Consider the following 120,054-nt stretch of genomic DNA (forward strand, 5'->3'; position numbering starts at 1 on the left):
GAGCTTCGGGTGTATTGTACTCATCAAGCATTGTTCTTGCAAGTATGATAAGTGTCCGGTTCTTTCTCTCAACTACACCATTTTATTGAGGAGTATATGTTGCGGAGACCTCATGCTTGATTCCAATTTCATCACAATGAGCTTCAATGTTTGTGTTGTCAAACTCTTTTCTATTATCACTTCTTATCTTCTTGAGCTTCACTTCAAACTCATTTTGTGCTCTCTTGGCAAACTTCTTGAAACATGATGCAACTTCGGTCTTGTCATGAAGGAAGAACACCCAAGTATATCTAGAGTAGTCATCAACAATCACAAGACAATAGAGATTTCCTCCCAAACTCTTATAGGTTGTTGGTCTAAATAAGTCCATGTGAAGGAGCTCTAGCACTCTTGTTGTTGACATGTAAGCTTTTGTAGGATGAGTGTTTGCAACTTGCTTGCCGGCTTGACATGCACTACAAAGCTTGTCCTTCTCAAATTTCACATCCTTCAACCCTCTCACCAATTCATTCTTCATAAGCTTCTTGAGTGAGCTCATCCCAACATGAGCAAGTCTTCTATGCCATAGCCACCCAAGTGAAGTTTTGATGAATAGACATATCTTTAAGTTAGCATCTTCGGAGGTGAAATCCACTAGATATAGGTTGTTTTACCTAAAACCCTTGAATATCACTTCATCATCATCTTTCTTAGATACAACCACTTCCTTCTTGGTAAACAAGCATTGAACGTCAAGATCACACAATTGACCAACAGATTCGCCTGCCCCTACTGGTTCTTGAGGCGTAGCGGCGGGGCCACTCCCCTCTACTGGCACCTCAGGTGCGGCAATAGATCCACCCACCCCTGATGGTTCTGAGGATGGGACGATGGTTCGGCCTACCTCCTCTAGCCTCACAGACACACCTTCCCTCGCGTGGAACAAGAAGGGTCCCTACATGGACGAGTGGATACCTGTCAGCGTATTCTCGCTCTCTAGGTCATCCCACTTGGCGTTGGCAACTACCTCGTTGTCTTCCTCCTCGTCGTCGTCACCACTGTCCGTGTCCTCCCCTTGCTCCCGTGCCCGTAGCTTCTGCTGCTTCTTCCTCCTCATGTCCTCCTTCACCTTCCGTTGCTGCTCGGCCTTGGCACGGTTGGCCGCCGTCACGGATGGGTCCTTCGACAGTGGAGCTGGGTGATCCATAAGGATGAGTTTTTTTTTGCTAGTCCCCCTATCTTAATATCAACATCAAGAGGTTGGGAGTTCAATCGAAAAGGAGGCACGAGGAAAGAAAACTTACGAAGATGATGTACCCCAGTTCCGATCGCATCAGGGGGTGCCCCGGCACTGGATACACAAAATCAAGGACAACGCCGACGTCATCCCATGGAGGCTCCATCGCCTCCTTGATGCGCTGGGCCACTTTGGAGGGGGAGAACGCTCCCTCGGTGAGCGTCGTCCCATCGAGTGACACCCTAGGCGCCATCATGTGCAGGGGAAGCACGTGCCTCATCAGTGGCACCACCCTCTGTATGTGGTAGGCGCCAATGATCCCCAACCCCTTCACGCCCTCTCCTTCAGGATTTGGATGGCGGTGAGATGGTCCTGGATTCTCTTCTTATCTTTCTCAGGGACCCCCCACTTCCTCCACGATTTTAGGAACTCTTCGATGAGGCGCTCGGTGAACTCTGGCAAGGGGGCGACTGCGTCAGTCTTGATGTAGAACCAATGTGAATGCCACCCCTTGTTGGAGATCAACTGACATATCAGTGAGTACTCGCTGACCTGGTTGTTGCGAAGCTGAATGACAGCGCATCCTATCGGCACGTTTAGCTCCTGCTTCTTCTCCCGCTTCTTCAGGAGGGTGACGACGAAGAAATACCGCCACAGGTCGAAGTAGGGACTAATCCCTAGGAACCCCTCACATAGGGTGATGAATGCCATAATGTGTTGGATTCCATTGGGATTAAGGTGCTACAGCTCTACCTTGGAGTAGTGCAGCAATCCCTAAAGAAACTTGTGGGCGGGGGTGGCAAATCACCGCTCGTGGAAGTGAGCGAAGGACACGACATACCCATCGGGCGGCGACGGCGCGTCCTCATCGCCGGGCAGCCACCACTCCTCGGTGGTAGTCCACACGCAAAGAAGACTATGGCGAACGAGGCCCTCCAGACGCTGGAGGGTGATGTTAGAGCGGCACCACGGCTCCATTGGGGATTGGGGTCGGTGGATGCGAATTTGATGATGGTTGAGACACGGATGCGGGAGGCTTAGGCGATTGGCGGTGGAGGTTGTAGATGTAGAGGCAAGGAGACAAAGTACGAAACCCTGGGGCCGAACCCTTTGGTTTTACAGGGGCGACAAATGCGAGGAAGGCAACCGTCTACCTAGATCTTCATGCCTGCTATGATCCACCACCACATCACATCACAGGATATGCACCCGCAATCTCTATCCTTTCCCTCTGAAGACGTGCCGGGCATTTTGCCTTCCTGGGCGGACCAGTACTCTTTACCAGCAAAAGAGATACAGATCAAAAAGCATTCCATCGACCCACCTGGGCCTAGGGGTTCAAGGGCTAGCCCACCAATGGTTTCAATGGCCGTCCCAAGACCCCCTTACGACAAAAGATGGGCCCGCAAGCGGCCAAAACCCTGGCGCACAAGCTTCACGAGAGTCTCGACCCACGATTGAGTCTCGACCGGGCGGACCCTGGCCGGATCCCTGCAAACGGGATACCAGGATCCCAATTGAGCTATCCGGCTAAACAAACCACCCAATTTCATAGCCATACCCGTGAAGGGTCCGAATCACCCCTAGGCAGGGATGAAAATGGATCGGATACGGACGGATATCACCGATATTACATTTGTTTTCATATTTCTGTCCGGATTCGGATTCGAATATGAATAGTGTCAACTATGTCGGATAGGATACGATTGGATATCGACATCATAAATATGCGATTTGAGTATTCGGATATGAATATGGTATCGGATGTTGGATATCCGGACTCGAATACAGACAAATCTCAATCTCTCTAAACGGATTCGGTTTCGAATATGGTCGGAAAATATCCGTACCATTTTCATCCCTACTCCTAGGCGATTCTATCCGAATCACCTGGGGGCTACACCCGATGGGTGTGCTCACGCGCATCCTCTAGCAAGTCGAATCACCCAGGAGCTCAGGGGCTACACCCATAGGGTGCACATGTGCGCACCCTCTGGAAAGTCAAATCACCCCTCGGGCGATTCTATCCGAATCACCCGGGGGCTCAGGGGCTACACCCATTGGGTGCGCTCGTGCGCACCCTCTGGCAAGTCAAATCACCTCCCGGGTGATTCTATCCAAATCACCTGATGGCTCGGGGGCTACTGTCGAGGACCAAATACTGGGGTACCCAAAGAGGAGGAGCTAATAACCATCAAACATTGATGCTTCTGAACAAACAAGAACACGACTACACCTCTTGCCCAATGACCGAGGGTTAACTCCATCTCGTCCGACCCCCAAGGGTTGGCTTCGCCTCGCCCGACCCCTGAGGGCTGGCTCCGCCTCGCTTGAACCCCAAGGGTTGGCTCCGTCTCGCCCGACGTCTGAGGGAAGACTCCACCTCGCCCAATGTACGAGGGTTGGCTCCGCCTCGCTCGACATTTGAGGGTAGACTCCGCCTCGCTCACCCCCTAGGGGCTGGCTCTGCCTCGCCTGACATATGAGGGTTGGCTCCACCTTGCCCGTTGTTTGAGGGCAGACTCCACCTCGCCCGACCCTCGGGGGCTGGCTTCACCTCACCTGATAATAGAGGGCTGGCTCCGCCTCGCCCGATGTCTGAGGGCAGACTCTGCCTCACCCGATGACTGCACGCTGCTCCTTCATAACTACGCACGTAGATACGGCGGGACACTAAAGTCAACCGCAATACCGAGGACCTTACCCTACACGCTTATAGGAAAGTACCATCAGGATATGTCAAGATGGGCGCTTTAAGCCCTTCTAAGCATGTCAGAGCCCGAACAGTGTTGTGGGCGTCGACATTTATCCTACAGTGTTATGGGCGCCGACATTTGCCCTCGGCCACGGATCCTGACAGAAGCATATGACAACCACTACGGTCTAGGAGGAAACTCACATCATCTACAGTAACAGACATGGGGCCACTGCGCCGTCTGCTCCACATAGGGTCATGGTTCAGCACCCTAGTCCATCGCGCCGCCCGTCGGGGCGGGATGGGACGTGACCACTTGCTGACAAAGCCAGAGCATGGCCCTATCAGGATCAGCGGACATGCACCCAGCATGGAGCTATCCCTGGCACCATCTGCCGTGTTAGGGGGGCTCGCACAAAGGAAAAGGAAGACCAGACATCTTTAAAGGACCTCCTTTGCCTCTGGTTTTTCTTCTTTCTCCCATCTGTAATCCCTATTTTCCCTTGGTCTATAAAAGGGAAGGCAGGGAACCCCACTAAGGGGACCAATCAATTTAACACACCACGCATCACATCACACATAGCTGAGTAGCAACAAGCTCTCAGTATCCATTTGACCTTTCCATCAGAGACTTGGGACCTGTCCCTCTCTCGTCTGTTTGTAACCCCTACTATAAACTTTTTAGTGCTAATAACACGAGCAACAGCCATGAACTGGACGTAGGGATATTCTGCCTGAACCAGTATAAACCTTATGTCTTTTAGCACACCATCCGGGTCAGACGCGCAATAATACAAATTTACTTGTTGGTGTTTACTCCAAACACCGACAACGATGTAGCCTGAATGTTGGGTCCTGCCCTTTCTGTTAATCACGGAATTACCATGGATCGGTTAGGTATAATATGGTATATAGGTCCCCTAAATGGGATAATGAGGCATCAGTATATACCTTTGTTGGTCATGACTGATTGAGGCAAGGGTGTGTTAGCACCCACTCGGTCTTCAGCCATGAAGTCACCATCTTTATTTGATGCCCTTGTGTTCAAACCAATGCGACACTCAAACATCGTGTTACGATGCGTTGACAACGCATGTCTTTGTCTAGATGGAACATGTGATCTTTGTGTCATATGGCCAAACAGCAACTCATCGCATCCTTCATCATCGACCTCCTCATGAGGTGGAGGAATATAAAGAGGTGTTGCACTGGACTCTGGAATAACCCAATCACTGGATTTCACCATGGATCCATGAGCTCCAGATGCGCTTACAGTGGGCCACACAAGCTCAGGAACAAATAACAGGTTCTCCATGGCGATAGAATCCTAGTGTAGGGTGTCCTTTTGCACCTCCCTTCGTCTTTTATTACCCGCTACTTTAACCTCCTTTTGCCCAGGCGCCCTATAATTTTTTTTTTGTTGTTCACATCTAGCCTCCCTCTGTTCTGGCCTCATATTTACATATCGTTCCCTAAAGTACTATTGATGGGATTTATCAAAAGTAGCAGGGGTACCACAATCATGACTCAAATTGGTGTCCACACAATCTTTTGTACATGGTGTTTTATTCAAGTCAATGATGCTACTGTTATGTACACTAAACATTGAGCATTCACCTACATAAGAAATTTTGTTCATTATTATGAGGTGACACCATTATCCTAGACGACACCATATATATATATATATATATATTGCAATATTCTGTTTTCCTTACCAATTCACACAGGTTGGTACGACTAGTTAATATGGAGCCAATCATTATTCTCGCTGTTAACTGTGTTTTCAATGTCGGTTGCAACGTCAGCATCTACAAACAAGTTGCATGCTATTTTAGATTATTAATATTAATCACGCGGGCATTACAGGTAGTGTGACATAATAAAGCTAACAATATCACCTATAGATGGTTTATCATTTTCAGAATTGGTTTTTTCTTGTGATATGCTTCACGTCGCTTTCTATTAATTTCGCTCCGTTGTTCTTCAGTCATTGCCGCACGACGCTCCGCAAGCCTTGCTCTGTCCCTTTGCCTTTTAAGTTCCCAAGGATCGGAGACTTGTGTAAGTGGATTAGATCCACTTTCAACGCCTGCTTTATTTAGAAGACAGACTTAACATCATTAATTATCAGATGTAAAAATTTTCACATACATATACACATCGACATCAGTATTTACCTTCATTTATCTGGTTTGACAAGTCTCTCAATGGCATGCGACAACTGCAATTTTCATTAGGCTCCATGCAGGAAAGAGGTCTAAAAATACATGAAGATAGTTTTTTAAAAGAAAATAGTCTTTTAGATATAGAAATAACGATCTTCTAAAAATGTGATCGTTCTTACCGTTGTAAACAATAAACTGTGAAATCAAAGCGGCTATAAATTATTTCATGCTAGCAAGTTAAACAAAATGATGACATATTTTCTCAAACGATAAACAAAATGATGATATACCCTATTTTGCTAAATTAGAAATAATATTTTATGCATGTACCTATGCACTCATATGTACATGTAATTAGTCTGAGAATTGTCTAATACTCATAGGTTTAATATTGTACCTCTACACATTTGAAACACATAATTTCTTATTCCGGTTAGATTGAAAGAAAGTGGGTAAAACTATAAATATGTGTGGTTATTACATTAAAATGGTCAAAAGATGAATGGATCATATATCGAGAACCTTCTTTTATCTTCAGTATAAACTCCCTCTATTTATTAGGTTTATGAGGGTTAGGGACAGAGAATTGAACTTCCTTGTCTTCGAAATAAAGTAACTTTAGTACCTGAAAAAGTTGACAAAAAATTAAGGATCTAAACAACACCATAGATTTCAAACCTACACATCCCCATCCATAGAAAAGCATGGCTGAATCTTTTGTTTTTAGAGGTGGTTGCACCAGCCGGGGCAGTTGAGTTATATTAACAACTACCAATTTGCCAGTGATCACAAGTTTGGATTAAAATCAATTTCAGCAGAGAAGGCTTATTGCAGTCATCAGAGCCTTTCCCTAAAGGGAGGCCTCAACAACGAGTTTTCTATCGTGCTTCGATCATTAGGTGCTGTTTGTGGCCACTGTCCCAACGGACCTATTAAGATGACATGAGCGATCCGTATTTGCATATCATCAAGGCAACTCTATGAACTTGCAAGTAAATAGCAACAGGTGTTCAACAAAAAAAGTTTTGTTCCACTTAGTTTTTTCATGCCCACTACCTATGTACGAGCAAATTTTGTGGGCAAAAGAAATAAAATGTGGTTTGCATGGCAGGATGAGGATTGAATTGGCAATCATCAGGCAGTGCAAAAAGCTCAAAATTCCAACCAAAATGGATGGACTAAAACCAAACAAACTCACTACAAATTACCCAAACAGCACGACATATGTTCTTGTTCAAACAAATGAGCTCACTAGCTTCCAGTTGAGTAGTTGACCATGGTGTAATGAAAAATGTAATTATAAACATTATGGTCTCGATAACCGATCATGCAAAGGGAGACTGTTCTAGTTTCATAAACATCCTCAGAAAATTATCAATTAATAGGATGTTTATTAGAATGTCCACACAAAAAACAAAATACTGACATGTCCATGAACCATGGATCAGCGGCGTGGTGTGTGAGCGGTCCACCATGGACCGAGTCCATGCTGAAGGGTATGGGACCTTGTATTTCCAATGTATTTCCTCTTTTATTCTTCTAAAGGAAAACGGCAAGAAAGTGTGGACATGTCATCCTGATGTCATCAAGCTAACAAGCTAGGAACACTCGTGCAAAGCAGAGCATGGAACAGAGCACGATCGGTGCTCGGCGACCATTACCCAGCAACGTGAGCTTGTGGTTGCGCAATGTGCCTTGCGCCCGCGCGTGCGTGGAGAAGGAGCGCAGGGGTGCGGGGGAGCTCACCTGCGGCTTACCAAGGGCGGAGAAGCAAGGCCGAGACTGGCTGTTCCCCGGAGCGAGCTCACGCCTAGCAATGGCGGTGCGGCATAGGAGTTTGCGGGCGTGATGCTTGTGCTGCCCAGCTAGTAGTGGTGGGCTGGTGGCTCACGCTAAGGAGCTCGACCGCTCGCCATGATCACCGATCTATTGCAGGCTCCATGGACTGCAGGTGGCGAGATCAGCGATCTATTGCAACGGACATCGGAGCGGCATCCTGATTTTGTGTGCCTGGTGTGTGTCAGAGGCGGTGGAGACCTGAGCCCACAGTGGCGCAAAGCAGCAGCATCAGTGGGGAGGGCGCGGCGCCACGGAGACTTGAGCGGGGCGATTCAGCGACGGCTTCGCTGGTTGTCGTCGTCCATGTGCTTCTGCTAGGATTAGCCGTGGTCGTCTTCGCCCACGTGCTGTTGTTAGGATTTGGGTTTGGGTGTTCCATTTTGCATAGCTGGAAGGGAAGACAGATGGGGATATAGGGTCATGGTGACGTACCTGGTGGGTGCCCGTCGCTAGCTCGGCGTCGTGATAGGGTACGCCAACGTCAGCGGGCAGGGCGGCGAGGCGACGGGCACTTCAGCGGCGTTGAGGCGACGGGGACAAGACGGGGCGTTAGACGGGGCCGGTACGGGGCAGGACGTGGACAGGGCATGATTGAACAATGGCGTTGATCGGCGGACGGCGTGTGCGATGGCGAAGGTGGCGCGAGGGCCAGGCACGAGGAGGTGAGGACGCGGTGCCGTGCGACTGTAGAGCGCCAGGGAGGTCGCGGTGTAGGCTGGTTGTCGTCGTCCGTGTGCTTCTGCTAGGATTAGCCATGGTCGTCTTCGCCCACATGCTGCTGTTAGGATTTGGGTTTGGGTGTTCCGTTTCGCATAGCTGGAAGGGAAGACAGATGGGGATATAGGGTCTTGGTGACGTACCTGGTGGGTGCTCGTCGCTAGCTCGGCGTCGTGACAGGGTACGCCAGCATCAGCGGGCAAGGCGGCGAGGCGACGGGCGCTCCAGCGGTGTCGAGGCGACGGGGACAAGACGGGGTGTCAGACGGAGCCGGTACAGGGCAGGATGTGGACAGGGCGTGATTGAACGATGGCGTTGATCAGCGGACCACGTGTGCGATGGCGAAGGTGGTGCGAGGGCCAGGCACGAGGAGGTGAGGACGCGGTGCCATGCGACTGCAGAGTGCCAGGGAGGTCGTGGTGCAAGTGACGGCGCGGTCTCGCGTGATTGGCGGCGTGGGGTGATCGCAGAATTGATCACGATTGTTACGGGAATTGATTTTTGCCTTCCTGATTTGCTGCGGCTATTATGGGGATTGAGTTGATCGCATGGAGCTAGTGCGCGTTGCCTTCATAATCTAATCGCATGAAGAGGCTTTGGTGTCGTACCCGTGGACGGAATAGTTATGAATGTTTTAGTTGTAGAGAAAGATATATTCGTAGTGAGATGAAATTCCTGTGTGGGCAACAAATTTCCCTTTTGGCTAGTTGAGTGGTCATATTCATATATTCATGATCGATCATTGTGGCGGGTGACGGGACCCGCCCTTGTGGCATCGCACTGGTCTGTGGACTGTGAGTGTGAGTGGGTGGCATACGCCTTTCCTTCACGAAAATGTCGTGCGTTTTTTACATGCAGCCCACGACCACCACCAATGGCTGTGTCCTGTGTGGTGTGTCCCATGTTGATGTTAGCCCAAGATAATGTTTGACACGCGAAGCGATGTCGGGGCACCGGCGCACCGCTGGTCGTGAGGCACTGAGAAATTCACCTTTTTTCTCCTTGAAATAATATATATAGTGGCATTATTTATGGTCCCTTTTATATTGGTAAAGATTCAGTGGCTTTCCAGAGATTTCACCTGGAAGCACACGAGTCATCACTTTAAATATATACTATCTACAAAAGCAGGCAAAAATAGTTGGGGTCTTTTTCACCAGCTCCTCGTGGTCAGTCAGGCCGTCCCCCAACCGGGGCATGATGGATATGGATGAAAACGGGACCGGAAATTCCCGTACCGACCGACACTGTAAAACGCATTAACCAATCACATACCATTTTTGCATCAAAAACAGTAAACGGGAAACCGACACCGTATTTTAGGCAGGAACAGGAACGGAATCCGTCAAGGAATTTTCCCGACCGTATTCACGGCTCCCGTATTCGGGCAGGAAAATTCTCGACGGCATTCCCGTATTTTGTACCCCTAAACCTCATATTCAGCCCACTGATTGATGCAGCCCACGAAACCTCCCGTTCCCCCGCGCCACAGGCCCCGCCCACTCACGTCCGCTACTCCCTCCGGTCCATCCCAAAAACGGCGACCAAACCCTATCCGCTATCTCCGAGTCCCTGACTCGGCGACTCCCGTCCCGTGCGGCGCCGCCTCCGCCTCTCTGCGAGAGCGAGACTGCCCGGCTGCCCCTGGCGACTGCGAGCGGTCGAGCGCTGCGTGCCTGCGACGCTGCCCCCAGCCGGCCGGACTCCCGCAGACCTGCCTCCGCCTCGGCCTGGCACGCGCCAGCTAGCCTCCTCCCGTCCTCCGGCCCCTAGCCGCATCAGCTGTTAGCGGTCTGCATCAACGAGTAAAGGTCAGTTGCTATTCTGGCTGGAAAGTGGTTCGCCCATGATGAGACACCGGAGGGGGGGGGGGCTTCAATAGTTGGATTGACCTACCGCCGGTTGCTGATCAGCGTGTGCCGGTGTAGCGCTACCTACCTGTTACCATCTCCTGCGTGTGAAGCTGCACTGATTTTTTTGTCATGATGCAAGTCGCAGCCGACGACAGATTCAGAACTGAAAACTAATGGGTGGCGTCTCCCTCCACATAGCTATATTGCTGCATTAGCCGCATCTGGACTAGAACAAGGATGTCAGAAATGGTGAGCCGGGTGTGTGCAATAAACTGGTAGATTCTGAAGAAGTAGATGTCAATGATTTTTGTTTCAAAACATGGAGGTGAAGTCAATGTCAGTGTGGGTTCACCGGATGAGGCAAGGCGATATCAATATACAGTAGTTGCTAAGTTTTGGTTTCAGTCATCAATTCTGTATCCTTCATGGTTCAACAATATAACAACGCTCTAGACGTTACGAACTTGTCCACTTGTTTGCATATGGTTGCTATTGTTGCATCGAGCTCATTGTTTTAAGTGGTTATATATATTGATGTTCCTGTTTTGTGTTATCGCTTCTCGATCGTAATCGACACGTTCCCATTCGAAATATTCCGTTCCCGATATCCCGTAATACCGGTTTCATTTTTCCGTCCGGCCTTCCCGTTCCCGTTTTTGTTCCCGGCAAAAAAAATACAGGAGCGGGAATGATTAAGACATTCTCCCGTCCCGACCGTTTGCATCCCTAACGATGGACATGGACATGGACATGCACTCATGCATCTCATCCCATCGTGTTCCGAGCCGTGGTACTCTCTGATGCACCGCCGGCTTTGCCGCTGCCAAACACCAATCGACGAACGCGTTCGTGTGGCGGTGTGAGTCTGTGAGATCTCGGCGTGCTGCAGCCAGCGCCGCCACAACACGGCGATTCCCTCTGGCACTGGCTTCACGGAAAGGCGAGTAGTGGCCATGTCCATCTCGCCGGCGCCCCCCAAGATTCGCCCGGAAAAGCCCGGCGCTTTTTCCGTCCACCACAAGCGACAGTACTGCTGAATTGAACACGCGGAACACGATGGTGGCGCTGGTTTTTTTTTTTGGGGGGGCATGGATGATTCGGAAACAAGATCCAAAATTTGTGGCCGTCTCACGTGGTCCGAGCATTACTTATTTTAAATATCATATCAGACTATAAGAGCAACTCCCTATTTGTATTTTTAGTAAAAATAAATAAAAAATCTCCTCCAACAATTTACTAAAACAACTTCTTATGCAAACATAAAAAGTTGCTAAAATTCTTACCTAACTAACTTTCCTCGTTCAATAGCAAGTTGTTTCCTCTCTCTGTGTTTTTCTTTTTTTTTACCATGTGTGTATTTTCTCGGTCCTAACCCTTTACGTCAGTTTAGGCCACGCATGAAAATCAGCCTGCCGCCTGGCTAGATGCGGCCGCACCAATTAGGGTGAGGGTTGGAATTGCGCCTGGCCAACCACTAGCTTCCCTAGGCTGCCCCCAGTCAGCCACAGGCCATCCCCAACTGGCTGCGACTGGATCTAGCCTCTGGAACCATCTAATTAACCGGACCAAGTTAAGCTATCACCATTGGTTCACACTCAACTTAATCCAGTTAATCTGGATTGTCCCCTGGTAGCACCAAGGTACTGACTATTTAGCAAGCCTTCACCCAGGATCATGCCACATAGGCACATACATAATTCACACAAGTTCACTACTTCTCATAGAAACACAAGTTTAAACCTTACAACATAAATTTTGAAACACATTAGTCAACATACCATATGTTCGCATCATCCGACATCAAGTTACAACGGAAGTTTACCAAACATAGTTCATAAATTGTCCATGCGCCATGCCACGCTCGGGGGCCTATGATCATTACACCAGACAACTACTACTCCCAGGCTGCCCAAGGAGCGAGGGCATGGAAGTATCCATAGATAGGGGCGCCCTCACCTTCAAAACAATTCAAAATATCATTTTGAATTTAAGGAGGTAAATAATAGGTCTTACCAAAAAATCAGCACAACGATAGAAAGATATAAAAGCCAAGTTATGCATAAAGGCATCGGTACAATAAGTAAAGGCTTTTTATCGTCTAATTTCTAAGCATAGCATGGATAGATGAGCGGGACACTTTTGGTTATGTCCCTGGTTGTCCCTAAACCAAACACTAGGACAAAGTGGAATATCCACTTCGTTCCTATCCCGTCCTCAAACCAAAGGCTATCTTTTGTCTCACTTGTTTGGCCACTAGTTAGGGGTACAAGCAAGGACATGAAACCATTGTCATTGTTAGGGGCTGCTTCCACTTGTTGGTCAATCCGACTCGGTGGAAATGGAAATGAAATCTATCACTACTACAGAATTGGACATCACGTCGGCCTCATCACTGCCAGATTTTAAAAAACCGGCAGTGATAGCCCATCACTATCGGTTTTTGGCTAAAACCGGCAGTGATAGGACCAACCGACACTGATATTCGGGTATTCACTGTCGGTTCATATCACTGTCGGTTTTAGCCAAGAACCGACAGTGATATTGGGTCATCACTGTCGGTTTTAGCCAAGAACCGACACAGATACTATCACTGTCGGTTCGTGGCTTGAACCAACAATGATATTGTCGGTGCAAAAAGTGACCAAGAAGTAAATATTTATCGTTTTGCCGTACGTTGTGATCGGATGTGGTCTAGCACTCAATGACACAGGGTTTATACTGGTTAAGGCAGCGTGCCCTACGTCCAGTTTGAGTCGGTCGGTAACTTTATTCCTAAGCCCAGGTGCTCGAAGTTTGTCGTGGGGTTACAAATGAGTGGGAAAAAGATGGGGGATGTTAGAGGTCTGGTCGGACTCTAGACTGAAGGGCCAAGAGTGATGGGGGCTCCTACATGCACTAAGTATTGGAACGTATGCTCTGTATAGCTTTAAAGTTCTAGAGCCTTGAAGCTGTTCGAGTGCTCAGAATGTCTAAAGCTAGCAGAGAGAGAGTCGAAATTGATCCGTTCGTCCGTCTGTTCGTGATCGATCCTCCTTTTAGGAGAGAGTGCATCCCCTTTTATAAATAAAGGGGATGGCCTTACAAGTTAGGAGAGAGAGAGCGTGTGTGTTTCCTAGTCTTGTTGCCCATGCCGTCGGGTACAAAATGGTTTATCGACGCCCACAATATTGTTGACGCCTAGATGTATGTGGTAGGCTCCATCGTGTTCTTCTGGTACGGCAAATGTCGGCACATATCATACTGTAGGACAAATATCGGCGCCCACAACACTGTTTGTGTTCTGACATGTCTGAAAGGTTGCAAAGCTCCCCTCTAGCACAACCTGATAGTACTGTCCTGCAGATGTGCAGGGTATGGTCCTCGGTATTGCGGTTGACTAAAGCGCCCTGTCTTACTTGCTCCGCCTGTTTCTTGGGTCCTTACCGAGCGGGCGTCTCCGGTTGGTCGTTCTCAGTTGGCTCCGACTGCGCCGGTCAGAGAAGAGCTGTAAGCAGAGGTTCAGTGTATTCCTGATTGGAGAAGCGGGTCAGAGTCGGAAGCAAACGTCGTCCCCTCCTTAGCCAGGTCTTCCGATCGGAGAAGCGGGTCGGAGTCGAAAGCGAGCGTCGCCCCTCCTTGGCTAGGCCTTCCGGTCGAAGACACGGGTCGGAGTCGGAAGCGAACGTTGTCCCTTCTTGCCAGGCCTTCTGGTCAGAGACTGGATCGCTCTTTCGGCCTGTCATTTAGGTATCTCGGTCGGACCAGGATTTGTGCGTTGTTCGCAACGTCGTCTGCTGGGCTGAGCTTTTGCTGGGAAGCAGGTCCATTAAGGACCCCGGGTTTATGAACCCGACAGATATGCTGCAAGAAAAATTCATAAGTTTCCCATATGATGTCCGATAAAGACGAACTTTATATCAAAGTTGTAGTACTCGACGAGATCACAACTTTGCAGTTCAAACTTTTTTAATTTGAGATTGTTTGGATGTCCAAATATTTTCATTTAAAATAATCTATCTAACGAAAATTACGTTTGATTTCTAAAATTTAAAATTTGAATTTTTCAAATAGTCTCGGATGGAGAAACACCAAAAATAAAAGTAGTAGATCTCGAAAAGTTATACAACTTTGTAGTTGAAAACTTTTTTATTTGAGATCATTTACTACTTGAAAATACTGTTTAAAATTAAAATTTAAAATTATTGAAGAACTCTAATATCTCTTTTTAATCTCTGTCTAAAACTTGTAACTAGTCTTTCTCCCTCATACTAACTTCAAATTTGATGTTTTTTCTTAACAATTTCTAAAATCATGCTCTATCAATTTATTATATTCTTACCACTATTATTTTATCCATCTTTTCATGTGACTGTGTTTTATCTATTTGAATTTTGAATTTCAAAAAATGGCAACTTCAAACGTCATTTTGGAACACTAAATGATTTCAGCTAAAAAAGTCATGAACATAGAAGCTGTAGAACTTATCAAGATCTACAACTTTTATTTTTGTCATTTCTTCACCCGATAAAGTGGTAGTAACAATGTTCACAAAATTTGCATCTCTCTTATAATTTCAGAAACAATAAGAGGGATATGTAACATTTGTGAATAATGTTACTACCATTATGTTGGATGAAGTAATGATCAAATGAACAAAATAAAAGTTGTAGATCTCGAAAAGTTACGAAACTCTATAGTTGACAACTTTTTTATTTGAAATCATCTTGTCAAGAAAAAATATTTTTGAATTTCTAAAATTTAAAATTTAAAATTTATAAACGACCTCGGGTGGAGAAACTACCAAAATAAAAGTTGTAGATCCTAGAAAGTTATGAAACTTTGTAGTTGACAACTTTTTGATTTGAAATCATCTTCTTAAGGAAAACTATGTTTGAATTTCAAAATTTTGAAAGTTGAATTTTTTAAACGACCTCGGATGGACAAACAGCAAAAATGAAAGGTGTAGACCCCGAGCCTGCGTTCGACTGGAGAGTCGGTTGGAGGCTAAGTATCTTGGTACTCTTTCCTAGGGCCACAGACTCCTGTGTTTCTGCCGTTCAGGGTGTTCGCCCGTGTTTGTCCCGCCCGTGGCTTGCGCGGTCGGTTGATTTCCCAAGTCGGCGTCGGGCGACCTGAGCCCCGTTGGGTTCAGTAGGGGTTGGTCTAGTTTCATGCATTACACCATCTGCGGTTTCCACAACCGAAGGGGATGAGCTAATATCGCTTGCCTCGATGGCTCGAGTGACGCGCTTGGTGAGCTCGCTAACGGGCACGTTCGAGCGGAATCCGGGTCCATCGTTCGTAACGGGGCCGGCATAGCCCTCATATGGCATTCCACTGCTCCTTAACCCACCTCTCGGTAGATGCCTAGGTCATTCTAGAGACCGACTCAGGTGGCCCGCTGGCCTCCCCTCGATGGGGATTCTGTGGGCATGGCTCGAGATTAGGATCTAACGAGAAGGTTGTGATGACCATGCCTGCTTCTGAGCATACCGGGCGAGGGCCACTAGGGCTCATCTATCTTTTCTCCCCCTGGCTTTGTTTGATGCGAGGCGGCCTCAAGCCCTTCGTAGGTTGGCCTTTGAACCCTAGTCGGTCGTTGCTCATGTTGAATGAGGCAACTACCGCCTTGTGACGTAACACGAAGCGTTGTGATGCATTAATTTGCATATGCAATGCTTTGGATGTATGGTATGAATGCGTGTATGAGAAAGGATGAATGAATGATTGTATGAATGAATGTGTGAATGCGTGTATCAGAAAATAAAGAGAGATGGTTTGGTAAGGTTACCTTGATGACTCGAGTGACGGGTTTTAAGGAGCTCTTATCAGATATGTCCGAATGGGATCTGGGCCCGTCGTTCATGATGGAGTCAGCGTAGCCCTCATGAGGCATCCCATGGCCCCTTACCTATCTCTCAGTAGTTGTCTGAGCCATCTGATCGATTCAGGTAGCTCGTTGGTCTCTCCTCGATGGAGATCCTATCGATGGGCCCTTCAAACCCTGCCTGAGAAGGTAGAGGGCCATTTTGCGTGCGGTTGCACCTTATTTCCTACGCCCAGTGTGTGGTAGTGGTGGGCCATGCCTAGGCCACATCCCATCGAGCTAGACATCATTTTGTTGGGCAGGGCGCGTCCCATTAGTCAGGACACGTCCCACCATATGCCTATCCGCATTAAATAGGGGAAGAGAGAGGGTTTTTTTGCCCCAATCCTTTGCCTTTCTCCAACTGCTGTGTCTCCTCCTTAAATTGGGGAAGGGAGAGGGTTTTCGTCCCATCCCTTCGCCTATTCTCCAACTGCTACCTCTCCTTCTTCCTTCTTGCCATGCCCATTCGCACCGTGGTGGTTCCTATGAGAAAGAGGGTAAAGCGAGGGAGAGGAGAACTCATAGACCCGTTCATGAATCTAGAGCACAATGTTGAACTGGAGGCCATCCAACATAGATAAGGTGGCACTATTCACCTTTGCCGAGAAGGGGCTACTTCCGCCAAAGGAGGTGGCATCCTGGAGGGCTCCTGCGCTGGGGGAGACTGTTTCGTGACCTTGGGCCGACGAGGTTGTCTCCTTCCTCGCCTTCCACGAGCGTGGGTTAGGATATCCCATACACTAGTTCTTGTGTGGGCTCCTTAATGAGTAGGGCCTAGAGCTATAGCACCTCAATACAACTGGGGTGCTGCATATTGCCGGTTTCATGATCATCTATGAGGCCTTCCTTAGGATGGAGCCGCACGTGGACTTCTTCCGATGGATCTTCACTAGGCGAGCCTTGTTGGAGGGGAAGCCACCTAGGACTACATCGGTTGGGGGCTTCGTGTTGTAGAAGAAGCCAAGGCCGTCGGGCTCCTACCCCACGTACTCCCCCTATGACTCCAATCGGGGGTGGCATGGGGAGTGGTTCTATATCAGGAACCCAGTAGAGGCGTCATTCCCGCCGTTCACCGAAAGGTGGCTGGAGAGGCGTGAGAGCTAGTCGTGGGTGCCCTCTAGTCAGAAGAACAAGCTAGAGGTCATCGAGGTGGAGCTCCAGAAGCTGGTGCAGCACGACCTTGATGGGCTACGGGTGTTCCACACCTTCTTCCGCCATCGAGTCGCCCCACTGGTGGAGAGGAGGCGGCCGATGTGGAACTACTTGGGCCCAACAGATCCCAACCGCACATCGCTGGAGGAGTTGGTGAAGGACAAGGTTTGGAGTCGGCTCGACCGGGTGCTGCAGCTGAGGGGCCAAGAGTCCCTCGAAGGAAAGCTCGAACCCCTTCACGCCGCAAAGCTATCCACTCTGGTACACTCACCTCTCCTTATTCTGTGTATTTTTCCCTTTTGCTCTCTAGTATTTTGACTTCGAGTTGTCCATTTCGTAGGGACTTACCGGTTACAAATCCCGGCCATATCTTCTGAGGGGGCCAGAGGGCATAGCTCAGCAAGCTACCCTGAAGGAGGCGGTGGATGCCAAGAAGAAGAAGAGAGCTGAGAAGGCTCGGAGGAGGCACGAGAAAGGAGAAGGAAATCGCCCAGTGGGTGCGGTCCGGCGAAAACCAGAGCGACGTGGAGGCGGAGCTCGAGTTGAAGGAGCCCATGGAGATGGGTGGCGACACGAGCACCTCCAAGGACGACGGAGACTAGGGCATCATTGCGACCTTGGTGCAGCGTCGTGCGCCTATGGCTGCGTCCGCCAGTGGTGGGCGGGATGTGGAGAGGCGCGGCGATGTTCTCGCGTCAAGGCAACGCACCATGAGCTCGAACACTGCCGCCGAGCGAGAGGCGAAGCGGGCACGGTCACCGCGCCCTTCGAAGGCTTCATTGGCTTCACCCCCTGCTCCAAGCATGGTGGGGCACACCAGCCGGTCGGAGGAGCATGCCCATACCCCTACATCTTTGGGGTCAACACGCGTGAGCCGCAACAGGGAGATGCCTCATCAGTTGCTCCAGCGGGCGAGCCGTGAGCCAGCGAGCGCGGCCATTTGTGGGTCGATTGGGAATCGGCCGGGTCGACTCCTGCCTTTGTCGATATAAGGGGACGTGGGTTGTGACCTGTGCACGGTCCTCATCCAGCGGGCTCATGGCCAGCGGGTCGGGGCTTCTGGGCCCTACCCCTTTTGTCTAGGTATGCACCTATGTTTACTTTTGATCTCATAGTTGAGTTTTTTAGCGTGACTGACCTGTACCTTTTTAATAGCGGCCAGGGATTGATAGGATTGAGCATCGTCCCACCTCCCGTGTGGGAGGAGTGGAGACCTAGCCTACAACGAGTTGTGACAAGCGACGGGGAAAGCATGCTGGTGGCAGTGTGTCCTTCCCATCTAGGGGTTGCGCCCTCTCGGGCGGTCATGAGCATGGTGGCAGCAACAGCGGCGGTGATGGCGGTGATCCCCGTGGTGATGGCAAAGGCTGGGTCAGAGGTGACCCTCGTGATCCCTCCCGCACCAGTTGTGGCGGAAGAGAGGAGGGAGACCGGGCTCCCTACGTCGCCCGGCGGAGGGACGCACGGCTCGCCCTCCTGGTCAGGGCTAGAGGTGTTGGGAGGTGACACAGCCAGGCCGGAGGTAGAACATCCACCGGCGTGTGAAAGGTCCTTGTTGGTTTTGGTAATTGAGTGACAACCTAGGTGGACTAATTGTGTTTATGTGAGATACACAGGTGATTAGTCCACAGGTACATGTGTGTGAGCAACATATGCCATGAAGGTGAAAATGGCTTGGAGATGTTGCAAAGCTCACACATGTGATGATGAAGGAGCTTATTGCACATGAGACATGACATTGAGTCATGTGATCAAGGTGGAGAAGATCAAGACATGACTTGGCTTGATGGACCGGTTGCAAGCGTGAAGGGCAAGTCGAAGGCTTTGGAATGATGGACCGCGTGGCGGTGAAGCTTGAGCAAGACTTGGCGCCGATGGACGATGGCAACGGTGAAGAGCAAGTAGAGTCAAGATCGATGAACCAATATGATCATGTGATGATATGAAGTGGATCATATCATTGTTGATCGTGTTGGTGCATGTGTTGCATCGACATTGGAGGAGATGGAATGGAATGCGCAAGGCAAAGGTATAACCTAGGGCATTTCATTTCACCGGTCATAGGTGTGTAGAGAAGTTTATGACCGGGTTTAGGATAGATGGCCGTACTATCAAGAGGGGCAAACTTGTTTGCATATCGGTCATTTAGTGCCACTCGAGTGATCTAACTTTGCATTGTCGCTAGGATCGAGTGGCGTGGCAAGTTGAGTGGCTAACATCCTTTGGGAAATGATTGTGAAAATGCTAACACACATACACATGGTGGTGTACACTTGATGGTGTTGGCACATTTACAAAGGAGGTGGTGTTTGCAGGGGTGAGATGGGTTTTGGGTCCCTCTCTCCCTCCCGCCTCGCAAGCTCGGCGGGATTCGGCGCTTTCGAGAAAATGGAATGCCTATTTTCTATTATGCCGGATGCAAACTCTTGGTGGTTAGCACATTGGACCAAGGGTGAAGAAGATAGAGGAGAAAGGAATTCGGTCTCACTGTTTAACAGTGACCGGACGCTGAGTCCGAAACGACCGAACGCTGAGGTGGTGCGTCCGGTCAGGCTGTCGGTCGGCACAGTGCTTAGGGTTAAGCACCGGACGCTGGGCTGTGTCCGGTCGTGTTGACCGGACGCGTCCGGTCATGCTCGGGAGCTTACTGGAAACGACCGGACGCTGAGGGTCCAGCGTCCGGTCAGTTGAAGTGCTGCGTCCGGTCGGCAGATGACCGTTGGGATTGGAAGATGACCATTGAACGCAGGGGACACGTGGTGTGTATCGCGTGACCGGACGCTGAGGTCCAGCGTCCGGTCGATCGGACCGGAGCGTCCGGTCGGCCCGAGTTTTGCCCAGTGAAGGGGTAACAGCTCTATTTGCCCATGGGGTTATAAATAGAGGCCATGGCCGGCCTTGGGCCGGTACCTGAGCACACTAGAGCCTTGGTGGCTTGTGTAGTAGTGCTTGGGAGCCCTCCATCTCACACATACATGATAGTGTTCATCCGATAGTGTGAGAGAGCGATTCTAGTGCGATTGCATCGTGAGGTTGCATCGAGTGGCACTAGGTGATCGTGTTGCAAACCGGTGGTGCTTGTTACTCTTGGAGGTTGCCACCTCCTAGACGGCTTGGTGGTGGTCTCCGTCGAAGCCCGCAAGAAGATTGTGCGGAGCTCCGGAGAAGAGCTTGTGAGGGGTACTTGTGCTCGCCCCGCGGGAGCCGCGAAGAGCAACTCTAGTAAAGCGTGTCATTGAGCTACCCTCACTAAGGGGTGGGTTCTTGCGGCGCCCGGCGTGCGGGCTTAGCGGGTGATGCTAATTAGCCGCCGAACCACCAAGTGAGCGGTCGACACAACGGGGACTAGCGTGTTGGCAAACACGTGAACCTCGGGAGAAAAATCATCGTGTCTACCTTGTTCTTCCCGTTGGTTTGCATCCCCATTACACAAGCTTGCAATTACTTTTATATATATTAAGTTTGTGTAGTTGCTCTTGTAATTAGATAGCTTGTGTAGCTTGCTAATTACCTTCTAGCTTGTGTAGCATAGAAGTAGCTCCCTTGCGTGGCTAATTTGGTTTTAGTAACCTTGTTAGTCACATTGCTTAGTTTGTGTAGCTAAGTATTTGCGCTCTCTAATTAGGCATTAGTTGCCTTGTTATTGAGCATTGCTAGTGAGCTTAGTTAGCTTTGTGCTTTTGCTTACTAGCATGTGTAGGAGCTCCCTCATTGCATAAAGTACTAGTGGCATAGGTTTGTGTGACCTTGCACCTAGAATTGATTAGGAGAGCTCTAGCTAGCCCAGCACCTTTGTTGCATAATTATTATCTTTGCAAGGTGCTAGTAAACATACATTGAGGGGTATAGTCTTGGCTAGACTGATAGTTTTAATTCCGCAATTATATCGGTTAGCCGACGCGATTAATTTTAGAAAAGACTATTCACCCTCCCTCTAGTCCGCCATCTCGACCCTTCAGCGTGCCACGGGGTCAAGGTAGCAGAGATCCCCTATTCCAGCGAGGCATGCGCTAGGGTGGAGCCGCCAACCATCTCGCCATCGCAGGAGCTGGCGGTGGTTCGGTCGTCGCATGATGCTACGGTGGTTGGATCTTCTAGTGGCTTAGGGGTGACCCACGAGCTGGTATGGCCCTGCCCTAGTGACTTGAGGAAGTCTCGGTTCATCCTTTGCGATGGGGAGGAGGTGGCACTCTGGCACTTCCTAGAGGAGAGAGGACTGTCGATGGAGTCCGACCTCACCCAAACCAAGTCGAAGCTCAAGGAGGCCTTGGAGCGGGTTGAGCTCATCCATCAGGCGATCTTAGTTGACCTATCGTGCATCACTGAGGTAAGCCTTCTATGTTTTAGTGTTTGTCCTTAACTCCTTGGTCTTCCACTGGTTGTCTCAGCATGCTTGCTTCTTGCTTCACAGGAGTTAGAGGTGACGTCGATCCCAAGTCCCATTTCCTTTGGGAGGAGCATGGTCAGATGGAGTGGGAAGCTGTGATGTTGTGGTAGGGTCGATGAGCTCGAGCGCCAGCTAGAGTCCGCTCGCCATGAGTCCCAAGACCGGGCGATCGAGGCGACGGGAGCAAAGGCGGCAGAGCTGCTTGCGGCGGAATGAGCGATCGCTACCGAGCGGGGACTCATGGCGGTGAAGGTCCACCTAACGGATACCGAGGCGGCGCTCCAAAAGTCCTTAGAGACCTTGGATATGGAGTGGAAGGCCTGGTCGGAGGTCGATCGGGAAGTGCTCGTGCTCCGGGGGCAAGTGCTTGGGCCGGAGGAGTCAAACGCTCGGCTACTCGAGAAGGTGACCTAGCAGGAGGAAGGACTCTCCATCCCCGAGAACACTCGCCTTGGTATGTACCTATTACGCCTTTGGTTGATGTTTTGGTTTTTCCTTTCCCTTGCTTCTGAACTTGTCGTGCTTTTTCCAGAACTGGGCGGAAGAATCGGTTCTCTGGAGCGGGAGCTGGAGACAGCCAAGGCGGTGATTGGTCGGAGCGCGGAGGCACTGGCCAAGTCCCTTGAAGAGCGACGTGCTCTCGAGGGGGAGCTTCACCAGATCCGCAACGTCACCCAGGTGGTTGTCTCCGAGGTGTTCGGGTCAGCGCCGAGCACCCGCACGCCTGCCATCCAGCTGGCGGAAGTCCCAAATAAGGTTCGGGCGCTCATCTCCAATGGGATGTTCTATGGGACATCAGGGGTGCTGACCTCAGTGGCAATGCACCACCCGGACCTAGACTTCGTCGCCATCTACAGAGGGTACGCTGACAGTTAGAGCGCGGATGCGATCCACGCGTTCGGGGAAAGCTTGGTGCCACATGCACAGATGGTGGCCGAGCAAGTCTCCATGCAGTGGGTGATGGAGGCTCACCGTTCAAGCATGGCTGAAGGCATGCACCAGGAAGACGTTATCTAGCCTGCAGATGGGGTGGGGACCAAGTCGGAGCGAGCGTCGTCCCGCCTCTGACCGAGCCAAATGTCATCGTGTCGGAAGGAGAGCAGCCCTTATCCTCATCGACCGTGCCGTTAGACGATGCCACCGGTCGGTCACACTAGAATTTAGAGTAGAAGTAGTTAGTATATGTAAAAGTTAAGTTCATGGGGAAGCCCCCGTGTAAAAAGTTTGTGTATTCATGAATACTTCAGCTTCGTTTTGTGATAGAATCACTTTGTAAGGGGAAGCTTGTCCCATTTGTTCTTTATTTTTACCTTAGCATAGTTTGATTTTTATCCTTTCTTTTTCGCACCAGCCCGTTTGACCCATAGTACTATCCTACAGGTGTGCAGGGTACGATCCTCGGTATTGCGGTTGACTTGAGCGCCCTGCCTTACTTGCTCCGCCTGTTTCTTGGGTTCTTACCGAGCGGGCGTCTCCGGTTGATTGTTCCTAGTTGGCTCCGACTGCGCCGGTCGGAGAAGAGCAGTAAGCAGAGGTTCGGTGTATTCCTGATCGGAGAAGCGGGTCGGAGTCGGAAGCGAGCGTCGCCCCTCCTTGGCCAGGCCTTCCGGTCGAAGACGCGGGTCAGAGTCGGAAGCGAGCGTTGTCCCCTCCTTGTTAGGCCTTCCGGTCGGAGACTAGATCACTCTTCCGGCCTATCGTTTAGGTATCTCGGTCGGCCCAAGAGTTGTGCGTTGTTCGCAACGTCGTTTACTGGGCCGAGCTTTTGCTGGAAAGCGGACCCATTAAAGACCCCGGGTTTATGAACCGACAGATATGCTGCAAGAAAACTTCATAAGTTTCCCATATGATGTTCGATGGAGACGAACTTTATATCAAAGTTGTAGTACTTGACAAGATCTACAATTTTTCAGTTCAAACTTTTTTAATTTGAGATCATTTGAATGTCCAAATACTTTCATTTTAAATAATCTATCTAACGAAAATTACGTTTGGTTTCTAAAGTTTAAAATTTGAATTTTTCAAACAGCCTCGGGTGGAGAAACGCCCAAGACAAAAGTTGTAGATCTCGAAAAGTTATGCAACTTTGTAGTTGAAAATGTTTTTATTTGAGATCATTCACTACTTAAAAATACTGTTTGAAACTAAAATTTAAAATTATTGAAGAACTCTGATATCTCTTTTTAATCTCTGTCTAAAACTTGTAACTAGTCTTTCTCCCTTATACTAACTTAAAATTTGATGTTTTTTTCCTAAAAAATTCTAAGATCATGCTCTATCAATTTATTGTGTTCTTACCTCTATTACTTTATTCATCTTTTCATGTGACTGTGTTTTATCTATTTGAATTTTGAATTTTAAAAATGACAACTTCAAACGTCCTTTTGGAACACTAAATGATTTCAGTTGAAAAAGTCATGAACATAGAAGTTGTAGAACTTATCAAGATGTACAACTTTTATTTTGGTCATTTCTTCATCCAATAAAGTGGTAGTAACATTGTTCACAAAATTTACATATCTCTCTTATAGTTTCATAAACAATAAGAGGGATATGTAATATTTGTGAATAATGTTACTACCACTATGTCGGATGATTAAATGATCAAATGACCAAAATAAAAGTTGTAGATCTCGGAAAGTTACGAAACTCTGTAGTCGATAACTTTTTAATTTGAAATCATCTTGTCAAGAAAAATTACTTTTGAATTTCTAAAATTTAAAATTTATAAATGACCTAGGGTGGAGAAATTACCAAAATAAAAGTTGTAGATCCCAAAAAGTTATGAAACTTTGTAGTTGGCAACTTTTTGATTTGAAATCATCTTCTCAAGGAAAACTATGTTTGAATTTCAAAAAAATTGAAAATTGAAATTTTTAAACGACCTCGGATGGATAAACAGCAAAAACAAAAGTTGTAGATCTCAAAAAGTTATGAAACTTTGTTGTTGATAACTTTTTGATTTGAAATCATCTTGTCATGAAAAAATACGTTTGAATTTCTCAAATTTGAAATTCAAATTCTGTAAACGACCTCAGATGGAGAAACTACCAAAATAAAAGTTGTAGATCTCGAAAAGTTATAAAACTTTATAATTGATAACTTTTTCATTTGAATTCGTTTAGGGTCCTAAATACTCATTTCAAACTCAGATGAATATAAAATGGCTAGAAAGAAAATCTCATTTGGACACAACCAGCTTGCAGGTGGAGTGGTTAGAGGGCCGAAGACGTGAAACAGGAGATTAGGGGTTTGAGCGCCGGTGGCTGCTAAGCCTGCGAAAAATCGTGTGACTCGCGATGCGCAACCGTGTGGCTGTCTGGGGCCTCTCCCGATATTAAAAAAAAATCCCTTTTTTTAATGAATTTTTTGGGTTTTCTATAAACCACATCATTGTCGGCTCACATCAGTGTCGGTTTATAAGAACCGACAGTGATGTCAAATCCCCCATCACTACCAGTATGCCACTATCGATTTAAAATCCGGTAGTGAACGAGGTTTTTGAACAGACAATGATGTCAAGATCTGGTATAGCGTATTTCTTCTCCTATGCAAGTTATCTACAGAATTATTCATTGGTGCCATACTTGGGTTGTGCTCTAGAAGCAAGATATATGTAAGATTTGGTTGTGGCGGCATCATAATGTTTAGCACAAGCAATCGTGGTTATTTAGCATAGATTTTTCTTTTATCCTCCATCATCTCTTTTAGATATCAGAAGATCTATGCTTTGTGAGTGATTGAACACGGAAAACTTACACATGCTTTAGTACTAGCACATGTCAGCGCTGTATATATACCAGAAAACATGAAGGTCGTATCAGCGATGTCGTTTCTTTTTATGCCTAAACTGTATTGCGCACTTGTATAAAGACATCTGCAAGTACGGTGTCGATCACTCGATCTCTGATGCAAAAAAGCCATTTCAATTAGTGGCGAAGTCAGTGGGGAGAAGCAACTAAACATCCTGGTCCCATATGAAGATGACGTTCATTAGCCCCCGGTGGGCCGTGTGGTGGTTAGCGTTACGTGGCCAACTCACCCGCGCTTTCATTTCTCGGCGGCGATCGCTGCCAACTGATCCATCCGATCTCTTTCCATCACGTTCCTCATCACCTCAATATAGGGCCTGTTCGGCTTACTGAATCTTGGCTGAAACTGTCTGAAAAACACTGTTCTGGCTGAATTGTTGTGAGAGAAAAACACTGTTCTGGCTGAAAAAACAAGCCGAACAAGCCGAATATGGAGTAAGCTGAACGGGCCCATAATCTGCATTGTTCACGCCCTGGATTTTAGGTACGTACGATCCCCTTATTTTATCGTCCCCCTTGTTGGCTTGTTGCTCGTCTCCGTCCATGGCATTCGCTCACCAGGGTCACCCACGATTAGACTAATCCACCATACTGCTAGTTGATTGGCCACTGGCGCCATTTCATCACGTCTCTCTAATTAATGGCGTCCGTCCAGTGCTTGTCGCCTGTGGATAAAAATAATCACTTGCTTGGTCCATTGACATTTCGGAAGAATTCGGAGTGCGTCAACTTGCCCACGCGCAGCTAGCAAGGGCTTCTGCTGCCTGCTGCTGCTTCTCCTCGTCTCCATCTCCCGTCAAATGAGACGAAGGTAACTCTCAGCTCGTGCATGTTTGCAGATCCACTTCAGGAATAAAAAGGATATTGATGAACTACTGCCTAACTTGAAAAGGAGTTGCTCCCACGAGCACCATGTTTGTTTTTCTATATAAAAAAAGTACTTTACGAAAGAGAGAGGGAGATAGACACAAAAGAAACGGGAAATAATTGAAAAGCAGCTCCTGCTGAAAACGTCTTTCACTACAGCGCTGCGACGGATAAAAAGCTGGGCGCGCTCGATGATGGAACGCAAAGCACGAAACTGACTGGATTCGACCGCCAAGTAGGACCACAGCACATGCATGCATGACCATACACGTACACGAGGCGATTAATTAGCGAACCCAGCTCTTGAATCTGACCCTCCTAATTCCAGTTCAAAATTCAAATGCGGTTGCGTTTCAAAGCTTATTCTGGCCAACGACCCCACCAGTCCGTCCGTCCGCGTTCGTACGTCCATACGGAAACTAAACTTGGCAACTCCTTCCTCGTATGATTTCTTGTGAAACCTTTGACATTCGTCTAAACCTCGGTAGCTAGCTAGCGACGTGGCTCTCGCCGACTTCTTATGAACGGGATTTGTTTATTATGCGAACGATCGGTACGGATGCTTAAGTATTGGAGGCCGAACATGTCTGCAGATGGGAGGGCTATACTAGTAGATCGGATGGAGGCAAGAGTTGAACGCCGGCTAATGGTGGCTGGGACAGCGCGGACAAACACGGTGGTTTGACCTGACAAACTGTAATTGGAGAGTCAACTAACACTGCTTGCATCATATCGGGGACGGGGAGCCTTGCGTCACCGACTCACCGGACCCGGATGTGTGAATCCACCAGGCCCACGCGCGGTCGCCACCCCCGCTGCTCTAAACATTTACCGAGACCGAGACCGGCCGGACCGGACCAGCTGAGATACCGTACGCGACTTGGGCGCGCACCGCCATGTGGACACGCGCTCCTCGACGAATACTAAAACGAGGACAGTCCGCGCGCGCGCCGCCGCCCCTGCGAAGTCCCCCATACCACATGGCGCCAATTCTTCTACCCTGATGCGACCATGCTCGCGCTCGCGCATGGAACTGACGACGGACCGAAAGGAACTCGCCGTCGCCGAGTCAAAGTCCAAGGCACCCGCCCGCGCACCGCGTAACTACTACACGCAGCTTGCCGCGGCCCGCGGCTAGCCACGCCAACGCTGTCAGTGTCAGGGGCGTGGACTAGTCGGCACGCAGTTGGCAGGCAGAGCCAGGCGCTCGGTTCGTTGGGCTCGGCGGCAGTTGCAGGGCCGATCCGTCGTCCCGCGCCCTGAGTCCCTGACCAGCAGAGCAGGGCGCGTATGCCCGCCCCGCGACCTTGTCGCGGGCCTCCCTCGGGGCCATGGAATCGCGACGTCCCAGTCGCAAGTGGCAACCACTCCATTAGCCAACAACCGATTGTTTTAGCTGACGACTGAATTTTTTTTTTTATACATTTACACTGTCTTCTACCTATATTTACACGCTTTATTACTATATTTACACGTGCGACGACGACGATGTCGCGGTCGACCGACGACCCAGAGGCCAGGCCATCGGTGGTTGCAAGCGGCGCGTACAAGAAAAAGCCGGTTGATAGGAATGCCTAAATCAACCTGTTAATGTATAGCGTTTCTGATTAATAATAGTCATCCTCCGCCCTGCACGCTTCCTCCCCGGTTATAAAACCCCGTCGCCCGCCGTGTCATCTCACATTTCGGAAGGTAGCTAGCTCGGGGTCCTTCCGAGTAATAAGTCTACAGGGCAACATCGCACATCGACTAGGATCGCAGTCGCAGCTGCAACCGACGACGGCGGAGGAGCAACAGGGAACCCGATGACAATTGCAGCCGCGGTGACCGCGCCCACGTCCGCGCCAGTGCACGTCGCGCCGCGCCACGCCACCCCCGCGGTCTTCCAGCCGCGCGCCGCGCCGCGCCGGGACCCGTCGCCGCTGAACCCCAACACGCCGGTGCAGGCGCTCCGCTCGGCCAGCCCCGGCGGCGGGTCTCCTGCTGCTGCGGCCACGGACGGCGGCGCCAGGGCTCACATCGCCAACCTTGACAAGGTGCTCGGGAAGCCGCCGCAGGTGCCGAGGCCCGCCGCGACCGCGAGCAACAAGCAGGGGCAGGGGCAGGACGGCGAGCAGGAGCCGCTCAACGTCAGGCACGGCCTGCTGAACGCGCTGAACCTGTCCTTCTTCGTGCCCATGCCCGGGATGCGGGCGCGGACGGCCGCCGACGAGCACATGTCGCCGCGGAGCCTCATGCACATGCAGCAGCTCCTCTCGGCCGACTCCCCGCGGTCCTCGCCGAGGTGCACCATCGCGCCGCGGTGGCGCAGGCTCCACGGTGAGGGCGGCTGGGAGGGCCTCCTCGACCCGCTGGACTCCGACCTCCGCCGGGAGCTGCTCCGGTATGGCGACTTCGTGCAGGCCGCGTACCAGGCGTTCCACTCCCTGCCCACCGCGTCGGCGAGGCACCGCGGGCTGATGCTCCCCGACCGCTCCTACCGCCCCACGCGCAGCCTCTTCGCCACCTCCGCGCTGTCCATGCCGCCGTGGGCCAAGCGCCCCAACACGCCCGAGTGGCTCACGCAGCAGTCCAACTGGGTCGGCTACGTCGCCGTCTGCGAGTCGGAGCGGGAGGTCGCCCGCATGGGACGCCGCGACATCGCCATCGTGCTGCGCGGCACCGCCACCTGCCTCGAGTGGGCGGAGAACCTCCGCGCCTCGCTGGTGCCCCTCGACGGCGACAGCAGCGACGGCGCCGACATGCCGGGAGCGGAGGAGCCCAAGGTGGCGCGGGGCTTCCTGAGCCTGTACAAGACGGCCGGGGAGAAGGTCAAGAGCCTGTCGGAGGAGGTGATGGACGAGGTGCGGCGCCTCATGGACAAGTACAAGGGCGAGGAACTCAGCATCACGATCGTCGGACACAGCCTCGGCGCCGCCCTGGCGCTCCTCGTGGCCGACGAGGTCGCCACATCCATCCCCGACGCGCCCCCCGTCGCCGTGGTCTCCTTCGGGGGCCCCAAGGTGGGCAACACCGCGTTCGTCGATAGGCTCACCAGCAGCGGCAAGGTCAACGTCCTGCGCATCGTCAACGCCGGCGACGTCGTCACCAAGGTGCCCGGGGTGGCGCCGCGGCTGCCGCACAAGAAGGAGCAGTACCAGCACGTGGGCGCGGAGCTCCGGATCGACAGCAAGAACTCGCCGTGCCTCCGACCGGACGCGGGGCCCGCGTGCCGCCACGACCTGGAGGCGTACCTGCACCTCATCGACGGGTTCACGGGGACGGGGCGCCCGTTTCGGCACGACGCGCGCCGCAGCGTGATCCGCCTCCTGCAGTTGCAGAGGGGCAACGTCAAGAAGGAGTACGTGAACCGTGCGCGCGAGCTCGGCGTCGACCCCGCCGCGCCGGCGGACGTCGGCCGTAGCATGGCGTACGGCAACTGCGCCGTCGCGAGCCCCTCGTGAGGGATCAAATTATTATTACGTCTCCTTCGGTGGACCGTCTTGTAAATTTTGTAGGAGAAAGAAGAATTCTTTCGTTAGTTGCGGGTGCGAGCCGGGAAAGATGAAGTTCTCCCATTTTCCGTTTCGTTTCGTTTCGACATCGACGCATGTGTACAGGGAAAAAAATCAAGCAAGCGCAAGTGCGCGCGCAGCACAATCAATAAGTGAAAGCGTGACCTTGAATCCTTGATGTGTTCTTTGCCAGTTGCCACTTGCCATTGTGAAATGTTCAATGCACAATGCTTCAGTGTTTCTTTCCGAGAGAGACTGCCTACTCCATAGTAACTTGGAAATTTTCAACTCTTTGGATTGGATGTTATGTTAAAAATTGACTGCATGGTGGGGTGGGGGGTGGGGGTGGGTTAACCAGGATTATTGGGCCTTCTGTAGTTGGACTGATTCTTGCATGTCATCATGTTATAAACGGGACGTAATGACATTTACTATCAACGTCAAAGCATCAGTAGGACCGAAAATCCCCTGATGCCTATCCTGGAAGCTTGCACAAGTTCTCAGAAGATTTTTACTACTAAAATCACATTCGTAGATGTAAGTTTGTGAGACTTGCGCGCTTTCCTAACCTTTTCCTCTGTTCAATCCTATTGACTCTGTTTAGATTAATTAGAACGAATTGTTAGCTATGCCTAAAAATTAGCCAAGTAGTTGTTAGCACATGTTTAATTAATTGGATTCATAGCTAATATCTTCATGCGTGACTACAAGTAGACTAGTGTGCTTCTTTAATTAACTTTCTCTTTCCTCTCACTGTCCAAACCAGACACCTCTTCTACTCTCTCTCTCTCTCTCTCTTCGCCGGCGATGAGAAAACCAAACTCGCAAGCGAAGATCGGGCCGTGACGGAGGCAGACCATGACGTGGCCGTGGAGGCGCAAAGGCGGGCCGCATCAGAGACGGCCCACAGTCCGAATTTTTTACTATTTAGCCTTTTTTTCGAAAGTTTCTCTCAAATAGACCCCTGGCGGAAAGAATTCCAGAAATGGACCCTTGGCTCGACGCCACGGTCACTGGCGCCGAGGTCCTGGGCACGGGAAAATGGCCTGTCAGGGGCTCGGCGCCAGAGTGGCTGACGCCGAGCTCGGCGCCATAGTGAATGGCGCCGAGACATCTGCATTTAACCCAGCCTGCACTTCTTCTCCGAGCGCTCTTCCTCTTATTTCTCCTCCGTCTTGGGTTTTTTCTCGCCACTTCACCCTACCTCACAATCACCGGCAACTTAGAATTTTGGCCAAGTCCCTAAATTTACCGTGAGATGGATATATAAAATTTTGGCTAAGTCCTTAAATTTACCAAACGTATGGTTAGCAAGCAGAACAGAATGGTCGATTGGGTCGATTGATGTGCGAGCAGAACAGAAGGGTTGACCTTGCCCTTTGGAGGCCTACGTTTGGTGAGGCCGATGGTTAGCAAGCACATCAAACACCCTAATTTTACCGTAAGATGGATATATAAAATTTTGGCTAAGTCTTTAAATTTACCATGAGATGGACATGCTGAAATTTGCTAAGCCTGGATTTTTACCATGACTTGTACATTGTCAAATTTGATTTTTACCGTGGGACAGACATATGCAAAAATGGCTAAGTCTGAATTTTTGCTATGACTTAGAGACTAGAATTACCATGGATATGTAATTTGAATTTTTACCATGGCAATGCCATATTGAATTTTATTGTGACTTGGATATGTTACAATCTGTCTAAATCTGTGATTTTACCATGAGATGGACATATGTATATTTACCACGAGATGGTCTTATTTTTTACCGTGGCTAAGTCCAAACTTGACGAGACTTGTTTTGTTGTCATATCCTCAGAGAGTACTCAAACTCGTAGTAAGGTATTAAATTGAGTTGCTATACAAATTTGGAAGATAAAATATCGCAAACTGATTTAGGTTTAGGTCCAAAATCAAAGTTTGTTGTACTCAACTCAAACTACAACTTCTATTAAAGGTCAAACTTTATATCTAGAAAAGAAACTATAGTTTTACTGTGGTCAAAACTGCATCATGAAAAAGGGTGTTAACTATTGATCCAACACTTAGAAACATTTTTAGGCTCGTTCATCAACATGAACCCTAGATCATTTTTTATCCTAAGTATTTCTATGTTGTTTTAAGTGCTCAAATATCAAGTCAGTGTAAAACTCTAGAGTTAGTCACATTTCTCAATATCCAAATCATGGTAAAATTTTAAATTTGTCGATGTCCAAGTCATGGTAAAATTCTAGTCTTCAAGTCATAGCAAAAATTCAGACTTAGCCATTTTTGCATATGTCTGTCCCACAAATTTCAGCATGTCCATCTCATGGTAAATTTAAAGACTTAGCCAAATTCTAAGTTGCCCATCTTATGGTAAATTTAGGGACTTAGCCAAAATTCTAAGTTGCCGGTGATTGTGAGGTAGGGTGAAGTGGCGAGAAAAAAACCCGAGAAAAATGAAGAAATAAGAGGAAGAACGCTCGGGTAAGAAGTGCGGTTAAATGCAGGTATCTCGGCGCCATTCACTCTGGCGCCGAGCCCCTGGCAGGCCATTTTCCCATGCCCAGGACCTCGGCGCCAGTGACCGTGGCGCCGAGCTCGGCGCCAGTCACTCTGGCGCCGAGCCAAGGGTCCATTTCTGGAATTCTTTCCGCCAGGGGTCTATTTGAGAGAAACTTTCAAAAAAAAAGGGCTAAATAGTAAAAAATTCGGACCCACAGTGGGGTTGTAGTCAGAGACAGAGGCGATCCAGTGCTACGGCGTCATCCAGGTAGTGGCTGCAACCAAATGGAGCGTAGGAGGCCGCCGGGGAAAGGTCGTGGCGATGGTTGGACAGAGTGGGTCAGATAGGATGTGGCGTGGGAGGCCTGGGCGGAGGGGCACAACATCTGTCGGGTTACACACAAGAGAATGGCGACAGGGGGTAAGGCATATGCGGATAGAGATAAGAAGGCAGGGCATTCTTCTCAGAAATTTGGCCACGAACTAGCTTACCTATTAGCCATCAATTTTTATGGACTAAGGCTAATTTTAGCTAATACTTTCTCCGTTTTTTATATGTCATATTAGGACACATTTGGATCTTTTGCTGATTACTGTATTACCTAGCTGGGTAAGGTATTAATACAAGCAACTTGTTTAGATGTGCAACAAGATCACATCAGTGCTTGTGTTTCAAGATTTTTCTCACCAACTTTAGCCAACCAGATTAGCTCTCCAGCCTCAAGGTAACCTCGCCCAGCAAGGTGAGGGTAGCAACAAAACTAAACACATCTTTAGTTTTGTCCTAAATTAATTTATATTTTTTATATAGCTTCTGCTTTACAATTAAATATACATTATATTTAATACATACCACAAAGTGTTTAGAAAAGACTTAGCTGTTCGGCTGGTGGTTTTTGCGGCTGGTAAGTCGACTAAAGCTGATTTATTGTGAGAGAAAAATATTATTCTATTTCTAATAAGACTGGTTGATAAGTTCGAGCGATACAGTAGATTCAGTATTCCACGTGTCTCGTTGGACCTATGCAGCCACCAGCCAGGGCCCACAGACGTCCGAGTACTTTGCCCACGGCAGAGTGCTAGCAGTGGCACCAAGCTCGTTCCCCCGACTGTCCCCAATGCGCAGTCCGCGAGGCCTCCTCGCCGCCTCCGGCTACCTTGCGGGCCGCCACGCTCCGTCGACCTCCGTATCCACCACTGCCCACCACTCCCTATTCGCCCGCACCTTCCAAATCCTAGCCCAGCCGGAGCCCGTCCGTCTCCAGAAGCTCCCGGCACCCAACTCCGGTCTGTGAACCCGCCACCTAGAAGCCACTGTCGCCTCTTAATTTATTATTTTTTTGGTAGCCGTTTTAAAATTCCTCCTTTTGATTATTCTTTGTCCTGGGTCCCGGTTCAGGGATCTTAGAGCTGAGGCTGGAGCGGCCGGAGGTCAAGAACGCCATTAATTGGGATGTGATGAGGAGGCTGCGGAGCGCCATAGAGAAGATTCAGGCCGATACGACGGCGAAGGTCGTCCTTGTTGCGAGCTCCGTGCCGGGGGCTTTCTGTGCAGGCGCCGATCTCAAGGTCTGGACTATTCAGCTTGGTTAGATGGGTTTAGCCGCTTGGATGTTGGGACACAGTTAAATGAACATGAGTTTCGATTTGAGTAGAAGACAGGCAAAACTGGTTTAGGTGCATGTGCGTATTCCAGATTAGTTATTGATGATTAAAGAGCAGCTGCGAAATGCTATCAGCAGAATTGATTGGTGAACTTTGCGCAATGCTGATATTGATGTTCAGAAATATTGTTTGTCTTAGATTTAATTGTTAATAAGAAAAGGAATGGTTGGAGTGGTGTGAAGTGGAGTGGGGAAAAGAAAGACTCAAGGCTAAGCCAACACATAGAAGAGTCGGTATCTTGAGGTGCGTCTAAGTATATGAGACAAAGGTTGGGGCATGTTTTGATGCAATTTCTTTTGCAAAGAATGTTTGAAGGACAACTCTAGAAACTCTAGGGTCTATGATTAGTAAAGACTAGAGTGTGTGGCTTAAAGAGGAACAACCATGACCCCTCATATATATGGTGAACTACTATTATTCCACATGTGACTGTGATTGCTCTAGATATGATTGTATATAGTTTTGGTATGCACTAAATAAAGTAATTTATATCGGGAACCAATGGAAGTTAATCTAGAAATCTTTAATATTTTGTTTCTTTGATGGCTGTTCTATTTCTGAAACTCTTAACTTTTAACAGTGACTAATTGTTTCTACGATTTCTGATCATTTCCTAATTTTTGAAACATTATGTATAGCATCCTTAAAATGTTCCTTACAATTTAATCATGGATATGTCCCACAGGCCCACCAAGTGACCAAACTCAGGTCGGATGCTTTTTTATCTTTGAGAATTAATAATTTGTAGCATATCTTTTCTATTAGCAGCTATAGAATGATTGCCGTAAGCCTTAATTATGTAGTGACATCAGAGTACTGCTAAAAGGATAATTTTTGCACACTGCGCTATGACATTGATTTCTCAACCAATTTGTTTGACATATCATAATTAATACAGTAATACTTGCCTCCTTGCCTCTGTCCCTTGTTTTGACCTTTAGATCATTTCAAGAGTGAAGAACATCATATTCACTGTATAATGACTAATGAAACGACAAGGGTCGCATCTCAGAGCAATACTATTGTTAGCAGGAAAGGAGGCTAATGAAATCTTCTGACGTTGGGGAGTATGCTAGATCCTTGAGATCCACATTTTCATCTTTTGAGGTTTGCACCTGGAACTCAAGTTTAATGTGCCCTTTTGCATTTGTAACATTAAATCAACAAAATGGGTAATGGGTAAACATACAACTACGCACATCTTTATACAAGTTGCTCCATGACTCATTTGTCTTATCATTGGCCATAGTTATTTGATGTACATATCAGCATATGTTGTTCTCACAGTACTTACAAATCACAGTTTGTTTCAATAGGCACTCCCTATTCCAACAATTGCTGTCATTGAAGGAGCTGCCCTTGGTGGTGGGCTAGAACTGGCTTTGGCATGCGATCTCCGTATATGTGGTGGTGCCTTTGTTCTGGAGTATTACAAAATTCTGTCCATCCTACGGGATAACTATTTCCTGTTGTTTTGGTTATTTAAATGCATACCTACACTCTGTGCAGGGGAAAATGCTGAACTTGGACTGCCAGAAACAGGCCTTGCTATTATACCTGGGTATGGAAATATATAACCTACACAACCTACACTGTGTTTTACTTTTATAGTTTTATATACGATTTTTTCAAGGAAATGTCAAGATGCTCTGAAACAAAATAGCCTGAAATACATAGGGTGTCCCCAGCCTGGTGCATTTTTTAGTCTTGAATTGTGACGTGATAAATCTAGCCGTAATTGGATGTGATTTCATAGAAAATAAACTGCTGGCTTCGATAGGGGGCAACTGACCATATCCTGAAATATGACGTTACTGCTCAGGAAGACTTAGCCAACATTATGCCTGAAGACTGACCTTGTAGTTAGCGTAGATTTATTCACTTCTTTGACGTGGCTGGCAAAAGTTTGACACAAAGATTCAAGCATAAGGAACTTGTAGAAGTAAGCATCTACATCAACTTTAAGTACCTTGCAAATAGTCGATTTGCTATGTCGATGCTGAAAAGGCGAAACCGACAAGCAGGACTTTACATGATGTGTTTACTTTTCTAGAATCAAAATTTGATAGTGGTTTTCTTTGTCATGATAGAACTTTCCCACTGCATGTTTTGACTATAGTAATTGTGCATGCATTTCTTGATGTACTCAACATCGAAAAGTGCACAGAACCTAACCAAAACTACCAGAGTAATCTGCTTCGGTGAAATAACTTCCGTTTGCTGTACTATACAGAGCTGGAGGTACGCAACGCCTTCCTAGGATCGTCGGGAGGTCCAGAGCAAAGGAACTGATATTCACTGGCCGCAGATGTGGTGCAGCTGAAGCTGTAACGATGGGTAATGCTAGCCTTGTTAGTTGTTACCTATTTTACCTACTGATTACTTACTGCAACGGCTCTTCAATGTCTGTTTGCGTTTCAGGACTAGCAAACTATTATGTTCCAGCAGGGGAGGCTTACCAGAAGGCTCTTGACATTGCCTGTGAGATAACTCAGAAGGTAAGGGTCATTCTTAATCTGATCTTTCAAAGACAGGAATTTCTTCATGAGCTCACGCTTCCCATCTAAAATTTACATGCCACAGTATATATTTGCAACAAAAAAAAATAAACACAAATGCAGATAATAACAAGTTTCTGCCAGGATCAGTGAACTTGCGTGAACGATTTCATCGAAAACAATAATAAGTGAAATAATAGAACTTGCAGGGTTCATTTCAATGAGATCACTTGTCTGGTGGCCTGGCCCTTAATCCACTCTGAACTTGGTTCTCGTTCTTCCAGGGTCCCTTGGGGATAAGGATGGCAAAGAAAGCTATCAATGATGGGACAGAGGTCGCTGACATGTCCCCGGCGCTGGCTATCGAAGGGGAGTGCTACGAGCAGCTGCTGCACACGCAGGATCGCCTTGAGGCCCTGGCTGCATTTGCCGAGAAGAGGAAGCCTGTGTACACAGGAAAGTAGTATTAGAAGATTCTCAAAAAAAAAGTTATTAGAAACGATGATAATCGTCCTGAGAGTCTGCTACAACTACAAGGATTGACTTGAGCGAGCCGGCGTGTTTAAGGAAGGGATGGATGTGCACTGGGCCTTGGAATTGGTACGGAAGAGTGAAGAGGCCCAACAGCCAATGTTTAACCTGGTTGTTCAGCTTAGACAGGCTGTGGTGCATGGGCTACAAGGTTCGCGTCACGCTGTAGCCCGCGGCTGCGCCTGCGCGGTGGTTGGACTGGGTTGTTGTCACTTGTCAGCGTAGCGGTTCCTGCTAGTACGGAGTACGGCGCTGCTGCTCCGGTTTTCCGCAACGAGGGCAGCTGCAGCTTCGCCTCCGCCCGCCGGCGGCCGGCGTGCACGTGCTCCAGCTCATACTCACGGCCGGCCGTGGATCCTCCGGTCCCAACGACGTCTCATAGATTTGGGTCCAGGCGTTCAGCGCGGGCGCGGGGTGGGAGAGCTCAGGAGCTGCTCGGCGAGGACAATGCCCTGTTCGTTTCGCTGAACGCTGATTCTTGGTGTGCTGAAATTTGGCTTCCGTTCATTTGTGGTGAGACATCTTTGAAAAGTAGTAGTGCGGAAGAACGGAACGAATATTCTGAAAACTCGTGAATCGTGCCTGATCCAAAGATGCCCGTTGCGTCTTTCTCCCTCCCACTCTGCCCATCTCTACCTCTACCTGACGCCTGACGCGGCGACACATCGTCACTGCCCAATCAGTGTCCCAGTATTACCTACTACAGTCCAGCTCTCCCAACATGCTCGGCCTCCGGCGCCTCCTCGCTGTCTCCGGCCGCCACGCGCCGGAGGTCACCTCCGCCTCTGCGGCCTCCTCCCACAGCGCCGTCTTCTTTCGCGCCCTCCAAATCCTCGCCCAGCCGGGGCCCGTCCGCCTCCAGAAGCTCTCGGCTCCGGACACCGGTCTGTCTGTACTGACCCCCCCATCTCAACGAAATTTCGCATTTGCTTGTAGGGATTGTGTTTCCCAGCTGTGATTCGTTGGCTACAGGGATCGTGGAGCTGAGACTGGAGCGGCCGGAGGCCAAGAACGCCATAGGGAAGGAGATGCTCCAGGGGCTGCGGAGCGCGATCCAGGAGGTGGAGGCCGCCACGGCTGCAAACGTCGTCTTGGTGGCGAGCTCGGTGCCCAAGGTTTTCTGCGCGGGCGCCGATCTCAAGGTACCAGCTTCATTAGCTCTATTCTGGAAGTTTGATTTTGCTCATCACTACCCATTAGGATTCCTAGTTCGTGAGTTGTGTTGACACAGGGTATCTTTCAGTGGCAACAATTGCTTATTGCCAGTTTAGTTGCTATAGGTCTATAACACATACGCCTAGCTTCTTGTTTTCGTTAGACATATTATTGCAATTTGGATGTCTATAACACATATGCTGCCACGGACAGTGTTGAAGCTTCACGTAAATGTTAGAGGGGGCCATTAGTGCTAAAAGAGCTAGGTTAGCAATGCTTAAGCATGATTAAGTATAAAACTGCAAAGCAGTATGGGATTTTTTTTTGGGGGTGGGGGTGGGGGGGGGGGGGGGGGGGGGGGGGGAGGGGCTGACCCTTTTGGCCTCAGTGAAGCTCCGCCAGTGGACACGGATATTTTTGTGAGACTAATCTTGATTGCATTATTCCCCACACTTCCAAGTCATTGCTGATGGACTAGTTGCTCATATTATGTGCTGGGAGAATTCATTATCCTGGGAAGACAATTTGTGAAATATATGATCATTTTGATTTCAAAGAAAGAAAGAAATGATTGTAGGTGAAAAACTTTGGCTTGCTGAGTTTCTAGAGCACATAGAGGACTTTGGTATTCAAACGGTGAAACGGATATCAGAAAAAAAAAGTATAAAAAAAATTAGGAACATTTTTGCATATTTTTTATTGATAAATTGAGAAAAAAACAGAGTCAACAGGTCAGACTTATGCTCTATCAATAGGATGATTGGTGATGAACTCCAAAGTTAGCATAAATGTATTACATTTGGAGTAATTTAAGTGGCTATGGCTCTTTGTGCACTGTTTACAGTCTTTCTTTATGAAGTATTTTGTTTGATTTGCTATTCAAGTGCTGGCCATTTGTTTATATTTGACCTTTGTATATCAGTTATAAAACTAAACCATGTATCCGTTTTACAGAAAATGACGGATGCAATGATGTACTGCATGTCCTTTATGTTGACAGGAAAGGAGATTGATGGGCCCTACTGAAGTTCGGGACTTCGTTAATTCCTTAAGGTCTACATTTTCATCCTTTGAGGTTTGTTGCGAAGTAACAATATATTCTTCTATATCTATACAGTTGCTCTCAGATTTTTAGAAAATTAGGAAATCCATGGTGTTGAAAAGTGAAACTTTAGATAAAGCTACCCAGACCAATGTTCATGTCATATGCGTTCTCAATTGCATTTTAACTGACAGGTGTTGCATAAATCCTCCAATAGATGTAAATTTTTGTATCATGTTTAAGCAGGCACTGTCTATTCCTACAATTGCTGTTGTCGAAGGGGTTGCTTTCGGTGGTGGGTTAGAATTGGCTCTGTCATGTGATCTTCGCATATGTGGTAGTGATTTTAATCTGCATCAATCTTATGCTTATGGGAATAGATTTTTCTCATTTCTTTCACCAAATGAATCTTTTTTTTTTCTTGTCAAAATGATGCAAGGCGAGGATGCAAAATTCAGTTTGCCAGAGACTGGCCTTGCTATTATTCCAGGGTATGTCACCAAGTCTGTTCTTTACTTTGTAAGCTCTTTTTTTTTTACATGCTGTTGATGTTTTCTCTCAAATGAAGTTGGAACTGCAGTAGCCATGTGAATTTAATTATAGCTACAAGTCAAACCTGTTCCTGCTATACAATTTTTTGCCTTAATGCATGCATTCCACCCTTCATAACATTGTTAAAAATTTCAGCCTTGATTCTGATTTTCTTGAAACATAAAGGCTGTTGTATTGATCATTATACTTGAGTGGCATATCACAGTGAAATTACCTTGAGAATTATTTGGAGGTCCACTTTCAAATGATATTTTCAGCTCTTGACATCCATTTGATACAATATACAGTGCTGGAGGAACACAGCGCCTTCCTAGGATTGTTGGAAGGTCAAGAGCAAAGGAACTAATATTCACTGGTCGCAGATTTGATGCAGTGGAGGCTGTAACTATGGGTCAGTTTAACATCTTGAGATTTGCTTCCTGCTGTTATGACTTCTTATTCCTCAAGGACACCTTTTATCACTTCTTAGAAGGGTTATGTATGCTCACATGGCAGGAGTAGTAAACTACTGTGTTCCTGCCGGCGAGGCTTATCAAAAGGCTCTTGAACTTGCGCGGGAGATAAACCAGAAAGTAAGAAACCGCTGAACAGACTACATGCTTTATTTGGCAGAAGAATCAGCAAAGTTATTGCCATCTGAGAATTCCCAGCAGATACTTTCTTTGTCTGTGTTAGTTAATTTGCTTCAATTGATTCATGCTTGTCGCAAGATCACTGCCCCATCATTGTAAATATTATGAACTTGGTTCTATATTTCAGGGCCCGGTAGCGGTAAAAATGGCTAAGAAGGCCATCAATCAAGGGGCAGAGGTAGACATGCCCTCAGCATTGGCTGTTGAAGAAGAATGCTACGAGCAAATCTTGCACACTCAGGATCGTCTTGAAGGTCTAGCAGCATTTGCCGAGAAAAGAAAGCCTGTATATAAAGGGAAGTAGGGGATGGTCTCAGATTCATAATAGAAGGTCACATTAACATGCCACCCCAATAATATTGGCATGATTGCATGATATGTGCAAATTCATGTATTTCTCTGTAACTTTCAGAAAATAAAATGCATCTGGTCTGCTACCTACGTATTTTGAAGTGAATTGGACTTAAGATAGACAGATTAGACCAGATTCTCCTGGGCTGAATGCAGTCCATTTCCCCTACAAATGTGGATCACAATCTCATACTCTCTGATCACTACTGATCAAAACAAGCCATCCCGCTGTGAGATTGTCCAAATTAGCATCGAGCTAATGCTTAATAGTTTGTAGCATGAACATGGAGTTACCCAATAGGAATTGGAATTGCTGGCACCCGGAGGTCCGATGGGATAGGATTCCGTCGGACGGTACCGAACATGCAGCAGAACGGCCCATCTAAAACGCATCACACTCCCACTGTATCCCTACAGTCCTTCTCCGTCTGTCTCGTCCCACCCCGCACGCGTACCCCATCCCCGTCTGCCTTGCCCCGCCCCGCGCCCACCGCTCCTTCCCCCTGAACCTCTCCTCTCTCTCCGCACAGGCGGGACTCGGGAGTCGGGATGAGGACGAACACGTCCCGTCCGCAGAACCCCAGGCGCGCCGCATGCCCCATCCGCCGGCCCCTGGCTCGCCGCGCCCCTTCCCACGTGCCCCGGCTATGCCCAACTAACTCTCTAAACATACCTCTAAACACATGAAACACTTACAACATAAAACATTTGAATGCAATATACGTATGAAGCAGATGAAACATTTGAAACATACCCTTGCAACATGTGTGTGAAACATATGCAAACATCCATATAAAATCACTTGCAACTTGCAACATGAAAACACTAATTGCAACATAAGACTGAAACAGCTGAAACATTTTGAACATACTCTTACAACCTATGTGTGAAACATATGCAACATCTAAATAAAAACGCTTTCAACGTACGTCTAAAACAGATGAAACATTTTAAACAAACACTTGCAACATGCCTCTGAAAAACTTGCAACATGCCTCTGGAACACTTTGCAACATATACAACATCCCGATCTACTTTTACAACGTACCTTTAGAACCTGTAAAACACTTGAAACATACGCTTGCAACATGTCGGACGCGGGAGGTGGCAGAGCGAAGAGTACCACGGGATTGGTTGCCGCGAGCTTCTTCCATTGGGGGCACCAGGGCATGCGGAGCCTCGTGCGAGCGTGAAGTACGGCACAACCACGACACCCTCGCGGTCCCCAGCCACAGTAGGAGGTGACGAGGAGGACACCGACGCCGGCGTCGGCGCCGGCTCCGGCGATGAGGGCAGGGGTGGGCGGTAGGCGCGACTCCAGCGGCGCAACCTGGCGTTACTGAGGAGAGCAAGGGCCCCAGGGCAGAGGAAGCGGAGGTGGTCGCCGTTGGAGAAGCCGAGCGGCGGGTGAGTGGTAGGAAATGCCGCGACAGCTGTGCTTGTTCGAAATGCCGCAGACTTTTTTTTTTGAGAAACGGTGAAAGAATGAAGGTAAAGAGAATCAGCTTTATCGGACTAGTAGTGCACAGGCCCAGCTGCGTCCGGCCAGTCGGGCGCCTAGCATTTCCATACCCAATAAGCACAGCAGTCAATTTTGCACTTCTGAACGATGAACGAGCAAAAGAAATCGTTCTACTAACTTGTAAGTTTGTTGGACTTGTAAATATGTCCGTGCAGTGTAACGAAAGAAAAAAAGTATTAAACATTAATGAAAAACGAAGATGGGTTCTATAAAATTTTAATGTTATATGTATTTTATGATAACCATGGCATCATCGCATGTGTTAATATTGGTAATAATGTGACAACGTCCTATTAATCTTGTATCAAAATAAAATATAACTGATAATTTTTATCTCCCGTTATAAGGCATAGAAATATTTTCTCATGAATGTAACGTAACTCTGATTTTCATACTATCCATGCATGTGTCGATGTAAATAAATATCGAGTCTCGTGGCTTTCTTTGAGGGTCTATCAAAATATGTAATTTTAAGGGTTAGTTGAATTCATGCCATTATAATTTTTGATGTTTGAAGAAACGTCATTACTGTTCGTCTATTTTGAAGTATGCCATTACAATTCTTCGTTTCCCACAAATATGCCACAGAATACGTATGGACACGGCCTGGGCCCAGCTGCAGGTATATACGAAGACGTATACTTCATCGCGGCCTCTCTCCCCTGTCACTGACACACGGGTCCCATATGTCATCTTCTTCCTCCCCCTCTCCTCATCTTCCCTTGCTGAGCGCGTCGATGGCGATGGCGAGCAGCAGCAACAGCACACGGCCGAGCAGCAGCAGCAGCACGCGCCCGAGCGAAGCTCGCGGCCTGGGCGGCTCGCGCCTAGCTGCCGGCGCCGCGCGCTCCTGCTCACGAGCCTGACCGCTCGTTGTAGCCGCTCGCGAGCCTGGCCTCCCGCGATGCCATAGCGGGAGGGAGCTCTGGCTAGGCCTCTCCTCGACGCCGGCAACCATGGCCCGCGGCCACTCACGCCTCTCCACCAGTGCCGCTCCCGCTCGCAAGCTCTGACACCCGCTGCAGTAGCTCTCCTTCGCGCTCACGAGCCCGCCCTCCCGCACCGACGCCATGGCCCGCGGGAGCTCCGGCCAGGCCTCTCCCAGACACCGGCAGACATGGCCCGCACCCGCTCGCGCCTCGCCCCCGGCGCCCCCGCTCCCGCTCACGCGCTCGAACGCCCGCTGCAGCAGCTCGCCCTCACGCTCGCGAGCCCGGGCGCGTGCTCCGTGCGCCGCCCAGTTCGCCCGCTCCGCGCCGGCCGTGAGCTCCGTGCTCCGCGTCCTCCGCACGCCGCCCAGGCCACGAGCTCCGCTCACCCGCGTGCTGTTGCTGCTCGGCCGCGTGCTGCTGCTGCTTCTCGCCATCGCCATCGACATGCTCAGCAAGGAAAGATGAGGAAGAAGAAGATGACATGTGGGGCCTACGTGTCAGTGACATGGGAGAGAGGCTGCGATGAAGTATACGTCTTCGTATACGCCTGCAGCTGGGCCCAGGTCGTGTCCATACGTATTATGCGGCATATTTGTAGGAAACGAAAAATTATAATGGCATGCTTCTAAATAGACGAATAGTAATGACGTTTCTCCAAACATTGAAAATTATAATAGCATGAATCCAGATAACCCTAATTTTAATTCCTATTTAAAGCTGTCAAAGAGTTAGTTTCCATCGTGTCAAGTATGGTCTGTTGATGATTTTCATATGGCAGCTCTAGTTGAGAATTGCAAGGATATATGCGTACAATTTAGAGATACATGTATTTAGATTAGATTGGTTAATAAACTGGTTAAGGTTTCAGTTAATAAAAAAAAGATTATTCCTAATTAAAACTACGTCACCAACTTAGTAATACAAATATTTATTTATTACGAAAAGGCCGAGGGGGCAAAAATACATATAATATTATATTTACCCAAGGGGACGACGTGCTGCGAGCCGTTTATTCTCGTAGTTGTTCATGGAGCTGACGGACGAGATCGTACGTACCGGTGGCAATGGTGAACCAGATGAGCATGTTCCACGGGACGACGGCGCGCAGGTGGAAGCCCCCCCCGGGTACGTGGTCACGTTCCTCAACAAGTGGCGGCAAGCACATATACCTGGCCATGCAGCCCGGCCCGAAGCCCGGCCTTTTGGCCCGACACGAGCACGGCCCGACACGGAGGCTGGCGGGCCCGGGCTGGCCCGGCCCGGAGGGGCAGGCCGTGCCTGGGCCTTACCCCAGGCACGTGGGCCGGCACGGCACAGCCCGCTACAGAGCGCGCGGCCCGGTGATGGCCGGCAAGCCGGCCTGCTAAGAGCCCCGGGCGTAGTGTCGGCCTGCTCCCGTCTCGTAGCCGGCCCGCCCCCACCCCCCTAACCCTAACACGGTAATACCCTTCCCATCCCCCGCGCATCCCCCTCCCGGCGTCCCCACGCGGCCACGCCGCAGCTCCTCCTCTCTTTGCGATTCGCGACGCGCCCAGCTCCCCCTCCCTCCCCGCTCCCCACTCGCGGCATCGCTCTTCTCCCTTGCTCCCTCTCTTCATTCGCCGGCCAAGTGTGGGCGCGTGGCAGCGGGCACCGCGTGCTCCACCCCCGGCCACGCCGCCGCCTCCCCCATCCCCATGCCGCCGCCTCCAAAGCTCCACCTCCACCACGCGACGACGTCGAGTGCGGCGGTGGCCGCCGCCTCCACGGCCCCCGAGCGTCTGGCTCTGGCCACCTCCTCCGCGTCCCCCTGTAGCGGCTTGAAGTGGAGCGGCCTCGATCCGGCCTTCTACGCCTTCGATCCGGTCGCTACTTCGCCGGACTCGCCTCCTCCGCCAGCTACTTCGCCGGATCCGGCATCAAGTGACCCGGGGGAAGCTCGCCGGCGGCCGCCGCCACCTCCACTCCTCGCCTCCCCCTCCTCTCTATCGCATTTGGTGGGCCTCGGGTCGGCCCGACCTGCTAAAAAAGCCGGGCTCATCGGGTCGGCCTGGCACGGAAATTGGCCCGACAGGCCGTGCCTGGGCTGTCGGCCAAGCACGATGGACTGGTGCGGCACGGCCCGGTGGCCCGATGGGCCCTTTCCGTGCCGTGCCCTATCGGGCCGTGCCTAGCACGGCCCCGTGCCGGACCGGCCCGTTGGCCATCTATACAAGCACATAATTTAATCCTACGTATTCCTCACGCTGGGCGGCACCTTGAAGACGTTCTTCCACCCGCGCTCCTGCCGCGGCACGAATACGAATTGATTCTGGACGCGTACATACATTGGGAATATATGTACGTTAATTGGGCACCTATACACGTGTGGCACATATATGTCTTAAAAAAACTCATATTTGAGATTGAATATGAGTCTTACATCTTACATGTAAGATTATGGATGACGGATAACTCATATAGCACGACGTGTAGATCAAACGGCTGTTATAGAGGAAGAGTAAAATCACGCGACGAAGGGCTCATATAGTACAACGTATAGATTATTACAGTGGAAGAGCCTTTTTATAGTGTGAGCGATGACGATGACCATGATACGATAACTCTAAGTCTAAACGAAGCTATGCAGCAATGAACAACAGCCCACGGGCTGTTGTCCGACCCAGGTAGGCTTCCAGCCCGTGCGCCGCTTAGCCGCATGGGCGTGCGCGTGTCCGCGTGTGGCGTACGCCACATTGCGTCGGGCATTTTACATTTTTACCATTATTAAGATCGCCCCTCCCTCGATTGTCATCTTTACGATGCCGCTTATATATTTACCATCTTTAAAAATCGTGCGTCTTCCTTTTGCCACATTTGCTCGTCTGGCACGCCACGGCGACACGACACGGTGGCGTCCAGTCAGCAGGGCAATGCGAAAAGACCAGCATGCCCCTGCCTATCTGCTGAAGAAGAGAAACATGTTTTGCAATGAATTTGTCATGGCCTTTTTGTTTGAATGAATCATCAGTTGTAATTGGCAAACCATTATTATGACATGCAAAAAAAAAATTATCCAAGCATAATAAGAGAAGCACATTCTGGAGGCACATTCTGGTCCTTAAAAAACGAGATTCACATTGTAGCTATCTAAAAATAAGAGAGGCACATCATGTCCATGCAAAATAATAGAAGCACATCAGCTTTAGGAAATTAAGGTCACCACATAAAGTACTTGTTTGTGGCCATTGCGGATTACAAAGGAACCAAATAGGGGTAGTTTGTGGCCATACATATAGAGTTCTTGGCCATTGCCCATTACACAGAAGAGCACGCTGATAGCTATGCCCATTTCATTACAATAGAAGGCCATGCAAAATAATGGTTCTGGTCAATTACACATATTATGAAGAGTTCAGGCTCTTAACAAAATAAAAGCAATATTCCAGTTCATCTTCAGTCTCCACTTTTCTTTCATCCTTAGGTTTTCCTCACTTTCTTTGTCAACTGCTTCCTCCTAGGTGTCATTTTCTTCACAAGCTCAACTTGCAGTTCATCTTCTGGGAATAGGGTCCTATTCAAAACAAGAAAAGTCATAGATACAGTAGCATACATAGGGACATGAACTGCAAGTTGACTCAATAGCATACCTCATAGCTGTTTTAGTTTCTTGGACATGAACTTCTAAAGGCATCATATCCACGATATCTTTCTGTGCATGAATTGCAGATAACTCATTTCTTGTAGCTTCTATTTCTTCTCTAGCTGCTGCTTGTGCTGCTTCTCTTGCAGCCACAGCCTTTAGTTCAGCTTCCTCAGCCTCTCTCCTTGCCTTTGCTGTAGCTTCCCTTGCCATTGCTCTTCTGGTTCTTGGAGTGACTGCTTCATCACCAGCAGCACCTTTGTTTGCTTTCTTCCTCCCAACCTGGACATTACTCTTCTTGGTTCTTTTCCTGCAACAATTAAAAAATCAGTTAATAGCTATGACAATTAGTAAACAAATACAATACATGAGTTAAGAAATCACCTTTTCTTGGTTCCAGTGAGGGAACATTTCCAGCTACCACCCCTGTGACCATACTCTTTGCAGTTAGGGCACATGACTTGCCTAGTAGCTTTTCCACCTGTCTCCCTTGCTGATTTAATCCTATTCTTGCTGGTTCAACAGGCGGCGAGGGGTTTGCGTTTCCGTGACTCTGTGTGCTCTGCCGGCCTACTTGAGGCCTAATTCCCTAAACAATGGCCCGTTGAACCATGACCCCATGAACCCTAACCCTAAATGCCGTGGAATGTGGGTGCAAAGGGGCGACAGGGGGCACGTACCTTCGCTCCGTCGCGGTGGCCGCCGTGGCTTAGGGACGGCCGGAGGGGAGCAGGCGCGGCGGTGGCGGGCGAGCTGGGGAAGAAGAACGCGTCGGGCGTCGGCGTCGGATGCCCGCACGAGAAAATGGACGAGCGAGCGACTAGGCCGACCCGTTTCCTTCCCTTCAGCAAATAGCCAGGGGCAGGCAGGTCATTTCGCACCGCTCTGCTGACTGTGCGCCATCGTGTTAGGTCGCCGTGGCGTGTCAGATGAGCAATTGTGGCAAAAAGAAGACGCACGAATTTTAAAGATGGTAAATATGTAAGAGGAGCAATCATGGTAAAAATATAAAATGCCCCGTTGCGTCCGCGCCTTTTCCATTTCCACCCCGATCTCATTCTCTTCTGTCTTCTCCCCGCCCGCCTCAGTTTCTTTGCTAGTCGTCAGGCTCCGCCGCGCGCCGACAAGATGGGGAAGCGCTGGATCCCGCTGGAGGCCAACCCGGACGTCATGAACCAGGTGAGCTCGCGCGACCCCGCCCCCGCCTCCGCCTCCCCGGCGCTAGCTAGGGTTTCGTTTCCTTCTGTTTCGTGCCGCTCTCGCTAATTCCTGCCGCGGAGTGGGCTTGTGCAGTTCATATGGGGGCTGGGAGTCCCCGAGGGGGATGTGCAGTTCTGCGACGTCTACGGCCTGGACGACGAGCTGCTTGCCATGGTGCCCCAGCCCATTCTCGCCGTCCTCTTCCTCTACCCGCTCACCTCCCTGGTAAGTACTCGCTTTCATTTCCCCATTGGATGGTGTGATCAATGGCGTGCTTGGCTTTGCTTTTGGTTGTGTGATGCCAAAGCGGGGATTGATAGGTTCGTTGTCTTTTGCTGATCAGGACGAGGAGGAGAAAGAAGAATCAAGTGCCTCTACCACATTGACTGCAGGGGGCAAGGTGTGGTTGTATCATCCTGTTCTATTTTTCCTGTCCTATGATTGTAATTGTAATGTTTTCAACACAATGTCTTGGCCACTTTAGTGATGCTCTCCGTGCCCTGAAGTAGGATAGAGAAGGTTTAATTCGAATTGTGCTGAGAGATTTTGATTTGTGTTGTTAGAATTGTATGTTGATTATCTTGGTGAAATTTGTACATGTTACCAGTGTTGGTCCTCCAGTCCTTGAAACAGCTTTTGTGATTTAGTTTGGTATTCACTGCAATGTCATCTTGTGATTACACATATCCACTTGTGTTTATAGGTGATAGGTGCCCAGAAATTGGAAAAGAAAGTAATTGTAGCTGTTATCTAGGTAACCAGATATTGAATTGTACATTTTTTTCACTTGGTTATTTGTTGCTCTAAGCTCTATCCACGCTACCACACTGGTTTTGTTACTGGTTGAATCAAGTACAGTACTATGTGGAGGTGGTATATATTACTTAATGAGCCCTTCACGAACTGAGCCTTTATGCTGTTACTAAATGAAATACTCAATACTCAAGGAATACCTACAATTTTTAGATCATCAAGTAAATCTCCACTGACTGATTCTGCGTTGTGGTACCAGTACCTATAGAATTGCTACATAAAAACCTATCAAGATACATTCATTTTCTTTGGTTAATTTGCTGGATATGCACTAATTTTTCTGTGGCACATCACAGCTTTTCACTGGGAAAATACAATGTTAGATGCTCTATGTATCAATTTCGTAATACTATGAAGTATCAACTTCTTATGATATCCAGCTTTTGTTCTTACTTCACTTTTTGTAATACTCAATAAACTATCTGTTTCATTTTTCAAAGAACCAGTTTATTCACATCTGGCTCCCATTTTCTTATCATTCCATTTAATGGTATGAAAGCAAACAGATACATGTGCTTCTTCTTGTTTACTTTTTGAGTTTTGCATAATTTTCTGATGGACATCAATTCACATGTATATTTGTCTTCAATTTGAACAAATGTTAGTTTATTTGAATTTCCTTTTTACCTTGAGAATATTCCTGAGTCAATGTTGGATCTATATTTTTCTATCCCTGAATTTGTGTAGGAATTGAGCAAGAAGGTATACTTTACGAAGCAGACTGTTGGTAATGCTTGTGGAACAGTTGGTGTTATTCATGCAATAGGAAATGCAACATCTCAAATCAAGCTAGGTAACTTTGGAACTTCAGATTTGCATTGATCTAATGGTGTACTGTCTTACATTTTACAAGTTGCTGTTTTGAGTCACTATGAGTCTTAGAAGGCTGAACTTCTCCTGTTCTTGTGCCAATTCAGCTAGTTTGCTCGAATGTAATTAGTAACTAGTAGGCAATAGGCATTCAGGTCTATTTACCAACAGTTAGTACTATTTATGATATCAGTCTTCAGAGTGAATACTTTGCTTGGATTTATGAAACTTCATTGTGTCCTCTTGTCTCTGTCACTAGTCAAACTAAAAATAGTTTGACTTAATCACTTAATCAAGTGGGTTTAGCTTGAGACCTGAGGGCATGGTTACTGGCCAATCAGCATATTATGGAGAAAACTACAATGACACTCTATTCAGCTCCTTGTCTGTTTCGCCTTATGTTTCCATGATCTATTATCATAAATTGGAAAGTTTTCATATCCTGATCAGTTTTTTTTTCCGGCATAATATTATTGATGTATAGTTCATATTTTCATGAAGGTAAGTATTGACGAATTGTGACTTGCCCAGTAGCTATGCACACTTTTCTCTCTCTGTATGTTGTGAACTTTAATTTGTTTTTATTGAACATGCACCTTAAATGGAGTAGTTTGAATTTTAATTACATTTGACTTGCTTGTAGCATGACTTCATGGCCTCATGGGTACCTTTCATATTTGCAGTTGAGGGGTCCTATTTTGAGAAGTTCTATAAGCAAACAGCTGATATGGATCCAGTCCAGGTTAATATTCAAATATGTAACTTCATTTTTCCGTACTCGTCATGGTCAAATTTGTTTTGTTCTCATGTATGAAATATTTGCTGCCATCAGCGTGCTACCTTTCTCGAGGAAGATGATGAGATGGAGGATGCACATTCTGTTGCTGCATCTGCTGGTGACACAGATGTAAGCCCACCCAAGCAGTTTCTTCTGATATGTATATTATTTGAGTTCAGTGTTAAATTTTATTCACTGGAGTATGAAATCAGTTTTGCCTCTTGACATTATTGTTGTTTCAACTCTTTTTGTTAAATGTTGCTGACAGAGTATCATTTATAAGAGCCATAGTTGGTACTTGGTAGTTTCTTCCATTTGCTAGTTCAGGTGGTAACCTGCAGGGCACTCAAATAATATGCTCCTTGAAGCAATGTTCAATAAAACTAAAAGCTCAGTGCAATAATGGTAGATAAATAATTAAATGTCCTTGATAATAGTAGTCCTCTATTCCTCTCTAAATTTTGTTGTCTTTTGTCATCTTAAAATTGTCTTGCTTTCATGTGCAGGCTAATGTTGATGTTAATGAACATTTTGTATGTTTCTCCTGTGTTGATGGTAGGTGGTGCCAGTATTGCCCCAGTAAAATAGTTCATCTTACAGTTTGTAGCGCACATCTATTTATTTATTAGTAAGCTTCTGATATATATTTTTTTCCTTGGCATGCATCAGGTGAACTTTATGAGCTTGATGGACGAAAATCACAACCCACATCCCATGGCCCTTCATCACCTGAAACCTTGTTGCAGGTGCAATATTTCCTTCACTTTTGCTTGCTTCTTGTCTTCAACCTTTTGGTTTAAGAAATATGCAGATTTCTGCGACTTGTCATGTGGGTTGTTTCTTTACCATATAGTTTGGTGCTTTTGTACCTTATGTGAATAAAAGTTTATGAGTAAAATGCACTGCTGGTCCTGGAACTTGGTTTGGTGCCATCCAGGTTCCCAAGCTTCCAAAACGCACATCCAAGTCTCTAAAGTTACTAATCGTGTTGTGTGAGGTCCAAATTACTATAACTTGAATTAATCCGCCTGCATGTCATGCTGATTGCATGATGAGTTGACATAACCGACATCGGGGTCTATAAGCTGGTCTTATCTCCTTCTCACCTATCGGCATGTGGGCCCCATGTCTGTCATTTCATTGTGCCATCAACGTGTGACGTAGATGTATTAACTCAAGTTATGGTGATTTAGACCTCAAGTGAGTAAGTGACATAATTAGTAGGTTTAGAGCATCTCCACCAGTCTCCCAATAATCTATCCCCAATATGTATGTTGCCTAGTATTATTTTTGTGAATATTGGGGGAGTTGCTATAGCAGTACTCCAATATATCTCCCCCAATACCAATATGAAAGTTGGTTCCCGTAGATATGTATGGGAAAAGATGGCTGAAAAGTGAAAGTTAGGGTGGGCCCTATGCTATTGGGGAGATGCAACTTCCCTTTGTTTGAGGGCAGACAATGGAAATATTGGTGGCCACCAAAAAAAGTGAGGTATTGTGGAACTGTTTAATAGGGATAGGGAAGGTATTTGGGGGGACTGTTGGAGCAAGAGAAAAACATAGTTACTTCCAATATGATAGTTCTATTTTATGGGGATATGGGAAGGTATTAGGGACTGCTAGAGATGCTGGCCTGGATGTGCATTTTAGCAGCCTGTTCGTTTCGTCGTAAGCGATCGTGGATTATTTACTGCTGGCTGGTTTGGCTGGTTTGATGTGAGAGAAAAATACTGTTCCAGCTTATAATCCACGATCGTATAAGCCCAGCCGAGTTCTATGAACAAAGGTGCATCTTATGAATAAAACCGAAGGGTTTAGTGCTATTGTTCCTTTTATGAATAAACTTTATAAATATGGAGATGTGCATGCTAATGTGTATTTGCATTTAGCTTTGTGCATTCTTTGTTTTGCCTAATGCAACATGTGTAATTGTTTATGTACCGATGTACCTTTAATTTGTTTTCCTTTTTTTGTTCTATCATAGAAGAGCGATCTGATTGTGTGCTTTAAATCTGTCCACAGGATGCTGCAAAAGTCATCAAAGCTAGAATTGCAGAGAACCCTAACTCGATGAACTTCAACGTCATGGCTCTTTCAAAGAAGTGAAGTATACTGTGATGGATGGGTTTTCTTTGGCAGGATACGGGCCCCTTTTCCTTACACTTCTGCTGTGCACTGCACCGAGTGGGAGGCTTGCATAGGGGAAACAAATATAGGAAAAAGCTTTATATGACCTGAGATGTTTGGTTGATGACTCGATGTATTCCCGTGCCTTCTTGATGCAGAGAAATGGTTTTACACGATTTCACCTTTTTCCGGAGATTAGTTATCAAATGGAGACTTGCATAGGACGAGTTTCTCTTTGTTGTATCTGAACCATTGCAGCGTCCTCCGCAAATCGATTCCATAATAAAGCTAGCATTTCTATGTTTTCCGTGCAAATGCATGTAGTTTTCTGCAGAATGTGACTCATATTAAACGGAATTGATAACCCCTGGCAAACCAATGGAAACGTTGGGCGGGGGGATTGCATGCATTTACAAAGGGTAACAACACAGCCAAAAACACTACGATAATGTGCCTTATTCGTATTTCTATGTTCTCTCTTTGTGTTCTGTATTGTATGTATATATATAGGTGCTGAAAACATGAAAAACAAAAATGCAAACGCAAAAAAGAATGAGCGGGTATTAGCTACTACTACTATTACTGCATGTTGGTGTTCTGCTGTGGAGCCCTGCACGCGGCGTCCAGCGAATTCGCAAGCGACGCCGAGAACGCGGACATCGACTGGAACACGGCCGGCAGCTTCCCCTGCACGCCGGTGACCGTGGCCGTCCTCGTGGCGTCGATGGCCTTGGCATGCCTCCGCATCTCGTCCTCCACCATCTTCCGGCAAGCCGCGATCTCGTCCCTGCGCTGCGCCACCTCGTTACCCGCGTCGCGCGCCTGCATGTGGTCCCTCCACGCGGGCCTCCCCCAGTGCCACATCGACGTGACCCCGGGCAGGTACGAGTCGTAGTAGCTCTTCTCGACCTGCCGCAGCATCCGGGACTTGCGGTCCAGCTCCCGGGAGTACTGCCTCACGCGCCGCGCCACCCGCAGCTCGTCGCCCTGGAGCGCGTGGATCCCGCGGACCGCGCCCGCGAAGCTCTTGATCGCCTTGAGCACGTCCACGCAGTGCACGCGGTCGAGCACCTTCCCCCACCGGTCGACGAACGCGGCGAGCTCCGCCGCCACGGGGGAGCCCACCGCCTCGGCGGCGCCGCTGACCGGCGTCAGCGTCAGCTTGAGCCAGCCGCCGATGGCGTGGACGTAGTCGCGCTGGTGCTTCGCCACGTGCGCCATGGCCGCGGACCAGGCGTTCATGGCGGCCTCGAGCGCCCGCGTGGCCTGGTGGTGGATCTCGGTCGTGGGGTCCATGGACGTGCGGCTGCTCAGCCCGCGCAGCTGTTGCGCGAACAGGCTCTGCGCCTCGTGGTGCTGCCGCATCGCCCGCCACATGTCGAGCGTGGCGTGGCAGAGCTCCAGGAGCTGGCGCGCGAGGTGGGTGTCGCGGAGCTGGGCGATTGCGGACGAGGTCGCGTCCACGGACTCGGAGGCGGTCTCGAGCTGCGCGCGCGCCCTGTCCCACGCCGCCTTGAGCTTCTGGATGTCCACGTCGATCTTCCGGCTGTACTCCTGGTCCCGCAGCTCGGCGAGCTTCTTGTCGTGCCTTATTTGCAGTTTCTCCCTGCCCTGCATGGTAATGGTATGGTAAACGTAAACATCACGTCGTCCCAGTGGTAAGACAAGCTATATATATCATCGTGGCTGCTTTAGCCTGTTCGTTTGGCTGGCTTGTCGTAAACGATCGTAAATTTCCACCTAAAACAGTATTTTTCTCTCCCACAAACCAGTCAGCAGTACTTCTTCACGAACCAGCAACGATACGAACCAGCCAACCGAACGGGCTGTTAGCAATTGACAACAACAATGCAGGAAGCAATTGTGTTTTTTATTATTGGATCACCTTGACATCCTTGTAGAGCTTCTTCTCCCATGCGAGGAGCTGCTGCAAGGTGGCGCTGTGCCTCTGCCGGCTGCTCATGCTGTCGATGCGGTCGAGCGCTGGCGCCGAAAGGCAGCAGAGCGCGCCCAAGAAGCTGTGTGAGCCACCTGCAAGCAAATTCAGGTGGCCAGTCAGTGACACGACTCACCACACACGTCTTCTCATCCCATTGGCCAGTCAGTGACTGAGTCTGTACTGTGACGCGGCGGCTTACCCTTGAACTCGGTGGTACTGGCCTCAAGCAGGCTCGACACCGTGTCGCCGGCGACGCTGGCCTTGAGGAAGTACTCCTCCAGCCCCGCCGCGACCTCCGCGAGGCTACGGTGCCTCACGACCATCCTCAGCTCCTCCTCGGCACCATCAACGCCGACGCCTTCGGTCCGCGTAGGCGCTGCCGCCACGCCAACGCCAGCAGAAACGCCGCTGCCCCCGTCCTGCTGCCGCGCCTCGCCCTGTGGCTGTGGCTGCTCCATGGCGCGGAGCAGCGGCGGCGGCGAGGAGGGGACGACGACGGGGCGGTGCGCGATCACCGCGGGCGGGGTGTGGTCGGACACCGGGAGCGGCTCGCCGACCGCGAAGCGCGTGAGCGCGGACGCGACGACGCCGAGCGACCGGAGGTACGCCGCGTGCGACGCCGCCAGGTGCCGCCGCAGGCGCACGGCCTCCCGCATGAGCCGCCGCCGCTCCCGGCACCGCTTCGTGTGCTCCCGCGCCGCCGCGCGCGCCGCGTCCGCTTCCCGCGACGAGGCGGCTCCCATTCTTGCTTCGAGGCTAAGCTGCAACTGCAAGCTAGCTAGCGTATGTACGGTCGCCGCTGGAGCTGGAGGCGACTACGCTGCCGATGTGGGATAGATTATGCGAGGCGATCAGGCGAGCAGTGGAGAGAAGCTGCGCGCCGAGCAGGTTTAGGAGGGTTTAGCAATCGAGGGAGTGTACTTATCGGCGTCGATCATCTTGATGGCGCGTTGGTTACGAACACGCACCGAACAGGGTAGTGGAAAGGAGGAAATGGAAGAGGAGAAAGGCGATCGACGGTATCAGGGAAGACGGGAAGGTGGTGGGAAAAGGAGGAGCATCATCGCGCCTGTTCAGATGGAGCTTACGCGTATCAAATGCGTGGTGTGTTTTTTTTTTAAAAAAAAATCAGGTTTCGGTGGGTGCACCAGACAGAATCCCAAAGCCATCCACGTACCTCTGCTGCTTTGCTGATTGATTACCAGCTAACTCCAGCTGAGTACCTAGTGTACAACTGCCTGTTGCTATTGTAAGCTGACTCGTGTCAGTACAAGCCGACACTCTGTGCATATGAGAAAACTAAAAGCTGTATGATCTAACATTGTGAACAGGTCATCATCCTCAAAGTATGTATGTCGAATTGATCAACAGTTCAACACTGCTATGGGCTATGGCCTTTGGGTGAAGGCCTAAGGCGCGTGCATCAGCTGAATTGAACCGTGACGATTGCTCCATGCGACCATGCACAGGTGCCCTCGTCTTACGGCCTGTTCGGCAGGGCGTAAACGATCGTGGATTATTTATTGTTGGCTGGTTTGGTGTGAGAGAAAAATACAATTCTAGCTTATAATTCACGATCGTATACGAGCGAGCGAACATGCTGTTACTTTGAACTGAATATATGCCGATGGTGCACGTGTTAGCCAGAGTTCAAGGTTCTTCGCGCCGGTGGTTCTAGCACTCCACGAGGAGTCCAAATTCTCGTTGCACACGGTAGACATCCAATTGAACACAAGCACAAAAGGTAGTCATCATCATCATCCTAATCCAAACGACGACTCAAGCATGTCTCTACGTGGGCCTTTTCCTTAATTCCTTGCACACGTTAAAAAAACTCGAATCGTGTGCTGTCGGCTCGAAAGCGAGGAGCCAGGATGAGAGGATCTCGCACGAAGGATCCTAATGTATACTGATTCCTTTGAACAACAGGGGATTTAAATATTCATGGTTAAGGATAAGCGCAATGTTCGTTTGAGCTTGACTTATAAACCGTACTTTTTCAGCCAATAAATAATATTTTTTTACCCTAAATTAAACAGCATTTACAGCGATGGTTTATCGACCAGACAAGTCCAAACCAACGGGGGAAGGAAACCGAGGATGAGCCATACTAGTACCATATACTAGCTTATCGGTAGAGCCCTCTAGAGCCATCGTGTCATCTCCCACTGTTTCCCCTGTTCCCCCGCTTTGCTTCCGCGCTCAGTGCGCCTGCTCTTGCGAGGGCCCCCCACCCTTTTTACCAAAGCCGTATGAATGAATGGTTCATGACTGATTGGTCGTCTACGTACGAACAGCGGCTCCGAAAGCGCATTTCGGTGCATGCAGTCTGTGGTTTGGGGATGACGATGGAGGAGGAGAGAGATCTATCGCGAAGTGATGGAAAGGTTAGTAAGCTTGAAAGGTTAGAGCGTCTGGTAATAAGGCGGTTGGTGTTTACTGAGACACGAAGCAAAATTTACAGATCCGCCGATGGGCTTTACAGTTTGACAGCATGAAAGCTGACGAATGAAGTCCTGAACGGTGGTGGCCAAGTGGAAGGAATTTTGTTCAGCACAGCTGAGCACGACGGAACACTGACAGCGCCGGTCCTATAATCTTGAGGGCCTCCGACGAACTCACTGTGACGGCCCCTCCAGATCATAAATTTTTAAAATATATAGGCTAATTTTACTTATATAGGGAAAGTAAATCCAATAATATATTTTTAATTTAATATGTCTGATAATTATCAAACAACGTAGACTAAAAGAGCAATATATTTGAACTAATATGATTACCTTAAAGAAGAATAGAACTCCATCATATCCACTGCTTCTTATAAAAAGATACTTGTTCGGGCATTTCTTAATGCAAAATCATCAAGGACGGTATCGAGATCAATAGTATCTAAGATATCCTTCTCGATGGTGCACATAGCCAAGCCATTTAACATTTCTTGTGACATAGTTGATCTCAAATAGTTCTTCAACAACTTCAATTTTGAGAAACTTCTTTCTGCCGAAGCTACAGTCACAAGTACAGTTAAAAGAATTCGATAGGCAACTGAAATATTTTGATAGCAATCTGCATCCATATAAAAAAATAGAATCTCTGGCGCCGACATCAAAGAATCTGGCAAAGTCACTTGCAACACCTTTAATTCTAGGAAAAAAATCATTGATCTCAACATCAGATGAGTTATCATGAGAAAAATTTTCCACAAAAATCTTGCAGCGCAACCAAAGATCAGCTTCATCCAAGAATTTTAAATTTTCTGAGTTGAACAAGAACCAAAAAACATTATCAAATGCTGTCATCTGCTCAAATCTACTAGTCAATGAAGCAATTGCAGAATCAATCATAACTAGGAAGTACTCTTTTCTAAAAGAGTCCACAACAGACTGTTGTATTTCCTCGTCTTGGTCATCTTGTTCATCAAAATATTTCTTTCTCTTTCGTTGACGTTTTATAGGAAATATTGGCTCTATATCCAATTCAGATGCAATGTTTTTTGCTGTATTCATACTAGAAGTGAAACCTTCATCTTTATACTTCTTAAAATATGATATGACACCTTCAATGTGTTTGAGAGTAGCGTCTATACTCACAATTTTAGATTGCAACTTCTTGCTAACCTTATTTATAGAGAATAAAATATCGTGCTAGATAACCAAACAAACTATAAATTCAAAATTCTCAAGTGCACTCACCAAAGATTGACATTGACTAACTGCCATTGGGTCATCAATTGAAGCCTTCTCTAGCGTTATTAAAGCTGATCTTATTTGAGGAGTTTGGAATCTGATAGCTTGAACACTTTTTATTCGGCTTTCCCAGCGAGTATTAGACCATGACTTAACTGTCAATCCTGGGACATTGTCAACCAAAATCTTTCACCTTTTGGTAGATTTTGCAAACAGGGTATATATACGCTGGATAATGCCAAAAAAAGAAATAGCTTGCCTGCAAGATTTCAAATATCACAAATAGTAAGATCCCAAATAATGGCATATTATATGAAAACAATATATAACATATAAAAGAAATAATAGTTTACCTGCAAGATTTTCCCATATCACAAAGAGTAAGATTCAGACTATGACATGCACACGGTATATATAGTGCTCTTGGATTAATTTCAAGCAAGCACGTCTGAACACCTTGGTGTTTTCCCTTCATATTTGAACCATTATCATACCCTTGACTCCTCACATCATCAATATTCAAACCAAGAGAGGCCAATGCACTCTTTAATTCATTAAAAAGATCCAATCCTGATGTGTCATCAACCTTTAAAAACTCTAGGAAGAACTCCTCTACCCTTGGAACATTCCTCGATATATTCACACACCTAATAATTAGAGTCATTTGTTCTTCATGACTCACATCTGGAGTACAATCTAAAATCACAGAAAAATACTTAGCATCCTTAATGATCTTTAATATAGTTGTTTTACACAATCTGCAAGAAGAGAAATTATCTCATTCTGAATTTTATGCCCAAGGTAATGATGATGAATCTCACTATTTTGAATCCGCCTAATATGGTCTTGCATTACAGGATCAAATTCACCCATCATTTCAACTATGCCCAAAAAGTTACCATTGTTAGCTTGATATAGTTTCTCATTTTGCCCTCGAAAAGCCAAATTATGTTTAGCAAGAAACTTGACAGCAGAAACGATTCTTACTAAAACTTGTCTCCAACGCTCTCTCTCCTTTGCAATTTCTCGCTGCAAATCATCATCAATTGTTTTATTTTTGCTCAACCTCAGCCTAAGTTCATTCCAAGTATTCATGTTTCTTATATGCTCAACACTATTCTCATGTTCCTTGAGTCTTAAACTAAGATGTTTCCAGTCCCTCAATCCATCGTGTGTTACCAAACTTTTGTTCTGATCTGATTTGAACAATTTGCAGCAAAAACAAAAAACTTTGTCCACATGTTTAGAGTAAACCAACCATTTTTTATCAACCACCTCACCATTGCTTAACTTTCTGGAGTAGTAAGCATATGAAAAATGTCTATTGTGAGCATCTACAAGGAACTCAAGATTCAATTCTCTCACCGGTCCTTTTTCAATCAAAATATCTCTACCCTTATTATCAAGATTCTCCCAAGTTCTGGGATCAAAGACATCATGAATAGAAGGTTGCACATCATCAATTGAATTTTTAGGTTGAGAGGAAGGTTGTAAATTTTCATTCTCTATAGCATCAACTTGTTCACTTAAATTATCATTAACTTGTTGTTGCTCTTCTTCTTGATTATCAGGTGCATCTATAGGGTTGTCATCATGCACAACACTACTTGAAACTGAAAAAAAACTTATCTAAAGCACCTTGTTGTAACTGAACAAACTGTTCTTCTTGTCTTTTCCGTTTTCTTTTCGCAGACCCTGACAAATGTTTCTTAGGTAACCTTCTAAAATTCTTACACCTGACCTAAATTACAAGAAAAACATAACTATATAAGTACAAAGTACTAGACAAAATTTAAACAAGGAAAAAACCCTAGGGCCTAGACAATTTAGACATGAACTGATTCAAAACCAAGATTCACAAATCATAAAAGGGCAGAAGGCAATAACCAAGATAAATCTTTAGATGTCGTCGACTCATCGTCCTCGTCGAGCCCTGCCTCGGGCCCTCGGCTGCCTTGTGATCGCTCGATCGGCGCTACGTCTCGCCGTTTGCGGAAGTCTGTGCGGGGCTGCGTCTCGATCGGCGCTGCGTCTCACCGTTTGCGGATTGTCGTGCTCGTGCGGAAGTCTGAGCGGCTGGATCGGCGCCTCGGCGGAAGTCTGCGACTGCGTGGTGATCACAAAAGGGTAGAAAGACAAAGATGTCGACGGCGACGGGCTCCTGGCCTCCTGCTGAAAAGAAACACTGAAAACTGAAAAGAGGCCGAGTGGCCGACGGGCTTCTGCCTCCTGGCCTTTGATTCCCTGCGCCGGCGCTGATGGGCTGCTGGCCTTCTGGCTACTCTGCTGCATTAATCTAAAATCTAATGGACTTATAAACTTGGGGTATGGGGTCTTCTATACTTGGCCTTGGGCCCCCGGCCATCGCACCTCCCGCGCCCCTACTTACGGTTTATGTGCACTGATCTCTATGGGCTTTGAATTGAGGCCCATGAGCGCATGGATACGTCCATGATGGCCCGGGAAACAGCGAAGGAGAAATTCCTAACAGCCAACGGCCGCACCAGGCAGTGAGGCAGGGACGCAGGTAGCTAGGCAGCCCGACCCTAGTGACAGCATTGGACGCGGGCCGTGCTGCTCCTAGAGCCCTAGGAAAGGCTTCTGCCACGACGGCGGCGGCCTGGTTGCAGCAACTTTCGACGTGTTTTGTTTGCCCTCCTTTCTGACGGGACGGACACTCGCGGAGTCGTGGTCGCCGGAGCGCCACCGTGCGTTACCCTCCTTTACGCGGGCAACCACGTTCTGCGTCAAGAGAGCGTCAACAAGCTGACTCGGCGGCCTACCCTGCTTTTGCACGGGCTGATTCGGAGGCTGCTTGTGCTCGATCTTAATGCCGTGCCCACATCCATCGCCGTCACGTTGAATCAGCAGTGAGACCAGGGCAATGAGGTTCGAGACCGGGGCAACGAGGCTTACCTGCTGGAGAGCTGAAGCTGAAAAGATCATGCCGACCGTCTCTTTGCTTCGGAAGAGGGGCGAGGGCACGGGACTGGATCACTTCATGCGCTTATCTGATGGCAATGGCATGCCCTTGCCGTTGTCAGGTGTCGGCTATTCGTCTGCAGTATGCGATGCGGAGAGCAGCGCTATACATGTCTCGATTTTCGGCTACGCTTGTACTCCTCTGTTCAGAAAAGAATGCGCTACGAGTTATGTGCCAACAAAAATGGTTTATATTTGACCAAATTTCTAATGAATACTATTTACATTTATCTATAAGTGATCGAACTTACTAGGATACTAAACAATGACACTGTGCTAGAATTGCATCCTTTGTGAACTTAGGAGTACTATTGCAAGCGCTATTTTGAATACGAGAATAGCATTGCAAGGCCGACTGTTTCATCTGAGATTCGGGTACTTTTTCTGTTCATTTATTTTCAGTGTTAATATGTGCTCACACAATAAGGCCCCGTTTAGATCCAAAAAAATTTGGATTTTGGCAACTGTAGCACTTTCGTTTTTATTTGGCAATTAGTGTCTAATTATGGACTAAATAGGTTCGAAAGTTTCGTCTCGCGATTTCTCACCCAACTGTGCAATTAGTTTTTTTTTCGTCTACATTTAGTACTCCATACATGCGCCGCAAGATTCGATGTGACGGGTACTGTACAAAAAAATTTGGGTTTTAGGAGACATCTAAACGGGGCCTAAATAAATGTGCTAGTCGGCAAATGGGAACATCGGCTGTCTTCAGTTCGGCTACATCTTCCATTGCACGCAAGCCCTGTTCCTACGGGCTTTTGAAACCTTTGACGCTCCGGAAATTGAAGGCCAGCTGTTAAGCACAAAACAGCCTCATTTTCAGTGGAACCGTGACCCCCTACCATCATGGATAAGCACGAGGTCCTTATTCAAATCAATTCGCTTCCTCATTGGCTAGGATATTAACATTCCAGCCGGAATTAAAAAAAGGATAACTAGGCCTGTTTTGTGTTGTGCCCAACCAATGCTGCACCGAGCCACCAGCCCATCAGCATCGCACCATGACCATTCAATTTGCCAAAGCAACGGTGGTGGATCGATTAGTTTAGCCCTCGTTTAGTTCCAGAAATTTGGATTCTGGGGCTACTGTAGCACGTTCGTTTTTATTTAGTAAATAGTGTTCAAACATGGACTAATTAGACTCAAAACGTTCGTCTCGCAATTTCCCACCAAACTGTGCAATTAGTTTTTCTTTTCATCTACATTTAATGCTCTATGCACGGGCCGTAAACATTCGATGTGATAGGTACTGTAGCAACTTTTTGAAAATTAGGGTGGAACTAAACAAGGGCTTATTTTGGCTAATGCGCGCTGGTCTCGCACGTCACGTGCCGGCTTTTCTGCTCCGTTTCCAGCGGCGCCTCTGAATTCTGAAATCGGAATACGGCTGCTCTCCTGCTCGTCTGGTTGGTTTTGAAATGCAGGTCTCTGTCTGTTGACCATGTCTTCAGTTTGACAGCAGTTTCCTCCCTCTCGTCTCATGTGCCCATTCTATCGCTAATGGTAAATATAAAAGATTAATTATTCTTTGTAAAGTATATTGTATATATCTGAGTACCAACAATTAGTGTGCGTTGGGTTACTAAACAAAAATTTAATGAGGAAACGTCCAATGAAAAGGTAGTGTTAGACTCTGCATCAGGATCAAGCCAACAGCAGCGTGCACGTTCCAATTAGACAATGAACTAGAATCTGATGATTTCAAAGGAACCACTTTGAACACCAAAGAACAAAGAATTATATCCATTCTAGAAATGCTGATGCAAGTTTGCACCAGGACCACCAGCCTCTCACGGAGAAGCTTCCGATTTCATCTCATCCGAATTCAATGCAATGACGCCACAAACAGGTTCTACACCACACTAGCGACCATGGAGGAACAAATTCCGTGCGAACCAGGAACATCCTGATGACGATGCCCTCGACCTCATCCCACGCATTTCTTGGTGCAGTGTGTGTGCTTGACGCGCATCTTGTTGCTCTGTTCTTGACTTCTTGCACTGAGCTGAATCCATCAACCACACCCCATTGATACAGCAATAGTTAGCTCACTAGCTGCTGGACCGGGCCGGCGGCGAACCACGGATGGGCCGGGAGGGTTAGCTGGACGGGAGCCTGCGCCGGCGCCGGCGGGGGTGGGACAAGGGCCATGGCCATGGTCGCGGCAGCGGCCTCGCCTCTCTTCCTCCGCTTTGGTGTCCCAGAGCCAGAGGACGAGGAGGATGAAGGGGAAGAAGAGTCGGAGCTCGCGGTCGGCTCGGGGGACGCCCGCTTGTCTCCCACGGCAGGGGCAGTGGCAGCGGTCGCGGCAGCGGCGGCGATCTCGGAGCCGATGCGGAGCGGGAAGTTGAGGAGCGCGCGGGAGCCGCGCATGCGGTAGGCGGCGCGGTCGTAGGCCACGGCGGCGTCCTCGGCGCTGTCGTAGGTGCCGAGCCACACGCGCGCGCCGTTCCTGGCCGGGTCCCGGATCTCCGCCGCGAACTTGCCCCACGGCCGCTGCCTCACCCCGCGGTAGTGCTTGCCCCTGCTGGCCACCGCCGCGGCGGCCGCGGCCTCCTCCTCGCTCCCGCCGGGCGTCATCGCCGCCGCCTCGGTCGGCGTCTCAGGCTCCTCCTCCGCGAGAAGAAGGCCGCCAGCCGCGCCACCAAGGTAGGAGGAATAGGATCCGTGCTCGTAGGGGGAGTCGTCCGGGGACGACGCCAGGGGCTCGGGCTTGACGGCGGCGAAGGAGCCGTCGGGGAGCCAGCCCCGGGAGAAGGCGTCGCGGAGCGCGCCGAAGACCACCATGTCGTCGGCGTCGTCGGGGCGGAACGGGAGCGACTCGCTCCACTGGTCCGCCACCAGGCTGCCGAAGCTCGTGCTGCGGCAGTACACCGGCCGCGGAGCCGCGCTCGCGCTCATGGTCGCCACCGCCGACGACGCCGCGGGCTCGTCCAGGAGGCGATGCCGGATGCTGTCCAGCGCCGCCGACTCGCACGCCGGGTTAAGCAGCACCATCTTTGTTGGGGCTGCGTTTCCGTCACGTGATGTTGTGGTTTGGAGGGATTTTAAGCGTTTGATTCGGGAATTTTTGGATTCGGAGGAAGTTGGGCACGGCCCGGGTTTATATAGCGGTGACTGGAGAGGTGGGGCCGCATTGCCATTTGTCGTCGCGCTTCTAGATGACCTTCCTTGAATTTTCCGGCGTTACTGTCACGTGCTTCGAACGTTTTCGAAGCTATTCCCCGTGCGCCCACCATCCCCGTACTATTCCCTTATCCTCGCTCCAAGCGTGGCCGGCCATAGTCGTCCGCATCCACCGTGCCCCCATCGTCGCCCTCATCGTCGCCCTCAGCTCGCCGCATCGCTATTCCATGGCACCCCCCTTCCCCCACCCCGACGCGCGGCCATGGTGGCCCTCCCCCACCCCGACGACGACAGCGGTGGCCTTCCCTCACCGTGACGAACGGGGCAGCAAGAGTCGACGAGCCGGTGGCGAGCGTCGTCGAGGCCGGTCGTCGGGGGTACAAGAACAAGCCCAAGCCGCCGCCGGTGGTCACACGGGACATGGATCCCACGGCGGCCAAGCGGCCGCACATGCTCGAGATACCCAGCGGTGGAGCGCGCCGCCGCGGCATCGGGATCTGCGTGCTCGCGGGGACGGCCGCCGCCGTCGACATCTCACTCCGCCACCCGGGACAAATAGGAGCCCTTCTGCTTCCTTTTTGCCACGTTAGAAGGTGAGTCATGCGTGGTTGTATTTTCAATTTGAGCTCGGTATACGATTAGTCACCAATTTAATATCTTTCAGTCCTCAAGTGAATCTCTCAATATATGAGTGTCGAGTTTCATTCGTTTTCGGTGTTTTCAATTTCAGAGATTCAGTTATTATAAATAGTGTTTTTATTTTGTGCCTTTTCAATTTCAAAAATTACCTCGAATTGAAGCCCTATGCTTTTTTATAAAAAATCAAGGTATCCTGATCCCTAATTGTTAGAATCGGATTACATTTTTGTTCTGCATTGCACGTATTGTAATTCAACAATGCATATGTTTACTTCCGCATGCCATTTGTAGTTGGTTGATTTTGTCAGTTACGAAGAACTCAAATTCATTTTTAAATTCTTGGGTTAACAAAGACATCTATTTGATACTTTACACATTGCCTTCAGAGTATGACTCATGGGTTATGGCATTGGAAGTAGATGAGAAACCTACAGAGGATTACAATGACATTGGAGGACTTGGGAAACATGTAATTTGTTTTGTACAATTGATGCATAGACTGTTAAAGCCACACTATGGTTGAGTTTATACATTGCAAGCAGTAAGATTCAAGAGCTTGTGGAAGCAGTAGTGTTGCCAATGACACACAAAGATCGATTTCAGAAATTGGGTATTCACCCCCCAAAGGTGTTCTTTTATATGGACCACCACAAACTAATGCCACAGTTCTGAAACTGACTGTCCACAACTTGTCCCCATAGGTAATTAAATTTATGAAATCAATATTTGTAACATCCCATTATTTTAATTTAAAATATACTAAAATATCATACAAATGCTAGGGCTCCTAAAACTAACTATTTTAGCATTTCACTTTTTTCAGTTGGCCTGATAAACAACTTGCAGTTTACAGAATTCATGCAGTGTGATTCTACACTGCAAACTCACTCTTTTCTTTTTGTTATGTATTCTACATATTTAGTATCTCCATGCTGGGTGGTAATTGATGCTATATAGGATGATTATTAGCTTCAGATTAGGATATATATTATTTGTCTGCAGTCAATTAATTTGCACTTTTTTGTTTCATTTTGTAGTGAAGTTAGCGGCGATAGAGAAGTGCAAAGGACAATGTTGGAATTGCTGAACCAGCTTGATGTATTTAGCAGCGATGAGAGGATAAAAATCAGCATTGAACCTTCAACTTAATAGTTATTACTGTCTTGATGCTTCACCAGTCGACGTCCCTCTTTTTAGTATCTAACTGATTTTGGATCCACATTGTGTTGGTCTTTGTCACAAGGTTTGCACCTTTGTAGAAATGTGGCGTGTGAAGTACATGTTTGTAGAAATGCCAAACCACTGAAGCTTACATACATATAGGTATGTGTGCTTGTCATTCAGTCTTAGTGTCGGTGCAGAAAGCGACCAACATGTAAATATTTGTAGTTTTGCCGTACGTTGTGATCGGATGTGGCCTAACACTCAATGACACATGATTTATACTGGTTCTGGCAACGTGCCCTACATCCAGTTTGAGTCAATCGATGACTTTATTCCTGAACTAGGTGCTCGAAGTTTGCTGTGGGGTTACAAACGAGAGGGAATAAGATGGGGGTACAGGAGGTCTAGTCGGACTCTAGACCGAAGGGCCGGGAGAGACGAGAGCTCTTACGTGCGCTAAGTATTTAAGCATGTGCTGTGTTGGAGTTGTTCGTTGGGTGTTCGACTCATTCGTGAATCGATCGTCCTAGTTGTTGAATCCTTTGTCTTTTGGAGGGAGAGCATCCCCTTTTATAGATGAAGGGGACAGCCTTACAAGTGAGAGAGAGTGTGTATGTATGCTACTAAGTCTTGTTGTCCACGCCATCGGGTACAAGATGATTGTAGGCGCCCACAACACTGTTTATTTTAGACGCATGTGGGAGGTTCTTACCGCGTTTACCATGTATGGCAAATGACGGCGCCCACAACACTGTTGATGCCCAGAGGCATGTGGGGGTTTTTTACCGTGTTCGCCTGGTATGGGAGTTGAGGGCGCCCACAACACTGTAGGGCAAACATCGGCGCACTGCTTGGGTTTTGGACATGCCTGGAAGGTGAAAGGGCACCCTTCTGACATGCCCTACCGGTACTGTCCTGTAGGTGTATAGGGTACGGTCCTTGGTATTGCAGTTGAGCGTCCTGCCTTACTTGCTCCGCTTGTTTCCTAGGTCCTCGCTGAGCGGGCGTCCCCGGTCAATTGGTCCCAGTCGGCTCCGACTGCGCCAGTCGGAGAAGAGCTGTAAGGAGAGGTTCGGTGCATCCCTGGTCGGAGACGTAGGTCGGAGTCGGAAGCGGCGTTGGCCAGGCCTTCCGGTCGGAGAGGTGGGCTGGGGTCAAAAGCGAGCGCCATTCCTCCTTGGCCAGGCCTTTTGGTCGGAGAGGTGGGCTAGGGTCGGAATCGAGCGCCGTTCCTCCTTGGCTGGGCCTTCCGGTCGAAGAGATGGGCTGGAGTTGGAAGCGAGCATTGTTCCTCCTTGGCCAGGCCTTTCGGTCGGAGAGGCGGGCTAGAGTCGAAAGTGAGCGTCGTTCCTCTTTGGCCAGGCCATCCGGTCGAAGAGGCGGGCTAGAGTCAGAAGCGAGCGTCGTTCCTCCTTGGCCAGGCCTTTCGGTTGGAGAGGCGGGCTAGAGTCGGAAGTGAGCACTATTCCTCTTTGGCCAGGCCTTTCGGTCGGAGAGGCGGGCCAGAGTCAGAAGCGAGTGTCGTTCCTCCTTGGCTAGGTGTTTCGATCGGAGATTGGATCGCCCTTCTGGCCTGTCGTTAGGTTTTTTGGGCCAGCCCAGGAGTTGTGCATCGTTCGCAACATCGTCTGCTAGGCTGAGCTTTTGCTAGAAAGAAGGTCCATGAGGGACCTCAGATTTATGAACCCAATAGGAGCCCCCGGATGATTCAGGTAGAATCGTCTAGGGGATTTTTGGTTTGATGGCGGGTGCGCGAGCCCCTGAGCCCTCAGGTGATTCGAGTAGAATCATCCAGGGTTTTTTTTTGTGTTGCCAGCGGGAGAATTTTTTGTTTTGACAACGGGTGTGTGCTAGCGCACCCGCGGGTGTAGCCCCCGAGCCCTCGGGCGATTCAGACAGAATCACCTAGGGGGTTTTGTCAGCGGGCGTGTGTGTGTGCCTTGGTGGGCGTAGCCTCCTCTTTCTAGTTTCTTACCCATCGTTTCTAGGTGTTCGGTCCTAGGCATTTGGTCATGGCCGAGGGGCGGGGCGAGACAGAGCCATCAACCAGGGCATCGGGCATGCCGAGGGTTCGGGCGAGTCGGAGTCATGGATCCAGGGATCAGGCGAGTAAGAGTCGCCAAACAAGGCATCGAGTGCGCTAGGGGATCGGATGAGATGGACTCGCGGATCTAGGTGTTGGGCGTAGCCGAGGGATCGGGCGAATTAGAGTTGTGGCTCTAGGGGTTGGACGCATCGAGGGATTGAGCGAGTTGGAGTCATGGATCCAGGCGTCGAACGCATCGAGGGATTGGGCAAGTCGGAGTCACGGATGTTGGTCGCTGGGTGCCCCGAGCCCCTAAGCTCCATTGGGCTTGGTAGGGGTTGGTTGAGTTTCGTGCGTTACCTCGTCCATGGTTTCCACTACCGGAGGGGCTGAGCTAATGTCGCTGGCGTCGATAGCTCAAGTGACGCATTCGGTGAGCTCACGAACTGGTACGTTCGAGTGAAATATGGGTCCATCATTCGGGACGGGGTTGGCATAGCCCTCATGTGGTATTCCACTGCTCCTTATCCTGCGTCCTAGCAAATGCTCGGGTCATTCCGGAGACCATCCCAGGTGGCCCACAGACCTACCCTCGATGGAGATTCTGTGGGCATGGCTCGAGGTTAGGATCGAACGAGAAGGTTAAGATGACCATGTCTGCTTCGGAGCAGACTAGGCGAGGGCCACTAGGGCTCATCTGTGTTTTCTTCCCTAGCTCTGTTTGACACGAGGTGGCCTCGAGCCCTTCGTGGGCTGGCCTTCGAACCCCGGTTGGTCATTGCTCATGTTTAATGAGGCAACTACCGCTTCATGACACAACACGAAGCGTTATGATGCATTAATTGCATATGCGACGCCTCAGATGTCTGGGATGAATGAATGACTATATGAATGAATGTGTGAATGCGTGTATACGAATGGATGAATGAATGATCATGCATCAAAAGAAATAAAGTAAGAGGGATTGGTAGAGTTACCTTGCTTGACCTGAGTGACAGGTTTGAGGAGTTTTTATTAGATATGTCCAAATGGGATCTAAGCTCGTCGTTCATGACGGAGTCAGCATGGCTAGCATGGGGCATCCCTCTGCTCCTTACCTGTCTCTCGGTGTTCATCTGAGCCGTTCGATCGACTCAGAAAGCCCGTTGGTCTCTCCTGGGTGGAGATCCTATTGTTGGGGCTTTCCAAGTCTTGCCTAGGAAGGTGGAGGGCTGCCTACGCATAGTTGCGCCTTGTTTCCCATGCCTGGCTTGCGGTAGTGGTGGGCCATACCTAGGCCATGTCTCGTCTAACCAGGTGTCGTCTCGTTAGGCAGGGTACGTCCCATCGGTCAGGGCGCGTTCTGTCGTATCCCATCCACATTGAATGGGGGAAGGGAGAGGGTTTCTTGCCCCAATCCTTTGGCTTTCCTCAACTACTATGCCTCTTCTTAAATAGGGGAAGGGAGAGGGCTTTCGTCCTGTTCCTTCGCCTATTCCCCCAACTGTCGCCTCTCCTCCTTCTTCCTTCTCACCATGAGCGCTCGTCTGCTACGGTGATTCCTAGGAGAAAAAGGGGAGAGTGAGGGAGAGAAGGAACTCACAGATCCGTTTGTGAATCCGGAGTGCAATGTCGAGCTGGAGATCATCTTGTGTGAGTGAGTCGGTGCAGGCCACCTTCGCGTGAGACAGGGGTGCTGCCGTCGAAGGAGGTGGCGCACTGGAGGGCTCCTGCAGGGGAGGATTTCCCATGGCCTCGGGCCAGCGAGGTCATCTCCTTCCTCGCCTTCCACGAGCATGGGCTAGGGTACCCCACACACTGGTTTCTATGCGGGCTCCTTAATGAGTGGGGCCTGGAGCTGCAGCACCTCAACCCAACTGGGGTGTTGCACGTTACCGGCTTTATCACCGTGTGCGAGGCCTTCCTCGGGATGGAGCCGCATGTGGACTTCTTCCGACATATCTTCTATGGGTGAGCATTGTCGGAGGGGAAGCCGCTCAGGATCGCACTGGTGGGGGTTTCACGCTGTAGAAGAAGCTGAGCGCGTCGGGCGTCTACCCCGCGTACACCCCTTGTGACTCCAATCGAGGGTGGCATGGGGAGTGGTTTTACACCAGGAACCTGGCAGAGGCGCCGTTCCCACCGTTCACCGGTAGAAGGCAGGAGAGGTATGACAGCTGGTCATGGGGGCCCGCTAGTCAGCAAAACAAGTTGGAAGTCTTCGGAGCGGAGCTCCAAAAGCTGGTGTGGTAGGGACTCAATGGGGTGCGGGTGTTCCACACTTTCTTCCGCCGTCGGGTCACCCCACTGGTGGAGAGGACATGACCAATGTGGATGTACACCGGCCCAACGGACCCTGACCGCGCATCGCTAGAGGCGTTGGTGAAGGATGAAGTCCGGAGCCGATTAGACCAGGTGCTGCAACTGAGGGCCTAAGAGACCCTCGAAGGAAAGCCCAGAGCTCTTCACGCCTCAAAGCTGTGCAACCTAGTACATTCTCCTCTCCATACTTTGTGTCCCTTTCGATCCTGCTCTCTAGTAATCTTGACTTTGAGTCGTCCATTTCGTAGGGACTTGAACGCTACAAGTCCTGGCTGCATCTTCTGAAGGGGCCAGAGGGCGTGGCTCGGCAGGTGGCCCTAAAGAAGGCAGTGGATGGCCAAAAGAAGAAGAGAGCTAAGAAGGCTCGGAGGAGGCACCAGAAGGAGCAGGATATCACCCGGCGCATGCGGGCCAGGGAGAACTGGAGCGACATCGAGGCGGAGCTTGAGTCAGAGGAACCCATAGAGGTGGGGGACAACACGAGCTCTTCCAAGGATGGTGGAGGCCAAAGCATCATAGTGACTTCGGTGGAGTGTCACAAGCCTATGACCATGTCGGCCAGCGGTGGGTGGGATGCAGAGAGGCGTGGCGACATTCCCACGCTTAGGAAGCGGGCCACGAGCTCGGAAGTCATTGGTGAGAGGGAGGCGAAGCGGAGGCGGTCCCCACCTGCTTCGGGCGTGGTGGGGTAGGCTAGGCTATCGAAGGAGCGGGCTCGCAACCGCGCATCATCGGGGCCGGCACCGGCGCGCGACCCATGGGGGGATGCCTCGCTAGCTGCTCTAGACGACGCGCCTCGAGCTAGCGGTCGTGGCGACACGCGGGTCGAGCGGGAGCCCTCTGGGTTGACTCCCCCCCTCGGTCGAAGTGAGGGGACACGGCTCACGACCTATGAGCGGTCCTTGTTCAGCGGGCCTATTGCCAGCGGGTCGGGGCTTCAGAGCCCTACCGCTTGCGTTCCGGTATGTATTCTTTGTTTCTTTTCTTGATCTCAAAGTTGAGTTTTTGGAGTGCGACTGACCTATTTTTTTGACAGTGGCCAAATACTGTCGGGGTTGAGCATCGCCCCGCCTCCCATGTGGGAGAGTGGAGGCCCACCTTGTAGTGCGTTGCGATTAACAGCGGTGAGGGCAGGGTGGCGGCGGTGCGTCCTTCCCCTCCAGGGGTGGTGCCTTCCCTGTCGGTCGCAAGTATGGCGGCGGCGGCGGTGGAGGTGATGGTAGCGATCTCGGCGTGATGGTGGAGGCCGGGTCGGAGGTGACCCTCGTGTTCCCACCTGCACCGGTAGCAGCGGAAAGAGAGGTGGAGATCGGGCTCCCTGCCTTGCCTGACGGAGGACCGCATGGGTCGCCCTCTCGATCGGAGCTAGAGGTGTCGAGGGGAGATGCGGCCAGGCCAGAAGCAGAACGTCCACCAGTGGGCCATGAAATTGAGGTAGTGGAGGTCCCCTCTGACGGTAAAGCAGGTGACAGGGTGGAGCCACCGACGCCGTTGCAGGAGCTGGCGGTGGTCCGGTCATCGGCTGGGCCTTCCAGCGAGCTAGGGGCGACCATCGACCTGGTGTGGCCCTACCCCGAGGACCCAAGAAAGGTTCAGTTCATCCTTCGGGATAAGCAGGAGGTGCAGCTCTCAGACATGCTTGGGGGAGAGGGCTCATGATGGAGTCTGATCTCGCCCAAACCAGGGTGAAGCTGGAGGAGGCCCTAGAGCAGGTCAAGGTCGTCCAACAGGCGGTCATGGTCGACCGACCCCGCATCGTAGAGGTGAGTTTTCTGTGTTTGTTCTTGGCTCCTTGGTCTTTCGTCAGTCACCTCAGCATGCATACTTCTTGTTTTACAGGGTTTGGAGGAGATATTAAGCCACAAGTCTCGTTTCCTCTGGGAGGAGCATGCGCGGGAGGCCACGATGTCACGGTAGGTTGCTGAGTTCAAGCTCCCACTAGAGTCCGCCCGCCGCGAGTCCCAAGACTAGGCGGTGGAGGCGACCGAGGCATGGGCAGCGGAACTGCTTGCCATGGAGCGGGCGACCGCCGTCGAGTGGGGGCTTGATGCAGCAAAGGTCCGCCAGGCGGAGACTGAGGTAGCACTGTAGAAGTCCTAGGCGGAGACTAAGGCGGCGCTTCAAAGTTCCCTAGAGGCCCTGGAGTTAGAGCGGAAGGCCTGGTCGGAGGTCGACCAGGAAGTGCTCGCGCTCTGGGGTTGGGTGCTTAGAACGGAGGAGTTGAACGCCCGGTTGCACGAGCAAGTGACTCGGTAGGAGGAAGGACTCTCAATCCTTGAGAACACCCACCTTGGTATGTACCTATTCAATTTTTGGTTGATGTCTTCATTTCTTCCTTTAGCTTGCTTTTGAGCTTGTCATCCCTCTTCCAGAATTGGGCGAAAAGGTTGGGTCGCTGGAGCAGGACCTAGAGACGGCCATGGCGACGATTGGCCAGAATGCAGGCGTGCTAGCCAAGTCCCTTGAAGAGTGATGTGCTCTCGAGGGGGAACTTTACTAGATGCGCAATGTCGCCTAGGTCATCGTCTCGGAGGTCTTCGGGTTAGCGCCAAGTACCAGCAAGCCCGCCATCTGACTGGCGGAGGTCTCGGATGAAGTTTGGGCGCTCATCACCAATGGGTTGTTCTATGGGACGTCAGAGGTGCTGACTTCGGTGGCGACACACCACCTGGACTTGGACTTCATCGCCATCTATAGTGGGGTACACCGATGGTTGGAGCTCGGACGCCATCCATGCGCTCGGGGAGAGCTTGCTACCATACATACAGGACGCCACCTGCTCCTATGGGTCGATAGGTTCAGGAAGGCCTCGCAAAAGCATCTGGCCAGCTTGAGCGAACTATGGGGGATCGTTCCCCCCGTCGATGATGTTGCGCTGAACCTAGCGGGTGTGACCTCAGGCGCCGCTCGCTAGGTTACGCGCATGGGGCGCATCATGGTGTGCCGAGCACGTCGGCGCAGGTGGCGGCTAGTTTTGCTGCCTTTGTCGTAGCTCCTCGCCGTGCTCCTAGGCACATGCAAGGGCATCCGCGTGAGGGTCTGGAGGGGTGTAGGTCTAAAGAGACTCCACCACCATCGGCGACTGTCCTAGAGCGTCCACCATAGCACACTCGTGGGACAAAGGGTGGCTAGGTGCCACGATGTCACCGATGCTAGAGCCGTCGCTCTCCACATTGTCATCCATGATGTCGTTAAAAGAGGCGGGAGCCTAGTCCGCCATCCCCATGAATTCGGATGTGAGAGGGGGCGGCGCTAGCATCTTTCAGAGCCCCCATGCATACGCGTCCGTAGGGGACGCGAGGCCATAGGGGAACCGGTCGCACGACGGTCGCGGTAGGGACAGCAGGGTCACTTCGGAGAATCGGCGGAAAATAGTAAATAACGAGTAAATAACAATATGCCCATTACTCATGGTGGGGTTTGAGCCTAGCATAGGCTCGGAGCAAAGCGCAGGCGCCTCGTCGTTGAGGTCGCCGGGAGTCCCGGAGCCTACGGAGGGCGCCGGAACAAGCGCCTCCTCACGGAGGTGTAGTACGCCGAGCCGGTCGGCGACGAAGTCCAGGCTTCTAAAGAGGAAGGCCTAGGATGGCTCGAAGATAGGTGGAACCTACATCCCAATAGGTGGGAGTGCAGGAAACTCCAGCGAGCCGAAGCGAGCCGTATCGCTTGAGCCCGCCATGGCGAAGATGGCGGAAAACTAGGCCATCCGATGACCAAAAGCGTGAATGTACGACGTCTTCCCCATGGACGGCGCCAACTGTTGGTGCAGAAAGTGACCAACACATAAATATTTGTAGTTTTGTTGTATGTTGTGATCGGATGTGGCCTAGCACTCAATGACACAGGGTTTATACTAGTTCAGGCAATGTGCCCTACGTCCAGTTTGAGTTGGTCGATGACTTTATTCCTGAGCCTAGGTGCTCGAAGTTTGCTGTGGGGTTACAAATGAGAGGGAGTAAGATGGGGGTGTAGGAGGTCCGGTCGGACTCTAGACCGAAGGGCCAGGAGAGACGGGAGCTCCTACGTGCGCTAAGTATTTAAGTGTGTGCTCTGTTGGAGTTGTTTGTTGGGTGTTCAACTCGTTCGTAAATCGATCGTCCTGGTTGTTGAATCCTTCATCTTTTGGAGGGAGCGTGTCCCCTTTTATAGATGAAGGGGATGGCCTTACAAGTGAGAGAGAGTGTGTATGTATGGTACTAAGTCTTATTGCCCACGCCGTTAGGTACAAGATGATTGTAGACGCCGACAATACTGTTTATGTTAGACTCATGTGGGAGGTTCCTACCGCGTTTACCATGTATGGCAAATGACGATGCCCACAACACTGTTGATGCCCAGAGGCATGTGGAGGGTTTTACTGTGTTCGCCTGGTATGGGAGTTAAGGGCGCCCACAACACTGTAGGGCAAACGTCACACCCACAACACTGCTTGGGTTTTGGACAAGCCTGGAAGGTGATAGGGCACCCTTTTGACATGCCCTATCGGTACTGTCCTATAGGTGTATAGGGTATGGTCCTTGGTATTGCAGTTGAGCGTCCTGCCTTACTTGCTCCGCTTGTTTCCTAGGTGCTCACTGAGCGGGTGTCCCCGGTCGGTTGGTCCCAGTCGGCTCCGACTGCGCTAGTCGGAGAAGAGCTGTAAGCAGAGGTTCGGTGCATCCCCTATTAGAGACGTGGGTCGGAGTAAGAAGCAGCGTTGGCTAGGCCTTCCGGTTGGAGAGGCGGGCTGGAGTCAGAAGCGAGCGCCGTTCCTCCTTGGCCAGGCCTTTCGGTCGGAGAGGCGGGCCGGAGTCGGAAGCAAGCGCCGTTCCTCCTTGGCCAGGCCTTCCGGTCAGAGATTGGATCGCCCTTCTGGCCGGTCGTTAGGTTTTTGGACCAGCCCAGGAGTTGCGCAACGTCGTCTGCTGGGCCGAGCTTTTGCTGGGAAGCAGGTCCATGAGGGACCCCGGGTTTATGAACCCGACACTTAGTGTGTAGTATTTTTTCTATTGTATTTTATTTCGTCGATCACCATTGATGGATATGATGCAATATTTTCTTGCCTTTTTGGTACATAGCATCTTTATATGCTCAAGTATGCTACCTATAGATATTTGCCATTGCTACATCAATTCAAAGTGTAAAATAATGTGGTTGTCTACACTGCTAACTTATTAGAATGTTTGGTTAATTTCACTGTCTTATATGAAGCAGATGAATATGAGCATGTATTTGTCTTCTGCTGGATTATCAGAAACATTAAGGAAAACCAACACACAGAGGAAATGTGCTATGAAGAAGGCATAAACTCAAGTCCTACTGCAATCTGCATCCTCTAGTAGGTAGACAAATTGTGTCAAGCTTAACACTATGCCGTTTGATATTGCACCTCTAAGTAACATATTCTGGGGTAATCTCCTGAAGAATGTTTAACCAAGAAAGGGGAGATGGCTTCAAGGTGCTCTGTTCTGAAATTTCTTTGGTCTTTGAATTACTAAGTCTCTCTACAACCCATTTGTTTCCCAAGTAACTCAATAGTTTAAGTCTCTCTATTAACATTACAGGTTGACTTGTCGGTTTTCACTTACACTTCGGTTCTCTGTTCTCTACGGCCAGTGAGCTAGAAAAAAATCGAAGGTGCAGTTGACTAGGAAGGAGAGGTGCCTAATGAAGCTTACATATTTGTTTCTGCTCTGAATATTAGCAGTTTGCATGGATAAAAATAAAAATGGGATTTCAGTAATATGCATATGATTGCACGTGTGCAAATCGGTCCTCGCTCTCATTATTGAGTTAATAATCTCCATTGCTATTGTTGTAGTTTTCTTTTACCACAAGGACGTTACCCTTTTTAAAATATTAATCATGTAGCTGTTACCTATTTTAGTTTTTTTACCACAGTGAAGTTACGAGTAGGAGTGTGTCTCCGAGTTCATCTCCTTCATCGACAGAGCAAGTGTGTTCACACCGCCCAGAGCTACATGGAATGGTGATAGAGGCCAACCATCCTCAAAACAAAGGATACCCATTGTGGAAGACTAAAGGATTGATTATTAGAGTATATCGTGTATGTTAGTTGATTCTATACTTCATGGAGAGAATTTATCTCGAGCTGTAAGCTGAACACTGAAGTTCAATGAACTGACGACCTTAGGAGTTGCATAGAGTTTCCTGTATAACAGTTGCATCGGTTCTACATTTTCGAAGTTTTTTGAACTTCCTGGTGACCAAAGAGTTTCTTGAATAATAGTTGCATTGGTTCTGCATTTTCATAGTCTCCTAAATTTCCGGGTCTATTTACATTTTTAGGTCTATACAGTAGAGTTTGTGAGCCTGTGACACCGCGCTTTCCGTGATTGTGTTAATTTTTATAAAATTTGCTTTTTGGATTAAATGTCACTTTAACGTCGGTTAATTTCACAATATCGTTATATTATCGTGTGATCCATGTGTTTTTAGTATAAAAGTTTTGTTGTCCCGTAGCGACGCACGGGCACGCTACCTAGTAGGAGTAATATATATAAGAAAATCAATACATTTTGGAACATAATATATTTCTGCTAGTAATATATAAGTTTCCATAACTACTACTGAACTTGTTTGGGATCCACCAGCTGAGGACGTATGGGATTTTCGAGTTCCCAATGGTAGACCTATTTGAACTCCACTTGTTAATGTATAGCCACGAGCGCAATGTTCTTGATCATTCCATGCCTCTCATATAAGTTTCCATAACTGCTTACTAATTACCTGCACACTCCTTTAGAACCTTCATCTTAATCCTTATTAGGCGCGTTAACAATAGATGTACTAATTCTCACAAAATTAGAATAACCGTCGAAGCATTATCGACAATAAATAACCATTGGTTCTATTCAATTTTTCTAGATGGTCAACCACATTCACCGTTATTGAAAGACTCTAGACTAATCCCTATACCTACATGTAAATTATCAAACTCTACATTATAAAATAACTTTAAGTAACACCTAATCTTCATCCACATTAACCCCACTCTTGTCATTATAAAAAATATAAAGTAGTCTCTATAATAATATTTGCATCTAAATCATCCACCTCCCAGGATAAAAGATAAGAAAAACATCTATACGATTTGAGGATTCAACTAGGAACCTACAACATTAAATGTCAACTTTGAAGTTTAAACTCAATATTGGGAACCATGAACGCCGAATTCTTTTTTAGCTTTTATAATCCAAAGAATTATTCACAAAAGTTCCAAATAACTAAAAGCATAGATGTCCTCTCATTTCAGCTTGCTCTGATTACAAGAGTATTTGTTGTGAACTTGTGCCATCTCCATGCTATGAAGAACAAAATTTGGAGTTTAGAATTTGAAGGGTTTTACTTTAAAGTTTATACCAATTTCGATTTTTTTTTTATCACTAGTCGTTCCCTGCTCCTCTGCTACCTTCATGTCAGTATGGGCCTGTTTGGTCGAGACTGCAGGCAGGTTTTTCCTAGACAACAATTCAGACCATTGATTTTGAGCTAGCAACCAAGATCGCCGCTAGACAAATAAGCTATTTGCCAGGTCACGAATCAAATAGGTCCTATAACTCTTAATCATGATCGTCCATTCGTTCTCACCTCCGCTGAACCTGTGAGATTTATTATCGTCCCCTTGTGGCTGCTAACCAACAATTTGCCCTACTTTGCCGCAAGCACGGCACAATGGTAGGATTAGAGCTGTTGCACTCATTTTCTACTTATTTATATATGCTTATGTGCTTCGTCAAATCATAATAACCCTACCGCGGTACCATTCTCACTGCATTTATAAATACTCCTACGTGGAATAGAAGTATAACTTGTTGTGCGGTTGCCTGAGCGACTCATGGACCAGAGATTTATTTGATAATAACATCATGCATTTAAAACGAAGTTAATCAACTATAGCTATATGGAGACAGTGGAGACATATAGAGAGAATACAAGTAACAATCAAATAAATGAACAAAATTATTTACAAAAAAATGTTTCAAGCGAAAGACTTTGAATGTTACAATGAAAAAGAGCCTGGCTAGCCGTGTATTCACAGGGACCACCTTGCTCCTTTCTATAAAAAATACTCTCCCCCCGTCCAGAAAAAAACATGTAATTCTAGCGTGACACCATGTTTTAGTATATTATGTTTAACCAATTATATATGAAAAAAAACTATAAATATTTATAACATCTAATAAATATCATTAGATTAGTTATGAAATATATTTTCATAATAAATTAATTTATAGGTCATAAATATGAATATTATGTACTAAAAACTTAGTCCAACGTGAATAACTTTATGTGGCACGCAACGCATAGTTGCATGTTTTTCTGGTAAGGAGAGAAAAAGAAGAAAAAATAAAATTGCGGGGCCCAGAATCTCTCTGCGGCGAGCACTATCGGTATTCATGATCATCAATGCAAGCATAGCATGCAAAACCTGCCTTTGGCGTGCGACATGCAATTGGCAACAGACAGATGAGGTCTCATCGCAGACACTATCAAAGGTCACTCTTGTTCACATTCGTGCGTTACACTGTTTCCTAGACCATATTCCCAAAATAAAAGGAAAAGAGAGAAAGGAGGAGAAGAACGTACGGCGACCATGCTGCATTTCTATTGTGTTCGAACTAGTATAGAGAATAGTAGAGAACAGAAAAGAGACGCCGCAATTTGTGTATATTTAACAGTAGTGTGCTAACAGCGGAGGTGCTAGCTAGTTGAGGTCCTCGTTATCTTGCACGTGGTACATTTCACCATGCGTGCCATCGACACCAGTGCATACATACCTGCATTCCTTCTACATTTGTTTGATTCATGCATGGGTCATGGAGGAATCTGACTTTACAAACATTGCTTCATGCTGGATTCTGGACTGAGACGCAGGAAATTGTAGGAGCGGCTCTCTGACGCCGCAACAAACTGGATCGAGACCGAGAAAGTATTTGATTCTCGTGTACATGAAGCACCACGCGTCGCTGAGAGGCGGTATAGGGAGGATGATAGTGTTTTGGTTGGTTCCTGGCTCGTTGCGTCTGCGGTCGAATTGACATCTGGAACCAAATCACTGTCGTGTTATTGCCTGGGTCACACATTAGAGTTATAGAGTATGATGAGTATATGGTGGCAAACATTTTTAGACAGAAATATGGTGGCAAACATTGACAGAGGAAACCTCACGGTTGGTTCCTCTTCCCTGAAATTTTCTACGGCTCCACGTGCTGCTCGAGGAGTTCAATGATTGCACCGAAAATCTACTGTGGAAAGTGTAAATTATTTTCAAAAAGGAAAAAAAGAAAAGTCTTCAGTGTTTCTCGATGACGTTAACTCACTATTCTTTAATCTCTCGTACCACAAAAAAGATCTCGATGTGTGGCTCCATGTCACTCGAATTGCACAGTAACTAATAACAACCAGAAGAATCTACAGCTTATTACTGACATTTCCTATTTTTCCATGAAGATCTTGTGGTTGTTGCACACCGGCAGTGGCAGCATAGACCAATCGTGCAGGTGCAGCCATCTAGCAAGGCCCTTTCAAACCTCGAATCCGCTCCGTCACTGTTGCTAATTTTGTTGTGGAGCAGACATTCAGACAGACGTCGTGATCTGGTTCAGACTCTCCTTCGATCAGATGCCGGATGTCTCGCTTCGCTTCAAACGGGCTACGGCCGGCGGCACGCCTGCGCATTTCCTGGGTCTGGGTGAAATGAACCTGCCCTGTACTGAGTCCTGACACCAATCCCACCATCAAAATTGCAACGAGAGGCGACGAAAAGAAAATGCCAGAAAGAAGGAAACCAGCGACAACAACCGTGGGGCGTCATTTTCGACCAGAGAAAATAGATAAAGAAGACTTTTCGTGCTAAATCATCACGTGCTCTGCTGACCTGATCATCCAAAATTGAAAATTCAGAGGAACAAATAAACAATACGGTCATGGTTATGGGGATGCGTGGGTCCCAAGCCCGTGCACGAGTAAACTAGGAGCTTCAGGTTGCAATGCGTTTCCATCTCGAGAATTTTGTCCACGGGACATCCATAAAACGTGGTTTCGTGCATGGCACACCGTGTTTCTAGATTTAGTCTTACAGGGACGCTACAAAACAATGACTTTTGTTCACAGCACACTACATCTATTATTTAATCTCTTTTTAGACAGAAGAGTATGGTGAGCGGACGTTTCTACCCTTGTTTTTGTTGTTCCTTTGCGCTTGGCGTTGCCACACACTGGCAACACGCTCACCTTGCTCGGGCTTGACCATCCACCACCGTGTGCATCTGCTAAGGTAGGAACTGATTCGGATCGGATTCGTATGAAATCAAATACAGATAGTACCTATTTATTATATTTTAATTCGAATACACGAATATTATCATATACAAATGCAAAAACAAATGTCTTGAATCCGGCTTGACATTCAAATATCTACTATATTTTGACGATAACATATTTCTATTTGCTTGTCGGTAGTTTTAGTAAAACATAATCCTTATGCATGTAGAGAATACGATTTTATAACACAAGGTAGTCCCGGGCTGCACTTGTCAATTATAAAACAAAATCAAATGTTCCGTGTTGCATGTGTCGATGCAGGATGAGGTGAAGGGGTTCATGCATCACTAACACATGGTATAGTCAAGTTGCATCTGCTTATATAGACAATCAAATTGCCGCCGCCTAGCTTGGCTCGGCTCAGCTCTTTTACGGGCTTGAGCTGCCTCAGCTCCAAAGTTTATAGGTTCAAGTCTAGGTCCAGCCATCAATCAACCAATTAAGTATACGGCCGAAGTGCTAGCTCAGCTACCGAGCCACTGATGAGCCGAGTCGAGCGAGCTACCTAGTTTTGAGTTTTTCGTCCAACCCTAATTATAACTTTTTTACCTTAATTTTTTATTGCAATACGTGAATTGGTTCATATATTATTTTTTCCACTTGAACTTGCCCCACCTTTTAATCTTTTTATTGCAATACGTGAAGCTAGGTGGCAGGCGGACGGAGCAAAAATCACTAGAGCATACGGGTAGAGACGAGGGTGAAGCAAATGGGCTACTAGATGGGGCCGTGTCGGTGAGCACGGCTTGGCTCACATCCATAGAATGCAGCAAGGGTATATAGGTCCATTTACTCTACCCCTCTCCCCTGCTAAGATGCGAAATATTTTTCTATTATAAGAAGTGTGTCTGGAACAAAAAAAAAAAAACCATGACTTCACAGTGTTTACCTGACCAAAGCGACGAGTGCAGTGTGCCCTGCACAAAACCACACTTTCAGCATGTTCACTTGTTGATTTTACTCAGGACTTATCAGCTATGATATATTGTTTTTCTCTAACAACAAAATATATAAAATCCAAATATATAAAAATAAAAACCTAGGCCAGAGTTATCGGTCCAACATGCGTGGATGTCCCGGTGACAAAAGGCTCTTCCATCTTCCGGGCAGTTTCCTCGCGACGGAGACCGCGGTTCAGTGGGACCTCATCCTGACAGTGACAGCTCCAATGGCCGCTGCCAGTTTATTCCAGTCCTTTGACGCATCGCAACGGCGATGGATAGCGATGCGATTGTCGTTGACCCTAAAACACTTGTTACAGGAGGACACCACGTGTGTAACCTATAGCAACAGACCTTACATTAGAGCATCGATGTTTTATTGGACCCTCAAACTCATTTTTGAGAGGTAGAATTATATATTATTAATAATAATAGAAGTTCAACAGGACCTCTATTTGGCTCTGAAGAATGGGAAGGCTCACAAATTAGGCCATCAAGCCCTTGTTTCCCTTGCTTGAGCTAAAGCCGTTCTGCCCCACTTGATCCGTTACACCTAGACCACTTGATCTTTAAGCTGACAAAGATACCTCACTTGGCAAGGCCGTATTTTAATTTGCTTCTCATTATTACCTTGCCATAAAGAACCTTGATCAATAGAAATCAATTCTCTTTAGAATATTATGGAATTTCAAAGGACTTTATAAACATAGGTAGACTAAGGACTGAATTTAATAAAACTTAGGTACCCGAAACATGCTTATATTAATAATAATAGTAGTAGTAATAATAAAAGTTCAAAAGGACCTCTATTTGGCTCTGAAGAATGAGTAGTTTTGAGATGCTTAGACCTAGTGGTATCTGGAGCCTAATGGGTGCACGTGTAGGTATGAATTCTTGTTTGTTAAACTTTGCAAATAGCAGTACCGACTTCGTGACCAATACCTAGGTCCTCCTGCATCACCATGGACGCTCCCCTCCTTCTCCCCTTGTGGGGGCCTCGCCGATACAGTGGAGGGGCAAAGACCCTTCGCTATCTAGTCTAATCGTATTATGTTAGGATTTAGATCTAGATTGAATAAATTGTGACAGATGGGTTACCAGGACGGTATCACCTTCATCAATTCCTTGTCGGATCTTGTGTCTTGTAGAGAATTCCGATGTGCATGCCTTTCTGGGCATCCATCCCGCGCTCATCATGTAGTTTTGGTTTTTGCAAGATTGATGCAATTGGTGGGGATGTCCATGTTCCCCGTTTACATCTTTGTATCACCAACTCGCTAGATTTTGATCTCCTGTTGGCAGAGAAATGATCCAAATTTACAGTTTCAGCGTGCATGTTACTGTTGGTGCTAGATTGGTGTGTCTTGAGTCTTGACCATATTCAACGACGAGGCGACATATGATCTTTCAGTTTGTCACATGAATCCTAGCAAGCTCTCGTGGTGTGAGATCATGTGGCGTTTACATTGTTTGGAGACTTGTCATTGTGGATGATTGGAGGGTGATGTTGCAATGGAGGTTAGTGGAATCACTGAATTTTGAAATATTGAAACTAGGCAATTGTCAAGGACATGGATAGAAGGTGAAGAATGTCATTAGTGGCTCTAGATTTAGTCTAGTATATCTTTTTTTAATGTCCAGTGACTTTATGAAAAAGAAAGATGTAATTATACTCTCAATTTAATAGAATGTCTTCCCCATAGAAATTAAAAAATAACTTTATAAATATAGGTATAATTAGGGGTTTAGGGTATGCTATCGGGGCTATTTGCTTCACCCAGTCGATCTACTGAAACTGCGAGAAATCAAAACCTACCTGAGTGCAGAAAATTGACAGATTTCATACCGAGCTACTGGAAGTGTCCAAAACAAGGTCCGGAAGATGCATGTACACAAAGCCAGTTCATGACGGTACAATATATGATCACATATGGGCCTTTAGCACGGTTGCACAAAGTCCAATATCCCAGACTTCGGCCCCGCACATTACGCAATGGCCCACTACTTGCAATCCTTGAATCAAGCTATAAGCCCAACTTTCTTTATGAAAGCGGCCCATGGATACTAAGGCCCATAAAAAAGGCACGTCCAGGAAAGCGGTAGAAGCACATGGGCAACAAGGTCTTTTCCTTCCACTCCCGGCCTCCACCCTCCACTCCCGGCGACCTCGCCGCCGCCGTGGCCATGGACCGGTGGACCGGCGTCCTCCACGTCCCCCTTTCCCGAGGCGGATCCCCTCTTCCGCGTCGCCGCCTCACTCTTCCTCTCGCCCGCCAAGAACGCTCGCCGTAAGGCCAAAACTTTCCCTTTCCTCTTCAGAGTTCAGACACTGGCCTTCTGCCTGCTTCGCCTACAGAGCCTGAACTCTCTGATGGCAGCAGGTTCCACGGGTCAACGCGATCCTTTTCACGGGCGACCGCGTCCGCTGCACCGGCGATCCGGCGATCGAACGGCTCTCGGACGCCGCCCACCTGGCTGGGATCCTCGCTGGGAAGCTCCCTGTGGAGACCAATGCGTGGGTGATCGACGCCGCATGCTTTGCTGGGCCATTTGCGGTGTACCGAGAACTTGTTCCGACCGTGGACGGCGCTGGAGACCCCAAGGGGTATGACCCCACTGGCCTTCCTGCCGCTGCCGGTGTTGCCAACATCCTTGCACACAGCATCGGTGAGGTATAATGTTTAGTGAATTCCGCAGATACGAATTTTAGCACAAATCATCTTTAGTCAGCTGCAAAGATCATCGGATTGCTGCATATTTTGGATCAAGAGGTTTCTATTAACATGCAAATGCAATCAAAGAGCTTTTCCCACTGCTTGTAGAGCTGTAGTGAGTTCTCTGCTGTGGTTAGATTTCCTAATGCAGAACTGTGGGGAAAATGGTATTTTTGCTACTTTTAAGCTAATTAGCATGGTATTCAAAGCTTTAAGCTGCTATTGTAGCACTCCTGAACTAATTTGTATTGAATATATCTTGGATTTTCTATTGGATAAGGAGGGTGCCGTTTTAGTAACTGGACGACAAACTAGTTTGTTTCCTTCTTTGCTCTAAGAATGTTGACTGAGCCTCGCTCATTTGGTTCACGTTGATGACATTAGCAAATGTTCCTCTAATTTCCTTGCTGAGATAATGCTTAGGTACGGATGACATAATGCTCCAGTTAATTTGTGTAATAGACTGTTGCTTGATAAATTCAACCATTTGCATCGGTAATGGACAAAACCTGCTGACCGGTGTAATATTACTACAATGTTCAAACTAGATGCTTTCTTTCTTTAACTCGAAAGTCATTTCTTATCAACATTTTTTTTTGGATATTGGGACATTTGGAAGACCCCATCATTTCAATATTTTCCATGCTGTTATTATGTTGACATATTGTGTTTATGCAGTTTTGAATTTTTCTAATGTTTCTGACCTAAACTGAAGCATCCCAGCTGTATTTGTTTTCTGAAGTAATGCTAGCTGTATATTCTTTTTAGGTAATCCTATTTGAATTTTAATTTTGTAACTTTCTTGTAGTCATGCCATCATGGTAGACTTCATACTATAAAACCCTGTGCTTTCTATCCTCTTTAATCTTTTCCCCACATATTATGTGATTAACAGATACAAAATCGGTTCTTGGGGTTCTCGGCAAAGGATTCGGCTGTCAATCAGCATCCTTCAGCATCATTGCCATCCTACTCTCCTCCTAGGACTATCATCCTTGGCTTCAGCAAGGGTGGAGTTGTTGTCAACCAACTTGTGACAGAACTTTCTCGTTGGGCACCAGGATCAATGGAAAACACAGTTGATGTTTTGAGACCAAACCCATCGCATTTGACCCAGAATCTCTTGGTTCCTACTTCAAGTAGTGATGTGTTATCAAGTATTTCTGAATTCCACTATGTGGATGTTGGCCTCAACTGTGCTGGAGCATACATAACTAACCATGAAGTGATCAAGAGGATATGCGATTATGTCGTGCATGCTGGTAAGAACATCAGCTTTGTCCTTCATGGTACTCCAAGGCAGTGGTCTGATCCGAGCCGCTCATGGATCCGGAAGGAGAAAGACATAATGCTCCAGGTGCTTCGAGATGAAGCTCAGAGGAGTGAACTAAGACTAGTGTCGTCTGAAAAGTTGTATTTTGAGGGTAGACCTCACAGCCTGCTGATGCATTTTGAGATTTTGGAAGCAATGGATATAAGCTGATACTCAATCCGTACAGCTTGTAGCCTTGTATTTTCTCCATAGCATTTGCTACAGATAATGTAATGTGAATATACTTCAGGGGTCTTAGATGCTACTACTTTCCTTCATGCTGAAATGCTGAATTCAAGTTAGTGCCGTTCTGTTAGTTGTCTTTTACAAGATAGTGCAAGAGAAGTCATAGTTGACAATCAAAAACAGTTGAATACCTCAAATTAAAGTGATGGATGGAATACTTATGTGAGGTTCTTTGTCTGAAGATATTTTTGTTTTCCATTGGAGATAAGCGTCTTCTTTTTTTCTTATTTTTCTCGCTGTGCTTATGAAAAGATTAGACTCTCCATTATGAGCTCTGCTCAAGGCTGTCAGGATAATCTGTTCTCTTTTGCTGATGCATGACTTGCCGGCCTGCCATTTTCATTCTGCCATGCGATCAGCGGGATTGTCTTTTGTCAGTTTTTCCTCCCTAGTATTCAGCTGTGAACAAGTCTCCGGTATTCAGCAAAACGACCAGAGCCTGCTGGCTGCGACGTAGTTGTCGGATCGGATATAGCACGACCACGATACCGAGCAGTGACGTTTTCCCGCAACTGAATCCTGGTTGGATGGACGCGCTTAGTTATTATTCAGTTATACTGTTGGTCTGTTGCGATATGCAAAGGAATGTTGAGCAATTCTTCGTCAAACAGAAGGATCTCATCTTCATGGTCCACGAGACGCATAAAGATGAAGCCGTAGGTGTAGGATAATGCCAGTAGTGGTTCTGTTAGTAAAGTGGCTAGTGCCATACGAACACACACGAATGATACAAAATCAGATGGTGATTCCAGCTGCATTCTTCTCACTGTTCTTGTCTCACTCCCTGGAGAAGGCCTGAACCAGTCAAACGACAGTAGTGTTTGCTGTTTCAAACAAGTTGCCAGATAGTTTTAGCACGAGGCCTTTCAACCCTACCCGCAGACGAATCAGGTTGACGCCCCTGTGATCTCTCGTATCTTTATACGGGACGTCCAAATCCGAACCTGCAGTTCCAGAAGAGAAAAGGCAATCTATCTTTTTTGAAAAATGAGAACAATTCTACACTACGTGTGTCCCATCGGCAGCATTTGCAAACGTGTAAGACGGTCACCACCGGATCACGGAGCTTGGACGCATGCGACCTGTTGGTTGCTGCTGCTCATGCTCTTGGACTGACGCGCGCGCTGTCCGAGCTCGCTGCGCTCCGTTCTGGTCCTGATGAATGCTGCTGCTGGAAGCGATCCGCTGTCTCCTTGCGCGGCCCCTCGCTGCGGGACAAAACACGAGTAAGACCGCACGAACGGATCAAATCAACTGCAGGGCGCAGGGCGGCAGGCAGGCCGACGCTGATTTGAGTCCAAAAATACGCTTTTTGGGGGAGCCTGATTGCTTCCGTAATCGGATCGCGATCGCCCCTTGAAGGGGTCAGCTCAGAGCTCAGAGCTCAGAACTCTTTGTTTATTACTACCACTATCACTCACAGACCAACAAGACCTGAACGATCTGATCTTGTAGTGCCGCGCGGAATGCATGGTGCCTTACGTACGTACCCAAGGCGTGCTGGTGTTTGGGTCTGAGAAGCAAGTCAGCCTGCATTGCTTTTGCTTCCGTCTAGAAGAAGATACGTGTAGCTTGGGTGTTGAGAGTTCAGAGCTCAGAGCTGGGAGGAGCCGTCAGGGACTGAGATTCCTGCATCGGTTTGAGCTCCGAATCAGACCGCGGACGCGATAGATTTATGCGTTCAAAGCAATGCGGCCGTTTTCTAATCATTGCGATCACCTTGACGGGCTGACAGGTACACACACGGGTGTTTTCCTGGAAGCATTAAGCAAGTATCGTCCTAAGCATAGCAGTATCGTCGGATTACTCTAGCTGATCCGATCCGCTCGTTACTACCCAGGAGGGGGCGATGTGGATGCTGCCCTCTTCTCTTAGCAGGCCACGACGTTGGTGATTGCTTCATTTACCCTGCATATTCCAATCACCATCCCTGTCCCTGGCAGTCCATTCGTTCCCCGGCCTAGTGAATGTAACCACTTACCGGGCTGTGACAGCGAAATCTCGCGTAGGGACTAGAGACCCCTGTGTCAAGGGCCTGTCCCAAAAATTTTCACTCCAAAGTGTCACATCAAATTTTGCGGCACATACATAGAGTATTAAATGTAGACGAACAACAAAACTAATTGCATAGTTAGGTGAGAAATCGCGAGACGAAAGTTTCGAACCTAATTAGTCCATAATTAGATACTAATTACCAAATACAAACGAAAGTGCTACGGTAGCCAAACAGTAGCCAAACCTAAAAATTTTTGGGAACTAAACACGCCCTAAACTAATCCAGCTACTAGAAGACCGAAGCGAATAGGACAAATTCGGTTTCTTACCGGTACGACGATTAAAAATAAGAAGAAAAGAAAACGGTACACGTACTAGAGCACCTAGCTTTGCTAAGCAAACGCGTCCAAGCCTGATCAACCGTGGTGTGCTCAGACCTAAAAGGGGTAACTAGTGGTCTGATTCGTCTGCACTGTGTCATGTTATACAGCCTAACAATAAGGAGATATTCTCAGAGAAAAAAGAGGATAAGGAGTGGCTAACGCAAAAACCGCGTGGCCACGAGGGCCCGGGGGTGCACGCGTGCATCCATCCGTGATCCCCCAGACATCATCAAGCGGACCTGGACGTCCCGTGCGTTCGTGTCTCGACGCTCGGCCGGCCGGCACCCGGATCGCCTAAAATTCAGCTCATGCTGACCCGCAAGCGTCCAACGTGGGAGGAGGATTTGCATGCCCTCATCAGGTCCCTCACCCACCCCACCCCGCGAGGTCAGGCCGCGACGAAAACGGGCTGACCTCGCTCGGAGGACGGGGTCCAAAGCGCAAATCCAGTCGGTGCTGGACGCACGCAGCGGCAGCGCCGCTTGCTCGGGTCCCGTCCCGTCGGGGTGGGGCGGTCCGCCGTCCGCGGTCGCGGGTGCGGCCTGCGATAGTTTGGCGTGGGGTTCGTTTGAGTTTGACTTGGCTTTCCGCCTGCACCCACGTCGGTTTCTGGTTTCTCTCCGGGGTGGCGGGGGCGACTCTGGCGGAGAAAAAGTGTTGGTACGTGGTTATACGTGGCAAGTGTGCATGCGTGTGTACAAGCGGAGGCGCGGCCGTGCAAGGGGCTGCGCGCTCATCATGTACTACTACGTGGGGAAGCGCCACCCGATACGTGTCGAGAAGCGGTTAGCAGAGTAACAACCGACAAGGCAGCCTTTTTGCCACCGGTGGTATCGCTGTACCGGCAGCTGTTTGTTATACTGGCTGGATTAGTTTCTCCTCTAAAGTTTACTCCTTATCATATTGGATGTTTGCCATATGCATGAAGTATTAGATATAGATTAAAAATAACTAATTACACAGATTGTGACTAATTTACGAGACGAATTTTTTAAATCTAATTAGTCTATGATTTGACAATATAGTGATACAGTAAACATGTGCTAATGATAGATTAATTATGCTTAATAAATTCGTCTCACAGATTACTGAGGACTTCTATAATTTATTTTATTATTACTATACAAACACTCCCATGTGACACCCCAACACCCGATGTGATATCCTAAACTTTACTCTAGATTTAAACACCAACTAAAGACGATGCACACCTATACCTGTCCGTGTCACGTCCCGTGAACCCGTGACGGGTACGTGCGATATAACGATGCTCGCGATCGAGCCTAGCTGCCGGCCGGCCGGGTTGTTAATCAGTGTGCGGCACCGTCTCATTTAATCGTGGGGCTAGCAGCACTCGTCGATCAGGCTCTCCGGGCCCTAGTCACGTCTGCTAGCTGCAGATAACCCGTTCGTTGTTCTGTAACTCGATTGAAATTGACTGAAAAATATTGCTCCGACTAAATTATTACAAGAGAAAAATACTGTTATAGCTGAAAAAATAAGCCGAACAAATCAACATGGAGTAAGCCGAACAGGGCCCAACAATGGTGGCGAAGGGAACTGGACAGATGGGACCTAACGGTGAAGAGATCCCGTACGTCCATCTTCTATGTACCATTGCGTCGTCGTTCATAACACAGAACGTCTGTACACCGAACTCCATTTGGGTCGTTCATATCTCCACGCGTACATGCTTGCATGCTCTAGCACATATCGATTATCGAATGTGGTGTACACCCATGTGCGTACAACCCGGAAAACCTTAGCTTCCACGAGCAAAAAAATCAAACTTGTTGCCAAACTTCATGTACCAGACCAGCGTTATCAGAACCTTGTACTGGATTAAATCTGGACAGAAAACTCGAAGCTCATTAGCTCGCTCGACTCGCAGCTGGCTCGGCTTGGCTTGACTCGGCTCGTTACGAGCCGAGCTGAGCCTAGGTTTTAGCTCGTTAGTATAACGAGCCGAGCCGAGCTAACTCGCGAGCTACTCGCGAGCTCAACGAGCTGCGTTTCCAGGAAAGGAAGTCTGCAGGCCGCATTGTCGGTTGCCGCAGTCCACAGCCCACAGGCCCAGCTCATGGCCCATGCGCACATCGGCAGTCGGCACATAACAGAACAAAACCCTAAGCCTCCTCAGGGGCTCACGCAGTCACGCACAGGCGTAGCCGCCTAGCCGCCGCAAGCTCACGACTGCAGCAGGGCCAGCACGTGACCGCGGTGACGGCGGGGCGAGTGAGACGCCCGACGCCGCGACCGCAAGTCAGGCAGCCGCGACCAGCGCTTCTCCGTCTGCGAGTAGGTCTGGTTCTAGTCCTCACTCGGTCACTCCTCTCTCCTTTTTCCTCTAGATCTTCCTCTGCGGCTCAGCCGATTGCCGAACTACTACTGACCTGCTGACTGCTGTGCTCCAGGCCCTCAGCTGCGGCCATGGAGGGCGAGAATAGTGCATCGCCGCGTCCTCCAAGTTTAGAGTCAAGGAGTAAGCTTTGTGGACGACGAACTAGCACTCGGTCTTCATCGAATCCCACTCTGTCCATGGACGTGGTGGTAAGTTATCTAATTTCAAAATACTAGTTCATACAGTAGAGACTTGAAAGTTGAATTTGCTTGATTCATTGATTGGTCCATAGTTATAGGAATCATTGCTATCCAGATTATTTAATTATTGCTATCCAGATAATGAATTTATCCCCAAAAATGAAGAATGCCATACTTTATTTTTAATGCAATAGCAATGATTCAGCTATACATTAATACATGTATGTTTCTTTGTGCAGCCATTGGAGAAAGTTTTAGAAGATGAGGAGGACGAGGGATGATATGTCTGAAAGCCTACCTACAGTTGATGGTGGAAGTGGAAGCCAAAGGGATGATGAGGTTGATGATGGCACATCAAAGGCTAAGAAGGCAAAGACAGGAGGGAAAAAAACTGGTGTTACATTGTCTCCCAGGTGCAAGATAGCAAGAGGCAAAAGGGCTAATTGCTGGAAACATTTTAAGGTTGTCAATGTCCCATTCAAGAAGGAGATGGGTGTCATGGAGACAAAGGCAAAATGTAAGTTCTGCTATAGGAGTTATGTGGTGGTGCTACAACAATTCTGAACCGGCACCTGGCTAATTACACACAATATCAGAACAAACTGGATATATATCGATCGTGTGATTGAGCAGATGCAGTACGTACAGCTTTGATCGTTTTATTTGCCAGCGTTTGACGCGTCTCATCGTATACAGTATATCTTTTTTCACACAGTTAGGGGGTGTTTGGTTCTACAGAAAAATTTTAGTCCCTGTCTCATTGGATGTTTAGACACATGCATGAAGTATTAAATATAGACGAAAAAATAACTAATTGCACAGATTGTGGCTAATTTGCGAGACGAATTTTTTAAACCTAATTAGTCCATGATTTGACAATGTGGTGCTACAGTAAATATGTGCTAATGACGGATTAATTAGGCTTAATAAATTCGTCTCGTAAATTAGTCTCCATCTATGTAATTAGTTTTATAATTAACTCATATTTAGTTCTCCTAAATAGCATCCGAACGTCCGATGTGACATGGACTAAAATTTAGTCCATGGAACCAAACACCCCCTTACTTCCTAAGTGCCATTAAAAACATCGTTTTTTATTTTTAGACTTCATGACAGTTCGTTTTATTTAAATTTTTTATATAAATAATAAAATAAATAAATTATTATTAAAATATCTTTAATGATAAAATAAGTCATAACAAAATAAATAATATTTATATAAAATTTTTAAATAAGACGATCAGTCACACGATAAGCTTTTTACGTTTAAAAAGCCAAAAACGACACTTTGATGGAATGGAGAAAGTACACGCCGGCACGAGTTAATGTGCACATCCAGTCGGCCATCCATCAACACCGGCAGACCCATCGATCAACATCCGCCTTTAACTGAGAGTCTAGCTACGCCTACAGGGTGCTGCTGTTCGCGGTGTAGCCGCTCATCCCAAGGTCAAAAGGAGAAAGGAGGGGCCGGCAGCTCGATCGGGCCGACTTGCCGAGACAGCAGCGGCAGCGCCAGGGCGGCAGGGCAGCCGGATCCGGCAACCAGGTCCGCTGGATCTGCGTCCGAGTAGCCACGGCCCACGGGTCAGGCTCCTCGCCACCTTTCATCCCCTTCCCTACCCGCGAAACTATACGTTACCACTCTTTTGTCTTTTTTTTCCGACGAAAGAGAATTATATTAGATAATAATGGGGTATATCAACACGTTACAAGCACTCTGGATTACATAAATATCTACAAAATGATTCTCATCTATATTGTACCCACGCTGTGAATAGCTCCAGATTTCAAAACCAAACATTTACGACGCTTTGCAGTATAGATGACCGCACATGCAAACACTCGGCAAAAGGCATGATAACAGATTCCTAACGAACGATAACCAATATTTATGTAGGCGGAGTTGAGAAACTTCTTCTTTCTGGTGTCTTTCTTCACTTTTTTCTGCCACAGAAGAATGAGGAAGACTCATCTGAAAGTTATTTTTTATAGTTCTTCATCGTGGCCAGATCTAACCACAACAAAACAGAGAAGATACCAGAGAAAATTATTTCATGGCGGCGACATCATCTCCACCTTGATATCGCCGTCCGAAAAGAAAGGTCTCCATGTCGTCAACCCGGTGAAGTTGCTGACGCCGTAGTTGTCGCCCTCATCTTCAACGGAGCTGCCATGGGGAATACAATTCCACCCTTCCCCTTCACCGTCGCCGAAGAGGAGAAGGAGGAGGAAATAAATCCCCAATACCAACAAATTTGGCATGAAGAAACCCTAATCCTAAGATCTCGATCAACTAGAAAAAAAACTTACGAAAAACGATGGATCCACACTCCCTCCGGCCTCCGGCGATATGTCGGAGGGGAAAGGGAGGGAGACCAGCAGGGGTGGAAGGCGGCGGCGGCGGCGCTTTAGGTCGAGACGCGCGAGAGGGGCGGAGTCGTGACTCAACGCTGCGCTGATCGTTACCACTCTTTAGTCTTGACTCGCCTATTAGCTAAGCTAAAGGAACCCAGCCACAACACACGGGTCTGTACAGTACAGATGTAGCGAGATACTCTCCCCATCCTAAATTATGGTTCGCTTTTTAGGTGGGTTTTTAAAGTAAAAATCATATAACTAGAAAAAACAAAACGATCTATAATTTAGAATAGAGAAATGGTACTCCCTCCATCCCAAATTGTAAGCCATTCCAAGAATCTTGGAGAGTCAAAGCATCTCAAGTTTGACCAAGTTTATATAATAAGATAATAACATTTATGATACCAACTAAGTACCAATAGATTCTTTGTTAATTATATTTTTATAGTATATCTAGTTGATGTCATAAATCTTTGTAAATTTTTTTATAATTTTGGTCAAACTTGAGAAGCTTTGACTCTCCAAGATTCTTGGAATGACTTATAATTTGGGACGGAGGGAGTACCACGTAAATAGCATGGATAGCTAGTTTGTTTTCTTTTCATCACATAACATTCAGATTTTTCTTTAAAATACTTTTGTAAATAGTTGTATAGTATTGTTTAGTTGTATTAGTTACCTCTTTTATTCATCAGCTGTATACATTGGCGTGAATAACCATATATCTATCACCAATCAATTTGTTGGCTTAAAACTATTGTCATCTTTATTTCATCTTCTTTTCCTCACTCATATCATGAGCTCCATTCATCAATAAAACCACTGGCATTTTTCAGTTCATCCTGTTCTTCGTCTTCTCCTAAATTTGAACTCTAAACCATCTTGTACATTATATTGGGCATTTTTTGTGCTATAATATTAAGTACATTAATATACATGACAAAGGTACTCAAATATTAAGTCATTTATCGATTTACTTTTGTATAGGTAAATCGTTTACCTGTTTGTACATTATAGGAGCAAAATGCTCATTGAGCTTTAAGACGGCTGATGTGTGGAACAGCGATGTCGTGACAGATAACCCTTACTTCTCCATTTTTAGCTGGTTCGTTACACGAGACTAGTAAGCAATTACCGGATTCCTCACAGCGGGCCATGTGTGTCTCGTCACTAAATTATATAGAGCCCGTAATATTCCCCCTCTTCCAGGGGGCGTTTAGTTGCTGCGGAATCGGCGCCGCCGGAAATCGCGCAGTACTGTACTGTACTGTAGCATTTTGTTTGTATTTGGTAATAATTGTCCCATCGTTGACTAATTAGGCTCAAAACGTTTGTCTCGTAAAGTACAACCAAACTGTGCAATTAGTTTTTGATTTCGTCAACATTTAGTACTCCATACATGTACCGCAAGTTTGATGTGACGAGAAATCTTCTTTTTGCATAGTGCCAAAGTTTAGATTTTGGTGGAACTAAACATGGCCCCAATCTCCTTTTATTGCTAAACCTGGAAATCAGAAGAGAAAAAAAAAAAGTTCTCCCCTGACGCCTATAAGTATGCCGGCCCAGCTCAATCCCTCCACCGCAGTTTGCAATCGCACGCATCCAAAGTTCCAAACTCGTGAGTCCTGTCTCGCGACCTCCACTTCAGCTCCACACACACCGCCCGCGAGCTAAGCACGAGCCCCACACCCGAGCCATGGACTTCAGCGGTGAAATCGACGACTTCTCCCTGCAGCTCATCCGCGAGCAGCTTCTCGGCGGCGAGGCTTGCCTCCCCGCCGTCGTCGTCCCTAACGCCGCGGCGTACTCTGGCTTGTCAGTTCATCATCCCACGCAGGCGGCGTTCCACCAGCCCGCCGCGGCGTTCTTGCCGCAGCAGCAACAGCAGCAGGTTGCGTACGTCGACTTGACGAACGAGTACGCCGCGGATGCCACTGCCGCCTCGGCCGGCGAGGCGGCGGTCTTCCGGGCGGAGCCGGTGATGATCCGGTTCGGGGGCGAGCCTTCGCCGGTGTCGGACCCCAGCCGGAGGCCGCTGCTCACTATCTCCCTGCCTCCGACCTCGCACGCCTGGGGCTCCGCGGCCGCCGTGCCGCTGGTGGAGGCACAGGCACAGGCCGCGGCGGCGGCGGCCCTGGTGGACGTGAACGACTTCCACAAGTACCGCGGCGTGCGGCAGCGGCCGTGGGGCAAGTTCGCGGCGGAGATCCGCGACCCCAAGAAGCGCGGGTCCCGCGTATGGCTCGGCACCTACGACACCGCCATCGAGGCCGCGCGCGCCTACGACCGCGCCGCGTTCCGCATGCGCGGCGCCAAGGCCATCCTCAACTTCCCCAACGAGGTGGGCTCCCGCGGCGCCGACTTCCTCGCGCCGCCGCCGCAGCCCGCGGCGACGACGACGACGTCCCAGAACAAACGGAAGCTGCCGCACGACGCCGCCGAGGCCGGGGCCGAGCCAGCAGCCAACAAGTCCGTCAAGGCCGAGGCGTTCGGATCGCCGGCGTCGTCGCTGACGTCGCTGTCCCCCGCGACAACGACGACCACCACGGCCTCGACAGTGACGACGTGCTCCCCGTCGTCGGAGGCTGGAGCCCACCACGAGGTATTTCCCATGACGCCGTCGAGCTGGACGTGGGAGCAGCTGGAGGGCGTGTTCGGAAGCCTGTCGCCGCTGTCGCCACACCCGCAGCTCGGCTTCCCGGAGGTCACCGTTAATTAAGCGGTTATCCATCGGCCCTTAATAAGCATCGACGATAGGTGTAAAGACGTTAATAATTGTTTAGCGGTTTTTAGTTACGCACGGCCCTGGCTTTGGACTCATCTTGAGGATTTGGCGTAGCGCTTTGGAGCTGCATGTGTGTGTACAGAACGAAAGGAGGTGATATAAGCATGGACATAGATCAACGGCATAGATGTGGAAATATATACAAATATACAGGGGTAATTACACCAGAAATAGAAGTTCGTATAAGATGTTTGATGTGATTTTGTACATTAAGTAAAGAAAAGAGTGTACATGCTTATTTAATACAGTAGTTACATATTTGTGAACCATATCATCAGTTCGCCATATTTATGTTGCTTTTGCATTTTTTTTAAATACGGCAAAAGCTTTACCGCAGATTTTATTATATTATACGATAAAAAGGAGAAAAAAGGCCTTTGCATTTTCTGGTGCCATATATTTGATCAACACGTAGATAGATGTAGGGAGAACAGGTACCTGGGTAAATATAAATAATAAAAAAATGATATTGGGGGATCCGAAAACCTTCGTGTGGCCTGCTACTAAACGCCAGCCAAATGTTGATGAAACTGCAGCAAAGAGATAGGATAATATTTTTTAGCAAAGTGATCAAAGTATTTCTTTTTCTTTTTCAAATCACCAAGCAAGATGCGCTGGGTTTGCTCTCGTGGAACCTTGCATGGGTGCTAACAGACGGCAGCTTGCAACTATTTGGTTCTATTTTGAGATTTTTTTTCTAGGAACTTGCAGTCATTTTCACCCCGTCTGAACACTTAGTCCATTACTTGCAAGATGTTTACGTTAGAATGCAAAACATTTGAGACTGACGGCCCGATGCTCATCAGATCAGCGCAACCATTATGTTTAAGCCTTGCAAATGTTCTGTGTTTGCTCAGCTAATTAGTTGTCTCAACTTAACTACAAATGACGCATATATATTTTTCCTTTAATCAGGCGTAGACTGTGTAGACTGCTTGAGAAGTTAAGATTAGAATAAGGCGCACGCATGCATGAGCTAGCATGAACGACGCTGAATGTCAATCGTCAACTGCTGCAAGTACGTTACGTTACGTGGTCTGATCAGAACAGAGAATCTGGAGTTGGCAAGCATAAAAACTCTACGAGAGTTTACCGCCAGTCCGCCACATGGCTGCTCGCGGTCAGTTGCTTCGACGACCGGGATACCAGCGTGAAACAATCTACGTTGGTAATCTCGTCGGGATCTCCTTATGGATCAGATTAGCAGTACTCAGGTAGTACGCTTTAAGGAAGCTGGCACGAAGCTACACCTACACGTAAATAAGGTCCTCCCAAAACAAATGTAAATAAAGTCAGTTACTATGTACAGTACTAGCTAGACGATGGACTGTTAGTGCAGTTCCTTATATTTGTATCTAATCAATGCATTTTGTGCATGCGTGACTTCGAGTATCAATCATCGCCGCATGTTTAGCTAGCAAGCTCAAATCGCAGTGGATCAAAGCTAGGTTCGATCGGTTAGAATTTTAAGTTTGGTTTGAAACATGTGCGTTCAACGGAGAGAAACGGCTTCCGTACGTTTGTAGTAGCTAGCCCTCGTTGAGGAGAAATGAATGTACGTAGTCAAGAAATGGAGAACAGAGGTCGTCACTCGTCAGTCTACCCTTTTCCTGGTCAAAAAATAAATGGAAATAAAAATTTTCGGATCTCCCCAGTTAGTAATTCATGACGCAGTCTACGTGGTGCTGAAAAACCGTTTAAAATTCCAACTTCACGTGTTATACTAATTGCATCCTGAATGGTAAGACTGATAGCAGCAGATATCTTCCCTAAACTCTACCTACATGCCAGTGCTAATGCAGTATACCAGCAAGTATAGTAATGGGCTATGGGTCAGCTACATGCTGGGGTGGAGGGGAGAGGGTACGAGAGACAAGAGAAGCAAGTTGTAAGTTTACAGTTGGTTTAGACATAAGAACTAAAAAGTTTTATGAGAGAGATAAATATGTCATATATTAATAATGAAGATGTAATTATTATATATATATATGGGCTGAGAGATAGGCTGCAACGATTCATACAGACCGGCTCTAAACATTATGGAGCACAGCCAAACAGGCGCCACAAAAGCCTACATCCCTGTCAGTCTCATAGACGAGGGCGATTCCATTCCACGAGAGAAAGCTGTATAGATGCTACGTCTTTTTAAAGCTTCTGGAAAACAAGCGGGAGTATGCAGCACGTCTAGACCAAGATACGGCCTAGCAGTACGCAGGATGCAGGTGAAAGCGCTGCCGGCCTTCAATTCCGTGGCCAAAAATCGCGTGAAAAGCCGCAAAAACTTATTTACTAGTCTCGGGTTTACGAACGAAAGCGCAAGCGGGTAGGAAATTTGGCATCCCGAGGTCAGCCGGCCGGTCGCGGGTGCGGTCCACCTCCAGCTCCAGGGTAGCAGCACCGAGGCTGGCTTGGCTGGCGCTGTCGCAGTTGAGAGTTAGGCGTTCCCACCAAAATTCAAACTTTGGTACTATGCAAAACGAAGATTTCCTGTCACATCAAATTTGCGGTACATGCATGGAGTACTAAATGTTGACGAAATCAAAAACTAATTGTACAGTTTGGTTGTACTTTGCGAGACGAACGTTTTAAGCCTAATTAGTCAACGATTGGACAATTATTATCAAACATAAACGAAATGCTACAGCACACTACAGTAATCTATAGTATTCCGGGCAACTAAACGAGGCCTTAGTTAAAGGGCCACACCAACACCACGTCGCAGGAGAGGAGAGTGTTGGTTGGCGAGGCTAGGGTAGCAAGGCGATTTCATACAGCCTTTTTGACGAGTAGTTTAAAAACTTTAAATCTTTCAGATTAGTACATAGTATTGCTGCAGTTGTACTTCGAGAGCTGGAAAGAAGGAACGAGTATACGGTCAGAACCGCTAGCTTATAGACAGATAGATTGGTGGATTAAGTAAAACCGAATGCCGCAGTTGATTCATGGCGCTTCGATCCACTGAAAATTGGAATACCTATTAGCTGTCTTTCAACTGAAAGTTGGACAGGTCAGCTCAATCGTGTCCATGACACATCCCGACCACACAGATGATGGAGTCATGGAGAACGGACCAACGAAGTACGAACGTTCCCAGCCTCTATTCGGCAGCCATGTCTGCTGGACATCGTGAGCGATCTGCAGCTGCAAGGCACGGGCTTGATGATCCAGGGTCAAAAGTGACGAGGCCGGACTAGGGAGCTGCTGCTAACCGCTAGCTAGCTAATCGCAATAAATGCCCGGCCTGCATTCTTATCCAGGCATTCTTATCCAGCGGGCATGTTCAGTTACCTCCCAAAATATTAAATTTTTTTAAGATTTCTCGTCACATCAAATCTTTGAACACATGCATGAAATATTAAATATAAATAAAAAATAAAACTAATTACACAGTCTAGACGAAATCAACGAGACGAATCTTTTAAGCCTAATTATACTATGATTAGACACTAATTATCAAATAACAACGAAAACATTACAGTACTCATTTTGCCAAATTTTTCGGATCTAAACTGGACCTAAAGAACCGCGAACTGCAAAAAAAAGTCAGAAAACTTGTTGGGCACTCTGCACACGATTGGCAGGCAGGTGAACGCCGGAGCCACGCCACAGGGTGACTGACGACGATCCGTCGATCGGGACTGCAGTTAATGAGCCCGGAAATGCAAGGGTGCCGCCATGAGATCTTGTTTCATGCTAATCTTTTCTCTCTTCCTTTTGTCTTGCACGGTTATTAGCTGCGTTTTCACGAATGATTCAAGGGCTGACTTTTGGTGTCGGAGCTGATCGTAGACGACGCGGTCGGCTGTCAAGGTAGTGTCATGTCGGAGTGTATGTAAGGCTTGGTTTAGTTTCCAAAAATTTTCGCCCCAAACTATCACATCGAATCTTACGGTACATGTATGGAGTATTAAATATAGACGAAAAAAACTAATTGCACAGTTTGGTTGGAAATCGCGAGACGAATGTTTTAAGACTAATTAGTCCATGATTAGCCATAAGTGCTACAGTACTAACATTCGCTAATGACGGGTTAATTAGGCTTAATAAATTCGTCTCGCGGTTTCCAGACGAGCTATGTAATTAGTTTTTTTATTAGTATCCAAAAACCCCTTCCGACATTCCCGAAACATCTAATGTGACATTCAAAAATTTTCATTTCGCGAACTAAACGCAGCCTAAACGGCCGACGACCATTGTCCACAAAACAGTGCCCAGCTAGCTGACTAGTTTTAGTAGTATCCCTACTACTAGTAAGGTTCTGACTTACAACACCTCGGCACGCTTGTGTCTCTTTCGACGTGGACGAAGCCGTGTATGTAAACGGCCGACGACCATTGTCCACAAAACAGTGCCCAGCTAGCTGACTAGTTTTGCACGGTTATTAGCTGCGTTTTCACGAATGATTCAAGGGCTGACTTTTGGTGTCGGAACTGATCGTGGACGATGCGGTCGGCTGTCAAGGCAGTGTCATGTCGGAGTGTATGTAAACGGTCGACGACCATTGTCCACAAAACAGTGCCCAGCTAGCTGACTAGGGCCACGTTTAGTTTGGCGCCGGAATCGGTATTTGTATAGTGCTTGATGTGACGGTAACATTGTAGCAATTTCGTTTGTATTTATGAATTATTGTTCAAATATTGACTAATTAGGCTCAAAGGATTCGTCTCGCAAAGTTCAACCAAACTATGCAATTAGTTTTTGATTTTATCTACATTTAGTACTCCATACATGTACCGTAAATTTGATGTGATGGGAATCTTTTTTTTTTTTTTTGCATAGTATCAAAGTTGGGAGTTTGGTGAAAACTAAACATGGCCTAGTTTTAGTAGTATCCCTACTACATAGTAAGGTTCTGACTTACAACACCTCGGCACGCTTGTGTCTCTTTCGACGTGGACGAAGCCGTGTTTGCCTTGGTGGCTGGCAGCTTTGTCGAGCAAGTTCACGCACATGTAGTAAGGCCCTGCTTAGATTCCACCCAAAATTCAAAATTTTTCAAGATTTCCCGTCACATCAAATCTTGCGGCACATGTATGGAGCATTAAATGTAGGTAAAAAGAATAACTAATTGCACAGTTTGTCCGTAATTGGCGAGACGAATCTTTTAAGCCTAAATAGTCTATAATTGGACAATTTTTGTCAAATACAAACGAAAGTGCTACAGTAGCCAAAAGCCAAAAAATTCCGCATCTAAACGGGGCCTAACACCCTGGCCATGTTACGTCAATAGACATGGGCTTGATTAGGCTTTGATTGGTTTATGTCTACAACTTGCCACACTAATAAGTTGACGCGTTACAATTTTGTAAAGTACTGTATATGTTTGGTTCATGGCAAAACTACGGTGCAATAAACTTTCTTAATCCTATGTCCCATGTGTCATAGAGCCATTTTCTTGCTAAACTTTACCATAAACATAGTGCTAAATTTACTCACGCATATTTTTATGGCTCGCCCTTTATCAAAGGTTAGCTATGGCAATATGTGTGACAAATAACCAAACATGCTATGTACGCACGAGCTTGACGTAATATACAATTGTATGGGTAATACATTTCACATTTTCTTTTGTAGAGTATACCTTCGTTCTTAACTCAAAATTTATAAACTTCAATCACTAATTTAAGAAAAACTAATCCATCAACTAATGCTCCTAGACGAGCTAGAATCTCACGAGCCATAAGCATCAGAAGTTCTTGTTTAATACCTATAATAAACAAAATTTACTTATTCTTGCACGCTCTCTGCTTATTTTGTAATGCTCCGTCCCGAAAAAGTGTCGTCCTAACGTTTGAAATATGTCCCAGTAAAAGTGTCGTTTTAGCCTTTCTCAGTGGACCCTGTGGCTACCAGGCCTACAACCTTTCTATTCTCTCTCTCTCTCTCCCACCTCCCCTACGCTCTCTCCTTCTCTCACCGCTCGCCCCCATCTGCACCACGGGCCGCCGAGGGCAAGGCCTATGGCCGCGGCCTTCCTCCTCCAATGGCAGCCCCCTTTTCTCTTCTCGTCCGCGACGGACAAGGGTCCACGCGGGCACACCATCACCGAGATCCGCACACCAGGGACGTCCCCTAGATCCGCTGCCCCACCGCCAACGGAGGCCAGGCGAACCTCGCGGCGGAGGCGTGCTGTTGCTCCACCGTCGGATCCCTCGCCTCCTGCCGCTGCATCTTCTCTTCATCAGGCGAGACAAGCGTAGAGGTTCGTGAGGGCGAGCTCGGCCCGCGCGCCGGCGAGGAGGAGGAGCGCTCGCCGCGAGCCCAGCCCGCGCTCCGGCGAGGAGGAACGACGCTCGCCTAGATGTGGGGTCGGTGGGGCAGGCACAACCTCCGACGGCGAGGAGTCATCCCGCTCGCCTGCGAGATCGACGAGAAACATGAGAGGGACATCGAGATGAGGACGTAGGGAGTAGGGGTATACGAGTCTTTTTCCATCTTCGTTGGTTCGTGTGTTTGGTCCCAAAACGACCTCTTTCTCGGACAGAGGGAGTACACCTATAGTAATATAGATACTATGTAATATCCTTCCGACCGTGATAAACTTATCAATTAATTTATATTCTGTTCCATCCATATATATAGTTTTACTCTGTGTTGCCTCTATGTAATCAGTAAACAGTTTTGTAAATGATGATGTTGTAATCCTTGAACCTGATGGGCTCATTGAGCCTAGATCAATGAAATAAATTCAAACAGGTGGGAGCAAACCCCCCCCCCCCCCCCCCCCCCCTACCTGACATCTCCAATATGTCTTTAATATGTAATATGTATTTAGTTGACACCTTAGTTTAAGTTAGGGTGACTTTTGTTGTACCCATGTTTCATGGCGTCATGAACCTAGGTTTTGACTATCATTTTTTAATTTTTATCTTATTTGTTTTTTGCAAATTTTTATCCTCAAGTTAAATTGGAACTTTTATGCTTATTGTAACATCTATTCAGAGCTCTCATTTTGCATGTTACTAAAAATCTCATTTTTAATTATGTTTCTTAGTTTCATTGGTACATGAGTCATTAAGAGAATAGTTTCCATGATTAATGAAACATTATATAATATGTAGATACTCCTATCTTCAATATACCACCCTGCATATGGGTCCATCCTTGTTATCGGTTTGAGTATGTTTGTAGACTTATTTTAAGATGATCAAATCTTATTATGAGCAAAAAAATTCAAATAACTATATTTTTATAGTATATTGATCTGTACAACGACAGAACATGTATGATCATATTAAATATTTTTTATATTAATAATTATATAATTAGGTAATTTAGAACCATATATAGCATAATATATGGTATTTAAATATTTTTCTTAACAACATATGTTGGTAATTAATGATACATATTTGAGATAATATTTTTACATATAGAAGTAGTAATTTAGATGCATATTTAAGGGTTACTTAGATTATCTATCATATTAGAAGAGTGTGTAATTTAATACAAATTTAGAGGGTTACTTTAGATTACGTTTAATGATGACATAAGTGGATAATTTAGATGTAAATTTATGGGGTTACTTTAGATTATGTCCCATAATGATATAGTTGGGTTATTTAGATGTATATATTCAAGAGGTTCATTCATGTTGTTTTTATTATGACAGAGATGGGTGGTTTTTTTAGAAAACAGGATTGATCCGATGGCTACTATTACTCACCCTGTTCGTTTATGCTAAAATTTAACTTATGTTAATGCTTATGCTGAAATGTTATGAGAGAAAAACACTGTTCCATGGATGAAAAATAGCTCAAGCGAACATGGTACTATTGGCAATAAGAGTTTACTAAATTGATGACTAGGTCTTTCTTTCTTTTTTGAGAATTTTTAGGATTTATTTTCTGCTAGTGTATGTCATAAAGATTAATGTGGAGCTCCATTGGAACCTTCAATTAGTAATAATAAGATATTAATATTTGTAATAGAAAAAGGTATTAGTAGAATTTTCATGATTTTTTCACAAACGTGCAGACTTGCCCGTATTTCATTAAGAGGAAAGAAGTTCCAAGATTACAACAAGATCACGCAGGCCAACTAGGGTAGCGTGGTTTGGTGTGCGAGCTTCAACCCAAAACCGAACTCCCCAGCCGGCTGCAGCAACGCGCAAAAAGCTTACATTTAAGCTGTCTCCAACAACCAGAACCTAAACGCGACACCTATTCCACGGTTTGGGTCACGCACAGGGAAAGGGTCACGGACCCAAAACTTGCCAACTCCAACAGCCAAGAGGGCCAGAAACGGAAGGCGAGGAGCCGCGGTGCCACAGGACATCCCCATGCCGCATACCTCGACGCTGGACGCTGCAAGAGGACGCCACCAGGGCAGATCCGGTGGGGAACGAATGGATCCAGCCATGAAGTTCCTGGATTCGGTTTTGGAGGCCCCAGATCGACCTAGCAAAGAACGGCGACAAGCACAGACCGACACTCGACTCCGGAGCCAGTGAGGTAAGGAGACGAGGAGGAAGGGAGAGAGGCCGCACCTTGGGGCTAGGGCACCGCCGCACCACCACGCCGGGGGAGGGGAGGGCGCTCGCCCTGCGCCGCCGCCAGGGGGCGCGCTCACCCCAGCGCCGCCGCGTCGGCCCCAAACCGCCGCGTCGGGGGTAGGGCGCTCGTCCTACGCCGCTGTGACGCCACGCCTGGGGGCCTCCCTCGGCGGTGGGCTGCAGCGCGGACTTCGCACCGCCCGTGGGCGCCGGCGGTGCCCGTCCCCGGCCACGGCGCAGCGCGAGGGGGAGAGGAGGAGGAGGAGGCCGGCCGCAGCCACCGTGCCCGCCTGCGCCATCCGTCGCCGCCCTGTCCATGTGGGGATAGAGAGGGAGAGGGAGAGACCGACGGGTGAGACTGAGAGATGACGCTTATTTGTGTTCCGCGTCGCCTCGGACGCAAAATGAGTCGTGCGATTGCCTACTCAGTTGGAGCGTGTATTTTTTTCCGACAAAACACTGTACACCACACATTTTGAGTATGGGTCGCATTATGCTATTGGAGACAGTCTTACTACATATCTGATTGAGTAACGGCGGTGTAGATCAATAAAGTCTAACAAAGTCAAATCCATAGAGTAGTATTATAAACCGCCTATGTCGAAAATGTCTAATTACCTATTCAATCCGCTCACCTGGATGCAACTCAGAATTTTGTAGTCTTCGAAGTGAAACCTCCTCGTATAGGTTTCAGAAACTCTCAGGCCACCAGTGTTAGAATGATCTCAATCCCGAGTTGGGCCCAACGGCCCAACTCGGGCCCCTTGACCCACGCGCCCTGATCGGGGGCGCCCAGCCCACTATGGCTGGAGGGCCCCTGTCACCCTGCGCTATAAAAAGAAGGTGGGGGCCGATGGCTCAAGACACGAGGTTCACCGTGAGCCGCCACACCCACCTACAAACCCTAACCCGATCCTAGGGGCGCAGCCAGTGACGGGAAGCACCTCCGCCCGCCGCCACTGCACTGCACCATCGTCTACTACTTCACCGACCGACGCACCTCCCCTCTGCCCCGACGCGATGGCCGAGGGCAGCTCCTCCGCCGCCGGATCCTCTTCCTCCGCCCCTGTCAAACCCTCTGGTAAACTCCTCCCACTCTTCCTCTACTTCTCTCTGTCACTGTCTACCGATCCCAAAGTTGTACCCGCTAGATCACTGCTAGACGATCCTAAAGTTATAACAATGGTATCAGTGGCCTACCTAGTCAGTGGATCTCGAGTTTGGGTATACAAGAATCAAATCAAAGTTGTTGACCCGATTTCAATCGGATCAAGAAAGTTGAACCCTAACCCTAACGGATCTGGGAATGGGAAAGGAAAAGAAAGGAGACGGGAGGTCCTACCTGGGCCTACCTGTGCTCACCGCCACCGGCACCACTCCCTTGGTCCGGCGGCTGACCGCCGCCGTTCGCCGGCGCGCGGGTCAGAGGGCAGCGCCGCCGCCTGTGTGCGGTGTGCGCATGCGCCTGCTACTGGGCACCGTCGCGAGGCAGATCGACGGCGGCGCGCTCCGCCTAGGGCGAACGCGCGCGCCGGCGATGAGCCACGCGGTGGCGCCGGTCTTCATCTCTCGGGCCGCCATGGCCGGCTGCTGCTGCTACTCCGCGCAGAGAGAGAAGAAGAGAGAGCGCGCGGCGCTTGAGAAAGAAGGAAGGAGAGCACAGGGAGCCGCCGGCACCTGCTCCGGCCGGGCCGCCGGTGAGCCGGCGGTGGCGACCCGCAGGCGGCTGCCATGGGTGCTCGCCTCGCTCTGCTGCTCGGCGGCTGCGGCTGAGAAAGAAGGGAGAGGATGGAAATGAGGAGTTAGGTTTCCGGGGCGCCGGCTCGCTGGTTTTGATCCGGCCGAAATCGGCGCTCGTCCGTCGGATGAGTTTGGGCGGCCGAGAACGCTCGGGCCAACTTTTGGCCCAGGCGGGCAGAGGCGGCAGGCCGATTAGCCGGCCCAGGCCCACGTTAGGGCCTGGGACCGGATCGGCATGTGGCGCTGGCGGGAAAGGCCGAGCTGGGCTGGGCCGCCAGCAGGCAGCAGCGCGCGCGCGTGCGGGAGGCCGTGGGCCGAGGCTCCGTGTTGTGGGCCGAAATGGTTTTTTGCCTTTTGGAAATTACAGTTATGGTTTTTCTATTTTCCAGAATCATTTTGATGCATATTTGAATGCATTTTGAATTGAAAGATGATATTTTTTCTGCACAAATTTGTCCAACGATAATTTGTTCAGACAACAGTAAAGTTATTTCTCAAATGTTTCTGGAAAATTGATTATACAAAAGTTAAAGTTTCCGCTGCGTATTTAAATTGTTATCGTTTTCATTATTAAATTCGAACCAACGGGAGAGTTTAATATTTGAAAATGGATAATTTTACTGTGATTATAATGTTGTTATTATTCTGACCAACGTTGATTAATAGCAATATTATGATGTGCATTAATAGTTGTTGCCTACATTAATTCTATTTCTGCCCAACGGTGATTTAGAATTATTGCAAAGTAAATTTTATATTATGTTCTCACCTCATATGAATTGTAATTTCAGGTAGTTCCTCCCTGATGTCTGCCCTGAGAGAGATTCCACCACTGGGGGGAGACAACTACCTTGAGTGGAAGAGGAAGATTGACTTCACTTTCACTATAGCTGAGGTTGACTGGGTGCTCACTGAACCGTGTCCCACAGTGCCTGTGGAACCGGTGCGGGAGGCCAGTGAAAATGATGAAGCATGGGACAAAAGGGTGAAAGATTTTGGACCCATAAAGATGGCTTATGACATAAAGCATACTCGATGGGTCAGTGACAACAAGAAATGTTGTGCTGTCATTGAGAATACAATTGACCCAGCTCTTACAGGGTCAATTGAAAAGTGTGACACTGCTGTTGCTTACTTTGAGAGGATCAAGAACCAGTTCACTGGTTCCTCCAAAGTGTATGCTACCCATTTGTTCAGGCAATTGACAAATGAAAAGTTCAAAGGAGGTAGCATACGTGACCATATCCTGAAAATGAGTCACTTGGCAAATAAGCTGAAAGGAATGGAACTGGAGATACAACCACAGCTCCTTATCCATTTTGTTTTAGCTTCCTTGCCTAGAGAGTATGAGAATTTTGTCATAAGCTACAACATGCAGCCTGAGAAATGGGACTTAGACAAGCTCATTGCTCAGTGTGTTGATGAGGAGCTCAGGATCAATGGCCAACCTGGTGGCCAAGCGAACCTAGTCAAAGGGAAGGGCAAAAGGCCCTTCAATCCTGGCTCCCCAGCAAAGAAAGGTCCTATGCAACAGAAACCACACTTTCAGCAACAGGGCAAGCCACAGGCAGGTGAAAACTTGTGCTGGCACTGTGGAAAGGAGGGGCACAAGAAGACTGACTGCCCTGATTGGTTAAGAGAGCTCATGAAGAAAAAGGGTGAGAATATTATTTCATTTGTAAATGAATCTCTGTATGCAAAGTTTTCAAAGTCAACATGGTTTATTGACTCTGGTGCAACTATTCATGTTGCAACCTCTTTACAGGGATTCATTTCGACGAGAACTACGCTAAAAAGAGAAGAGGCCATTAGCGTTGCGAATGGCGTACAGGCTGCAGTAGAGGCAATTGGAGATGTAGCATTAGATTTACCTAATGGCTATAGTCTTACTTTGAGAGATGTTTTTTATGTTCCTACACTGCAGCGCAATTTGATAAGTGTAATAAAGTTGGATGATTCAGGTTTTACCTGTAATTTTGGACATGGCAAATGTGTCATTTGGTTTAATGATATTTGTGTTGGTCTTGCCTTCCGACAAGACGAATTATATATGTTATCGCTATGTGAAAGTGTGAATTCCATATGTAATGTGAATGATAGCGTTTCCTCGTCTACAAATGAGAAAAGAAAAAGAAAGCGAACTACAAACGCAACGGCGAAATTATGGCACTGTCGTTTAGGCCATATTTCGAGGGGGAGAATAGAAAGACTAGTAAAGAATGAAATTCTTCCTCCTTTGGAGTTCGCTGAATTAGAGCAATGCATCGATTGCATAAAAGGAAAATATGTAAAGCAAATTAAAAAGAATGCCAAACGAAGCACAGGAATATTAGAGATCATTCACACTGACATTTGTGGTCCCTTTCCTGTAAAGAGTGTGGATGACTATGACTCGTTCATTACATTCACAGATGACTACTCCCGGTTTGGCTATATTTATCCAATTAAAGGAAGAGATGAAGCATTGGATAAGTTTAAAATATTTAAGGCTGAAGTGGAAAATCAGCATAGTTTAAAGATTAAGCTAGTCCGGTCCGACCGTGGGGGGGAGTACTATGGTCGGCATACCCCATATGGTCAAGTTCCTGGACCTTTCGCAAGGTTCTTACAGGAAAATGGTATAGTTGCCCAGTATTCCATGCCGAGTGAACCTCAGCAAAATGGAGTAGCTGAAAGGCGTAACCGTACCCTGATGGATATGGTGCGCAGTATGATGAGTTACTCTGATTTACCATTGAGTTTATGGATAGAGGCATTAAAAACCTCCATTCATATTCTCAATAGAGTGCCAAGTAAATCGGTGCCCAAAACACCGTATGAATTATGGACAGGAAGGGTACCTTCACTAGATCACTTGCGTGTGTGGGGGTGTCCTGCTGAGGCTAAAGTGTTTAACCCAAATATTGGGAAACTTGATCCCAAAACAGTGAGTTGCCATTTTATTGGCTATCCTGAAAGGTCAAAAGGTTATCGTTTCTACTGTCCCGATAGACTCACAAAGTTTGTGGAAATGAGACACGCTATATTTTTAGAGGATGAAATGATGAGGGGGAGTATGGCTGCTCGGAAAATTGATCTTGAAGAGAAGCGGGTGTGTGCACCCAATCCTGTGATTCAGGAGCCATTTTTCGAGCTACCTATTGTTCCTGCACCAATAGTGCAAGACACTGTGGAGCAAGAACCTGTTGTTGTTCCTCCTGTGGTAACAACAGAGGAAAATGAGGAACCTGTTCAGCAGGAACCCATTGAAAATGTTGCCACAAATGAGGGGGAGCAATCTCAGCCTCCAATAGTAGATGTGCCAAATGTAGAGGCCCCTAGAAGGTCTCAAAGAGAAAGAAGGCCAGCTATCTCCAGTGATATATATGAGTTAAATAATATCACTGAAGAGTATCAAATGGAGGGTGATCCCACCTCATTTGAACAAGCCATGAGAAGCGATCATTCATCCAAGTGGTTTGAAGCCATGGAAGATGAAATGAGATCGATGAGTGCCAACGATGTTTGGGACTTGGAAGAAATTCCCAAAGGAGCTAAAACAGTAGGCTGTAAATGGGTCTACAAAATAAAATATGACTCCCAAGGGAAGATAGAGAGATTTAAAGCGCGACTTGTGGCTAAAGGTTTCACACAAAGGGAGGGAATTGATTACACTGAGACCTTTTCTCCAGTCTCATGTAAAGATTCTCTCAGAATAATAATGGCATTGGTGGCACACTATGATTTAGAGTTGCATCAGATGGATGTGAAGACGGCATTCCTAAATGGGGATTTGGAGGAAAATATATACATGGCACAACCGAAAGGTTTTGTCGTGGAAGGCAAAGAAAAGATGGGATGTCGCCTAAAGAAATCGATTTATGGGTTAAAGCAAGCTTCAAGGCAGTGGAACTTGAAGTTTGATAAAACTGTAAAGAATTTTGGGTTTAAAGCAAATGTCGAAGACAATTGTGTTTATACAAAGTTTAAGAATGGGAAATACATTTTCCTAGTCCTGTACGTAGACGATATTTTACTTGCAAGTAATGATATGAGTCTACTATAGGAGACAAAAAGATTTTTGTCCTCAAAGTTTGAGATGAAAGATCTTGGTGAAGCTTCCTATGTTTTGGGCATAGAAATTCACCGAGATAGAAGAAAGGGGGTATTAGGACTGTCTCAAAAGGCATACATTGAAAAGGTCTTGGAGAAATTCCAGATGCATAAATGTAGTCCTTCACCTGCACCTATAGTCAAGGGCGATAAGTATGGGGATTTTCAGTGTCCCAAGAATGAGTATGAGCTCAACCAAATGAAAAGTGTTCCATATGCTTCAGCTGTTGGACATTTACAGTATGCTCAAGTATGCACACGCCCTGACTTGGCTTATGTAACCGGGTTGCTTGGCAGATTCCAAAGTAATCCAGGTGTTGAACACTGGAAATTGGTAAAGAAAGTTTTGCGATATTTACAAGGTACAAAAGACCTGATGCTAACATACAGAAGATCTGAATCCCTAAAGATCTTGGGATACTCAGATTCTGATTATGCGGGAGATGACAGAAAGTCAACATCTGGATATGTGTTCACTCTCGCAAAAGGAGCTATATCATGGAAAAGCTCAAAACAAACAGTTACTACAAACTCTACTATGTATGCCGAGTTTGTGGCATGTTATGAGGCATCAGGGCAGGTGAATTGGCTAAAGAAATTCATACCCGGTTTAAAAGTGGTCGATGACATCAATGGACCAATGACTCTATACTGTGATAATAATCCAGCTATAGAGTATGCTCACAACAATAGGTCAAGTGGTGCTGCCAAACACATTGACATAAAGTACTATGTTGTGAAAGAGAAAATCCAGGATCGTGTTATAAATCTTGAGCACATAAGCACTGAAAAGATGCTCGCGGATCCGCTTACAAAAGGCTTACCACCCAAAGTGTTCGTTGAACACGTAGCCGGCATGGGTTTAAGGAGAAGCCTATGATTCCTGGATAATAATAAGGGCCCAAAGATAAAGTATTTATTTATTTCAAACCAGAGATGTGTATTGTAGCTGTGAAATCCAACGGCAATAGACTGTGACGATGAAACATGTTCTATGCACAAATCTGAGATGGAATAAGTAAAATGAAAAGGTTAAAGTGAAAGAGTAAAGTTAAAGATAAAGTTAAAGATGAGATCAAGGGGGAGAATGTTAGAATGATCTCAATCCCGAGTTGGGCCCAACGGCCCAACTTGGGCCCCTTGACCCACGCGCCCTGATCGGGGGCGCCCAGCCCACTATGGCTGGAGGGCCCCTGTCACCCTGCGCTATAAAAAGAAGGTGGGGGCCGGTGGCTCAAGACACGAGGTTCACCGTGAGCCGCCACACCCACCTACAAACCCTAACCCGATCCTAGGGGCGCAGCCAGTGACGGGAAGCACCTCCGCCCGCCGCCACTGCACTGCACCATCGTCTACTACTTCACCGACCGACGCACCTCCCCTCTGCCCCGACGCGATGGCCGAGGGCAGCTCCTCCGCCGCCGGATCCTCTTCCTCCGCCCCTGTCAAACCCTCTGGTAAACTCCTCCCACTCTTCCTCTACTTCTCTCTGTCACTGTCTACCGATCCCAAAGTTGTACCCGCTAGATCACTGCTAGACGATCCTAAAGTTATAACAACCAGTTCTGCAGACGTTTTGGACCATTGAGTTCAGAAATTCTCAAAAAACGATAGCCACGCCATGAGCCATACACATCCAGCGCTAGGCGACAGAGGGGTTACATGAAGTTCCGTGACAGGATCATCATCTATCTATACGCAGCAGCAACAACAACAACAACGTTGACTCATGCTTTCAACCATCAATTCATCTAAAAAGTCAGCCGCTCCGGGGCTCCAAAGTCTTCAGCAGGTAGAACGAACAGCGACGGGACGAGCTAGAGAGCCGTCCGGTTGTGAGCTCGATTCCCTGATGCGGATGGGCGCCGCGCGCAGGACATGGATCTCTGATCTCCCCCCCTCCCCCCCCCCCCCCCGCCCCCCCCCCCCCCCCCCCAAGTCAGCAAGCATCGATCAATCGCTTTCCGTCGACACGGGAGCAGTGCACAGCACTGCAGCGAGCTTGCGAGGCCATTAATGGCAATGCAACTATGCAAGCACATATCCTGCGCACGTCAACCCCGTACACACGCGCTGGAGGCTGGAGCGCTAACTAGGCCGGTTTCGTTCGTTCGGCTCTTGTGATCCCGGCAACCTGGCCGGCTGGCCGGCGGACGGTGGCGATTGATTCACACGGACGCGCGCGCGACGGTTTTGCTGCCCGTGCGAGACCATTTAAAAAGCTAGCGGATCAGGCCAGGCCATCTGTGCGCGGTGCGCCGACGCGCGTCGCTGTAGCTAGGAACCGCCTCGCTGTGCGCCTGTGCCGCCGGGGGGCAGCCACAGCCAGAGAGAGCGGAGCCGCGCAAGTCAGCTGCTGTTCCATCACATGCCGTGCGCCGCGCCCGCTCCCGGATAGTGGACACGCGTCGCTCGGTCCCCGCCCGTACGGTGCACGGAGAGGGTACGCCACAGGCGGCCAGCGGCTAGGCACGCCACCGCGGCAGCAAAGTCGGCATCGCATGCAGGGGAAATGCCCAGTGCCGCTACAGGACAGTATGTGCCGGGGGAAATCCACATGTACATCCACACTGCCCGGTTTCTAGCTGCTAGTACGTGGACCTTGCTGGCAGGTGAATGCCACATCTTTCCGAGGGATGCCGTGCCGTTCAGATAGTCGATGAGACATGTGTCCCTTGTGATAGTGACATTACGCAAAAGATGTCAAAACTGCGCCAGAAGGTTTGCTACCGTGCCCAGGGTACATGAGCCAACAAACGTTGCTGCTCGAATTTGATTTATCGTTTTATGTACTGCTGCAATGCAATCAAGTCTACTGTAATGCACCTGTAGGTTAAGTTCATGTTTGACAAAGCGTTAGAATAACCTATTCGCACGCCATCTTTTTGGACACAATGGATCAAGTTCTGACGGCATGTTTAGTTCCAAAATAACTTCCCAAAAAGTGTTACAGTACCCATCACATCGAATCTTGTGATACGTGCATAGAGCATTAAATGTAGACGAAAAAAAACTAATTACACAGTTTGGTGGGAAATTGCGAGACGGACGTTTTGAGCCTAATTAGTCCATGATTAAACACTAATTGCCAAATAAAAACGAAAGTGCTACAGTAGCCAAAATTCCAAAATTCCCCCAAACTAAACACGCGCTAAATCCTTAATTACTTCGGAGGGACTGAGGGAGGAGGTTCAACCTTTTGATGAAGTGAGCATAAGACACTGGCATTGATTAAAGCGGGCATGCATGTCGTACCATAGAGCCAGCGGAGCATCGTTGGCTCGTGGCTGTGTTTTGTTTGGATTCACGTGGCTGTGTGTTTTGTATAGCAATTTTGTTCCCCTTCAGTTAGAAATACTTTGTTGTTTGTTAGCATTTTCTCGAAGCCACCCGAAGCTAATAAAACTATAACAATAGTCAATAGATGGACGTGTGCATTAATTAGAGACGGGAATAAAAAATTATTTCATCTATAAACAAATTAGATTCATGTTTAACTTATGCTTGATCTTGATTGGTTGAGCAGATATAGACGATCAGACATTCAGACGAAACCAGTATAGATCTGTCAAAGCCGTGATGTTGGTGGGCCTCTTCCATTTCCATTTCCATGCACTATGTGTCAGCTGTGACAACAACACCGAATGAACCCAATATCAAAGGATTCAAGGCCCAGTACGCTGTTGATTCATCAAAGCTCAATACACGATTTTATAACTCTATAAGGAAATTTCGTTTTTTTTTATAACAACCAACTGTTGATTCCCACTACTGTTAATTCTATAAGGAAATTTTCATCATAAAAGTGAAAATTTTTAAAACTATTAATTGTTATTGTTACTAGCATCATTTAATGCTACACTAGAATAAACTAAAGAGCATGTGTCCCACTACTCAGTTCCACGTAGTACAATTGTACAAAGCAGACAACTTTTTGAAATCCATCCATCCGCGTTGTTCTTATCCCGTTCCTTCCTTCTCGCCTTTCCTTGCGTTCTGTCGTGGGCGGCTCTGTTCGGCTCAAGCTCGAAGCTCAGGCAAGCAGGGCACACATGACACATTGAACTGGACTCGTATGATATCGCAATTCTGTCGCGATTCTAGCAATATTGCGCTCTCTGTATGCCGTCCTACGGCAACTCTGCCCAAAAACGATCCCAAAAAAAACAAAGATCCACAGAGCAACTCGTAGTCGTATCGCTCAGCGGCGACTCTACCCAAAAATGATCCAGACTCGTATCGCTCAGCTCCAGTACCAGTAGTATCGTAGAACCGAACGATCCTACGATTCATGTCGCGATTACTGACTACCTTGCCTGAACTACCATATCGGAACATGGGAGAGTCAGGTAAGGAACTAAACTAGCGCTAGTTATTCGCGAATAAAATACTGTATTTGTCAGCAGCCTCACCTGACCTACCTGTGTAACTGACAGTGGTGAACAGTGCTGAATGCAGGATTGAGTGAAACTGCAATGGCATGTAGAGAATTATTCAAAATTTATGCCCCCCCCCCCCCCCCCCCCCCCCAACTATTAAAGAAACAATGTGAATGCAACCATTTGATTGCATACCAAAAGCTCAAATACATCAACAGGCAGCAAGTATCTAGAGTTGTACACATAAGATGACAACAGAGCAGTTATACAAACTGATAAGAACAGTAGCAGGCAGGTACAATTGTACAAAGAGTACTAACAAACGATCTGTGACAAAAGACCAAATAGATTGATTCTTCATGACTCGGTAGGCTGCAACTTATTTTGAAACACCGTCGACAGCACAAAATTATGCAAAAGGTAGGTGCAGTAACTCTTGGTCCTAACTCCAGCTTACTTCATACCCGCAGAGGGTCTGCTGATCTGATAGAAGATGAAATTTACCTGAAAATTCATCGTCTGGCATTACAATCAAATAGATACAAGTACATTTGAGAGAGAGAAGGTTGATAATAAAGTATATCATATTTGGTTCTTTGAAATCCTACCTGTGAAAGCAATGCGGTTCCTATAATGAAATTCAACTAAGGCCTTGTTTGGATGATAAGCTAGAGATTGTTAAAAGCTGGCTTGAGAATTGTTAACAGTTGGTGTGAAAGCTTATATGTTTGATCAGCTAAAGCTTTTATGGTATTTTTGCCTCTCACAAGCTGGTAAAAGCCAGAGCCTGTGAGATTGTTACAATCTGGGTAGTTGGATTGTAAAGGTTGAGCTGTTTGGATCAGCTAGAGCTTTTTAAAAGCCACGACCCACAAATTCTAGCTGATCCAAACAGGACCTAAGTTTAACCTAATGATCTGGAATGGGAGGACCCCACCCACAGTTGACTCGAGGTATATGCTCGTCTGACACACACTGGGTCATGCCATCATGGGATGAAGAGGCAACCAAATCCTGCCCTCCTCCAGTCATTTTGGGCAGTGTGCTCACTGGTGGATACCCCCCCCCCCCCCCCCCCCACACCACCACCACCACCATGATCAACCTCTCCCACTCGAAGAGTTCTCACCATCTCACCACACCGACCACCATAGTTGATCAGATCTGCGGCCCAAGGCCTTAGCCGAAGACCAGCATAAGTGAAAGTCTCCGATCCCCAAACGCTAAAGCTCACTGGTATCCAGCTGCAACGTTTGGAACTCGCATGTTCACACGATAGACCCAGGCTTTTGGAGATTCAGGCTACTGAAATACAGGAGGTGTGGTCAGGAATACGTCATGATTGTTGACTGCCATAGCCAGCATTGAGGAATTGGAAACAGTAGGTACAGGATTTTTTTTTAAAAAAAATAATGACTCCCAAGTTACCGAAGGCTCGTCACAGTTTTGCAGTCTGGTCATTAATTTTGTCAAATTATGGTCAAGTCAGCTCTAGTCGATTTTATTATTGCTGAAACAAGGTTGATTAAAACTTTGCCACCAGATTTTATTCATCTTTACAGTGAAATATAATAATATATGCAGATCCTCCATACTCTATGTAGAAAGTAACAAGAAATCTGAAGAAATACTGCAAGCACAGATAAATGTTTGTGCGGAATCTATAGAGCCCTGCAGTGAGCTGCTGTGCAAACTGGGGCAAAACATGACGCATGATTCCAAGGCGGTAAGGCACTAAACAGTTGCTGAATGCATCACTTGCGGTCACAGTAAAAGGAGACTAGGAGCCAAGCCACAAGGCCTACTGATGATGGAGGAGCCATGATGTGGCCCAAAAGAGAGGAAAGGGCAGGTGATAAGCCAATGAGAGAATGATAGGAATAAGGAAGTGATTATTAGAATTTACAAGGATGAGACAAGGGGCAGCAAACCAAGTGGTACGTGAAGAATGTGGGAGAATAATGAGGGTTAGAGAAGACAATCACCTAATGGATTGAGTTTGTCATTTATAAGTACACATGAAGAGTTGGGAGTAACAATGAGAGCTAGAGGAGAGAATCTCCAAATGGATTGGTGCCCCAAAACTAGGGATGCAAGTGGGTACCCAATGGTATTTTTGGGTCGGCTAGTTTCTCTTGTCGCCATATATAAATTAATTAGGTCGCGTGCAATTTTGGTTCGTTTTAGAAAGTTTTGGGTCGACCTAATAACCCAAAATAAGTGGAACTTCCATCCCCCACCAGGATTTTCTAGTACAATTTGATTTGCTAGTAAATTTTTAGCAAGATGCCATGGGCTGCAGATTCAATCGGACAGGCGAATACCTAGAATTTTGATCATTGGATTACCCTAAGGATAAAAAAAAGCTTCCACTAACTGATTGCTATGATTGTTTTGATAAAAAAGAAAAATACTCTATTTCTAGCAATATAAATAAACACCTCATCTTTAAATCCCCAAATACTGAACCTCATCTTCAAATTCCACAACTACTGTAATTCTAATGAGAAATTTCATTTATTGAATGAAGAAATTGGTTCATCTGACAACCATTAGGTTAGGAGAACAATCATAATTCTTGTCCCAAATTAACTGTTTGAAACATTCAGTTATTGTGGACACCAATAAGCTACTACAATAACAAATATTAACCTAGAACTCTAGAAGGCCAAACTACACATTATTATGGTTTCCTACATTTATCTAGTTGCATCAGAGGTTTTGGCTCTCATGGAGTTCTCTATTCTCGTCAATGTCAATGGTGAGGTGTGCCTGCAATCGTCAATGTCAATGGTGAGGTGTGCCAGCAGCCCTCCACTGCCACTCCTAGACACTTGAGCTCAGATCTCAACTCCTTTTCCTCTTGTGGTCCAGTCTGATGCCCTCGTCTCAATTTTGCTGCTTTGTTCTAAAACTTCATGTTCTGATCTCAGCCGTGGTACGAAATCTGATTAGTTTTTAGCTCTAATTTGATGTTTGATGTGATGTGGTAGTTAAGGAATTTTCTGCCAGTAGCTTAGTTCTCAGTTAATTTCCGGGCCTGTTTTCCCCCCTTACCCAAACAACAGTTTACAGGGGAGTAAAATTACTTCTGTTTTCTTGTGCACATAAAGATTCAGGTGTAATTCATTTACTGTTGTAGAATAATCCAAAGTTTCCAAACATACCCTTACTGCACATAAAATAGGTTCCTTATGAGCAAGTATTGGTAGGATTCCATCATGGTGTACTCTAGTGTCACATACGTGAAACTAGCAAACACAGGTGACTAATATGTGCTCGTTTTATATCTGAACAAATTACATAATCTAAGAACGCAGCAACGCGTGTGGGCAAGGCTCAATTTCATAGCTTGATATGCAGAGGAACAAAACATGAAATCCAATTATCTTACCTTTCCCTCATGCAGAAGCTTTCGACGCAATCATTCCTGTCTTCCGGGCATAGGCAAAGATCCCTCCCGCCTCAATTACCGGACCAGCATCACCAATTGGTTTCAGCTTGTACTCCTTGCCAGAGGTGTGGTTAATAAAAACGGAGTTACCAAGGTCCACGGTGACCACATCCCCTGTCTTGCACTCCTTCCAGGCCCCAGCGTCCGTGAGCTCCAGAGGGTACACCTCTCCAGTGGCCACGGAGTTGCGGAAGAAGATGCGCGCGTAGCCCTCCGCGACGACGGCGCGTGCGCCGGCGGCCCCAAGCGCGACGGGCGCGTGCTCGCGGGAGGAGCCGCACCCAAAGTTGGCCCCACCAACGATGACGGCGTAGCGGGAGGACTCCTCACCCGGGGCGACGAACGGCGTCGGGTAGGCCGCGGAGGGGAGCCCCGCGAAGGCGAAGGAGCCGAGCTTGCGGTACTCGTCGGGCTTGGATGGCACCAGGGTGAGGTGCTCGGCGGGGATGATCTGGTCGGTGTCGATGTTATCGCCCACCACAAAGCACTCGCCGTGGAAAACGGCGGACGACGGGGAGCTGCTGCCCGCCGCGGCAGCGGCGGCCGCGGGGACGACGGGACCCGCGCGGCGGCATTTTAGGGAGTGGAGGCGGTGGCGGGTGAGCTGGGTGCGCCGGAGAAACGCGCTGGTGGGAGCTGGGTTGGGGGCTAGAAGCGCCGCCGTGGACACCGCCGTCGCCGACGGAGCAGCAGCCGCCATGATTGGGGAAATGAAATCAGGGGTGGGTGTGGGTCTAGGGCAAAGGCTCGAACGGATCGAATGCTTCAACACACTAGCTTAGGGCTGAAGGCCCATTTTATACATTGAGCTGCGTAATTTCGTAAGCGCCACGAAAGTAAGCCACGTCGGCCCAGCCCGGATTGACAAGTGCGTGCGTACTGAAAGCTTCCGTGAACGCCACGGAACTGTCAGGCGTCCGGTAACCAAAAGAAACTTTTCTTCTTGATTGGGCCGAAAGTCTGTTGGGCCGTACTTGTCTGAAATCTAGAATTGTATTCTGTTTGTTTTTTTAACAGAGGGAGTACAAGTACAACTCTAGTGCTGGACTGCCAACCGGAGGTGTGTCCCAGTGGCTCCGATGAACATACCAGACTAGTCACATACATGCGGGAATCGGGATCATAAAAATAAAGTTTCCGTGGCTCCATTTCATCATGCATTACATATGTATCGTCATCATTAGACGTGCACCTTGGCGTTTTGGAACAATCCGAACATAATCCCAGTCCTTCTCAAAGCGTTTCGGAACAATCCGAACGTAATCCCAGTCCTTATTGTACTGCCTGCAACAAACAACAAGTGCAAACAGTGTTGCCAACCACTTATTGATTTTGCGATCCAGAGCACGAGAGCATTGGGCGTAATTGATACAGTGCTACGACTCTATACGATGAGGAGCTGGCGAGTGGCGAGGCACTGGCCACCTAAAGCTGCAATCCATGTGTGCACCATGCATCTTGCATATATACGAGCCTCTCACCCTCCCTATATATCAGCATGGTTTTTTGTCATCGGATAAGCTTTCGCACACGCTGACACATGCTCATCGATCGCCGTAAGTTGATGCTTGGAGCAGTGTAGCTGTGTAAGTTCTCGGAACATGCTCGTGACCGACGACACGCTACTAGGAAAGCTGCCGATACATTGCTTAGCTTGCTCCGGACCGCGACGATTC

The 120,054-nt window shown here is 47.7% G+C and overlaps 9 protein-coding genes and 1 long non-coding RNA gene across 12 annotated transcripts; 6 read left to right on the forward strand and 4 right to left on the reverse strand.

The window, feature by feature from the left end:
* Positions 1-28,237: 28,237 nt before the first annotated feature.
* LOC136474500 (phospholipase A1-Ibeta2, chloroplastic-like) lies at positions 28,238-30,221 on the forward strand. The gene has a single exon (XM_066472069.1). It carries the CDS (start codon positions 28,360-28,362, stop codon positions 29,995-29,997), a length of 1,638 nt encoding a protein of 545 aa, XP_066328166.1. The 5' UTR covers positions 28,238-28,359; the 3' UTR covers positions 29,998-30,221.
* A 3,373-nt stretch (positions 30,222-33,594) lies between these two features.
* On the forward strand, positions 33,595-37,271 carry LOC136477870 (probable enoyl-CoA hydratase 2, mitochondrial). The gene is made up of 8 exons (XM_066476129.1): positions 33,595-33,825; positions 33,938-34,107; positions 35,236-35,310; positions 35,520-35,610; positions 35,713-35,764; positions 36,437-36,540; positions 36,625-36,701; positions 36,986-37,271. The coding sequence occupies exons 1-8, from the start codon at positions 33,657-33,659 to the stop codon at positions 37,163-37,165; spliced, it is 918 nt and encodes a 305-aa protein (XP_066332226.1). The 5' UTR covers positions 33,595-33,656; the 3' UTR covers positions 37,166-37,271.
* Positions 37,272-37,444: 173 nt separating this feature from the next.
* Positions 37,445-41,137, forward strand: LOC136477869 (probable enoyl-CoA hydratase 2, mitochondrial). 2 transcript variants are annotated; one of them, XM_066476127.1, is made up of 8 exons: positions 37,445-38,116; positions 38,169-38,374; positions 39,388-39,462; positions 39,676-39,766; positions 39,869-39,920; positions 40,269-40,372; positions 40,477-40,553; positions 40,741-41,137. In XM_066476127.1, the coding sequence occupies exons 1-8, from the start codon at positions 37,954-37,956 to the stop codon at positions 40,915-40,917; spliced, it is 945 nt and encodes a 314-aa protein (XP_066332224.1). In that variant the 5' UTR covers positions 37,445-37,953; the 3' UTR covers positions 40,918-41,137. The 2 variants fall into 2 exon arrangements, with proteins under 2 accessions (XP_066332224.1, XP_066332225.1); XM_066476128.1 differs by having other exon boundaries at positions 38,205-38,374.
* A 6,934-nt stretch (positions 41,138-48,071) lies between these two features.
* LOC136477874 (ubiquitin carboxyl-terminal hydrolase 3-like) lies at positions 48,072-52,922 on the forward strand. Its single transcript, XM_066476132.1, has 9 exons — positions 48,072-48,198; positions 48,313-48,444; positions 48,563-48,619; positions 49,720-49,825; positions 50,526-50,584; positions 50,675-50,749; positions 51,127-51,175; positions 51,290-51,366; positions 52,645-52,922. Exons 1-9 carry the CDS (start codon positions 48,148-48,150, stop codon positions 52,726-52,728), a joined length of 690 nt encoding a protein of 229 aa, XP_066332229.1. The 5' UTR covers positions 48,072-48,147; the 3' UTR covers positions 52,729-52,922.
* A 135-nt stretch (positions 52,923-53,057) lies between these two features.
* LOC136477872 (protein ROLLING AND ERECT LEAF 2-like) lies at positions 53,058-56,198 on the reverse strand. Its single transcript, XM_066476130.1, has 3 exons — positions 54,888-56,198; positions 54,635-54,780; positions 53,058-54,360 (listed from the first exon to the last, which is right to left on the reverse strand). The coding sequence occupies exons 1-3, from the start codon at positions 55,429-55,431 to the stop codon at positions 53,329-53,331; spliced, it is 1,722 nt and encodes a 573-aa protein (XP_066332227.1). The 5' UTR covers positions 55,432-56,198; the 3' UTR covers positions 53,058-53,328.
* A 1,350-nt stretch (positions 56,199-57,548) lies between these two features.
* On the reverse strand, positions 57,549-60,111 carry LOC136477875 (uncharacterized). Of its 2 annotated transcripts, none has more exons than XR_010764129.1 (4): positions 60,013-60,111; positions 58,728-59,070; positions 58,381-58,633; positions 57,549-57,694 (listed from the first exon to the last, which is right to left on the reverse strand). It is a non-coding gene; the product is annotated as an uncharacterized lncRNA (long non-coding RNA). The 2 variants fall into 2 exon arrangements; XR_010764128.1 differs by having other exon boundaries at positions 57,549-57,944.
* Positions 60,112-63,086: 2,975 nt separating this feature from the next.
* LOC136477873 (ethylene-responsive transcription factor 2-like) lies at positions 63,087-64,438 on the reverse strand. The gene has a single exon (XM_066476131.1). The coding sequence runs from the start codon at positions 64,354-64,356 to the stop codon at positions 63,403-63,405; it is 954 nt and encodes a 317-aa protein (XP_066332228.1). The 5' UTR covers positions 64,357-64,438; the 3' UTR covers positions 63,087-63,402.
* Positions 64,439-83,991: 19,553 nt separating this feature from the next.
* LOC136470468 (uncharacterized) lies at positions 83,992-86,322 on the forward strand. The gene is made up of 3 exons (XM_066468305.1): positions 83,992-84,093; positions 84,264-84,554; positions 85,492-86,322. Exons 1-3 carry the CDS (start codon positions 83,992-83,994, stop codon positions 86,077-86,079), a joined length of 981 nt encoding a protein of 326 aa, XP_066324402.1. The 3' UTR covers positions 86,080-86,322.
* An 8,675-nt stretch (positions 86,323-94,997) lies between these two features.
* Positions 94,998-96,475, forward strand: LOC136477880 (ethylene-responsive transcription factor 5-like). The gene has a single exon (XM_066476136.1). The coding sequence runs from the start codon at positions 95,131-95,133 to the stop codon at positions 96,151-96,153; it is 1,023 nt and encodes a 340-aa protein (XP_066332233.1). The 5' UTR covers positions 94,998-95,130; the 3' UTR covers positions 96,154-96,475.
* Positions 96,476-115,094: 18,619 nt separating this feature from the next.
* Positions 115,095-119,137, reverse strand: LOC136474501 (3-isopropylmalate dehydratase small subunit 1-like). Its single transcript, XM_066472070.1, has 2 exons — positions 118,319-119,137; positions 115,095-115,428 (listed from the first exon to the last, which is right to left on the reverse strand). Exon 1 carries the CDS (start codon positions 119,076-119,078, stop codon positions 118,326-118,328), a length of 753 nt encoding a protein of 250 aa, XP_066328167.1. The 5' UTR covers positions 119,079-119,137; the 3' UTR covers positions 115,095-115,428; positions 118,319-118,325.
* Positions 119,138-120,054: the final 917 nt, after the last annotated feature.

This window comes from Miscanthus floridulus, chromosome 8, assembly GCF_019320115.1.
Source record: "Miscanthus floridulus cultivar M001 chromosome 8, ASM1932011v1, whole genome shotgun sequence".
In the NCBI taxonomy this organism is placed as follows: domain Eukaryota; kingdom Viridiplantae; phylum Streptophyta; class Magnoliopsida; order Poales; family Poaceae; genus Miscanthus; species Miscanthus floridulus.

Coding starts and splice junctions, on each gene's coding strand:
- LOC136474501 (XM_066472070.1), bottom strand. CDS start 119,078: ATGGCGGCTGCTGCTCCGTCGGCGACGGCGGTGTCCACGGCGGCGCTT.
- LOC136477880 (XM_066476136.1), top strand. CDS start 95,131: ATGGACTTCAGCGGTGAAATCGACGACTTCTCCCTGCAGCTCATCCGC.
- LOC136477872 (XM_066476130.1), bottom strand. CDS start 55,431: ATGGGAGCCGCCTCGTCGCGGGAAGCGGACGCGGCGCGCGCGGCGGCG. Junction 54,781..54,887: donor CAGTACCACCGAGTTCAAGG/GTAAGCCGCCGC, acceptor ATTTGCTTGCAG/GTGGCTCACACAGCTTCTTG. Junction 54,361..54,634: donor AGCTCTACAAGGATGTCAAG/GTGATCCAATAA, acceptor ATTACCATGCAG/GGCAGGGAGAAACTGCAAAT.
- LOC136477874 (XM_066476132.1), top strand. CDS start 48,148: ATGGGGAAGCGCTGGATCCCGCTGGAGGCCAACCCGGACGTCATGAAC. Junction 48,445..48,562: donor TCTACCCGCTCACCTCCCTG/GTAAGTACTCGC, acceptor TTTGCTGATCAG/GACGAGGAGGAGAAAGAAGA. Junction 50,750..51,126: donor CATCTGCTGGTGACACAGAT/GTAAGCCCACCC, acceptor TTTCATGTGCAG/GCTAATGTTGATGTTAATGA.
- LOC136470468 (XM_066468305.1), top strand. CDS start 83,992: ATGGGCAACAAGGTCTTTTCCTTCCACTCCCGGCCTCCACCCTCCACT. Junction 84,094..84,263: donor GGTGGACCGGCGTCCTCCAC/GTCCCCCTTTCC, acceptor TGATGGCAGCAG/GTTCCACGGGTCAACGCGAT. Junction 84,555..85,491: donor TTGCACACAGCATCGGTGAG/GTATAATGTTTA, acceptor TGTGATTAACAG/ATACAAAATCGGTTCTTGGG.
- LOC136477869 (XM_066476127.1), top strand. CDS start 37,954: ATGCTCGGCCTCCGGCGCCTCCTCGCTGTCTCCGGCCGCCACGCGCCG. Junction 38,117..38,168: donor GCTCTCGGCTCCGGACACCG/GTCTGTCTGTAC, acceptor ATTTGCTTGTAG/GGATTGTGTTTCCCAGCTGT. Junction 40,373..40,476: donor AGTGGAGGCTGTAACTATGG/GTCAGTTTAACA, acceptor CTCACATGGCAG/GAGTAGTAAACTACTGTGTT.
- LOC136477873 (XM_066476131.1), bottom strand. CDS start 64,356: ATGGTGCTGCTTAACCCGGCGTGCGAGTCGGCGGCGCTGGACAGCATC.
- LOC136477870 (XM_066476129.1), top strand. CDS start 33,657: ATGCGCAGTCCGCGAGGCCTCCTCGCCGCCTCCGGCTACCTTGCGGGC. Junction 35,611..35,712: donor ATGCGATCTCCGTATATGTG/GTGGTGCCTTTG, acceptor CACTCTGTGCAG/GGGAAAATGCTGAACTTGGA. Junction 36,541..36,624: donor AGCTGAAGCTGTAACGATGG/GTAATGCTAGCC, acceptor TTTGCGTTTCAG/GACTAGCAAACTATTATGTT.
- LOC136474500 (XM_066472069.1), top strand. CDS start 28,360: ATGACAATTGCAGCCGCGGTGACCGCGCCCACGTCCGCGCCAGTGCAC.